The sequence below is a fragment of the Oenanthe melanoleuca genome, chromosome 1, assembly GCF_029582105.1.
Source record: "Oenanthe melanoleuca isolate GR-GAL-2019-014 chromosome 1, OMel1.0, whole genome shotgun sequence".
In the NCBI taxonomy this organism is placed as follows: Eukaryota; Metazoa; Chordata; class Aves; order Passeriformes; family Muscicapidae; genus Oenanthe; species Oenanthe melanoleuca.
Genome location: NC_079333.1, coordinates 83177194 through 83298027, shown reverse-complemented (window position 1 = coordinate 83298027; position 120834 = coordinate 83177194). Strand labels below are relative to the sequence as shown.

Below are 120834 nucleotides of genomic sequence, written 5' to 3'. Positions count from 1 at the left end.
AGGTGATGAAACTCCCACGCTGCACTTTCCCAGGCAGCTGTTTTGTGTAGAGGGGAGCACTTTTAGTCACCATTCTCTTCAGAATGTCTCTATTCCTTGCAAATGAATGGAACAATCTATTTTTATGCTCAGAGTCACAAGAAGTAAGTTAACTCATTTGTCTGACCCCATCCTGGTGCTTTGTTACAGGTTGGCTGCCAACTGTCATCACCCCACATATCTTTTAAAATCATCCTGAAACTCCAAGCCTCTGTGTATGCCTGAATAAAGTGAATTTGCTACCAGCACTGGGGAAAAGCCCTCCATAAATTTATCCAACTTTTTTATCCACTGCAAACAGATAAATGGCTCCTGACTCTAATCTGGGTTTATGACACATGTGAAGACCTTGCTCAAGGCACCCATTGAGTCTGCATCTCTAGCCATGTTAATTCTGCATGAAACCAAGAATGGTGTTCTGAGTTATGTCATCCAACAGCCCACACAGCAAAGGCATGCTGGTGCCAGCAGCAATCAGGGCCTTTTGTGGGGCTCAGTTCTCTAGTCCCTTGAGCAGGTGAGCAGGTGTTGCTGCTGTCAAAAGCAGAGGAGCAAGCACTGACCTCTTCTTTCTCATGACCAGTGACATGACTAAAGGAGACAGCAGGAAGCTGTGTCAGGGGAAGTCCAGGTTGGATATCAGCTGGACTTGATGATCCTTATAGGTCCCTTCCACCTCAGCTTATTCTGTGATACTGTGAAAACTCTATGAAATAAATATTTATTCTTTTCTTCTATCAGCCCTTTAAGAGTTGAAATATAGGCAATATAATACAATTCCTATTTTCACTTGCATTTTTTTAGCACAGAAGATTATGTGAATACCATGTTAATTTCCTTTGTATATACAATACTTTCCAGTTAAGTGGCACCCTAAATCCCTGGACTAAGGATATGATATTATGGCTGTGCACATGGCAGGAGAAGGTAGAGAGACCTTTGATGATAAGTTGCCTGAAGTAGAGTCCTTTCTTTCTCTGGTGGATGCTGATAAAGAGAAATGAGTCCTTGAGTCAGCTGAGTCACCAAATCACCTGGGTCCACCTGCAGTGCAAATACAGCTGAATGATGATTGCTGTCTACTTTTGAATTCCCCTGTTCCTGTCAAGCACACTTGCAAGATGATAATCATTAATTTCACATCCTACTATACTTTTTAAAAACCAAAAGAAAACAGCAACAAACCTCCCTTTCCCCTCAACTAAAAAAAAAAAAAAAAAAAAAAAAAAAATTGAAAAGATTGCTAACCAAAGCTGTAACATTCACTAGTCATCCTTCCCTTTGACACTTCTTTCCCATTTGTGGTGACCTTTTGGAGCTTAAAGAAGGTCTCATATAGTATGGCAGCAAGTTTCAGGACAAAGAGATTCTACATCACTGGCATTATAAATGCTTTTTGAACAGTCACATGATGTAGTTTCATTACATGTGGCATGTTCCCAGTTACACACAAATGGGAAGCTGGGAAGCAAACACTTCCACTGCTTACCTTGTGCCAGGTCAGGCACTCTTCAAATAGCTTGTGGTGGCTTAACAGCTTAGTGAGGCACCAGGAAGGACCAGAGCTGTCACAGGAGAGAGACTGGACCATTTGTCTGGGGGCAAGGGACAGTGGAGTGCCAAGGACAGAGAAATAGATCATAAAATCATAGAATAAGCTGAGTTGGAAGGGACTCATCAGGATCATTGATCCCTACTCCTGGCTCTTCACAGGACACCCCAAGGGTCACACCATGTGCCTGACACTGTTGTCCAAAGATTTCTTGATCTCAAGACAGGCTTGGTGGTGTGACCACTTCCCTGGGGAGCCCATTTCAGTGCCCAGCCACCTTCTGGGTGAAAAACCATTCTTTAAGATCCAGCCTGAACCTCCCCTGACACAACTTCAGGCCATTCCCCTGGGTCCTGTCACTGTCACCACATTGAAGAGATCAGTTGTACACTGTGATGAGGTCTTCTCTCTCTCTCTTCTTCTACAGCTTTTTACATAAAGTATAAGCAAAAAAATCACAATCAGTTTCTTGAGAGCTGTGCCAAGTTTCATGATATGTGTGAAATCTAGTAAAGGGTGGCATACCACAATCATTACCATCATACAACTCTGATTCTGATAAAAATCACTTGGCTATTAAAGCTATCAATTCCTGTGTCTTGTATTGAGCTATTGAATATCAATGGAAAGACAGCATAATCTGATTCTAGGAATAAGATTAGTAATAGCCACAAAGAAGATGTAAAAAGCTTTACATGTCTACAAAATGGAAAAGGATATTTAATGATGCTACTTATTAAGACACTACTGTTTTCCTGACCAAGCAGTTAAAGCCAATTTACTTCAAAATGCACATTCAAAGGCAATAAAACAAACTCACCTTCAAGCAGACACTGTAGGGAGGGCTAAAATTTGAAGCTAAAACATGTAATTTTTAAAAAGCTATCTCAAAATCTTACTTGCACATCCTACACAACATGATAAGAATTGTGGTTAGTTCTAGCTGTGCAGTGTTGAGTCTGTTTCCTTTACAGGAATTTCCTCCACCACACTGTCATCATCCCTTCCTTTCTCAGTTTAGTTGCATTAGGTTGAAAATTTCCGGGTCACTTTCTTGTAAAAAGAGCAGAGGAAACACCTCCTAGGCAAGAGATCAAAGCCTCTTGGGTTCTAAAATCTTCTACTTGCATTGTGTGCAAAAATGTGTTGGATTTTTTAGTTTGCTTCATTTAAGAAGGGTAATATTTCCTTTTTTTACTTTTTCCATATGTAAAAAGGCTGGTTGTTATATAACAAAGGATTTTAATGTTGCCTCTGTTTATGCACACATTCCTTTATGGAATTACCAGTATTAATGTTTGATTCTGTTGGGTTCTGAGTATTAGGAGATAAAGGACTTGTATTCTCAGCTTCCACCACATTTTTAGCTCTCTGCTTATTCCAGACCTGAGCTCACTGATGCCCAGTCTTGGTAATTTTCTCCTAAACTATATTCAATGTTTTGCCCCATCGCAAAATTCGTTTGATTTATGAATTGCAAAAGGTTCCAACTTATCTCTAGAAATTTCAGTAAAAAGAATTAAGCTTTTGAAGGTGTCCAGTCTGACTAGAAAAAAAAACAAAACACTTTTGTTCCCTCTTCATTTAAAGGAATTACAGAGTGCAACACAGCTGAAGTCAAAGCCCTTCTTCTTTCAAACTAAGATTATAAAAGAAAAATGGTCCTTTCACAGAGATGCATCTTTAAGACATCAAATATACTTCATTCATTTTAAGTATAAATCATTGTAATGTCCAAGTAGTATGGCTTATCACAATCAAAAATTAAGCCTAACAGTCCAACTATCATACCAGAAATGCATTTTAGATATACAACAGAAGCAACAGTCACACATAGTTTTGGAAGCCATGCTACCAGAAGTCTGAGTGCTATGTCATACAGGTTACCATGCTGGATGAAAATCTTGTATATAAAGCAATATAGTTTAAAAAGCACTAAGAAAGCAGCCTCACACACTTGCATTTCCAAGGTTCATGTTTCTCTTTGACTGCTAGGCAAAGTGTATAAAGCAAAGGGTAAAGGACGAGTCCAGAATATCCTCCCTGCTTCCCCTCCCTCCCCACCCTCTCCTCCCCTTTAATCATTTACCCTCCCACTCTGCTAAAATTTAGCATATTTTATGCTGTATCTCTGGCAAATTGTACCTCCCCACCCATGTGGAAAGTCAAGTTTGGAGGGTTTATCTTACCTTGTCCATCTCACTTGCTCAAGTGGGGAAAATGTACCATCTCAGTGCATCTCATGCAGACTAGTCTTATAGTGCTGAGAGGATGAAGTTTTTTTACTATTCTGGTACTATTCTGGCACTATTCTGGCTTGACACATTTACACATCACCTCCTCCTCTGCCCAGCTATGCTTAATACCTTGTGGGTAAAGAAACTTTCCACTGTGATTATCTTCTACACTGAGTCAGTGGTGCTGGTGCTGCTGTTGCAGGAGGTGTCTGAACAATATCTAAACATGAACCTCTATCCTTTGTACTAGTTTATGCACTCAGTGAAATTACATACATTTGGGTGGCTTCTGGAGCTTGTGGGTGATTCTCTGTGAAACAAAGGAAGATGGTGATACTTACCATCAATTTGCTTTACTACAGTGAATTCTGCCTTGGGCATCAGGGACTAACATGTCTAGAGCCCAGAGGTACTTTGAATATACTGATAACTGAATAGCCACATGCCAACAGAGAAAGAGCAAAGCAAAATCTCACCATGCAAGCCTTTCAAACTTTTAACTTTCACAATTCTTAGCAGTTAATTAGAAAAAAAAACTGTCTAGCACCGCAAATTCCATGAAAATTCTTTTTTGCCTTGGCTGCTAGTCCAGCCTGCTTACTGCAAGCCGAGAAACACAAACCTGACAGGGATGACCACTGCTGAATTTCTGGTATTTTCTCAGAAACTTACTGTAATCCAGTTTAAAAGTAGGTGAGAGTAGTTTCTCCTTTACCCTCACAGGAGACCTTACTCTTTTAATGGCTTTAATGCCCATTATACATTTATTCAAGGACACATCCCTGTGTGCATATCATTCCTTAGCTTGAACAGCTCTTCATTCTACTGCTTTTCTTTTCCTGTTTGCATTTGGTGACACTGCTCCTGTTCCTTTTCCTGGTCATTTTACCAACCTGGGCAATTAAACTTTTCTAGGATCCCTTTCCATGGCTCCCTGCTGATTCTTATGGCTCTGCCTCACAGGTCTCAAGGTATTGTTTCACTGGAAGCAATTCAGTGGTATTTGTCTTTCCTTCATCATGCTGAAAGCTGGAGACACTCCTGAGATTGTCACATTTATTTCCAATGCATGAGTTCCTTCTTTGTAGATGAATTTTTGTTGCTAATCCATAAAAGCAATATCTTCCTTATGTATTACATAAATAAATATGCTTAATATACTGTTTATCAAGCCAATATGCACAAATAGAGACATTGCTATCACAGCTGAGAGGTAAATATTTACTTTCAAGTCTCCAGAAATGCCAAAATCCATAAATGAGGTCTCATAATGAAGTCCTCAAGAGATATTTTTGCTACTGATATTCAGATAATTCCTAGTATCTTCTGTCAGCTCTTCAAGACTAGACACAGTCAATTCAGAATTTGCTCAACTGTTTCTATAAAGGCAGATTTGTTACATTGCAAGTAGTTTTGGAACCTCTTGTGGAACAGCATTCCTTCACCACAGTCAAAACCCCTAAAACAATTTTCCTGCAATGAATGAAAAACAGTTTTGCAGCCATATAGCAGAATGAGATCTCCAGCACACCACTGAAACTGGCTTAGTTATGGTAGTGGCCTAAAGCAATAATTCATAAATCTATTTAATTATCTTTCAGAAACACCTTAAGGCATCAATGTACTGAACTATATTATTTTTGTATTTGATAGGTTACAAGCAACAAATGCATTACACTGGGCTGTCTTGCTGATGTACACACTATTTCTCACCCTCAGAGGCCAGATGGGAGATCAAACAATAAGAGACAAAACCCTGTGATGACTTTTTTATATATTTAGCTGACAAAACAAACAAATGAAAAATACTATTGTGGTCTATTTGCAGCTGCTTCTGCTGAAATGCAGAAAATTTGGATTGCTGAACCACAGGAAGCTGTAAGTTGTGGATACTGCAGAAAGCTCAGTAACTACTGCTTCACCCAGACACCCCATCTAATTCTAGTTCAGAAAATTATTTCCCAAAAATGTAATCACGTTTTCTTTTTCAAAATATTGAATGCTTTTCAAGTACATCACAAGCATGTCATTAGGAAAGGCAAAACTTCAAGCATTCTTAAAGTCTGCAAGCCAGACCACAATTGTCTCTTAAAAGGAAACAACTTTTTTTTTTTTACTTTCTCTGAGAAAGCAAGATAGAAAAGGACAATTTCAATGTATAACCACAATTCTAGAGTAACCTTCAAGGTCAGACACACACATCTATCTTCTCAACTGTTAATCTCTGTTTTCTAACCATTTTTAATTACCTGAGGAATCAATCTGCCGAATTCTGGATGTGACACATAAAATTCTGGAGCATTTTGCATAAATCAACCATGTACTCCCTTAAGGTCTGAGATGTCTGGTGAACACTAACCTTGCCCTGCACACACAGGAGTTGTGCTCCCAGAATCTGGAAAGTGGTGGAATTGATAAGATTTATCCTTATGGGGAATCCTGTTTCACAAGTTCTACCTCTCCAATCTCTAAAGAATGCAAATGATCATGAAGGAACAGAAGTACTTATAGTAGGAAAGCACCCCTTTAATTCACAAACCTTATGCAATTATCAGCCCTTATACAGCACTACACTACAGCAATGATGCTATGTACAATAGTCCTAATTCTTCCTACATTTATGTTACAATTATCAACAGACAAGAAGAGTTCTTTGATACTGTTTTGCTTCCAGCCCTTATTGTGTCTGGTAGAAACCAGCAACACTAAAAAAATGCTGACACAGACCATGTTCTCACAGCCAGTTACTATGTATTAGTACATAGCAAGAGAGACAAGAAATTTCAAGACCAGTGGCTTGCAACAGCTGTCTCCTCACTGATCCCATCTGTGTCCTCCTCAGGGAAATTACATATTTCAATAGCTTTTGTGGATTTGGCTTTGTTTTACTCTTTTTAAATTACAAATGAGATTCGTTGCTTGTGGTCTAACCACATTTGCTTTTCCTGCATTTTTTCTTCGTACCCTAAGCTTAATTTTTTACACTTGTGGTGGTGCATCTCTCCCCACCACCCCTCAGGTCGCTCCATGAGCTGAGAAATGTTCAGCCAGCCTTGGCCTTGAACAGCATCCTGATTGAGCTCTCTTGAATAAAATTTCCAGCCCAAATTGTGGCTAGGATGGAAAATTACTACAACTAAAGCCCACTCTCCTGCAACCCCATAAACAGCAGTGCTAAGCAGGACCCTCTGAGCTCTCCAGGACCCCAGTGGGCTGTAGCCACCAACCTCCCTGTCACAGCCAGTGAACTCCCAACTTTGCTGTATCTGGAGGATCACCAGAAACAGATCCTGGGCTGAGCCCCCCACTGCTCCAGGCTCAACCCTTTGTTCACTGAGAAAACACAAAATCATCTGATGGGAGCACTTCACTGAATTTGAGGGGCATTTTTCACAGGTATACCTGATATATACTTCTCTAGATCTATGAATATGATGTAGCAAATCTACTATGAATGTTGATCTCCTGAAAGACTTAAATTTGCCAGCAAGGCCTGTAAATGAGTTACTGTTGTGCTGTAGTAAATTCTATATTAATCCTTTGTTAAATTGTTTAACTTAAGCTATTGACTAAGCACTATTTAGTGCTGTTAACCCTTTAGGTCTAAAGTGTTGGTCAAGACTGGCTCAGTTTAGCTGTGACTCTGAACCTTGTGCCTAACTGGGTCTTCCTTATTCCTTTTTATCCTTACCTTTTCCTACCCTAACTCTTTTCTTACCCCTACTCCCCCTCCAGCCTCCTCATAGATAACTTTCATGTTGACTTTGGGGTTAGATTGATTGATTTCAGGTTTTAGTGGGGTTTTTGTCTCTATATATATATATATATATATATATATATATATGTCTATATATAGTAAGTATTAGAGTGAACTGTGCCAATGAATTTTTCTCCATTTCACTTTTATATTAAATGTACTGTTGCCAATACATATGTCAGTGATTCTACAAGCGATCTTAAAACACTCATTCATGATATTACTTCTGTCTAGCTGCAGCAAAAATGGAAGCCACAGTGTGGAAAGGAGAAATACAGTTTTATTAAGTGCAAAAGTGAACAAAACTTACAGTATAAATCACTGAAATGACCCATTACCTCAAACCAAATGACCCATTACCTCACCCCAACTATCATGTGAATTCACTTATGCATTAACATATACATGATCAGGCAAATCATCACAACTACAGTCTATAAAAGTGATATTAGCAGTTCCTGTTCTCTATGGACTGGCAAACAAAAAGCAGGCATTTCCAAAGTCAGTAATGTCAGTAATGCAGGACATAAGAGCAATAAGAACATCTGGCCTTAGTATGAGTATGCATATCCTTAATTTCCCTTGTTCCCCTTTACCACTGCACATGGGCAGCGAGGATCATCTCTAAACTGATACCTTTTTGTGCAAAAATACTTCTCCTTTTACAGATGTTGAGTCATTCAAAGAATGTCTGCTTTGCTGGCATTTGAACAACTTGAGAATTAATGCCATTTAGCTTTCAACCTTCCTTTTTTATAATCCTCTGTTATTCTGTGAAATCTCAGGGCAGTCAAATTGTGTTTGGTGTCACAGGCTTCACGAGGTGTAGCAGTCACATTGTTTCTCCAAGCTGAGGGGAGGGGGCATCCATGCCAAATTCAATTTCAGTTTATAGTAGTTGGTTCTCATAGAGGGTAGGCTTGGTTCAGAGCTATTAACAAACCATGTGCACTATCCATTGTCACATGTGTAGTAAAACTCATTTGACCTTTAATTTGTTAGGCAATACATTGATGACAGCATATGAAAAACTACAAGGCTGAGGAGAAAGTTTAATACCTCAGTTAAGTATTGGGAAAGTTACTAACACTTCTGTAAGATGTTTGGCTACAAAATGGGTGTGCCTAGTATGTCTCATGGTATTTCTGTGCTGACAGAGAATGTTAAAAATTATCTGTGACTAGAAAACACAGGAAACACTAGTTGAGAAGAACTGAATATTGCGAAAGGTTTGAGATTTGGAAATGTAAAGGCACACATCTGCAGAGGAGAAAGCCTCTTCAGTAAAAGCTTACAGCAGAGAATGGCTTTTGCCTATGAACCACATTTACATAGCTCTCTAGTTGTCTGATACAAAGGAGATGTCCTATAGCTGATCTGAAGTCACTACAGATGTTTGCCTTAGTCCTTTGCTCCTTTCCACCTACCTGTTAATCTGGCAACAGTGTTGTCTCCATTTTGGAAATCTATACTTAGCCTTTCCTTTTACCTAAACATCTTCCAGAAACTATGCATGGTTAAAGGACATTTGACAAACAATATTTCGTTCCCATGAAACTTGAGACATTGTCATGACACCCAACATCCAACTTTGTTTTCAGGTGCACTGAGAGGGTAATGCAGTCCTCCATGTATGAATTAAGTTTCAGTGTAAGAGATACCTACTCAAAACCAGCAGTTATGGCATGCAAGACATTTACAAGAGTGAGAAGAGCCTTGATGACCTCCTAGCAACCTGACAAAAGATCTTCCAAAATTTGATTCTCCCTGGACGTCTCCCCGCTGATGCTGGGAGGAAATATGGTTCCATTTTATCCAGGAATTAATGTCAGATAGTTATCTTCTATGAGACAGCTAATAATAAGGGAGGATTAGCACAGCTTTGAATAGCACTACTAACTTTGTTTTAAAAAATAATATTAAGACAAGAGTTACAAAGGGTTAGGAGTGTATATACACACCAAATATCTTATTTTCACCTAAATCCCACACGCAACAGCTGAAGGCAGCTCAGGGTATCACAGAACCACAGAACAGGTGAGGTTGGAATGGATCACAGTGGGACATCTGATCCAGCCCCCTGCTCAAGCAGGGTCATCCCAGAGCACATGGCACAGGATTGTGTCCAGTCAGTTCCTGAATTATCTCCAGTGAGGGAGACTCCACACCCTCTCTGGGTGATTGATTCCAGTGTAGTATCAGCATCCATGAACAAAATACCATTGTTTGTATCCCAACCCCCTCTTCTCCCTGCCAAAACAAGCATTTACAATATTCTTGGGTAAATAGGATGTAAACAGTCTTTACCATTCCTTCAAATTATTCCCAGTGGTAGACCATGTACAGTTCAGTAGTAAATACTGTTAAAGCACCTAAAACTGCCCTATTCTTTCTAACCTCCCTTTTCTCTGTTGGTTTGGGGTTTTTCTATCCGATATTGCCCAAAGCCTGCATGCCAAGCTCTTGAAGGCGGGAGCTGTTTGGATCTGCTTAAAATCAGAATCCTTAGAAAATATGAAAATATAATACAAAAGAGCATCTAAATAGTAATAAGACATTGCAAGTATTGATTTATTTATTGAAGGGCCTAAAATGTATGTGGAAGTAAAACTGGAATCATTCTATATCACTGAAAACTGTGAAATAAAAATTATTTTCATTGTGCTTCATGCCATGTGGTAAGTCCTAAGCAGAATGAAACTTCTGCTGCTTGCACAGCTGCTGAGGAAACCTTCTCTGGGATAGGATTTAGTAATTGGGGTTAACATCATCCTGGCCACTGCAGTAACTTCTGCATTCTTCTCAGATCTCAGAGCTGGCCTCTTAATCAACACTATTTCCCAAGATAATAGTTAATTTAGTTCTATTAGTTAGCAAAACACACAGTTTTCTGCTACATCTTCTGTCTCCAGAATTGTCATATGATTGCATTAAAGTCACAGCCCTCAGTCCAGGGTTGAGCAGCTTCTGAGCCTAAGTCAAGATTATTAAAGTGCCCTCTGGTCTTTATCTTGATAGGCTTTGCTGGCATCAGGTACCGAAGGTTCTTCCAAAATCTGGAATTCATGGGAAGAGATTTATCTTTTTTCCACTTCACCACCCTCTTTGATGGTAAAAGTGACAGTGATTCTGGCAAGAAACTGTAGTCACTTATAGGCATATATTCAATTAATATGATCTTAGTTTTTCTTTCAACTAGAGCTTTATGCAGTCCACTCTCAAGTTCATATATGGCTCTGTCAGAAACGTAGTTCTGGCTCAGAATAATGATTAATCTTCTGCTTTTATCAATGAATGAATGGATATCATCAACAAATGCTGCAAATTAAAGATACATTTATTGTTAAATTGAAAAGATAGGCACCGAATCAACTTATCTTTTAAATTCACATATGTACCAAAAATGTCCCTCTCATAAAGTGACAGCATGTAAGCATCCTGTACTTATGAAGAGACTGATATGTGTTAAAGATTAAGAGCCTCTGAAAATTAACTCAGATTTGGTCAAAGCTTGCTCTCTAGAGCAGACATAAACCTACTTATAATCTCCTGCTTGTAATCTGGCAGTAGTCACATGGATAGAAGGCTACAGCAAAATTTCCCTTTCCTCCCACCAGGCACCTCTTTGCTCTTTCCTAATAGATACCATTGGAGTGATTCCACAGAAAGGCACAAACAGCAACCTCTCCCCAGGTATTCTGTAACCCTGAGTTACACCTTCCTTTATGACACCAAACACCCAAATCTATTTCCAGTAATCCAGAGCTGAGAAGACCAGCATGCGATGATAGAAGGAGTTCCAACTGTGTTTTAGACTGATGACTTTTGGCATGAAAACTGATGAATGAAAGTGAATGGTGATACCCTTTAAATATCAAATTGACTTTTCATGCACAGCTTCCAAAGCTTGTTTTAGCACTGTGGGACAAAAATCATCATAAACCAGAGATCTAGAAAACATGAGTTGTAGAGAAAGGCAAAGCAAACTGCAGAACTAACCTAATGAAGAGAAAACTGAGGGTGAAAGGAGGCTGACAAGGGAATTATAACACCAAAGGCTCCTGTACAAAGAAGGAAATATTCTACTTTACATGTTCATAATGGATCAGACCAGAGAAAAGGAAATAAGCTAAAACTATTTAAAGAATTAGACTGCACACTTCAAATACTTAGAGAATAAGAAAGGAAGTGCTTGGAAGAGATGAGGCTCACCTCAGGTTAGAAAGATTCGTCAGGAATGGATATAAAGAGATAAGATCTTGCTTAATAAAGGAGACTGACTGGTCTTATTGTTCTGTGGTTAAAACAATGAAATTCTATTCCTTAGCTGGATCTTTGGACTAGTTGGAAATTCATAGTACCTTTCATCCATGCAAAAGGCAAATGCCAAGTACATCCATGGGCCAAACCAAATTCCATTTTCTTATTTCTATTTTGTTATGGCACCCATCTCATTCAGAGAATGGTTTCAACCACCACACTATAGATACAGCAAACATACAGTCTATCTAAGTATAACTAGTACTAGAGTTTCCAGCTGCTCTGTGCAGTAAATGTGAGTTCAATCATTGGCCCTCAGCAAAAGCAGAGCAAAAGCACAATTGCTGTGAAATATATTGATATATATTGATATAGTGATACAGTGCTTGTGTGTGTAAGTATATATGAATTCATAAATACAACTATAAAAAATATAAAACATTTGCAACCAAACTTTGCATGTTCACAGTCCAGATTAAAAGTAAAATATATCCTTCCAATGGACAACACGTGACGGAATTCCTTCTAATTATAGACTTCTATCTTTGTATGAAAACAATGAGCCTATTTAATGACAAGAATATTCAGTACACTTACCTCCTCCAGCAAATACATCCCTCTCAAATATACATAACTTGTACCCAAAGTTTTCTTCTAATATCATGGGCAATATCTTCAAAGCAAATTCCCTCTCTTCTTCATTAGGAGAAACACAGTCTTTCAGGTAAGACACAAATGCATCATATTCTTTTCCATCTGAAAATAAACCAGCAATTGTTGTCTTGTTATCAACCACTAGAAATCCAGTATCTGATTTGCCATTCTGATTTTCAAACTTAATGTCCCAATAGTAAAGCATCTAGAAACTCCTCATCTTTCTTCTGAGGACTCTGAACAGTCTTAAACACTCTTCTTCATATTCAAAAAATGTCCTGAAGAAATTTAAGGTTGATAAAAAAGATTCTGCTTGCATTTGGAAAATACTTGAAAATATTTCCTTTCTACATTGAAGTGCTTTTAAAATAAAATTAAATTAATTTAAGCAATTAATGTCACATCTGTGAAGATCAAGATATGCAGGGAAGCAAACAATGTGTCCGTAAGCTGAAAAAATGTTACTTAATTGATATTGCAGATTTCAACATTTATTGTACACTGTGTCTAAGAGTACCAAGTGGAATGAGTACCAGCAAAAGAGAGAGCAAACAAGTTAATTATTTTTGTTATGAGAATATGCCATGTCTGGTCATTTATAAACAGAAAATCAAAGACTGATCCACACCCAGGCCCATCACACTGGCACAGAGCAATTATCAGGATTGATAGACCAGCACACGTGGCTTTGCTTCTTAAACTGTACTTCTTTGCTTCCCTTTCTGAATACTTTACTGCATGTAGTTTACAAGAGAGAGCACAAAGTAAACTCCATGAAACCCTACACGTTCCAGAGCTCTAGGAGGAGGAAATCATTGCCTGCTATCCAGCAGGCAGCTCCTCCAGAGCAGCATAGTCCAGGTTCTCAGAGTTCCTCCCTGAGTGAGTGTAAGTCAGTGCACACTGTGGTAGCTGATACCAACAAGTAGATAATAACACTGGCAGGAATAAATGACATCCAGCCATTAATGAAAGATCTCCAACTACTGTAGTGCATTCAAGCTATATTCAAACTGATTTAGAAGGAAGGCCAAGATCAGACCCATATATACAGCAAGTTTTGTCACCACAGTTTCCAGAAAAACAATCCCTAAAATTGAGTAATTGTCAGGTTTTCTTGCTGTGAAGGCCACAGAGCTGCTGCCTGGCAAAATACTGGGAATGTGCATTCCTGCTCTCCTTAAGAGCATGTAGTGACAAACCTATAAACATGCAATGGCCTCTACAGTCAAGGAAACATTTTAAGCTTAGCCCTACTGAAGGGCATCAGTGAGATGAAAACAAATTTGTATCAGTCTGCCCATCTGAAAACTCCAGAGTGTTCATCCTCTTCATGGATAGACAACTACAAACCTCTCCACCCCTATCAACTTTTGTGATGAAGAACATGTCAGAACAGAGCTCATCTGAACAGCTTCCAGCCACATCCCTTCCTGCCTGCTCCAGAGGCAGCTTCTTCACTGTGTTTATCTGCTGCCATTGCCACACGTGCATAACAAACACACATTAACACCTGACTATCAAGTTCTCTTTTATACATTCTTTTTTTCTTCTCACACTGCTCCTGGATTTAAGATAATTATTCTTTTCTCTTCCTCAAAGCTGACTATTTCATAGAACCTGCCAGAAAATATTTTACATCAATACACTTATTTCAATGTCAGCATTAGTAATGCCATACCTCCAGCAGTATCATCTCTCCTGCATATACTTCTGTAAAATAGAACCAAGTCGACCCTAAACATCACAAACACAAACACCACAGCTACAGCAACAAATGGAAATAGAACAGCAAGGACCATTCCAGTGGTAAATATGTGCACAGGCAGGTCTTGAGTCTTCCCTGTAAAGAGAAACAAAGAAAATTACAGCCTTAACAAAGAGTAGTATATGACAAGATTACTGTATCAAATGCTGATGGCACCTAAAAGTCACAAAAAAAATCACAGTGTTGATGAGAATCCTTCCCTGCTAATGCTTCAAGCACATGTGCATGCCACTGGTCCTGAGACAGAGAGAAACTACAAAACAAGTTTTACTGTAAAAACAGGAGAAACAATCTTGGACACAACCACATACAGTTCATTTATGTGTGTGCAGGCTATGTGAGATCAAGGTTGACATTACAGATCCTCATAGATGCAGAGCATCCCAAAATGATGGTCACTCACTTTCGTGATGAGTTCCCTTCAAGTTTTTCTTATTATTTCCTCTTATTATCTACCTTTTGCCCCTCTCTCTGTCCTATCCATAAGTTCTTAATATACTCTTTAACCTCTATGGCTGAGATATTTTTATATTCTTTTGCTCTAGTCTTCTTTAGGCTTTTCTTCATTATTTTTATTGTTGATATTATTATTATTATTATTACAATACAGATTTTGAACCCTTTAAACTTCATGAAGTTTCTATGAAGGCACTCTCAACACACACTCATTGTAGTCTATTTCTTTTGCTTTACACTCCTTCTGCCCCTGTCCGAGAGCAGGAGGAATCATCCAGGGGTTGTTAGGTCCAGCACTAGATGTCATAAGCAGACAGAAGTATTTGGAGCAGTGTTTTGAAATGCCCTCAGGATTGAGAAGGCTGATTAATAAATTAGCTCTAGATAATGCCATACCTTTCTTCAGTTTTACTATTTTCGTCCGTGTGCTCTCATCAGCTTGCAACATGCAGGTGAAATTCTGATGCACGTCCTCATCTCTTACTTTTTTAATCCGTAGTAGCCTTGTGATATAGAACTTGTTTCCCAAGCTGCAACAAGGAATGGTGTTACCAGCACTGTCTGCACAGAAACCTACAATCACCTGAGGGGCAGATTTTGAGGAAAAAGTTCTAAAGAAAACTCTCAGACTGAGGTTTTTACTGAATTTGCAGTTCCACAAAGCATAGGACATTATCACATATTAAATGCAACATTTACAGGAAACCTACTGTAGTTTTTTGAGTTCTTCTTCACATATTGAAGGCTCATTCTCAGGGATATCTGTGCATTGTTCTGGAAACGTTTGGTTAATTAACCAGTAGAGGCTGGCATCTTCTCGCATATAATAACCCAGGAAACCTGTGCAATTGAGTATCTCTTCTTTACCTACAAAAAAAGCATGATATGGAAATTTAGAGACAAGTAGGACTCGTGTACACAGTGTAGTAAAGTGTCAGCTTTCCAGGAAACATACTCTATAAGCTCTGCTCCTTTCTGAATTTTGTAGCCCCTGCTCAATGTTTTATAGGTGCTACACCTGCAGTCTTGGTGGCTTCAGCAATCATGCACTGTTGCAGAGTGACAGCCATCCATTGCTGCCTTTCACATAAATCATCACAGCCAGGAGGGTTTAAATAGACCTGAGAGTTCCAGGCTTTAGGAGATAAAGGGGATTTGACTTGGTGATCCTTATGGGTCCCTTCTACTTGCCATATACTATATATTTATATTTATATTTATATTTATATTTATATTTATATTTATATTTATATCTATATTTATATTTATATTTATATTTATATTTATATTTATATTTATATTTATATTTATATTTATATTTATATTTATATTTATATTATAAACTAGACTGTGTTTTGCAGGCTGAGAACAGAAGAGGAAAACCTATCAGCTGTGCTCCAGGGCCTGGTAAAAGTAAGTAACTGGTAAGGGGAATTACAACCAACTAATTATAATAGGGAAACTACATATGATTACTCAGCAAAACCAAAGTCCCTGCTCAACATGCACAGAACAATTTCTTATCTCAGTATCAAAACTGGAAATTCTTGAATACATGAACAAGTCATTTACTCAGCTACTTGTCCCATTTCAAAGCACTAACTGTAAATGACAGGAACCATCCCATAAAGTTCCAATAGTGTAAGAAATTGAAAAACTAAAAGGACAATTGTACACTTGGAAAAAATAAGGGCAGAAAACTGTAGCTCTGGAGTGTGAGATTTTTTTAACTTTGTCAGAGGAGAGGAGAGGAGAGGAGAGGAGAGGAGAGGAGAGGAGAGGAGAGGAGAGGAGAGGAGAGGAGAGGAGAGGAGAGGAGAGGAGAGGAGAGGAGAGGAGAGGAGAGGAGAGGAGAGGAGAGGAGAGGAGAGGAGAGGAGAGGAGAGGGACAGGTAAATTTCTGTTTTCAAAAATTAATTACAGCCTCAATCACAAAATCTGGATCCTGTCCAAGACTGTGTGAAGCCCACAGATCATTTTATCTAACATACTTCCAGCTAGAAGCACAGGTAGGGTCCCTTGACAATACAGATGTTCATGCACACATTGCCAGGACTGTCACACTCCTCATTTCCCTGAAGAACATCCTCAACCACACCAGGTGCCAGCAGGATTACTTATTACTGCTGTTCACTTAGTAAACCATACACCTTTTACACATTGCTTCATGGGGTTTACTATCTACAACAGAAAGCCATGGAGAGATGTTTTATCACCACCACCACTTTCTCATGCAGGTTGTAGCAAGAGAAAGAAGCAGCTTCTACCTCTGTGAAAAGGTACATTTAGTGTACTTGTGTATCAATCATGTAATACATACACCAGGGAAAACACTACCAGATGTGAGGTTAGACCACTCACAGAAGGATGCACAGACAATTCTTAATTTCATTACACTTATCCAGACCATCAACCCCAAAGAAATCATAACAAAAGCATATAGGTAGTTACCTCAAAGACTTTGTATTAATTTCATACCTATTTTTGTTTCAATTTCTTCATGATGTCCAACTATCTCCAAAGAGAAAGCCTCTGGTGCATCTAAAATAGAAGTATTGCTATTGAAGTAATACCTTACTTACATTCTTCCACAGTAAAAGTTACTCTGCTTAATTGCTCTATGTACAAAATTAATCACAAACATTCCATTTAATTCACAGAACAATATGTGGATTCTGGCATTACTGAGTAGCTTAAAACTCAGTATGTTTGCTGATTTTTTTTCACACACATTTATATACACAATACAATTTGCAATGGTTGGAAAGGCTCTTGTGCAAAATTCTTAATAAATTTGTATGACTTACTTGGAGCAGCTATTTTGAAAAAAATAAAACTGCAGGGAAAACATACTAGATGCATTTTCCAAAGTTGGTAATATTTTGTCGTAACTTCTGCTTTTTTACTTCTCAAATTATTCTGAAGTAGTTCAGATTACCAGACTTGTTCCCCCTGGCACAGATTTATCAAATGAGAACTGCAATTAAAAATCTCCATAGTAAAGTGAACCAAAAAGTATGCATCAAAAATTTTAGAAAGCTTTCTTACCTTCTTCTACTACAAGTTTAATTGTATTTGTGCTGTGGTATATCATTCCTTCATGACTGATTAAAATTTTGCAGGTATATATCCCAGAGTTCTGTACTGTCAAGGCTCTAAAATTTAGTTGCCTCTCTGTTTCATGTTCATAATTCTTACAGTCCTGCATCAATAAAACCAGAAAATACTATTCTGTAGCAAACATGCATTCAAAACTTTAAAAAAATTAAGAATTTTTTTTTTTTTTTTTAAGCAAAGTGTCACCATCACCTTTTCACTATCTCAATGACATGTCTGACCCAAAAGAGTTGCACACCCAATTTTCACTCATGGTCACTTAAACACAACATTTGAACATTTAACCCATTAGACTCTGAGAACACTGCAGTTGAGGAAAACAACAACCTACAGCCCTACCCATCAATGGTCCCACGCTCCCAGGCCCCACAGAACAAGAGAACAGGGCTGTAGCTCATTCTTGCCAGGCTACTTGGGATGCCTGTACTAAATCAGCCAAAATCCCTTCCTGAAACTGATTGATCTTGGAGTGAACAGGGTCTGCTGCTCCAGCCAGGAGACCTGAGAGGAATGAGGAACAGTCCTCAAAAAGATGACTTGCCAAAAATTAATAGAACTGGATATGTTGCACACTTAAAAACTGTTGAGAAACTGCAAAATTGAAAAAGTTTGCAATTACTTTACGAGTACATGCTAACAGTAAAACAAAAATCTTGGCACCTCATTTAGCAACAGTACAATATCTGCATCAGCAAAGTAGCAGCTGGCTAAAACAGCTGCTGCCTAAATCAGCAAACAGACAGGTACATCAGATCTTTTATCATTCCAAACTGCTAGTTTAATAACTTCTGGAACAGGTATATTTTTTAACAAAACTGAGAGAAGACAAAAGCTTTGTTTTGTGTATCTGTCTAAAGTTTTTCCCCCTAATCCCATGAGAAATTAGAGCTTTACAAAGTTTGTAGATGCTTGTAAAAATCTGTTAGTAATTAATATTTCCTGCAATCAGATGTTTTGTTTCTACAGCCAATGATTTGAGTGACACTGTTTCAGTAATTACCTTGTACCATGTTATGCTGTCATTTTCATAGATAGACAAATCACTGCATTTCAGTGAATGACCAATTCCAGCACTTTTAATTTCTGTAGTTAAATGATTTTCATTGAAACAGCTGCTTTTATTTCTTTCAAGTACATTCAAGGTCCACTTTTGAATTGTGACATTTTGTTTTCCATTGCTAAGAAAAAAAACATAGCAAAATCAGTTTCAGGAGCTTTTTAAAATAATGCAGCTTAGTGAGTTACAAAATACAAATAAATTCCCAAATATATCTGTTAGGTAGAAATCTACATCTACAGTGACCCAATTATTTTTAGTCCCCTTTATCACTTTCCCACTCCCAAATAAGTGTAATTTCCTTTAATCAAACAGGTTATCTAAACTAAATGCATTGTGACAAAACTTTTGACAATACAATTATATCTATGGAACATGACAATGTATACTACATAGAGCTGAAAAAGCATGCAACAACCTGTGACATCATCCACAGTTACAAGAGAGCATTCAAGAATTTTGGACCTTGAATCAGCTAAAGATTTTGCAGGTTAATTTCCTTTGTGTTGCTAAGGTTAAAAGCCATAACAGAAAATTATATTTGTAAAATTAGAAATAATGTAGGCAAGTCTGGTATTATTCACATTAATCAACTAGTAATTGTTTGATATTCTGCAGGTATTTTGGAATATTTTGGAATTCAATGGTATTTTGGAAATATTTCTAAACTCCACAAGTCTAATGAATGACAGCATTATTATGATTCAAGCATGTCTGCAGAGCAAGGCACTTTGGAAAGGATGCATCCCTTTGTCTTTGAGTCTGCAGGGATCAGAGATTTATAGCAGCTGAGCACCCCAGGCTGATTGAAAGAGGCAGGAACTATCACTTCTGCAGCAGTCAACACATCCCATGCAGTGTCTATAAAAGACCACACAAATATGCTCCAAAAATACTTTCTTTGGATATCTAGGAGCTGATCATTTTCATGTAGATATCTACTAAGTTCTACCCGTATATTCCTTAAAAGAATCAGATTACAGTTGTTATTTCACTGTTTGATATACCCAAAGACAAGACTACCAAAGGAAAGGAACCTGGAGGACTTTTGACTTAAATTTGGCAAAGTTAGAGCTTAAGAGAAAGCCGTATGTTGCTGTCAGTTAGTGGGTGAGATTCTGTCAGTTAATGGGTGAGATTTTGCAATTAGTGCATAAAAGCCTCATTTGTTTTCTGAACAAGCAGGGCCTGACAAAGGAAAAGCAGCAACCACAGAGCACTTCCCTCCAGTGTCAGCCATGTCTTCATAAATATATTTGAATCTTTTTGCCTCCAAGAAAAGAAGAACAAATTTCTTCCAGAACTGCAACTAGTCAAGAATTGTTTCAATGAGAAAGGCCAAGAGGACAAAGCAACTGAATGGAGATGCATCCCTGGTGAGTGCTTCAGCTTGAGCACCATTCTTGCCATACCTTTTGAGTGTACAAGATTCAGAAAAGCTATTAGGACATCATTTTTATGATGAATTTAGACCAAGTCTTGAGTTGTTTCTTTTCACTGTCTTGACATTGTAGCCCTTTCTCAAGCTTCCCAGGTTCTCCTTACTCACTTGAGGTGTTCATTACTCCTAATTGCAATTGACACCTTAAACCAACACATGGTGGTTTTGGTGAATCAGCAAACTATGCTGTTACAAACAGGAAAAGCTTTACCAAAACTTTTCCATCAGAGACAGGCTCACAGAGGTATTCACAGTTGGGTGGAGATCTTCTCACCTACTCTTCAACATCTTATTCACATATTTAAATCTGATCTACTAAACACAGTCAGCAGTGGGACCACAGTCAAAAGTCACCCTGTTACAGTGCAGTTTATCCAACCTATTTTATATGTTTTGTTTAGGACAAGGTAATCTGTGACCCAGGAAGGCCTCTCTCTCCCTGACAGAAAAGGTACCTAAAATAAGTTTAGGTGTGGACATAAGCATAAATTCCAATTAATTCCACTGAGTCTGTGTTTCTTTAGGCATCATTCTACTAATCTGAATACTGTCAGAGAATTAATTACAGATCTAGCCATGAAATGCAAATGATTTTACTCTCTAGATTCAGCAGATGAAGGAGAAAGGTCCATAAAGCCACATGTTCACCCCAACACTGTTACTCCACAGAGACTTTCTTCTGTGATCTTGTTTGGGGAAATCACTCAAAGTGGACCAAGATATTCTGCCTGGTGAGCCAAAATCTGAGGAGATTGTCCTTGGAATTCCAAGGAGGATATCCCTGGAAGGTGTTGAAACCATACAAACAAAAATGAATTTTTTCATACATAATTTCTCCTTGTCTGCCATACAGCATGGTTTTCAAAACACACACACACACACAAAAAAATCATTTTAGTTGTAGTTTTTAAACTGCCGGTGTCTTAATTGTTATATATTTTTATCCTGGTTTTCACTTGTTGAGAGTCTTCAGTGATACTTTGTCAGGAGCAAAACCACTTCTGGTTTAACAGCTTTTCAATCTTCCCCCAGCAAACCCACCAAGAAGGAACAACAAAATCTAGTTTGGCTCAGAGGATGATACTGGGAAGTGAAAGCCCTTAGAGAATACAAACCAAGTTTACTGGGTACATAGCCAATTCAGTTATCCCTTAGGTATTTTACTGCAACAAGCCAGTGTTATCTTGATATTAGAATCTTCTGCAGAAAGTGTCGCTCTATTTCCAAATTGCAAAATTGCAGTATTACCTCTATATGTATGTTCCCACAGCTTTCAATTATTCTAAATATATTGAAAAATAAAGCAATATTAGGATTTTAAAATTTATCATGTGTTTATCATGGTTCACTTTAGTTTTTTGTTTTTTTCCAGGAACCTCTAAGTTCTCACAGTTTCAAGGTCACCAAAACAGAGCAACCTGATGACTTGCTTTTTTGTATTCTGTTTTTACCTTTGACAACCACAGGATACAGACTATTAAAAACAAACAACCAAAAAAAAAAAAAAAAAAAAGAAAAAAAAAAAAAAGAAAAAAGACCTGTGACACAGTTTTTGCTGCTTACCTCACTTACTACAAGTACACATGAAATTTTTATTTTCAAGAATGTCACTGGAGATGGACACATGCAGGACTATTGATTCCTGAATTCATATCCTAAGTCTAGTGTACTAACAAACACATGTGAACACATCAGCAAACATACAGGCACACTTCAGCTATCTATGTATGTCTCAGCAGGACACTTCTGGCTTAACTGTAAAACTTCTGATTCCTCTTGAAGCAAAAAATAAGTGGTTAAAGCATCCTAAAAACGTTGTTACAGCACTTTTGCCTCTTGCTTCTTGCATATTGTCAGTCGTAACACATCAGAAAAAAAATCCTACATTTAATTAGTTTACAAAATCTGTCAACATGTTGTCTTCTTTTCTTGAAAATCTGCAGTATATGTAATTGCCACATTGTTTCCTGAAACTGCCTAAACGGTTCTAAGTATTCTGAAAATTATTTCCCATATAGCTTACAAATACCTGTCTAATTTACGCTGTTGAAAATTAAAAAGATAAATAAAAATATACTTAGCATATTTTCTTTCAATAGTAAAACTTTTAATCTAACACAAATACTCTGAAATTGAAGTAATTCCACTCAGTAATTCTTATTAAATCTTAAACAAGTTCAGTAGTCCACAATAGCCCACAATTTTTCCCTATGGAGACTTCTAAAAGTCCACTGTCTCTGCAGAAAACAGTTTCTACAATAATCTTCTGTATTTACTGAAATGTAACTCGTTTAATATGCCCGCCAATAGTGAGAACCATCACATAAACCAAGTCCAAGTTCCCATTAAAATCCCATGAAAAAAATCCCCTTATGCCTATTGTTCCAGCAGTGAGACCTGTGAAGAGTTCCCACAGGAGGATTGTAAGATTCTGGCATCATTCTGATCCTAACAGAAAAATGAGTATTCATATGAGCCTAACAGAAAGAAATTTAAAACTTAACCAAACCAATCCCCCCTGCAAAAAAAAAAAAAAAAAAAAACAAAAAACAAAAGGCAGAAACTCAAAATTCAATTCCAAATGAAATTTATGATGTAATCAAAACTTTTTTTTCTGACTTTCTCTCTTAAGCAAATGAGTAAATTAAGACATTTCATAATGATTCTGACATCTTTGTGTTACTTATTGTAACAAACTTCATTCTAATAGTTTTACTTTGATTCTTTTCCTGTCATCATCCTTCTTCTATATGTAAGGCTGTTCCCTTCAGTTTTGAGGTTCACACTTTTTCATAATAATTTTATAGAATTCTTGTGATTTACTGTGGATTTACTGTCATTAGCCCAAGCCCTTAAAATAATCAGAAGACCACAATGATTGTGAATTAAGACTGGGGTTATCATAGCTCTCTTCTTTTTTCCCCTTATTTTAGACTCATGGCAGTCTCCTTCAGGTATGATCTCCATCTATTTTTCTCCATGCCTAAATTAGTCAGTCTGCATTTTGTGCCACTGATTAGGTGGCATTAGATCAAGTTTTTAGATTTAATAGCTTGTTTGTGAAGAGACCATATAGACAACTGATCAACACAACAAAACAACAAGGAACCATATTCATCATCCCTAAAGAAAATCCTCTTGAATTTAACATAGATGAGTTAAATTTTTCTCAATATTTACCCTTCAAGTAAAAATATTTTGCCTTTCATGTACCATGAGTAGTACTTTTTAAAATAATATCAGTAAGGAGATAATAGTAATGATATATAGAAAAAAAAAAAAGATGTTTTCCGCTTCAAAGCCAACATGGAAGTTAACAACTGAAGTCTAGCTTACAGCTGTAAACTATCAAACTTGAGTCTCCAATATTTCTGGAAAAATATGGACAGGATTTTCTAGCATCCACAGTCTCATACCCTTTACAAACCTGACTAGAACCTTAAAAGTATCACTTGGAGAACAGCACAAATCATTGCATGCAAGGTAAACTGCTTCAAATAAATCAGTGTTTCAAATGTAAATGCTGAATTATGGATTTAGTGCAAGTTACTCATAAGAACTCTGTGCAGCAAACCTTTGATTTAATCCCTTAGTCTTTTGGGGTGTTCCAGTGAAGATTGCAACCAATTAATGGAGGCTCATCCTTATTTCTCCTTTTAACCCACGATGTTCTGCAGCAGTAAGAAATCAAATCCAATTATTTCATTTGTTCTTTGAATGACTCCATGCAGGCAAAGGTTTGCACAGAAAGCAGAGTTCAGCTGTGCTATGTTTAACCTTTATTACAGTTAGATGATTTGGCAAGCCTCATAGCATGAGATCCACTCAACACAGCAAGCAAGGACAAGTCTGGGGAAGAAGACAAGCAAATTTTTTCTTTTTCTTGGCAGTGGACAGAAGGGTTGACTGACACTCATTTTCCTTAGATAATTAATCACAAGCCAGAAAAATTGCTACCTGCCTTATTAAAAGGTTTACAGAACATTTAAAAGGCTGAAACTCCTTATAGATATTTATAAATATTACTTACAGGTCCACCTTGATAGTTATTGTGAGATGAAGTTGGAAATAACACTGCAGTTAATGCAGTTCCCTAAACCCCTTTTATATGGATGCCACTAGCTATTGAAAACAAGACAGAGAAATTATCTTTATCATAGACATGTGCACAGGCAAGACATTTGCCCACTGTGTTGTGTACCCACCTGTGAATGACAGAGTAAATCCCAGAGTCACTGAGTTCAGCTGGCCAAAACTCCAGAAAATTCATTTTTGACACAATTCTGCGTGTTTCCTTTATCAGTTGTTGCTTTCCAGCACTTTCTTTGTACCAGTTTATTGTGTATGTTTCTTCCTGAAAATGTTCTTGCCTTGACTCAAGATAACAAAGGAAAAAATATTCTCCTTCAAGAATATCAATGGAGGCACGAAGAGGGCACAGCTTCTCTTCGAAGAAAGGAGTAAAAACATACATTAGGAAGCCAAAAACTTATTTCAGAAAATTGCATTAGCCTGACTTTAAAGTGATTGGCTGTGCTTTTTTTTTTTTAATGAAAATACTTCTTTCATTAAAATGGTCTGGAAACATTTTTTTTTTTTTTTGTGTTATTTGTGTTTATTTGTATTATATTTACTGAAAAAAAATCAGTTTTCCAAGATTTTACTCTATCCTACAAAAGCAACACCAGAAAGAAAAGGAGGCTGAAAATAAAAGAACATTTCCCTATCTTTATGTTTCTTTCACACGAGTTCCACAGTGTCAGAACCAAATGGCTCAAAGGGCAGAATCTGGTCTCACAGTGAAGCAGCTGCCACAAATGGAAGAGGAAGGGAGAAATTCTTCACATATGGTTTGACTTGACAAATAAGTCTGAGATGAAAGCACAGATCCTATAAATTAACATTTGCATTTCTTTATCTTCTTAATTAAAACTGAATCATTATATAGATATATTTCTGAAAAACTTCAGATATCTTTGGAAAGCTGCCTTGGAATGAGATCATATGTGTAAAATTTAATCTTCAAGTCTGCCTTTCCAAACAAATTTCCCAAATTTACTTTTGCATACAAAAGTTATTAAAAGTAAAGAAAAGGAACCATGATCTAGGATTAAGGGTCAAAAATAAAATCAGCCTTTAGTCTCTCTTTTTGCTGAGGTTCTCTGAGATTATTGTTGTTTAGCAACTATTGTGACCAGACTTCTGAATGGCACAAAAAGAAGCAGACTCTTTCTCTTGCTTGCTATGTCTCTTCATATGGCCATGGTCATATACAACATCATTGGGTTTCTCCAGGTAGAACCCTTGCTTTTTCATTTCATAATTTTAGTGTTTGGTACCAAATTTCCCAAGTCTGGAGCTGGGCTGTAATTGCCAAACCTTTAAGTTTTTGCTCTTGGCTGCAAAACACAAAACTTGTCCTACTCCAAGCAACTGTCAAGAAGCTGGCACATATTTTGAAGCTTCTATTATTGAATTGAAGATTTTACTTACCAGTGGCAGATTCCATGATCAACATTACCAAAAAAATCATTAGAGTCATTTTCTTGAGATACTTCTTACTTCTTCTCAAAAAAAAAAATTAAACTGAATTTCTCCTGCTTATTCTGAAAGCCTAAGGGTAAAAACATATCACAATTCAGCACAAGTGCAGTGAAACAGGTTCCTTTGAGCATGTGGCATGTGAGCAGTATAACTATTGCCTGCTGCTGAAGAGGGCTTTCCAAATGGGAACTTACATATTTTCATCACAACAGCTATTTTCATACATCAGGTAATGTATCTAGATTTTTCTTTGAAAATTCATTTCAAATTCAGAAAGCACTGCAGGATTTCTTTCTTCAATTTTCTTATTTAATAGATGCATTTTGCAGTGTTACAAGAGCACTCAAATCCCTAGCCAGTAGATACAGGACAGGTACAGTGCTTTTTTTATCCACATAGAGAATAAACTTTGCAAGACTGGACCTTGTAGAAACAGCTAGTGGAAACTACCCTTGCCTTCAATGAGAAAAGCATAATGTAGATTGGATATGTTGATGGCTAAAACTTTTTCTGTTGGAAAACAATGAGACATGTCATTTCTTTCACAGTTTGATCTGTGGGGGCAATAAGCTCCAGCTGAGTGCTAAAATTTCCACTGAGGGGGAGGACACAAATCAGTTGTTTCATGTGTAGTCAACTGATTTCAAAGGCAAATGAAAAACACCACTAAATAAGACCAGCTTGGAGCATCTTCTGAGGTTCCTCAGAACAGCAGAACCAAAGACAGAGCTACTCCTGAGACTCTGCCTCAGTTTTGCTTACAAAACACACAGGTGAGATACTCAATCAGCTCTGTTCAACCCCTGAATCCAAAACAGATAACCTTGTTTAGTGTGCCCAAACATGGATGGACAAATGAGACACACACACACACACACACACACACATTTCAGAGATCTGAGAGATCTGCCAAAAGAAATCTCATTAGCAAACAATTTCTTTTTTATTAAGTAAGCCTGTTGCAATTTGAGAAAACAAACTTTAAGAGACTGCCCTAAGATTTAGAGTCAGAAAGTTCCTGTGACAAGAAGAGTCTGGAGGCAGGAGGCTACTGCATTTCCAGCATTATTCCAGGACACCAACCTGTGTAGCTGCTCTCCCTCTCTCATCTTTCTTCTCAGCTCTTAATAAGTGTGCCATCATCCCTTAAAGCATTGTAAGGAGATGAAGGAAGTGTTTCACATCCCTTTTTTCAGATGGCCTGGTAGGCAGATCCAGAATTAGAAACCTAAAAGAATCTGGATGCTGAGTTCTGCAACAAGCAATTTCAGTTCCTTATTACACATGGAGATTCAAACTCCTACATTTAATGAGGAAAGAAAGCCTCTCTCTTTAATTTCTTGAATTTAGCTTTGCTTTTCACATTCAGAAGAAATACAGCTGTTAGAGACTACAAGACTAAGATCCACTACATAAAGATAGAATTATATAACATCAGATTTTTAATTCTAAATCCACTTCTTTTTTGGTATATCACATCAACACACAATGGAAGGTTGTTTGAATGCACACAGTATAATGGAAGCAACTTAGTAATGACTAGGTTTGAGATTCATGACTACTAAAAATCAAGACACAGGACCTTTAACTCAGTAGTCCCAGTGCTGTTGAACCTGATCAATTTGTCTGAAATTGTTCTACTGTAAGTTAAAAGTCTTTACATTTGAGCCATACAGTTTGAGCATTCTTCAATGTAAAGTTGGGGAGGGGAAAGGTGAAAAAAAAGAAAAGTACTTTTACTGAAAGGCAGCTAATACAAAGAGAATCTTTGAGAAACAGAATAAGATTTTTAATTTTCAGAAAAAATTGACAGTTGTTTTAAACTAAAAGCAAAAATTGTCTGTCTAATAAGGGACTGTAGAAATACTAATGGGCAAGATGCTAAGTAAGTCTATAGAGGGAAATGACAGTTTCAATGCAAATTGATTAAATTACAAGTTGTCTATAAGGTTCAAAGTGACAATAGTTCTAAGTATTCTTTTAAGTTTTTATATATGTTTAAAACCACTGATGGAGTTTTAATAATAAAATACAGTTCTTAAAAATGCTTGTGCCACTGTGAAGCCAACAAAAAGTTTAAACAAAACAAAAGTCTAAATTCTGTAAAGTTCACTACCAATGTCTCATGGAATAGAAAGTGGTGCACCATTAAAATTATTCCCCACTTTTCTAGAATCACCACAAGATTTTGGAATCAAATGGGGCTGATACATAGAAGTGATTGACCCGCAATTTTGGACAAGTAACTAATTTTGATCAACACTTTTGGAAAACTTAATTTGGTCCTGAAGGGTTGTGACTTCCTTTTAAAAACAAAAAACCACAACAGATTCTTCTGAACATGAGACTTGTTCTAACAATCATCTTGGGGTCAAGGAAAGAAAGCACTAGTCTTTCCTCTTTAAGAATGGCTTCTTGTGGAATTTAAGTATTTTTAAATATTACCACACAGTGTCATAATTTGTGTGTCATTGATGAAGAAAACAAAAATATTTTCCAATCAATTATCTTAACCATACTAGATCCATGCATCATTCTGCCAGGATTGCAGTTTCTTGGTAAAAATGAAAATCTATCTTAATTTCAAAGAATATAAGCAAAGCTGCTTACTTACTATGCCAGGTGGAAATGGATGGAGAGGGAATCTTCCAAACTCCAAAGAATTGCAACTCTTCTGAATCTCATTCATCACTGAAACAGAGAGCTGTCTCTCTCATTGAGTCTATACACAGATATTTCAGTTTAAAAAACCTTCTGAAAAAGGAAAAGAGAACTATTGATTGCAGGAAGGAAAACAGAATAGGAAGATGCGAGAAATTAATTTCTGCTAGCATTAATGGAAAGCTAATAGCAAGCCCTTAATATTAATATTTTTTTCTAAATGAGGCATTTGAGAGCTGCTACACAAATGCTTTAGGCATAATCTTTTGCTCCTACCACTTAGAACAGCACTGAAGGAGCCCATCCTCCTCCAAAGCCACGCAGGTGAGGGAAAGGGCTGAGGACAGGGCAGAGACGGCGATAGGGGCTGTATGTTGAAATAAGCCAATTTCAGGGCTAAACTGTTTATAGGCAATAAGGAAAAAGTACAGCGTGACAGAGGTGTGGGAGCCCAGTGGAACTGAGGAGTGGCGAGCAGCGCCGCGGACAGGGGACAGCAGCAGCGGAGGAGAGACACAGCTTTGGGAACGGGCAGCGCTGGGGATGGGCAGGGTGGGAGAGAGACAGGTTTGGGGATGGGGAAGGTGGGAGAGAGACAGCTTTGTGGGGACGGGCAGGGTTAGAGACGGGGAGGGTGGGAGAGAGACGGGTTTGGGGATGGGCAGAGTTAGGGACCGGCCGGGTTGAGGACGGGCAGGGTTGGGGAAGGGCAAGGCTGGGGACAGGCAGGAGTTGAGGACGGGAAGATTTCGGGACGGGCAGGGCTGGGGAAGGACAGGACTGGGGAAGGACAGGACTGGGGACGGGCAGGGTGCCCCCCAGATGTCCCCGGGCAGCGAGGGCGGCCCCGCACAGCCGCACGGATGCCCGGAGCGGGGCCGGCGCTCGGCTCCCCGGGCGAGGGGAGCGCAGGGGGATGTCCAGCCCAGCCGTGGCCCGGAGTACAGGGGGATGTCCAGCCCAGCCGTGGCTCGGAGAGCAGGGGAATGCCCAGCCCAGCCGTGGCTCGGAGCACAGGGATGTCCAGCCCAGCCGTGGCTCGGAGCACAGGGATGTCCAGCCCAGCCGTGGCTCGGAGCACAGGGATGTCCAGCCCAGCCGTGGCTCGGAGCACAGGGGGATGCCCAGCCCAGCCGTGGCTCGGAGCACAGGGATGCCCAGCCCAGCCGTGGCCCGGAGCACAGGGAGGTGCCCAGCCCAGCCGTGGCTCGGAGCACAGGGAGGTGCCCAGCCCAGCCGTGGCTCGGAGCACAGGGATGTCCAGCCCAGCCGTGGCTCGGGGCACAGGGAGGTGCCCAGCCCAGCCGTGGCTCGGAGCACAGGGATGTCCAGCCCAGCGGTGGCTCGGAGCACAGGGAGGTGCCCAGCCCAGCCGTGGCTCGGAGCACAGGGATGCCCAGCCCAGCCGTGGCTCGGAGCACAGGGATGCCCAGCCCAGCCGTGGCCCCCGTGCCGCTGCCCGTGCCCTGCCCTACCTGCTGCAGCCCGGCAGGGAGGCAGCGCTGCCCGGAGCGGAGCGGCGCTGCCCGGCCGGGCGAGGGGCTGCGCTGCCCCCGACCCCAGACACAGAGGGGCGCCCCGAGAGCACGGCGAGCGATGATCGAGTCTTGTAGGAGGCGGAGGGGGATGGGGTGTGCGTGTCTCTTCCCTCTTACAACCTTTCAGGGGAAGAAAAGGCGTAAGGAGGTGATGTCTTCCGATATCTTCAGCCGAAACGCCTCTTCCTCCGCTTTTCCGCTGAACGCTCACTGTAGACTGTCCAGGGAGTGTGGTGGAGGTAGGACGGAGTGCTAGGAACGAGTATTTAAAGTTTTGTCTCTGCTGTAGCTTCCTCCTTACCTCGCTGCCCGGTTTGAGAATGAGGATGTGCCAGGAGGTAACACTGAAAGGCTGATACTCTGCTAAAGACGCACACACACACACACACACACACACACACACACACACACACACACGCACGCACAAATAACATCCCGCCAAAAAGAATTACAAACTATGGTGTGCAGGAAAAGAGACAAGGCAAAAGATACGATTCTACGCTGGTTTTTATGAGAAATGTCCCCATTTCAGTGCTATTTTTTTCTGTGCTACCATACCCTTCAAGGGGATAATAATGGAAACTTTCAAGACATGAAACATTTTGTAGCTCCATTGCTGCAAAGTGAGTGTATGTATTCACTTCTAAATAAGCCATCATGCCATCAGCAGAGTTTGCTTGTTAGCCAAATGTTGGTATATTGGAACTGTGGTTCCACCAGGCATATTTCTTGTTGGAGTCCTGTTCCCAAGTAAATGAATGCTTGCAGTTGTTAATTCCATTAATGCTTTATCTGCTAAGTACTGTTCAATGATTCACTATATTCCTAAAGTTAGGTTGATAGCAGCAGGGAAAAAACAATTCACTCAGGAATTCTTTCATTTGCATATCACCCTTTTAATTCTCAGGAATTTGCTTGGTGACAGCGACCTCTTGGGTTTTTTACCTAGGACAACTGCTAATGCAAAAGTTCCCCATTTCAACAGGAGGGGACAGTTTAGAGGTAAAAAAAGCAGGTTACACTTAAAAGGAGGGAGAGATTATTCTTGGATATTTTCATTGCAGAGGTGAACCAAAGAAACCTTAGAGTGTTTTACTGTCTTATCTCATTTGTTTTCCTCATCACAGAATGAAGCAATATGTCTACAACTACAGTTAGACCTTTGGATAATGTAAGTCAGCAATTCCAGGAAAGTAAGCTAAGGATCTAACTAACTATAACTGCTTTAAAAACGTGCAGAAGATTCTTTGCAGGGCTTTTGGGTTTATGACTTAGCACCTGATTTTAAAACCTAATAGAAAGCTATCATAAAGATGATAATGATTTCATAAAGATGATAATGATTTTACATGATACTCTGGAAACTAGCTAGTAGCCAACAAATAAAATGGTAAAGTAAAATCTCATCAGCTTTTTACTTTCACTGACTGTCTTCATAGTGACAGTTTGGAAACTTCTATTTTTTACTCCATCTTTTACAGCAATATTTTCCATGAGCTTTTCTCACATTTATTTGCTTTCATATTCTTTTGAATACTCCGATTTTTGAACTTTAATCTGCATTGCAGAAAGTGCTGTGTTCAATTGGTCCTTTCAACCAATGTCATAGCTAGCTCTGCAATACATGAACATATGTGAAAGGTGAATAAACTTTACACTTTTCAGTTCTCAGACTAATACAATTTTAATGGAGAAGTCATAGCCTGGTAATTGATATGTAAATTGACTAGGTTAGAGTTTAACTTTGAAAATGTCATGATGAACATGAAAGTTTGCACCAAAATTGGAAAACAGATTTTTGAATGACGCTCTGACAACCTGACAAGTTAATAATCAGTTAGAGAAGACCAGTTATTTCACACAGGTTTTCACATTTTCTTTTCCATCCAACAAAAATTGTATTGAGGTGCTAACTGCAAAACTGAAATGGTTTCCATCATAAATTGCAACACATCCAACTCCTGTAACCACAGTTTAAACCTGTTTGCTGTAAGGTGGCAATAGTCCTTCTTAAATGACATCTATTATCTCTATACACAAGTTATATTAATTTTTATCATACACTAAGTCATACTCAATAGTTTTCAGCATTATCTTCCCTTGATGTCAAAAAATCAGTTTACAAACTGATAATGTGCCTGTTAGAGCCTCATATGTTTCTCAGAAATTTCAAAATACAGAATTTGGACACTTTCGAACTTTCCTCTGCATCACAGCATCACAGGATAATTCAGGTTGAAGGGATCTCTGGTAGTCCTCAGGTCCGGCCCCTCCTCAGGGTGCACACAAATGAGACCTGAACACTTACAAGGATGGGGGTTCCACAGCTTCTCTGGGCACATTCCAGCTTTGGAGCACGCATATGATGATTTTTTTTCCCCTAATATATAATATAAATTTTCTATGTTCTAATTAGTGCCAGTTACTCTTTTGCCCCATCTCTGGGCTCATTTGAGAAGAGTCTTGTTCCATCCATTCTCTCTGTCTTTTCATGTGATTATTGTAGGTGGAAATAGGGCCTCTTGACCTTTCCCTGAATGATCTGTACTCTTGATAGTCTTCCCCTGGACTTCAATATGTCAGTACCTCATTTGTACTTGGGATCCAAAACTTGACATATTACCCCAGAGATGATCTCACAAATGCTGCATTCATGGGAATAACCACTTTCCACAACTACATTCTCATTATTAAGATGCAGACTGATCTTAGTCACAACAAGACACACATCCCTCCCCCCAGTTTGATTTTCTGTCTGAAAATTCAGTAGTTGTGCAGTCTGTCCCATTGTCAGGTTCATCAATAAGGATGCTAAACATTCCTGGTGCCTATATCACTCCCTCAGGGCTGCCTCTAGTGATTAGCTGTGATCTGAAGTTTGAATGCTGGTCCCAACCTATTAGTCCCATAGGAACTTTGGTCTCACTGTTTTTCTGATCACTTTTGTGGATTTGTCTGTCTAGCAGAGATTGTGTTGAGTACCTTACTCAATACAAAATATGCAGCATCCAGGGTCCTCCCACTGTCCAAAACACAGCTGGATATCATGATTTGTGTCTAAAACAACAGCTGTAGTTTTACAAACCTTGAAAGAGCCAGGAACACACATTTGTACATTCAATTTGATATACTATCAATTTTACACATTATCTTCCAAACAGGCTTTGTCCCATGCTGTAAGATATTAATGTAGCATATAGTACAAATAATTGCCTGCTATGAAAACTCCTGAAAACTTCTAAAAACTTCCCTTAAGTGGCCAGTCTCTTGGGCTTCACAACCATGTGAGCTGTAGGAACATCAGATCTCAACCCTACAGGATTTCTATCTGGTCAGAATCTCTGGGTGCCTGTTCACCCACAAGAGGGCAGGATGACTCTGCTCTAGTAAGAAGTGAAAGCAAATCTGCTCTCCAGGGTCCCCTGAGGTGCCAAAACACCAGAAGCACAGGGCAAAAACTAAATAACATTAAAACTCTTCGTGGACAATATAATTCAGCAACAAAATTGTCTTGGTGCTGTTTAGCTTAAGCTTAAAGCATCCAAACTGAATCTTCTATAAGCTTTCTATGTTTATTGCTATGTTGTTATTTCTATGTTTATTTATTTGTATGTTGAAAGAATAGGGGTTTTTTTGGTGGGGAGGGCAGGGCAGACTGTCATTCTGTTATTCCATGAAAGCACACTTCTTAGTGTAAAAAACTTCAATTTTAATTAAAAAGTGTTTTGGAAAATCTAAGTTGTTTGCAAGTTGCATATTATAGAATGATTGAGGATAGAAGACACCTCTAGAAGTTATCTAGTCAAATCTCCTGTTTAAGATTGGCCAGAATCAAACCCTGGGGGTTTTTCAGTATCTCCAAAGCCAGAGACTCACAACTTCCCTGGGCACCCTGTGCTAGTGCTGGGTCACCCTCACCATAAAAAAACCCCTTCTGATGTTCAGAGGGAACCTCCTGTTTTTAGGTTTTCATCCATTGCCTCTGGTCCTGTCACTGTGCATCACTAAGTGCCTGACTCCCTCTTCTTTGTACCCTCCCTTCAGATGAGGGACTTCACCAGGCTAAAGAGTCCCAGCTCTCTCTACTTCTCTCCACAGGAAAGATGCTCCAACCCTTTCACCAACCTTGTTTGCTCCAGAATGTCCATGTCTCTCCCCTACTGAGGAGCCCAGAACTGATCACAGAACTCCTGATGTGGCCTCAGTGGTGCTGATATTTTAATGATGCTGTAGAAGTATTCCACAGTTCTTTTTGTGCTTTCTCCATAACATTACAAAAATTATAACATCTGCAGAAGATATCCATTTTAATGCATATCTCATATTTCTTTACTAAATCCTAAGGAATAACAAAAACTTGTGACAACTGCAGCATTTTTAGACATCATTACAGTCACATACTCACCCCCTGATACTGTAAATGTTCTTTGCCACTCTCTGAATTTGCCCCTTTTCTTTCTGTCAAAGACATTTTGTTCACTGCTGGAAAACCACAACAAGAATAATTTTCCTCCTTTTTTTCTTTTTTCTGGGCTGACCATGAAACTTGAAAAAAAGTAGCATCACCACAAGAGCCATGCAGTGAGTCTGTTTTTCACCACCATAAGTACATGCCTGGCTAACAGAAGTCAATGACACATCAGTACATTTCAGAATAATTTAGCTCATTGCTGATCCTGTGCACTTCTTCATTGTACCTTCTCATCTCTTAACAGCTTCAAAAGTCATCCTAGACTTTTCATTTCCAACATACTTGCATATCATCCTTTCTTGTTCATTACAAGCCCAGGACTCAAACTGTGTTAAAAACTTATCCTGTGAAACGAATATTCTGTTTTACTTGGTAGCTTATGTGAAAAATCTTCATAGTTTATAGCAACAAGCTTTCCTGCTTTTACATATGCCTTAGTGTTAGTATGCTCTCTGTGGAAAGAAATACTGTAGGAATAAAGCAAGCCTCACACTGGCATGAATCCATCTTGTGGGGCCTCCACAGAGACATTAAGGTTTATCCAGAGGTATCTTTAGGAACAGGACCCAACACTGCACACAATCTATTAAGGTAATAACAAAATGCAGCATTTGATGCTTTGTAGTTGTAATGAAGTCAGCAATGAGTGAATGAACACTTGAAGATATAATCCCTTAATGAAAAACTGTCTAGTTTGCCATAGATTTTTAATTGAATGCTGAAAAATATCTATACATATATTTTATGCACATTTTTTCTACTCCAAATAGCTGTCTATAAGTCTGAATATCCATATTCAATAAAAACTTGCAGTAAAAGGAAAGAACTTGCCTGTTTGCAATCCTGGACTTGATAACAATAAGTGTTCTGCATCTAATTTTCACTTTTTAAGTCCACTCTGTAGCAAGTCTAAAGCTGAAAACTAAGTCTTCTCTGACAATAAGAATTTCCTGGGCTTGAAAATCCAAAAAGATTACAGTTTGCAGGGATAACTGTATTAGAATACATCTTGTTCCTGTTCCCCTGAACCAGAAGATTTAGCTCTGACCTTTGCATCTAAGGTTATTTCCTATCAGAAAGTACAACTACACATGAGGCCAAAGCATGAAAAAAGGTGGATAATTCTTGTTATAAAAAAGCAGTCTGTTTCTCAGTAACTTAAAGGAATGCCGTCAGTGTATCAAAAGAACATCCTACATTTTAATATATTATTTCTATTTGGAGATAATAATTACAGTAATAGCATGATTATTGTACCTGAAAGATTTAAAATTTCCCCTTTTATGAGTTTCATTTTAATGGATATATTATAGATAGATAGATAGATAGATAGATAGATAGATAGATAGATAGATAGATAGATATAGCAGTGCATTTATTTCCCATAACAGTGTATTTTTTTTACTGCTATATTCATATCTGTCTCGACCCTTTAGTGAGGCATCCATACCAAGGAAAAATAAAATTTCATCTTGTGAGTATCACTATTGAATCAAAAAGGAATAAGTGTAAGGAAAAAATGTTAACAAAAACATAACATTATACTTTCTAGTTGTAAAATACACATCACACTTTCAAGTCAAATAATACAGAAGACATTTATATTTTATAAACTGCATTACAAAGATGAAGTAAAACTGCAAGACATTCAGTTATTCACAATCATAACTTTCTGTTATATATACAACTATATATAGAAAGAGCATAAGTACATTTGGTTTTCCATAACATGCAAAATTCTCCAGACAATTTAGAATTATTTCTTTACAGAACTCTCACACCTATAAAAGGTTCCCTCCATTTCCTAGACTTCTTCCATCAATCTAACCCGTCATTACTCAATTGAAGGACAGAATAAGGTTCAAAAAACACAGCCAGACTTCCAGACTTCCAGTCACATACATTCTGAAAGGAAACACAGCTGTGGGCTTGTAGTTGCCCTGGTAGTGCAGTGATGTTTTCCAAGACTGCTCACCTGGTGTTAGCTGAGTGTGAGGCCCTGGGTGTCAGTGGCATGTGGTACCTCACCTGCTTCCAGAACTTGGAATTGGGTGACTGTGGGTGCACCGTGTGCTCCTCTTTCCATTTGATGGTACCTTGCTTCTTAATAATGAACCTGAGAGATTCCTGAAGCTTCCCATAAGTCCCAATTGTCTCCATTTCCACAAGGATCACCTTTGTGTCATTTTGAATGAGGGCATTGTATAAAGCAATGTGTTGATCATAAGCATCTTCTTTAGAATTAATCAGCTGGTGTGTCAGCAGGATGATCAACCGTCTGCTCTTCTGCATCCTCTTCTCTATTGCACTGGCTGCATCTAGCAACATACAAGAAAATGTATTATTTCTTTTAAAATTCTTTTGAGATTGGAAACTCCATTTTCATTGCTTTGTAACCAGACATAATTTCTATCTCACTGCAGTCTGACACAGTTTGTTTATTTATTAGAAAAAGACAAAAAAAACAACCACCAACCAAAGGGGGAGAGAAAAGCAAAAAGCCTGAAACACAAAGCTTTCATTTCAACGGGGTTTTTTTTTGTGGTTGAAACATTAATATTTTCACTACTTTTAAGTAATATTAGGAATTTCTAGTCCAGTGACCTAGGGTCAAGTTCAGTAGGTCTGACTGTATCAAAATTGTGTTTGATCAACAGTCTCCATGTAAGGAACTGTCTTGTACCAAGTTTAATGCCTTAGAGATGATCTTGCAATACTTACCCATGGAAACTGGTCATAAGGAGACTTTTGGGTGACTTGCTTCTGAGAGGCCTATTTCCAGGTGGGGTTATAGTTAATTACAGTTAATTGTCCTGAGTTATGTGTGCTAATACATACACTAATCTGTGCATTGTGTTGGCCTTCACCCTGCTGGGGTAGATCTGGACTCTCAGGGCATCTGTGTGCTGGCACAACTGAAGATGTTTGAATTTCCCACTGCCACATTAGGGACAGCTGATCAAAGCTACTGTCACTATGATGCTGGGCCAAAAGAAAGGAAGTGGGAGCCCAGCTGAGGAAACTCAACTCACCAATCACTTAACAAACCAGATTATTTACAGATGCATCAGCCAGCTCCATATGTACCCTCCTTTCCTTTGCTGGGGGCTGCCAGGCTACTGCAAGTGGTGTAAGTTTTTGCCACTGGCAGTTTTGTGAGCTACTGTAGCTCCTTGTGCTGGACCTGGAAATGGTCTGGCTCAACAAGTTTTGCAACTTTTCTTTACCTTCATTTTTCTCAAGGCCAGGTATCCCTTTCACAACTTTCCACAAGAGAAGGACATCAAAGATCTCAGCCTCAGCTTAGGGCAGATGAATGACACCTGGCCCAATGCTGATGATTTCAGAAATGTGAAAGGCACCAGCTTAGGCTTCACACCTGCTCACTGACAGAGAGAGTAGATCTGGTCTACAGAAGAACCAGAGCACAAGATAAAGAGACAAGTCAGCTCTGGAGGAGAGCAGATTGCACCTAGATAACAGCAATGATTTGCAATAGTGTGGAGGGTGTCTACACAGAAGTTAACTCAGATTAATTAGCTTATTTCATCCTGAATGACAAGAAAGCAGGAATAAAGCATACCAATTCTCTCCTGAACTAATGCTGGGAACTGTGTGAAGGGAAAATGAAACATGTCAGTGAAAAGAAGCTGAATTTCTTGTGACTCTAACACCCTCATAAAAGGTTGCAAACTCCTGAGTGGTAACAGCAAAGGTGTTTCCTAAGCTGAGTTTGTGAGTTTCTCCTTTTCCTTGTCTTGTAGTCAGCCAAGCCTGCTCACACATGGTTTGGTTGTGGCTTTGCCCTGGCAATGGCTGTGCAGTTTGACTTTCCAAAGAGCATGTTTAAAAGAGTCACACTCAGGGTCATGTTTCCTGTGCATTCCAAGATGACAAGAAGTCTGTGCCCCTTCCTTACAGCTTGCTTTTCCTTGCACACTGGAAAGCACAGAGTGCTCTTGTGACACCTGGTCTGAAAGAGCAGACAGATGGCTGCTGAGGAGACGAGCTTCAAGGTGAGAAATGTAGAGTGACCTTGTGTATGCTAAAAGGAACTAGAATCACAACTTGCGCAGGCTTGACAAGTAATTCAGTGCATCATCAGATCTGAAACTTACCTTCTCCAGGATATATGTCTCTCCCATGAATACACAATTTATATCCACATTTATTTTCTAAAATATCTGGCATGACTTGGTAAACAAAATATTCCACAAAATTAGCTTCACTGGTGTGGTTTTTGGGGTAGATAACATATGCATCATATGTCTTTCCATCTATAAGGCAAAACAAGAGGAAGGAGTATTGTGTTAACATGGATTAGAGCTGTCTATTGCAAAAGGTAGGACAGAAATAAAAATATCAGTCACAGAAATAGATCTAAGATGAAGTCCCAGCCAATCCGAATTATCTATGTTTGGAAAGTAAAGACTGTGCATATTTGGTGTTTTCCATGCTCAGTTGTTTTCTTCTGTATGTTTGCAGCTTTGGAGAACATGGCCTCTGTACTGTGAAGGCTGTATTCCAAAGTATATGCAGTAAGATTTCAACTGATCGATGCATATCAGCATGATATAGCAATGAAGCTCAGCATTTGTTATTTCAGTGATACAATTCACTATTAACAGGCTTTATCTGTCAGCACAATATATTCCATTTAAATTTTTCCATCTTGAAGATTTTATTCATCATTTCCTCCTGAGTGAAAATCCCATTCCTTAGGAAACAGTTTTATAATCAGAAACAAGTACAAATCCAAGTATTTATTTCATTCCTTGCTTCATTTCTCTAAAGTTTTTCATTACAGCATTTTTATTCTAATCCCAAATGTTTCTTTCTGGTGGAAATGGCCATATCCTTTCTTTTGCTGCTGAGGTTCTTGCTCAAACCATTCTAACAACAGATTCTATGAGGAGCAGCTGAGGGAGCTGGGCTTATCTAGTCTGGAGAAGAAAAGGCTCAGGTTTGACCCTACTGATCTCCATAGTGACCCGAAAGGAGGTTGTAGATGGGGGTCAGCACTTTCTCCCAGGCAACCAGTGACCAGACAAGAGGACACAGTGCTGAACTGGACCAGGAGAGGTTTAGGTTGGACATTAGAAAGAATTTCTTTGTAGAAAAAATGATTAGGCATTGAAATGGGCTGCCCAGGGTGGTGTTGGAGTCACCATCCCTGGAGGTGCTTAGGAAAGGCTGGAAGTGGTGCTGAATGCCATGGTCTAGCTGACAATGGTGGTGTTTGGTCACAGATTGGACTTGATGGTAGCAGAGGTCCTCATTGATTCTGTGAATCTGTGGTTTTGTGATTCTGTAATAATAATGAAATGTCCATTTCCAGAGTTTGGGTAATTTCATCATAAAATATACTTATTATGGAAACTATCCTAAAAAGGATTTGTCTTTCCTCTTTAATGAGAAGGTAAGTAACTAGATCAGCTGTAGGTATCCACCATGCAGACATCTGTGGTAAGAGTCAGCTTCAGATTTAAAAATTGTCCATTTAGCTGGATTTGGTCTCCTAAAAACATGTACCTCATCATACCATTAGGCACTACCTGCCCTTCAGCTGCCCGCTGCAGAGGGTGTAAGTCTCACTTAAACCCTAAGGCAGCTCCAACAGCACCAACTGCTTATGGTTAGACAGCTGGACCCAGCCACAGATCTCCAGGTTTCATGTGTAAGATGGAAACTTGCATGTGTGCACTTTCACTTCATACAACTAAATGAAGATGTGTGAATCTTAAGCTGAAAGTAACCAATAAAGTTAGATGGAATGTATTCCTCCAGAAATGTCTTCCACACTATTTGTATCTTCTTTTTGGCCTACAAAAATTGTGTTGCTCTAACATATGCCTTTAACACGTTAGCCATCGGGTTTGTTCCTTTGCATTAGAGAGCACATAACAAGTACAGTTAATAGCACTGTTTATCAGATTTTCAACGTCATTCAGTACTTCATGGCAAATATTTTCACTTTAAAAAACTACAAAACCAGGTCTGAATCTCTCTTTTATGTAATTCAGTGGTACAAAACCCAGGAAACAAGGGAATGTAAAGAGCACTTACAGAGCTATGTATGACTTCTCTTTGCTAAACGTGTAAGAAAGAGAATAATCAGGTTCAGGTGTCATGAGTTAGCAGCTATCAAATAAATTACTTTCTCTATGATTTGTCATTTTTCTTTTTTTAAACTTTCTTTCTCAAATCTTACTTACCATCCTTGACTGAGTAGGGTTGGAATATCTCCCTATACAACAGGACAATATCAACTCGGAGAGACTGGTAAAGGATAACTGAGACTGCTATTGCACCAAGCAGAACTAGAGATCCTGTGATCAGGAGGACATTAGGAAGAACCTCTGCAAAGTAGAGGAATATATTGTTAGCCATAGAGAAGTTAACCCATGTACTGAAGCTTTAGCCTCATATTCTTACTTCTGTTGCAGCTTTCAGGAGATCAAAACAGACATGACAAAACTTTTTCCTTCCCCAGCTGGCATAGCCAACACACAGACCCCTGAACTAGAAGCATATTATGCAGTATATAATTAATATTCACTTTGTTGAATCCAGACCTACTTATGCTAAAAACCACAGCTGACAATGATGTTTAAGTATTTTGTAACTTTTTAAAAACTGTTTTTAAACACTTTTAAAAACAAACAACCATTTTGTGAGAAACATCTAAGACTACACATGAAAATCCACAAAAGGACAAATGGAGATTTCTGGCATGATTGCACAAATAGGGTACAAAGAGCATGTGCAAGTAATGAAATCTGCAAGACAAGAACTGAGATAGCACTAGACAAGCAGGAAAACAGAACATGTCCCAGTCACAAAAATAAAATAAACTATGCTGCAGTCAGATTATATTTTCTTCTGCCTTTTCCATTCAAGAGGGTCAAGGAGCATATAATAGCAATGATAAGTAAGAAAAATTGTGATAGAAAGGAGCCACCAACTTTAGTTCCAGTTTCCCTCATGGAAGAGCTCATGAATCTGTCCATCTTTACCTCAGAGATGAAGACTTATCAAAGATAATAGATTAAGTCTAAGACATTTTTTATATTGAGGGTAGTAAAACACTGGAACAGATTGCCCAGAAAAACTGTGGATGCCCCATCCCTGGAAGTCTTCCAGAATAGCTTGGATGGAGTGCTGAGAGATTTGGTCTAGTGGAGGGTGTGCCTGAGAAATTCTGCTGAAAAGGTATGTAAATGAAGTGTTTACAGATACATTTTCCCTTTCCTCTGCTAGATGTGAAGTAAACTTAACAAGATTTGCACACTCTTTACATTTCTTTCTTTAGCATTTAAAGAGAAAAAGAAATAGGCTTGTGATGAAGCTTACCTCACCAGAACTAGATCAGGAGGAAACATCTCCCAATAAGATTGGGTAAGAAAGCAACCAGTTCCTTCTAAAGTGAAGTTTGACCATATTTTTAACAGTGTCCCATGATGCCTATTAAGGAACTTAATCCTTGTTTACCCCTTCAAATTTTACTATTTGATCCATTTTCCTGGTCAATACACACACACACACACACACACACACACACAAAGTGAGGAAATCAGTGTGACATATTTTCTTACTGATGCATTTGCTGACAGTGTGATATCATAACATTACAATTACTGGTGTATTGCATTAAGTCTCTATACACATCTAGAGAAGAAACAGGTTTCAACATCAACTTTTGCAATTACAAACCTAAAAAACACTGTTTATATTTGGCTTGCACTGCTTAGACCAAGGCTGGGAAAGAAGCCATGTGGCCATGCAGTTTGTAATATGTCAGACAAGACATATTCCCAGTAATGCTGGCTTAGCCTCTCATTTCTCTGGAATAAACTAATGAATGTTCAGTAACTTAATTTGTTAGTGAACATTCAGCACAATGGGGGCAATGTGACAAGCCCCCAAACAAGGCTGAATAGATCCTGTTGTTCCATTTGACTTCACTGCATCACTTAGCAGCTGAGTTCATGAGTAAGCCACCTTCTATTTATATTTAAGAGCAATGGGAATACAGAACTATCAGCTCACAAAGACTAAAAACATGTCAGAAAGCAACTTTTGAAGGAGTTCCTGACAAACTCCAGAAGAGCAGCAGCAATTTTATCTTTTCTGGCTTCTAAGGTGGATGCACTTCCAGACAGTGAAGGCAGAGACCTGGGTCTAGAGTTCCTGTCCACATCAGTCTACAAAACACGAGCCAAAAGGTTAGCTTTAGCATTAAACATCTTTGAGGAAGAGCTGATGCTTTGAGCTGAACTTTATCTCTGCTTTAAATGACTGTGTAAAAAAAAAACATTAACAGGATAATAGCTAGCAGACACAAGTTGTGCTGTGGGAAACACTACGGAGCAAGCATATATTTGGAATTTTTTTCCTGTTAAATACATACACACAAACAAAACACAAAAAAAAAAAGAAGGAGTGTGCACATCTTTATTACACATTTACAAGATGAGAGGCACAAGCGAATCCTATAGATTTTATTATTTTGAAAAACAAGCAGCTTTGCTTTAGCAGAAATATTGCAGAGCTGTGTAAGGACTGAGTGAAGAAAGCTGAAGCAGAGCACAGCCACTTCTGGACATAGCATTGCTGACACAAACAGTGCTGAGGAGCAGAAGCAGACACCTTGTCAACAGCAGCAACAAGGACAAGGGCACGGATATCCATACAAAGAAGGCAGCAGTGAAAGCAGGATCACAGTTAAAAGCTTTCATGAACATTTACTGAAGACCTATGAGTAAAAAACAAGATTTGTCTATAACAGAAATTAGATTCAATGATTCATGGGATGAATACAGGATATTCTATATGCTCTCCTTCATCTAGTCTGTAATATGGGGCCAACAAGGGACTGTTATTCATCTTCATTCCTTCTCACTGCAAGTACACTCCCACACTCAGGTACTTCAGTGCAGAGCTAGTGTGCTTCCAGTTTCCTGAATGATGCTGCACTCAAACTCGCCTATCTAACCAAATCATCTCCTGACATCTTTCTGCTGGGTGCTATTCTGCTGTTACAATTCACCTACATCCCTTCTACTCTAGGCTACAGCAAGGAAATTCGTCTAGGCTTTGGAGCCATGATCTTGTAGAAAGTCACAAGCAGCTGAGAACTCAGCAGGACATGGGTCTGTGCACACCCTGTGATGACAGTACACTTGATTTTACTCTTCCCACCACTCTCTTACAGAAAACAAATCTGTGTTAAAGTTCTTGACATTTGCTTTCTAAGCCCTTGAGGAAAGAGAGTAGTTTTAGATTACATATTAGGAAGAAGTTCTTTCCTGTGAGGGCAGTGAGACACTGGAACAGGTTGTCCAGAGAACCTGTGAATGCCCATCCCTGGAAGTGTTCAAAGCCAGGTTGGATGGAGCTCTGAGCAACCTGGTCTAGTGGAAGATGTCCCCATACTTGGCAGGGGGTTTGGAACTAAATAATCTTTAAGGTGCCTTCCAACCCCAACCATTCTATGATTCCATGATTCTTGGTGGTTCAGCATATCTGAAGGGATGAAAAAGGAAACAATCACAGCTGTTTCTTGAGTCTTCACAGACAAAACAGCATTTTCTGCCATAAGAATCTGATTCAGAGGTGTTGGCAACAGTGCTTAGGGATCTGGCTATTCCTATAAAAAACCAAAATTCCTGAATGAGCTAAGGATTATCCCTGTCCCCATCATTTACTGCCCTGGATTTTCCTTCTCTTTCAGTTACCACTAGAACCAGGAATTTAAAAACAAAACCAAGGGAAAGCCTTTGAAGTGCTACTCACACCTCTACGTGGCACACAGAAGGAACACAGTGGCACTCAAAGAAGATGAAGAGTGATTTTGAAGAGGTGATTCACAAAACATTCAGTCCAGAAAGGGCACTACAGTGGATGCAGTATAGTAAAGAAGGCAAACAAACTGGGAAACCAGCAGCTAAAATCCTTGTTTTTAAAGTTCACCTATTTTCTGCCATACTTTCGCAATAGAAACAATAGTTTGATTTGTCACACTGGAGAGAGATCCTAGAAACAGGATATTCTTACCACAGAGCTGGTTTTGTTTCTTATTAACTGAAACTTTTTTACTATCTGAAACAAATAATAAAATAAACTCACCAACATAATTCAAACTATGTGCAAAGTGTAAAGAATCAAAATGAACAAATCCTACCCTCAGACTGCACTTTGAGTTGCAATGTCACCGTGGCTCTTATATTGCATATTGTGTTCAATGCTATACATGTGAAATTTGACTGCAGATCCTCCTCCTTTACTTCAGTAATATTCAAAGTTGTCTCTTCATAGTATACTTGATCATGTCCATAGAAACTAATAGAAAGGGAAAGAGCTGGTACCATTAGTTTCACTGGCTAGGCACAATTTGCATAGAAGAAAGATTATTCTGTGTTACATGCACTTACGAATTAGTTTCTTCATAAAATCTTGAAAAACCAAGTCTTTCCACTGGGATGTTATCCACATCCCATCTGACAGCAGCCAGTGGCTCTTTCTTAATCCCCAAGCGAGCCTGGCATTTCAGAGATAAAGCAGCACCTAATCAAGATACAGAGATGTAAACACTCCTTGATGAAATACATAATTTTATTCTCTTCATAACAGCTTTTTTCTACAAGTCTTCATACAACTTGTGAGTTTTGTCATAACAATTTCGACATATTTTTCTGAACTACTGCTGACAAAATGATACACAGAAGAGACAAAAATAAATAGTAAAATTAATTTTTCAATAAATGAGCTAATAACACACTAGAGATTATAAAAGGAATTACTTATATTTATTATGATGAAGGCAATGTACCCTTTACTGGTGATGCTTGACATGTGCAATCAGTTAGTGAGGAACAGAGAAAGGATTTGGTGGTTGGCACACAAATGTACACAGAAATAACCTAATTAAACTTCAGTATATATTATTTTACATAAGATGTGCAGCCTTGGATTTTATTCAAGCTGGACAAAAGTAAAGTAAACAACTCCAAGCAAAAATAAAACAGGAAATTACTTATTAAATATTTCCCATTAGGAAATATTTATTCCAAAGTAAGAGTCACCATTGCACCAAAAGAAAGTATAATTAAAACATGTTAAATTGTTTCCATGTAAGTCTGAATCTAAGCAGGTCTTAGATAAGATCATCAAATCTTATGGTTAGATCATGAACTGGTATTAGGGAGAATGGAGAAATCCTTTCCTGAAGCAAGGAGTAACTCTAGTCACAAGAATAGTCCATCCTTCCCTCTTAGGGGTACCACTAAGCAGTTTCCAGGGATTTAACCACTGCCCTCTTTGAAATGGATGGAAGCTGTCACCTTTCAGCTGAGATGTAATGATTCACTCTGTGAATAACTTAATGTCAAAATAACACATCAGTTATATCTAATTTCACACCCCTGGGCCTGGAGGGAATTAAATCTGGTAAATATTATGCAAATATTAAATATTTGCATGTGGTACAAAATCATTACATCTTCTTGAAGATACCCAGTGTCTTGAAGTGACTTTATGATCCTATTATAACCTAGGCCATGACATGTCCCAGCCTAAGTAAACCAAACTACAACCCACAAAAAAAACCTCTTCTAAATCTGTCATCTCTTCAAAGCAACAAAAAGTTTTACTGTTTAATGTTGTTCATTTTTGTGCTAAAAAGTACTTTACCTGTTAAATAAACAGGGGTTTTTTCCACTTCTCTCCAAAAAAATATTTTCACCAAACCAATTAAAAAAAAATACTTCTTAAATCTGTTTCCTAAAAAAAACCCCATCCAGAAGTTTCCTCCCAAATTTACCCTAAACCAAAACACCCATGTTTCCTAGACCACTACAAAATGTTAATTTAAAAACAAATTAAAATTTTTACTCACCAAGCTCTGCTTCTATTACTTCTTTATTCTTTGGAAATATGATTTCAGGTGGTAGAGGTGAGTATTTCACTTTAGAAATTAAAGAGGAAAATAAAGCACACATTAGCAAGTTGTGAAAATGCATTTTGTGAGATATGGTTTGCAATCTGTACAATTAATATTTTATGATTGCAAACAGAATTGCAAACTAACAGTGTTTCACACACCTGTTGGGATCATCTGGTTTTATTCCTACAACCAAATATCTCTGTACATACACGTTAATATTTTCAGTATTTCCTCTCTATTTATTTAATTTTTGTACACAGAAAGTAAGGAAAAAATAGGTTTTGAATATTGTTTTAGCTGAGTGGGGGGAAAAAAGCAAATGTTATTACAGGCTTGTGTGTGCTCCCAGCTGTTTTGGGTATTTTTAGAGACTCTTGAGAAATTAATCATATCAATTTTATTAAATAGCTAATATGTACTTTCATGCAGCATCTGAACTCCAAACAGACTGCTTTCTAACCCTTTCCTCATTAAGCTTTTCCATCTCAAGGCACCTCTGTGAAACCCAAAAAAAATCTGTAGTAACACATTTCAGTCCCTGCTTCCCAGACTGACTGGGTATGATAAAGTTCTTATCTGCCAGCATTCAAATTCTCTGGAACAGCAGGCATCTGCAAGGCAACAGGAATGTATATCATAGTTCTCTAATAATAACAAAACAGAACAGCTCCACTCATCTCATAAGGTCCTACAAAAACTCAAAGAAGTTGTCATTAAGTACTTGGAGTTTGGCAAAGCCTGGAGCAGACATGCCAGACCCAGCCCAGATCTCACATGCTATGTTGCAATCTCTTCTTTCTGCATGGTTTCAAAAGAAAGTTAGATAAGTTCAAGATATGCCTGGATGTAATAAAGGCTTTTGTAAATTGGGCCAAATAAAACTCAGAAATTTTTGTTGTAATCCAAGAAGAACAATAATTGTTAGGCAGAGAAGTATCATGTAAAGCATGATCATGATCATGTAGAGCAGCAGGTAGAAAAGGAGGAAAAGCATAATTCTCAGCTACTGAACTAGGTCTCTGCTCAAATCTGTCTCCTGTCCCACTCAGAATAATCAGAATGAACTCTGCTACTGAGATCTGGGCAGAGCAGAAAACCTGCATCCAAGGCTCCCACAGGCTGTGCCTCCCCAGAGCAAAAAGGCCTGATGCTCAGTCTGCAAATGGACATTACTTTTTAAAAAACAAACTAACTAACTAAACAGCAACAAAACAACTACATGAGCCTAACTCAAGCCCTCCACCACCCCCCAAGAAAAGATCTTTCTGAATATTTTTCTACTGATCTGATTGCAGAACTGAAGATGCATTTTGAGGTTTTGCAAGTTGATGCAATCTGAAACTGCAAATTGCTGTGCCTTTTCCTGACCACCATGCAAATACAAAGCCTCCCTGAGGAGACTGCATCTTAGAGGCAACCCAAAGTCCACACACCTCAGTCATATTGGCAATGTTCAAAATCACAAAGACACAGTAATCACTGAAATACATCCTATTTCTATTTATATATATATATATATGTATATAAATACATCCTATTTCTATTTATATATATATAGTTTATTTTGTCTCATTCAGTACAAATTTTACAAGTTTTTTCAGTCCTACTATCAAATAAATGTTAGATAGTTGAGATGGACCAAGAGGCATTAAGTTGTAGGCCATCAACACAACTGATCTAGTCATCACCAGACAATCCTCACTAGCCACAAATCCGGCTACTCTCAAAAAACAGAAAGCAGAGCATTGTGGCATCCCACTGAGGAGACCCTTTATTTCAGAAATGTGCTACCAGAGAGCTCTTCCAACCACAGCACCTAACCAGAGTCATCAGAATCTTACAAACAAAAAAGTGAATGAGACCAGATCTGACTTTACCCCATCTTGCTCTATGAGGCTGACCATCCACAAAATTCACCTAATAAAGCTGATCTAAATCTTAAATAAGAAGATAAACCAACCAAAACTTTTTTTCTTTTCAATGTACAAAAGGAGCTTACTTTGCTCTAAGTTGACCTTAGTCTTTTTATCTTAGCAAGCTACAGAATTACTGTCTTACCCTCACTTATGAAAATTCTTGTTGCTGATACATTAAACACATTTCCTTTATGGGCATAAATAAATTGACAAGTATAATAACCATCATCCTCCCTTCTTGGATTCTCAATATAAATATATTTTCCTTCCTTCAAGTATCTCTGTCCCTGAAGAGGTTTGCAGTCCTGGAAAAGAAAAATGTGTTTGGTTGCAAAGAGCTTTTCAGTATTCTGACCCACACTGGCATTATCAGGGTTTTATTTACCTTATACCACTGGACAACAGTAGCATTCTCATAGTTATCAATGGTAGGACAAGTAACTTTTCCTCTTCCAGTCTCATTTGAGTAACGAGTCAGACTTGGGAAACATCCTCCTGGCTTGTATGAATGCACTTGCACACTCACGTTGTATAACTTTGTGCGATTACTTGAACTTTAAAAATGAAATAAGGTATGTCAGTGATTGCATTTTTATACTGAATATATTAATGCTTATAACAAATGTGTGTCATTCTAAAAATGTGGATGATTACTGTACTTCAGTCACAGCTTGGTTTTAACAATCTGCCATAAAAATAGCAGTTGCAGGGTGAAAACTTATGAAAAAAGTAATCATTTCCACAAATTATAATTAGAATATATTACCCAAACATATTTTCTTGCCAGTCTTACACCTTCCACTTTCCATGTGGCACTTACAAATGTGTTACACAAGTGTAGTTTCCAGAATCCTCTCTAGAAGTTGGCAGAAACCAAAGCAAGTTTCCTACAGAAAATACTCGTGCTCCCTCCTCTTCTGCAGGAATTATTTTGTGAGCATCCATGCGATACCAGGTGATTTTCACAGCTGAACTCCGTTTGGGACATTTTATAACTAAAGCCTCACCTTCCACAGGATCAACTGCAAATGAACAAAAGATTAAAATCTCAGATAAATTAAATTTTTGTCCACTGAGACAAAATTCCTGGATCAGTACACCAGTCATGTCCCTCCACCCTCCTTGAGCTTTCAGAGATGATACATAGCAAACTTATTTTCACTAGATCGTTTTTAAATAAAAATTTTGTTTACCTTGAGTTATGGAGCCATTTGTTTCCAAAACCAGTAACTAATGTGGGGAGGTATAAATAAATAAATAAATCCCTATGCTCTAAGCAGACACACAGTAAAAAAACAAGAGGACTTAATTGAAAAAATAGTGATTTCTTACAATGAACTTATTATGTAAATCTTTGCCGAAAATACTGTTTTTATTCAAAACATGAATTAAAACACAGAGAAAAGTACTGGCTTTAATGTAGTTATCTTTCCTTGCTTCAGTATAATGAATATTTATTTATGCAATATATGAGTGCTTTTTTTCTGCCTTTTTAATACAGAGAAATGAAATTGATTTTTTTTTTTTCCTGGAAGAAAAAAATCACAGAAGAAGGAAGTCTGTAGATTAGATCCTAAGGAAAAATAAAATAAAATCAAAACACAAAAAACCAGCTTCTCTCTGAAGTTCATGAAAATGGGGTGGGAAATAATGAAAGCCATGTGATAGCATGAAAGGAAGAATCTAATGAGAAAATGGAAAGGTGAAAAGATATCAAAATAATTGAGACAAATAAGCTTAGAAAAATAAACCACGTGTGGTCACACATAAGACAATTTGGGAATAAGACACTAAATTTTTAATATTTTTTTTAACTGAGTGTACTTCTAGTTTTGAATACTGAAATTGGTCCAGAGAAACTAGAATCAAGTAATTTTTATAAATACTTAAGTGCTCAGATACCTGAATAGTGTACTGGCCACAGAAAAATATTAATCTGAAAGTTAAAAGTTATTGCATTCTGAGAAGAAAAAATGGGAGCATTAGCAAGGATGGTGACAGGACAAAGATTGAGATTGGCAGAGAAACTGCAGTAAATAAGGAAGCATGAAAAGGAGAGTAAATAACCAAACAGCTAACCAAAATAGGCAGTGTTTATCAGAAACTACACTTGGCAGAGGTGGCTTTAGACATGCAGGTGCACAAATCAGGAGGTGAGAGTCTCCACATGATGAACACTTCTGCTCTGGCTCTTTCTAAAGAAGTAGTCCATCTCCACTGATATTGTCATCTTGCTTATTAATTTGGGGCTCCTAAATTATCCAGGTATGAGTAGCCCCAACCCCATCATTTTAACAGTTTTCCCACTCACAAGCCTTGCAAAGACATTGGGACATATTAGGGAGGTCAGAAAAGGCAGAATTGTCCCACCAAAAGTGGAACGTATTGGAAATACAGATTTCTTTAAGGAAAAACAGTGTGGAGAGTGAAGACATGGAACAAGAAAGGCCTCATCTAAACTTAATGACATTCATGAAAATCATCTTGGCAAATTCTTCATCAAAATTTGACATCTTAATATATCTGATTTGCTTGAATCTTAGCAGTCCTATTGTAAAACTGACAGTATGATAAATATTTAGAGATCACATCTTCCAGAATTTGTCAGAGAAATTAGCATCTCAGCTAGCAAACAGAAGTACATGAGTACTTCTGAGAGCTGTGCCACACTGTGTCACTGGTCAGCATTATATAGCTGAGTCAGTAGAGCTGGCCCATCAGAAATAGTTTACTGTTCTGGACGTCCCCCCTGTGCGGGGAAACATCATTGTTACACTGCATTTTTCAATTAACACCTCCAAAATCAGGACACTAAGAGCATCTGTATGGAGAACAGCACCCATTTCCACCCCTGACTCAGCTGGGTGCATATGCAATCGTGCTGCTCAGTGCAATTAAAGCATGCTCTTGGAGTTTGTGCCCAGCTGGGACCTGGTGCACCAGCTACTCTCAAACGCTTTCAAGAAGACTATTTTCTTTCTGCTTGCAAAGGTACCAGTGGGAGAAGCTGAATCTAGAGTTGCTGACACAGAAATGGGCAGTGTTTGGTGAACTCACTAACTTTAGGCTTAAAAATAAAATCACCAATTTGGAAACAGCCTACGCATTTCTACAGAACAAACCTTATCAGAAAGTATTTTTAAAACATGACTTACATGTTTCAGATGTCATGGAAACCGAGAGGAAGGCAGATAGGAGGATCAAATCTATATGCCCCATCATATTTCTAAACTAAGAAGAAAAACATTGATATCTTAGAATATACCCAGACTGTATCAGAAATGCTGTATCAGTGTAATCAGACAATTGAACAGAAAATGATATCATGCAGTGATTAAACTGCATCATGTGAGCTGCTCTGCAGTGTGTGTGTGTGTGTGTGTGTGTGTGTGTACATAGCAGTGGTTTTGCAGCTTTGACGTGATTTTATCTGTTCTATCATCACTGAAACTACAGCTATGACTCAGTTTAGTGGGAGTCAGGGAATTCTCTATAATGGTGCTCCTCAGGCAGAAGCCTCTTTTAATTTGTAGCTTTTTTTAAAAGGAAGATAAATGTACATTGGCATTCTCTTCACAGTCAAGTGCAGAGAAACTGTACCTCAACTTAGAAAAGGACAGATCTTGGGTTTGAAAACGTATAGTCTGGTTTTTAATTAAGTTTACATCCAATCAATTGCTTAGGAGCACAATACTTCTTTATCATTTTATGAATGGGTAGTTATCTTCGGTGACAGCTTCTCTAGGTAAGTGCTTAGCAGTAAGACCAAAACCAGATGAGTGTCACAAACAGTGCTAAGCTGAAAGGGATCTGAAGAAATGTACTGGAAAGGTAGGTAAAGGAGTATAATATTTTACTTAGCTAACAGCAGCAGGTCAGATCCTGCTGCTGTATCTCACTGATGTTTTTATTTTTGTCTAACTGATACACACCAACTGTAATTCATACCTCATAGTGTGGCTCAAAAACTCTTCAGCAAACCCCTTCAATTAAAAAAACTGACCATTTGATCATGAGCAGTAAATTGACCTAATCCAGGACTATCTCAGAAGACAGCAGGCAGGCAATCCAGCTATACTATGTAGCCATAAGCATTCTACTCACCATTAAGAAGCTTTGAATGCAGTTCTTCACTGCAGATCACAGAGCAGTGGGTTCTATTGCCTTGTATGAGTAAGCAGCAGTCACAGGGTCCTACACATAGCAGACAAGTTGTTTCCATGTGAAATCAAGTCAGAAAGGAAATATAACCTATCTTGCAGATAGTGAGCACAAGGGGAGAAGTGAAAAACAGACAAGAAATGTAAGTACTGTCATCACACTTACTGCAAGGAATTTTTATTTCAGTGCCAAAAACTTCCAGACTAAATAAACATTGACAAGACTTATCAAGTCCTTGTTTTTGCCAAGTCTGAAATTCAGAGTAAATTCATTTTTAAGCTTTCAGAAATACCATCAGCTTTGTATTGAAATGGAAAGTTTCTTCTTTTAGAAAGTTTAATAAAATCCAGAGGTTTATTCTTAAACTCTGAAAAAACAATAACAAAACTTAGTGTTCAAAGAGGAAAGTGTGAGAATTTCATTGTCAGTATCATGCAGAGATATTCACAAATCACTGGAAAGATGAGATTTAGACCAAAAAAAGCAGCATCTCAGCATTAATGACACAGCAAAGTTGATGCCATGCCTTTTACAGGAAGTGAGTGACCAGTCTGGAGAAATATGTGTGAAGATCTACTTGCTTTCACTATTGCTGGAGAAAAGCACCTCATACAAGTGCAAATCTATTGACATCTTTAATTTTAAGGAAACCTTAGGCCAGGTGAACAGATTTTAAGAGGGTACTTTCCAACACTAACATCAAGAGTTTTGCCCTGGAAGGAATGAACAAGGTGGCCCAGAACAGGGTTCATGAGTGACCTGGGACTGGACAGACCCTTAGGAGAAAAAGCTATGTCACAAAATGGAACAACGAAATTCACAGCACCAGCACAGCAAAGCATTCAGCTTTGTTCATCATTTAGAACATGAGGTTTGTTCCCAGAAGTTATTTCTAACACTCATGATGCCTTAAATTTTAGCTTTCATATTTTCCAGGTTCTATACTGCATTAGTATATAACTCTGAACTTCATATAGAGTATTAGCAAGCTCTCTTCACAGCTTAAACAAAACAATCTTTTTCCAGGACTGAATATTGAAAGGATTGAATTTCCAGGATTGAAAAATCCTTTTCCAGGATAACCAAGGACACCATTGCATCTTCAGGCCCAAAAAGTATAAACAGCAGTGAATTGAGGAGAGCAAACTGGGAGGATGGGACTTAATTATCTGGAGCTGTATTTGGACAATTAACCCCAACATGTAAATGGACCAAAACTTATAAAAGTGTGAAAGATCATGACCCAGAGTTCATCTTGGGTGGAGCCACAGCCAGGCTCTTGTACAGCCCAAGGTGTATCCTTCAAAGGCCTTTTAATAAATACCTGCTTTATTCCTTTAACACTGTCTAGCCTCTGTTCCAGGTGGCCTCTCAAGGCACCACTAGCAAGAAGCAAAATTATCCAGAATATTCCTTCTCTACTGGGAGCATTTTCCCACCAAGTGTTTAGTTTTGTTATAGCAACTTATTTGCCCCCAACATGGTATGCCAGCAGTTATGTTTACTGCCTTTCTATTTTTTAGAGATATCTTGTTTAAGTGAGTGATACCTTAGCAAGATGACAAAAACTAAGCTGATTGATTTTTAAAGAAAAATCATTTCATAGACTAAGTTTGGAGACTTTCTGTAACGAAGAGGTTTTTCTTATTTGATATTTTATTTTTAAGTGTTTATTAAGAATTTAGCCATAAGTAATACCACCTTTGGAGACACTGGCAAGTCCCTTACTGCCAGTACTATTGCAGCCCTAGAAAAGGAAGGCTGGAAATTATCAGAAAGTTGCAAAGATATGTGCTTTCACCATTTTTGTGATACAGCTTTTTCCAGGAAGGGAGACAGCCAATTACTTTCTCTCACCAACTTTTCTAACAAGTGCCAGAATGATTCAGGAGTAAGAAATTCATCATTTCCTATCTCCATACTTGGCACTTGTTGCCAGTAGCCTTCTGATTACTGAAAAAATATTCCTTTGAGAGACCTTACACATACTGGGCTACCAGCCTGCACCAAAAGAATGCAAAATACTTGAGCTGAGATTGCAAATTTGATGATTGCTTTATTGATTTTCCCTCCATTTTTAAGTTGTTGTGTACCAGTGGCAGTTCAAGTAGGGTTTGAGGATTGTGTGTGTGAATGTGTACAATATAGAGGGCTCTAATAAAAGAGGAATGTACCCTGAAAATTCAAAGAGCTCATGCAATTAAAATGTGATTCTGTTTGCATTTTCCAAAGTGAGCAATAAGCACCAAATTATTCCCAGTATGAAGTGAAACAGAGGTTGCAGGTCCAGACAGAGAACAGCAAGAGAAGGACTGGTTCTACAGTGCCTTACAGCTTCTTCCTATAGCTTAGAATGATTGTGTGGTATGAGTGCAAGCCTAAGCTCTGTAAATGAAAACTTCAGTGTGGTGCTGAAAAGCACTGAATCCAAAATTGGGATAACTGTCTGAGCAGGTCAAAACATAGTTTCTAATGATCCACTACCAAGAGAAGGTGAGAGAAGAAGGAACCCACTGTGCATATTGCAGAAGCAGTGGTCTGTGGGGCTTAACTCATTGCTTCTCTGAAGGCAACTGTGTTAGTAACATATTTCTGATTTTCTTTCCAAAATTTTATTTTCCAATAAAATGTTTATAATAGCGTTTATATAAATGACAAATATCACCTTGCATACTAACCAAACCTGGAAATAGTATTGCAATTTCTTCCCAAAAAAACTTAACAGACTTTACAATGTAAATACCATGAAAGAGCAATTTTGTGGATTTTTTACTGATATATACAACCCACACACTTTTTGGAAGTGATTTTCAATCTTCTATCAAACCAGAAAATCCATTCTAACTGAAAATTTCCTATTAAAACTGCAACAGGAAAACTGTACTTATTCCAGAACTAGCATTCACAAGAGTTAACAATTGCACTAGTTAGGTGTAGGTGTAAAATTTAGAAATTTCAGTTTTAAAGCATGGAATTTCTAGAACTGATAAACACATTATTATTAAAAAAATATATTTTTAAACAAAAAAATACATAAATATGCTAAACTCTGAAAAGCCAGTTGCAGAGTAGAGATTTTCTGTGTCTTTGACTAATTAATAAAAATATATGCCAGGAAACTGATGGCAAATCCATTTCTAAATACACTTCACTATACGGTAAATTTTTATGTTAGTCCCAACACTATTTCTCTATCATGGAAGCATACCCACTATTTTAATCTAATATTATTTCTCAAGATAAAGAAGCACATAAGTGAACAGAAATAAGCTTTCTTATCAAATACTTCTATTATTTCTTGTTAAATGACAATATGAAAATTTGACCTACCATTTGGAAAATTCAGAAAGCAGAGAAGTGGCTTGTTCTCTGTGGATGGGTCTTTTGCAGAGGTTTCTCTGCTTAGCTTGTACCAGATATTACTGTGAGCTCCTTTTATCTGGCTTGGGCAGTTCATATCTGTAGCAGCAAGATAAACAGCTTCATTCTGAGACACCTCCCACTGAATAGAGCAGAACATGGAAATTACTGTAGCAATTTGCTTCAAGTACCTACAAGAGATAGTATCTTAAAGTTCCAGTTAATCAGATATCTTTTACCACCAGCAAAGATTTTCCTTAATTGCAAGTTATTCCTTTTTAGCACAATTATAGTGCAATAAATCTGGTTGGGGAGCACAGAGAGGGGACATCAGATGGCAGAAGGCACTTTGAAATAGATATTTCTTGAAAACAAGTAACAGCCTTGTGTGGTCTAGCTAAGCAGCAGCTCCCTGAGAACAGCTTGAAAAGTCTCTGGAGAATCAGGAACAGATTTTAATGCAGGAAACTGTTTCACTGAAGCTAAGCTGATCAAGGAAGGTGCTGACAAAGCAGTTATCTGCACCATGAGTTAAATTAAGTCTCTGAGGGAAAGAAGATTTTATCCTATGGTCATTCAAACTTTTGTTTCCCTTCCCTGGCAGAGTTGTGAATTCCATTTGTCCCTTTCAGTGCTCCTGGGACTCTACTGTTAGCATGCAACAACTCCACATCAGTACACAAAGATGTAGCAATTATATGCAAAAATCTTACCAATGTCACACCCATATTTCCCCAATTCTTGGTATAGCACTTCCTTTGAAGTGGTCTGGGGGTTGCACCTCCCATATGACCATAAAAAACAAAAGTAAAAGAGATAAAGAAAGAAGCCAACCAACCTGCAACAATGAAATCTCACACTGTTTGGTCAAACAGTTCGGACTCCTACCTTCAACAGCTCACAAATTACTCCCTGCTCAAGTTTTTGAGGTTTCATCAGAATCAAGGTCTTCCTCATTTCCTGATGTGAGAGACTGAAGAAAAATTCTGGAGTAACCTTCTTCATTCAGTGGTGGGTTCAATATCCTCTAACCACAACATCAGGTTCACCTAGGGAAAGTTAAATGCGTTCATGTAAACCTAACTTCAATTGCCTGGACACATAATAGGTTAGTCTATCACAAAGTCCACTGAAACTTAGATCAGAGGTGCTTATAGTCACTCCATACCTCAGAAGAGCCCTTAATCCTGTAGTCTGCTCCCCGTGCCCAGGCTGTTCCCAGATCATGATGCAGATGGGAAACTGAGCTCCTGGCTACAGAGGATAGCTACCAGCTGAGCAAAAGCCATTCTGCAGCTTTCCTAAGAAACTAAAATCAATGCTGAATGCATCATAACTTTGGGCCCATCTTCTAAAACAAAATCCTACTGATAAATTCATGGAAAGAAAGGGTTTACAGAAATACCTCAAGAGATTTCTTTGAGGGGTTAATTGCTCTCTTGTCAGCCTGTATTCATAGCACTACAGCAATCAAGGGAATCATCTGTTCTCAAAGCAAGGAGGTAGCTAATGGGTTTGAACTGAAGCAAGGGATAGTTAAGCAAGACAGCAAAAAAATCTTTTTAAAAGGTAAGGTAGTGAAGCACTGGAAATTTGCTGGGAACCTACTGCCATTCAGTGTTAAAGAACAATTTAGTATTGGTATCAAGATAAAAGTAGCTGGCCCCACAGGTCCTTACCTAGCACTCCTAGCACTAGGAGTCAATGATCCAGGGATTCAACAATCAGTGATTCAATGACTGTTTTGGCACAGCATGAGTGTATGAACTTAACTCAAATGTGTTGGCAAAATTACTCCTAGGCTGTGAAAAATACACAAGCTAAAGCCACACAAGATACAAAAAATGAAAACTTAGATTGAATGAAGTTACTGATATCTTAAGAGTTAGGAGTTCAAGCATGCAAGAGGAAAAACGATGACATTGAAAGATAAAGTCCTGAGATAAAAAGCAGAGATAGGGAAATAGAAATTTCACAACATCAGAGTTCACTTTGCTCCAAGAAGCAGTGTTTAGATTAGCAGCACATTAGCCCTGCTTGCCTAAGTACCTAACTCTATTAGCCAGGAAATATTTGCTGGGTACAGTTTTTGCACCCTGCTTGCAGAATGTCAGGGGACACAGTAGGGAAACATTCAGACACAAGTGACCCTGCCAGGAAAGGTTTCACTACCTCCACTTATCAAGGCCAGCCCAGGGAACTCTGGTGGAATTGGCAAATGCTGGGATGGCAGGGGAAGCTGCTGTTGGGTATGCCTGTGTCTGTGTCAGGTCTAATGTTTTTTGGCTGATGGCGAGCCACTCTCCTGAGGCTGCAGTGTTCTTCCTCTGTGTCATGGTGCCCTTCTTGTGGCTAGCAAAGGCATCTTATGCCTTATGTAAAAGGGAAATCAGAAAGATTTTTCAAGGTTTATATTACTCTAATAGAGATGGACTTTTTCCAAGGAAAAAGTTCCCCCTGGTCTTTATCATTGATCATGCAGCCCTAGTATCACCCACATCGTGGGTGAGGAAGGGGCTGGTGCCCAAACAGTTCTGATGGTTCCTTTCATTGGGAAGTTTGAGACAGTTACCCCAAGAAGACACTGTCAGTGGACACATTCCTAACCAGAGTGTATTGGATTTGGCAAAAATTGGGAGAGTACAGAGGTGATTTCTGTGAGGAGACAGCAGGAGTTGCCCATGTTGAACAGCACCAGTTCCAGCCAGCTCCAAAAGCGACCCACGCTGGCCACAGCTGAGCTCATCTGCAAGTACTCCATGGGAACATATTTAAGAAAAGGTAAAAACTGCTCCACAGCAACTGTGAGTGAGGGCAGAGACAACCCCACAGTGAACAAGGAGGGGGAGGAGGTGCTCCAGGTGCTGGAGCAAAGATTCCCTTTCAGACCGTGGGGAAAATCATCATGACAGTTTGTCCTCATGCAGCCCACGGAGGATGCCACACTGGGGCAGGTGGGTGTGCCCTGAAGGAAGCTGTAGTCCATGGGCAGTCCATGCTGGAGCAGGTTCCTGGCAGGGACTGAGGCCACAGGGGAGCCCATGTACGAGCAGGTTTTCTGGAAGGTGACACACACTGGAGCAGTCTGCTCCTGAGGAGTGCAGCCCACGTAAAGACCCACACCAGAGCTGTTTGTGAAGAACTCCAGCCCATCGGAAGGCCCTCACTGGAAAATTTTGTGAAGTGTCTCCTAAGAGAGGGACACTCCCTTTGCAGTAAATGAATAATGTGAGAATGAAGAAGAAACAGAAACAAAATGTTATGAACCAACTGCAACCACTGTTCTCCGTCCCCCTGTGTCACTTGGAAGGAGGAGGGAAGAGACTTGGGAGAGAAACTGAGACTGGGAAGAAGGGTGGGGTTGGGAGAGGATGGGATTAGTTTGGGGTTTCTTCTCACTATCCTACTCTGTTAATAATTGGCAAATTGAAATAATTTCCCCAACTTGAGTCTGATTTGCCTTTGATGGTAATTGGTAAGTCATCCACCTGTCCTTTTCTCAACCCATGGACTTTTCTTAGTATTTCCTCCTCCTGTCCTATTGAAAGGGTAATAGAGCAGCTTGGTGGGGCCATGGTGGCCAAACAAGGTCAACTGGTATCCCACATAGGCTCCCACACAGCAATGAGGACATGCATGTAGACAGCAAAGGATTAATAAGAATTTAAGTTTTACAAAGCCATCAGCATTTTTACCCTACTCATCTCACTCCTTCATTCCACAAAACCAGAAATATTAAGTATATTTAAGGTTTTCAAATCTAGTGTAATTGCCAGATAGTGTAGAGGTGACTTTCTTGAAGAAGCAATTGGCTAAAGTAAACAGAACCATATCTGTGCTTTCTTACGTGGATGGCAGGTATTTCCTTTGGCTTGCACATTGATACATTACTTGGTATGCTATTTGATCACCAGCAGTTTATAAAAGATCTAACAGTAATAGTTATGCTTGTCAGGCCAAGGACAATATTCAAACAAAAAAACTTAATGAACAAAGTCATTGTATCTTAAAACCAGTTTCCCTTTCTAAAGAAATTCTAAATTTCTCTTTCCATGCCTTGCCCCAAAAGGAAAGCAGCTGCAGTGCCATCCCACAGGGTCTGGATACAGCCAGCCAGAATGAAAAAAACAGCAGCTGTTCTGAATGTCTGAATGCCACCAGGCCACCAGCAGGATCCCCATGGGGAGACCACACAGCCCACCAGAGAGAGGATCTGTGCAGCACATCTGTTGCTCTTACAGAAATTAAAACACTTTGCTGAGTCTCCAGAATCTTCCATTCCACAGGTGGTCCTGTCCTTAGATGCCAGAATGTCTTACAGTACAGAGGTGAGGATGAGTTTGACAGGCAATTATCTTTGGGCAAGAAGCCTATCCTAAGTTTATATACAAAAGAAACACTGAAGTAACCATTACTCTTATGTCCAAATAACTTCAGGGCAGAAACAAGATGAGTGAAATCTTCTCAATTTTAAGAGGCCAGTTCTTGGTACAGCATCACAGGCTCATGCCAGATGTCCCAGGTCCTTACAGCCAACACTCCCCTCGAAGTGCATGGGAAGCTAAATTCCTTCCATGCAGCACCCACTCCATGTTTTTTTACTCTGGAAACAATTATTCAGCACGTCGATGTTGCTCCTATCTGATCTCTTCCCTGAGAACAGAGATTTTTTTCTACAAATACATATTTTTTTACAAATACGTGGCATTCTGGAAATCATAAGTTGGATGCATAAGACACAGTTCTTATTAACTTACACAACTAAAACCAATTTCAATTCTCTGGAAAATCACCGGAGATAATTTGTTGACAAATTATATTGTTTATAAATATTTCTTACTAAATAGTCTTGCTTTTTCTGTAATGTTATGAATACTGGAAGTTAATGTCTTACTGGTAAAAGAGGGTCATGACGTACTCACAGCATGCAAAATCAGAGCTTTAGTTATAAAAACAAATTACGATACCACTAATTAGGCAAATGTCTTTTTTTTTTTTTTTTTTTTTTTTTCCTCTAGGTTATGCACTGGGTTTTTGGAAGAACTTTTTTTCTCATTAATATTGTCATACTGCATTTATCAGATCTGGCTGCGACTTGGAGTTCGCATTCCCTGAAAGTTTAAAGCATTTTGGAAAGAAAAACAAGCCTTCTCATAAAAATGAACTATCACCCAAGTTATTTGTTTCTATAATAAAAAAAAAAAATCAATGTATTTGTTAGTTTTTCTACAGCCATCCAAACATCAAGCACTCCTCTGCTACAGTGCAGAAATTCTTAGAGCACTTAATTCTTAGACCTTAGAGCACCTGTAAAAACAGGGAGGGCTGTAAACTTGAAAGCTTTCTCTGGGCCTGGCTCTCAGCAGCTATTCACATGAAAATTAGGATAGACTATGTCAGAAAATGGGCTGTTAATTGTACTGTATGTTCCCAGTTTGGCCACCTTTAAGAAATTCTGAGAATATAGACTGTGGCCTACCTCTGCTAACTGTAGACCAAACCAAACAGCATGCAGAGTGCCTTTTAGCACCTATTACCCCAGATTTCAGGCTTCTTTCTCCACTATGAAAATAGAAACTCAACATAATCTGTTTTGCCTTCCCTCACTGAGAGAGAACTCTTTCTTTATTAAAAGCCTTATTACAGTTTTCCACATGATTTCCTGCAATCTTCTTGGGAGATGAGTTGTTCCAGGAGCCGATTTTCTTTTCCCATCAATATAAAATGAGCTATTTATTCTTATCCATATTCACCATGCCTACTACCACTGCATAACACAGTCTTGGTGTATCAATTACTCACTTTGCCGTTGTCAACCAGGCCAAAATCCTAATTCCTGTAGCATTCTACATGGCAAAGAACTATATGTAACTATGGCCTGTTGCAAACATAGGCAGGTCTTCACCAGGACTACAGATCTGTGAGTCTTTGTTCAAATGTTTTTCCTGCAAAGTTCCAGTAAGAACATTGCAGAAAAGACACAGTAGAAACTCTACCCCATGTGCTTTCCCCAGAGGATGTAGGCATTAGAGTGTAGGCAATCCAAAGCTCTACAGGAAAACAATGCTGAATGATGGAGGCAACATAAGACAAACGTTGTTTAAAGTAACTTATTGTTCAGATTTTGGGGCCATGACTTCTGTGGGTTCTCTGGGGCAATGGAGCCCAAGCTGCTGCCTCCTCCATGAGGAGGTTAACCCACAGCTAATCAATGCTTACACTAGAAATATGAGTCCTCAGTGCGCATTCAGCCACACGTGGAGGTCAGTTCTCATCTGTTTCATATCCAAAAATGTCAGCTGTAAGCATCTCTGTTCCACCTCATTTCCACAGCCAACAGCAGAGCTTGCAGGCTGCTAGCAGCTTCTGAGGACATCAGTGCTTTCAAAGAGCTGAAGGTTTCAGCCACTCCTGCCCAATTGCTCTCAGGGTCCATGACCACAGGCCAAACTTCCTGAAGTTATCCTCTGCAGCTGACAGCCTGCAGAAACAAGCTTGTCCAGGACCTCCCACATCAGCAGTGAAGAGTGTGCTCTGCACTGTGTGACAGGAGCAGGGGCACCTCTCTGCCCTCCTGCACCACCTCAGCATCACATGCCAGAACCCGACAGCCGCGCTCTCCACCTGTCTCTTCCAAACACACCAGCCCTGACTGAGCCTCCAGGATGAGACCCAAACGTCGGGAGTTTCCTGCATCTTGTTAAACCAACTGAAATGCCAGTCAGTTCTGTAGCAGAATGATTGCTTTGGGACAGTAGATAAATTTTAATGGAAAATGCCATGGTATCAGGTGTCCTCTAGCTTTATTTGGTTTCTTTCAGCTGTTGAATTACACAAAGCCCTATTCTCAGAGAAATAATCCTACAAACACATACAAAGTGATCATCTTTTGCTACATGGAAAGAACATCTTGAGGTAATTTTGGATTTTGTCTGAAAAAATTTTGTCTGATGTTCAGAAGCTACTAAGAGGGCAAACAGATTGAAGAGTTGCTAGCAAAAGAACAGAGAAAAAAACACAGGAAATGTTATTATACTGATGCAACACATCCTTATCTTGAGCACTGGGTGTGATTCTGGTCTCTACTGACAAAAAAAAAAAGATATTGCAGCACAAAAAGAATTTATTTAAAAGAGCAGCAAGGATATCAGAGGCAGAGGGCTTTTGCTACAAGAATAAACTAAATTGTCTATCACTCTGTGGCTGAGAAAGGGGAGGACTTTCAGCACCAGGAAAATTACAGTAGAAACTATTTTTCAGTACCTCTCATGAGAAAGGAAACAGGGAAATGACCAAACATAGGGTTAAAGCAGAAAACACTACTCTTTCACATAAGAAAAACCCAAACCTAATTGCCATGTGAAGTTGTTAGTAAAGTAAACGATAATTAGTTTCAAGAGGCATGACTCAAGGAAAGACACACTGATCACCACTTAAGGTGCTGTTGGGAAAGCTGCTTTAAACTGAGGATGTCCATCCTCCATGGTTGACACTGGCAGAGTTTCTTCTTCACCCATTATTGATAGCTTGTGCTTTTGGTTAGCAATAGGAAAAAGATCTGAGCATGGTGAGAGGGGGAAGCTGTGCAAGCTGGTATGACAGTTCTTATTTTCTTACATAAACAGGGAAACAGAAGAAATGCAAAAGTGTAGATAACTCTCACTTGAATTTAAATTCCTTTTTTGTTTTTGTCAGTTATTTAATTTCATCTCACAAGAACTGTGATTAATAATTCTGTAAGAGCCAAAAGAGGAATTCTTTTTCCATGAAACCTGCAATTTGTGCAGAGTCTGGAGATTTGTTCCTGTAAGGCCTTAAGCTGTGCTTTTGGGAAGGGTTTGCTCCCTTCCTCCCCACTGTTCTTACTTTGAAGCAGAAAAACTTTCTAGGGAAAAAAAAGGCTCACAACAAATTTCCATTCTTTGTGGCTCAGAAATATAGAGTAATGCAGATATATGCAAAAATGCTTCTCCAGAGAGAGGACAATTAAACTGATGATTTTGAGCACTGAGAATAAATGTAAAGTGGCAAGATTTTGCATTTCTAAGCAAAGAAACCGAATATTTTATGCCGACAGGCAGTTTCCCATTCCAAATCCCAGTTTTAGTACTGTATCAAAACCCTTTCAGGAGACAGGTTTTCTGGCAGTCTCTTCCTTGGTGTTTCTTAGTAGCCACTGAAGTCCTATAGCACCACAGCTCTGTTGAAACCTGAGTTCACTCACCTAGGCTGGACATTAGGGCCTGTGGGCATCCTGCTCAGCAGCACTTCCCTAGAGCCATGTTCCTCTATTACAGACATTGCCTCACTGGTCATTGCTTCACCTCCTGGCTTTTGCTAACTGGTCACTCAGCACCATGCCTACATGAAAAAAGGAAATGAAACCTGCCTTGTGCTCAAACTGCCAGGGAGATATGAAGGAAGTATTGCTCCACAGATCTAGGCTACAAACATAGCACACAGCTTGACAGGGCCACTGTCTCAACAGCAGACTCGGTTTGCATTAAAGCAGAGAATTTGGGGGAAAAATGTGCATGCAAAAGCAGCAGATTTGGGCACTTCTGGGTCCCTCCACTGCTGTGGAAACATATTTCAGTGAGAAGGAGAAACCATATTTCACCTCCTTTCTATTTACAAAGAGCAGCTGAAACAAGTGTAGAAGAAGAAAAACTCAAGTATACTCTGTTTTATCACCTAATGTGGACATGCCGGTATCTCTCAGAATACATAAATGTCTCTAATGTAGAAGTAAGTAAGAGAAATTCTGAAAGAAATATAAAAAATGCATTTGAGTTCAGTGAATATTCATTCTGCAAAGACTGACAAATCATGGCAGGTAAGCCCTCACTTAATCTTATTCCAGAGTAAGTGTGCACTGTGTACTGGACTCACATGTAAGTGCAGGCAACCCTGAATGTTTTGTTCAGATAACTGCACAAGTGAGGGCCACACCCTCTGTCCGGAGCACTGACTAGCTCAGTGAGGATCTTGAGGCTCTTGTATCTCAAACACATTGCCTGACATCCTCAGGTGACATTACAGAGCCAGGTAACACACTGATCATAGGCTAGGCTAAGCTGAGAGTGCTCTGTTCTGCCTCAGCCACCTCCGTGCAGACATTCCTACACTGCTGTGGATGTGACAGGACAGGTGGGTGACATGGAGTTGACTGGGTTAGACACTGCACACCCAGACAGTAACAAGATTTATAAAAGTAAAGTGATTTACAACTCAGACTGAGAACAATCCACAATACCCACAATGCTTTCAGCCAGAAAATTAACCAGAAACCAGAAGACCCAACTTCTAAGGTCTGTAAGGGCTTCTACATCTGAGGAAGAACACCCCATCCTGTATCCTGAAACTGGGATGCTACTTGTCTGGAATTTTTAAGTCATGAGGAAAACAGAGAACAGCCAAGAGTGAATTTGACTCTAGCCATTTAGGGGATGGACATTAATACTAAATTTATATTCTGAGGCTCTGACTCCTTTTAAGCACGTTGAGCTTTCACACATTTGCTTTTAACAACCAGGTACAAGTTCCCCCAGGTACCTCAGCAGAAGCAGAAAGTGTCCTAGGAGAAGCTGAGGGAGCACATTCTTCTTCAGAGCAAGACAGGTCACCAGTTTCCTAATGACTGCTCTAACCACAAGGCCAGGATGAGAATGAAGAACTGAGCGGGGGTGCAGCATGCATTCAGATTTTTTGTATCATCAGAGCTGTTTCTGCTCCGTTAACATCTGTTCTCAGAAGACAGATGGCCAGCTTAGATTATGACTGGGGGTGGTAGTAAGCATTTCCCATTAGTTATCTCTAAATTCAACAGTAAGGACTAATCAAAAGTAGCCAAGTAAGGAAGTAGAACTCTTTCTGAATTTCTTAGAGGTACTCACCTTCTGCCACTAACCAGACTGGACCATCCCTCTCCCTTTGGGAGTTGTGGGCGTGCCTAAATTCATGCAAAGAAATTGTCTATAGGCACTGCCTTTTCTACCTCCACAGAATATCACAGAAGCAATACTGTGTCCATGCAAATTAATTTATACTAGTTTTTTCAGACAACTAGAAATGTTCTGAATGAGAGTGCTTGTGTGGAGAATCTTTCCACAAACTCTCCTCCTACTGTTATCACAAAGCTTATCAATACTGGTAAATCAGCATAACATTTCTGTCAAGCTGGTTCTCTGCCCCAGCAGAGAACTCAGGTGTTAGATCTGACCTTTGGATAGCCACAGTTTGAGTTTTAAGAGTTCAGCAGAAACGGCAGTCTCTCAAAAAAAATATAACCAGAAAATTGATTTAATCTCTCTACATCACTAGTACACTTCTATTAATTTGTGTGCTAAAGGCTGGAAAAACACAGTTTAAAAGTAGTCATAAGTAGAACACCAACCGTCTGGCTGACAAACCAATGAAGAAAACATATCTATAAGGCATTTGTTACATTATATAATCTTTAAAAAATAGGTGGGAAATCTGAAGTCTTTGAGTTAGTCTTCTTATTAAAAATATTTTACTTATTTCTTCTGGTTTGATCATTTGAGTGAAACCATGTCTAGAAAGAAGGAGTTAACTTCTAGAGACTGAAATTCTGGGCAAATTAATGAGAAGAATGAAGAACCTAGAAATTTAAGTCAAAATGTTAATTCCAATGGGAAGCAGTAAGAGTATCATCTACATCAAGACAAAATAAATATTTATGTTCCAAAGACTAAGACAATAGAGTAGTGACAGTAAAAATAGAACCTGTGCTTGCAGATTATTTTAAGGTGATTTTCACTGAGACCCTTCTGATGGTTCATTAAACCTTGAAAAGACAAATAATTTACTGCAATAAACAACGGAAATACCAGATCTTGAAACTACAAACATCTAGTTGGAATTACTAAAATCATGGTAAAATGTCAAATTTATAGAAGGATAAAAAGCAATTGTGGAGTTTCTTGAGGCAACATAATGGACAATGACGACAAATTTTGTTGCCACAAAGAAACAGGCAGTGATAGACAAAAAATAGATAATGCTGAATTTTGATGAGTCTAAAATTCAGACAAGATTATTCCTTCCAATACTTGTCATTTATAAATTAAGCTATCAATAAATTACACCAAAAAAAAAAAAAAAAAAAGATGACAAAGAATACTTGCCAACAGTGGCAGTAAACTTTGATGGAGTAACTCCATCCTTGTATTGCTTTCATAGTTCAAGTCATAGAAATATGACAACAGCTGCGCTGCTTCAGACCATCTAACTCAGTATTTCTTCTGAGGCAAGGACTATTAAGAAAAATAAAGAGTAAAATCATATCCAACCTACACTGTAACCCTACCTCAGTACTGCCCTTGCCTTCAAAAGCTCTCACCACCAGGAATATCCTGAGCCTGTTAATGTTTTGTCTATTTATTCCAAATCAAAGCCTGGTCTGTGCAGGAACCATGTGGGCTTCCTATGTGCACAGTGTCCTCTGTCAAGGAGTCACACACTGTTGCTATCTCTTTTCTGAAAATAAAGAAAAGGCATAGTTTTCTGTCTAATGACCTGGATGGCCAGAACTGAGATAGGAATGGGCAAAAAACCATAAGAAAAGTTGTGCAGATTGCATAAAATACCCCTCATCAGAAGCTGTTCTGTCACACTAGGCTGCTTAATGTGGGATACCACATTCTATTTGCCACTTGACTAGGGCAGCTCAAAGACCATCAGATGCAATGCATAGAGAAAAATCCTTAAACCCCAAACGTGTGGCCAAAGAGAGACATTATCTCAATTGCAATCTACAGAAGGGTCTCCAAAGGATTACATTTGAATGCTGGGAATGTACTTTAGGAGCACTGCATCTCACACCATCCTAAACATCCACCCTTGCCTTCCCTGACTCTATTGTGCTGGAAAAAAATACTATGTGCTTTTAAATGGCAGAGAGTTCAGACAACAAATCTGCCTAAAAACTGACTGGCCAAGAGGAGCAACAAAAGTATAGTCATTCTTCAGATGTTTTGTTTCTTGGGCAAGTTTCTTAGGCAGCTCTGCTAGCACAATAAAAGGGACAGTCTTGAGTGGAAGTGGCAGACAAGAGAGAGAAGGACAGTCCAGACTAGCGAGGACAGGGAATAAGCACCTGTCAAACCATACCAGAAGAACACCAAAAAGTGTCACAAATCTCCTGAAATCTGGATGGCTGCCTCATCATGATGCCTGGTAACTCCTGTTGAGTGCTTGCTAACTGAAAACCAAAGAAGAATGATGTTTTCTTCAAAGGAAAATTGACTGTTTTAATAACCCCAGGGTGGCAAGTAACCTCAATAAGGAAAGAGAGCTCCACTGTTTTTCTGTTGGGGATGGGGTTAGTTGTGTTATGCAATAACAACATACCAATTATTTATTATATCTGAGTGGAAATAAACTCTGGTCTGTGTGGTTTTCAAGGCTTACAGAACAGTGTTTTGGTTCTGATACTTCACCCCAGGGACCTTCTTTCCCACCAATAGCAACAGACTTTGCAGGAAGCACCAAAACCTCTTTTTCACCCTCCAGAGAGAAAGTCAACAGCATGCTCGTCTAAATATTTGCTGGGTAAGCATGATAAAAGCATCTCATGTAAATATGTAATTTCATTCAAGACCTATTGCTAAAGGCAGTGGCAATAGGCCACAAAAGACTGGAGCAACACAAGCCAAACAAGCTACGCAAAACCCAGCAGCTTTCACATGGGGTTCTGTTTGCTGCTATAGAGGGGAAGAGCAAGCAAAATAGTAAAGAAACTTCAGGGTTCAGACACCAGACTATCCTGATCCCTGGTTTCAGTGGAGCTTCAAATGTGAGAGCCAGCCCAGCACCTTGGGGCAGCTGTTGAGATATCAGTCCAATTTTCAGCAACTCCTTTTCACCACGGCTGGAGACAGAATGCCTGCCTGGGTTAGCTGCTGGCCTGACTCTGCAGAGCACTCCTCATGCTTTCCTCCAGGGCTTATCCTTCCTCAGTTTTTCCCATCAGCCCTTGGAAGTAAACTGCATCCTTTGGCTGTGAGAGCTCTTGGCCCGAGGAATAGGCCAGCTGCAGCTATTGCAGCTGGCACATCTCCCTCCAGCCTTCACACAGCCCTAGCTGGAGGAACGTGGGGACTCACAGCATCTGTAACCAAACTTCATTACACAACAAAAGTCTTGGTTTCCTCACTTAGGGTTTTATGATCACCTGCAGGCAGCTATATCCTGCACTCCTTTATGAAATACAGGTGCAGCTGTTCAGTGCAGTTCAAAAATAACTCCTGCTCACCTCAAAAAGCTCACCTCTGTACTCACTGCTGGAAAATACTTTGCTGACACCAAACCAGGAGCTTTTAGTGGAAGAAAAAAATCCACTCCACATTTAAGGCAAGAAAATTTCCACTGCACTAGGGCTTGTTAAAGGAACATGGTGATCCAGGAGGTGGCCCCACTCAGGAAATCTAAAGATCATCAGGCTGATTTGATTTATCTTCAAGGAAAAAAGGCAAGAGCAATGAATAAGTCCATATTCAGTACATTTGTGGTTAGAGAGAGGTAGGTACAAAGATAAAATGGCACTTTCCTGCTTCATGTGCCCCACAAGTAGCTCAAAATGCAACATACGATCATAATCAGTAATTATGTATGGTGCTGCTGTCTTGACTCCTCCTCACCTTCTCCCTTCTTTGCCAGGCCAGGACACAAAGACTTCATAATGCTGCCAGGTCCAGGTTAAATTTTTGCAAAGCATTACAAGATTTTTCTTTTTTTTTCCAATTAGCATCTTACTCAGTTGAGATGGTATTTAGCTACCAAAGTCATATGGCTCTTGTTTAAAATGACATATTTTCCTTTGCATAATGCATACTTTGATGTGACCAAGAATTCCCATTTCATTTTCTATGGAAGACCATCTCATACTATCCACCTACTTCAGAAATGGAAATAGCCACCACCCTGTATTATTCACCTCCTTCAGAGAAATGTCTCAAGTGCTCTAGCCCAATTCCAGCTAGGAGCTGTTGTAATTCACAAGACATACTAATAAAGTGGTTGTTTTTCTGAGAGACACAGCTGTGTGATGCTGAATGTGAGGCCAGCTAGAGGCCATCTTTTTGGTGGGTTTCAGGGAAGATAGATAAAATGAAAATGGGAAACAAATGCATGACCTGACTCACAGATTCCTGAAGCCTTACCAAACTCACTAAGCTCTCCTCTACCATAACTCTTAGCCTACTCCAAGATACCAGTGACTGCTCACAGCCTCCCATAGCTAGGACAGAAAATTTCGGTCTTGGCAGCCCTGCATTTTTGAGAGTCTACATAAGAAGCATGTCTGGGGCTGCTCTGGGATCCTTCAGCAAACAGGCATACCTTAATGCATATATAAAGCTTTAAGAATTATCGTCTGAGTGCTCACTACAAAATCAGCTACTACTGAGAGTTATTGAATTATGAACCACGCTGCTCCAGACTTATTGTGCTAATTGCTTTTATCACTTTCTGCAGTCTCATCTTTACCATTAGTTCTGGAACTCAAAATCATTTTGCCTGAGCCATAACCATGGCAGGATTTTTAAACTGGCTGCACTTATTATTGATATCAATATTAACAACAACAACAACATTTTAGCAGACAAAGGTCCTAGATAGACTTTGAAACCTCCTGATCACTTCTGTTTTGCAAATTCTCTTCAATTTACAAACCCTGTGGCTGTAGATTATTAACTAGGGGGTAAAAAAAAAAGAAAAGCACTATATATCACTAGGAAAAAAAGAGTTTGCAAGGTCTCTTGGGATCTGAGACTATCCAAGGCAAGGCTGGGAACTGAGAATTGGTCACTTCAGGCAGGTGGTGCTTTCTGCTTCCCGAGAATGCTGTGACATTCCATTTCAGATGATCTTCATGATGCACTGACTGCTCCTCTCTGATGGCAGCCTTGAGGCAATTCTTCTTCAAGGACTCCAGGGACTTACTGTCCATTTGTCTGGTTTTCTATAAACAATTCAGCATCCAAAACTCCAAAATTTTCTCACCATGTAACTATTGGATCCATTTGTTCCCAGCTCAGAGGACTAGATCATTAAATTAGGCAAAAATTCCTCATCTATCACTATGTCAAGTAAATTCTAGGACTCTCAGTTGCCTGGGTAGCACACAGCCAGTAATTATCCTCCAACCATTACACACAGCAGATCTGCTGGAATGCAGATGCCAGATGAAGTGGTCTCCAGTCATAGTCTTCTTCTTGGAAAAACCAATGCTAAGAGTTGCTCAATTAGATCAAATTGACATATGCTGGAGGCAGATAAGGAAACACAGCTCTACAGAGCTCTACTACTCCCCATTTCCCAACCAGCTCTGAGGCTCCAGATTAACAGTTGCACAGACTCAACGGCCAAAACTCTCATTTTCCACTAAATTCCCTGCTAGTTCTTACAAAGAACAGGAAAAGCACTAAAAAAAATAATTACAGTATAATTCAGAACAGCAGTTGTCAAAGTATCTTGTTTTTTTTACTCCCTCTTGGGGTGCTTTTTTTTTTTAATGCTGTGGCTTGGCATTATTAGCAGCAAAACTTCATTATGATCTCATGTAAACAGTGTGGCTTTCATTGGAAGGGGAGAGCTTCAGTCTCAGGCATCACTAGGTGGAGGCATTGCACGGCACAAGGCCAGTGTGGCTCACAGCTCCAGGGGCTCCAGGATCCCCACAGTCAGCTTCTATGGCTCACCAGCCCTCACCCTGGAACACCCAATCTTTTCCCATCCTCAGCTATCTGCTCCCTTGGATGTGATTCTTTCCTTAATAATAAGCCAATTCATCCTCTCATTTAGGTACCCAACAAACTTTATGGCCCAACTCTCCAAAAATGTCAAACATGCCAAAGTTAGCAGCTTTTTAAAAGTGACAGCAGACGGTGCTGGCACTTCTTTGGCTCGTTTAAATGCATACGTGTACCAAGCCATTCAGATCTAGGATGAGGAGACATATTCTTATGAAAAACTTGGCTTTTATTTTAAAAGTCAGCATGTGGTCTATTCTCTTCAGTCTCTGAGGAGAATTAAGTCCCGTTTACTTTTTAAAAACAAGAATCAGAGCCAGATATCAAGCAGAACCAGATGTCACGACCCAGAAGAGAGCATACACAGATGGAAGGGGGACATATGGCACATAAGTTTTTTCCCACTGTGAGTGTCCCTGTCCAGACAGCTCTTTAGCTTTCTCCCTGTTTGTTCCTGGAGGCAATATGTAGAGGGTTTAACTGCCAAGGTTTTTTTCTGTTTTAAAGGGACAGATTAATGTTATTTTTTGCAACTCCCAAATACTCTGCTTATTCACCATTTCAGGAGAATTTATAAACTCCTTTACCTCTCAGTAGGGTCTTTAAACAGAATCACAGAATATTCTGAGTTGGAAGAGACCCACAAGCATCATTAAGTCCAACTCTAAAGTGAATGGCCCATATGAGGATAAAACATGCAACCCTGGCTTTATTAGTATCAAGCTCTGACCGAGCTGATCTCAGGGTCCTAAAGGTTTATTTGTCCTGTCATTTCTGCTATGCTCCACTTGAAATTACATAGTTGTTTCACATTTTACTAGAAAGAACAGATCTAGTTGATCTAGTCTGAGTGTGTTTCCCTAGGAGTGAGAGATCAGAAAAGAGCAGACAGCTTGAATTTCTTTCCAAATCCATTGCTTGTCCAAGTCCCCCAATTCCATGGCACAGAAGAAATAGTTATGTTGTGCATATTTGGAAAGAAAAAAAACTCCAGAAAATAAATAAATAAACAAACAGTGTGGGTATTAGAAACAATGTGCCCAAAGAGAGTAAAAACATGGCTTCTTAAGGACTTGTTCCCTTCACATCTTCCAGGGGACATTAGATAAACAGAGAAAGAAAGTGCAAAAGATCAACTCTCAAGGAGAGATGAAGTAGCATCGGGGTGTGTAACCACAGACAATGCAGAAGAAGGAAGCACTCCACTGATGTATATAGCCAGTGAGATAAGGGAAAGAGAGAACACGGATTTTAATAATTGCCAAGAGAAATAAAGCCCATCAGGGAAATTATTTAGTTAAAAATAAATAAAAAAATAATGAGACAGTGTTCAAAATTCCCCTCCTATTACAGCCACTGCTATGCTCAAGAAAAAAAAAAAAAAAACAAACAAACTAGGGCAAGATCAAATGAATGGCTGGCAGCAGAAATGAACCAGAAATATTTACACATCTAAGTCATCTGATCTGAAGCATCAATTCAAAATCAACTTTTTGGAACAAAAAATTCACCTTAATGACTTGGTTACCTTTCTACCTCTCTTCAGGGTAAGACAGTAACCCCTGATAAGCACTGCCAAGCAAGGCTCTAACTCCAGCTGCCATGCCACAGTGTCCCAGGTGCTCTCCCAGACGAGTCACACAAGCTGTACATTTCAACTGTGCCCCTTGATGCCCAGCAGATATCAGACTCCTTGTTTTCAATTATTTTTAACACGGGAAACAATCTTAGAGTGGGCTGAGGAAGCAAATGTTTCTACTACTATTCTAGCTGCCTTTTAGTGACTAACATTCAGTTTGTCTCAACAAATGCATTCAGTATTGGTTAATGACCTAAACTAAGAGAATAAACATGAAGATCAAATGGCGCGCTTTGCCTTTACTGTTGAGAATAATGAGTGTAAAGATGAGAGGAGGAAATGCTATTGCTTCTGTGCTCATGAGTTGTAGAAACTCTGACTAAATCTGAGACCTGGAAATACCCTGAAGGAAAGCTGCTAGCCACTGATTTTATTTACATGTATTCCAAACCTCTACAACATAATACTTCCTTGGTACTTCCAGGAAAAAGTAACTGTACTAACTGTATTAAGAGATATTAACTGTATCCTGCCTGCTTCATCTTCAAGCTAACTGCAGCTATGAAAGGAAGCAGAGTCACTGAGCTACCATAGTGTCTGAACAAAAGGCAGAACGGGCTTACCTCTCAAGCAGAAGCTCAAGGCACCAAAATAAAGGGAAAATGTAAAATTGCTCTTGCACTATTCTACCTTCTAGGATACAATACAGAGGTAAAAAACCCAAAGTCAGTCAGGGCTGTCCTGTCTGGGGCTACTGCATTAACTCTACCAGGTCCTAACAACTCATTCTGAGACCAGAGCACACTCCTCCCAACCACATAAACCTCTATCCATGAATTAATAGAGTCATAGATGCTGTGCTGGTTTTGCATGGGAGGCTGGGAGGAGACACAGCTGGGACAGGTGACCTAAACCAACCAAAGAGATATTCCAGATCAGATGACACTGTGCTCAGTATATGAAGTTAGGGGGAAGAAGGAAGAATAAGGGGATATTTGGCATGACGGTGTTTGTCTTCCCAAGTGACCATTGCATGTGATGGGGACCTGCTCTCCTGGAAATGATTGAACACCTGCCTGTCCATGGGAAGCAATTAATTAATTCCATGTTTTTCTTTGCTCATGTGTGTGGCTTTTGCTTTCCCTATTAAACTGTCTTCATTTCAACCCACAAGTTTTTACCTTTCTGAGTCTCTCCCCAGTCCCACTGGTGGGGAAGTGAGTGGCTGTGTGGGGTTTGGCTGCTGGCTGGGGCTAAACTAGATGTGCACATTAGAACATGAAAAGGGCCACATCTCAGTGCTAGTTACCACAGATGTAAGAAAGCAGGATATGATCATGAAAAAGTCATGAAAGAAGAGATCAGAAAGCACTAGTGTCACAGTATGGATGGAAAGATGTAATGGCATTAGCAAATTCAGACAAGTTAATCACAAAGCAAGGAAAGGACGATGCAATCTGGAGTACCAAATAAACAGACAGGAGCAAGCCAACAGAATAAATATGTAGTTGTGGTTGAAAAGCTGTAAATGGTGCAGAGAATGCTTTCAATGTATCTCACACCACATACCATTTAGACTTTGCTCCCTGTCAGCATAAACAATAAACTGGACTCTATCTACTAGAAAATGCTGAACAAATACTCTTCCACTGATTATACTGTGTTTGCCTTTTCCTTCTGAATCTGCCAAGTTTTCAGGGGAAAACCTCTTGCCAACAAATCATTTGTGAAGTTGTTAGGATTTGATTTTTTTTTAATAAAGAGCAACAAGCATATTTGTCTCTGTGGGACTTCTTTTATTGTATCATTAAAAAAAAATGTGTTTTCCTATGTGATGTGCAAAAAAACAGTTTCCAAGGAGAGAAAATAGAGACAAAATTCAGGTTCAACACTAAGCTCCCTGATAAAAGGATAAGCCATCTCATGTTGTGACACATTGAAGTAGCTAGCTGAATCAGCCATGATAACCAAAACCTATCTCCCACAATCACTTTTATACAAGGACACAAAATAATTATACTAAATGTGGTTGTTTGAAAGAAAATATCAGGTAAATCAATGCTGACTCACAATCATCTGTCTTCACTTAAGAGTCATTAGGAATCTCATTTAGTGGAGAAATGGGGTAATTATTATCCTGAATACTGTGGCAAACCTCCAAAAAAGAACTACGAAAAAAAGCAACCAGAAATCATAACAGCACATTCACAAAAGAAAAAAAATACCAGCACAAATTACAAATCAATTTACTTTTATGTAGCACTGCAAGTCCTAGTCATTAGTTTGGCTTTTTTTATTTCAAAGCACATGAAATAAGGAAGCTGAAAAAATCTACCACAGTTGCAACACCTTTTCCTTATTATTTTTCTCCTTCTACATGGAAAATAAGAAGTTTCTGTTTTTAAACACAAATTTTAAGAAAGAAGGAAGGAAGGAAACAAATTTAAATACTTTTCTGAGCAAGCTAAGTCTAAACACAACGTAAAAAACTAACAAATATGATTATTTGAATTCTCTAACTCCCTAAATTTATTTTTTAAAGGTTTCAGCCTAAATATTATGCATTTCCAAAGAACATGGATTCAACATCTACTAGGACAATAGTACCTCATATGATGGATCTATCCTGTTCCCAGTTTTCCTGGTGACACCTCAGAACAAGTCTCTAGTCAGTGAAGGCTGTGGAAGATTACACAGTTGTGAACCCCACAACCAGGAGAATGAGACACTGCTCCTAAGGAGTATCTACTACACCTTTACAAAGAGAAAAGGTACAATGAAATGCTACTAGAAATCCTTCCCTTTGATTATATATTTCCACTCCTAGATTCTGCTTGCTCTCCCATCAATACAAAATGAAGAATATATTTTAGATATACATACCTCTGAGAACCAACTGAAAGGAATTCCACAGCAGATGCTATCCTGGCAATAAACATGATGTTAGAACCTACGTAACTTCAGAAAATAATTTTTAAAAAGCAAGCAAAATTCGTATTTGCATTCATATGTTCCTCAAGGCTGGAGCATGAAAATTCCTCTTGTCTCAAACCACCTTGAAAAGGAAGCAGCATGTCATTTTCTCACAGTGAAGCACACAGAAAGTGGATTGGGGTCCAGAAACACCAAGCTACTCTCAAGCAGTTTTATATTGCCACATGCCTCTCTTTCCTTCACAAGTAGATAAGAGACCATTTCTTGCCATTAGAATTTGGTCATGTTTCAGAACTGGCCATTTTCCACTCTCCAGAATATCCAGCCCAAGCACTGTTCTTTGATAGATTCTCAGTGAATTTCTGTGCATGCAGTTAGCACAGCTGAGACACAGCACAAGAGCATCTCATTTCCAGAGTAGCAGCACAGTCTAGAAAGCTTCCTGTTCTCAAGAAATATGAACTATTTTCAGTTTCCTAAGCATTACAAGAGACTAAGTTTAAAAAGAAAACATAAACCAGATACCACAGAATTGTTCAACAGTCTAAAAATCCAGGGATTTCATTCCCTTCCATTTGCTGAACACATTTGGTACCAACTGTTCAGCAGAAACACATTCAGTGTAGTGATGAGTTTTTAAATATACCTGCTATGTCATGTATTTCCCCAAACCTTTCAAGAAGCAAGGGTAAGGTCTGTTGCTCAGGAGGCAAAGCTTGCACAGAGCAGATTCTTGAACCAAAAAGAAAGTCAGACAATCATGGAGAGGCAACAAGATTTGGAACCAAATGACTAGGAAAATGCTGATGACAGAAACAGACTTTTAATTTATCAACTGCAGTTTTGATTTTTTTTTAATGGACTTCACAGCTGTTTCTTCATACAACATTTATGTGGATAACGGCTACTTAGCAGCCTATCACCATAACCATGTTTACTCGTAATATTTGATGGAGACTAACACAACAAATTGTGTCACAATCCAAAACCTGTAACAGAAAAAAAGTTGCATAGAGTTTTTTCTTTTAGGGTGCAATTTATGGAAGGGATGAGCAGTTTCTACTCCTCGAAGAAAACATCTACTTTGTAGTATAATGTTCTTCGTATTATTTAAATAGGTGCTTCTTAACTTCCCTTTGCTGCAGAACTGTTCAAAGTTAGAGGCAACAAATGCACTTCAGAATAAGATACCTTTTTCCTGGATGGCATTTGATAGCGCACATTCTTCCAGAATCTTGTGTTTGCTGAACAAGATTTCTCTGAGAAGTCCCCTTTCCATTGAATAGCTCCATGTTTTTGCTTAATGTATCTGATTGATTCTGGCATGCTTGTGTAGTCCTGTATTTCACCCATTTCTATAAGAATCACTTGAATCCCATCACGGATGAGAGCATTATACATGGCTAGTTGTTGCTCAGAGGTGTCTTCTAACAGGCAGCACCTAGATGTTTCTGATCCCAAAATAATCATCAGTCTTCTGCTTTGCTTAAGGGTTTCATCAGCAACAGTGACCACAGCTGTAAGTGATGAAGGAACAATCAAAGTCTGCACAGAAACTTTACAGCTGGTGTAAAATAGTTCTTTATTTTAAAATTGCAAACTTGTGAACCTGTGGATAGCTCAGAGCAGTGGTTGCTTTAAGATCTTCACACTGCCAGTCATGATTCATGATTCATGATCCATTGCATGACATAACTTATAAAAAACTGCTTTCTTCAGCCCTCAGAAGATATAATTTAAAAAAAAATCAACAGTATTATTAAAACTATTAAGTCCTCATTTGTTCATCACTAAGAAAAGCACATATCAAAACAGTGAAACAGAATCTTCAGTAAGAAAAAGAAAGAAAAAGAAAAAAAAATGCATTGGGAAAATTATCCATTAAAATTAAATAAATGCAGCTTTCTTTTCCAAAAAAGTAGGCTTTAATTGCATAGAAAAACTTATAGCCTGAGAACAACGTGTCAAAAGGCAACCTCTTACCTCTGCTAATTAAAGCATACCTTCTCCTGGTAAATCATCCCTTCCTAATATGAAAAGGTTATATCCACATTGTTTTTCTAAAACATCTGGAAGTATCCTACGAACAAAGGTTTCCAGACAACAGACACTTCTGCCTTCACTGCTTTTTGTGTACAGGACATAGGCATCGTAGATTTTCCCATCTAAAACAAACACAAACATTTCTATTAAAAAACTAAAACTCAGAAAAATGCCTTTATTGCAAAGTTTCTTTTTTGGACTGTTTAGAAATAGTAATGTGTGGCTGATTTCACCCATCTAACAGAATCACCTCACAGAAATAACATGCTCTATGAATGAAAATAAAGAGGATCAGCCACAGAATTTGACTTCCTTCCCCATCCTGGGGATGGAGCAGTCACCAAATGAGCTGGATGCATGTCCTGCAGGAAGGAGTTCCCAACCCCAGAGGTACAAGGACACTGAGAAGTACCCTCTCACAGGACCTCCTTCACCAGCTCTCCTGAAAGAAACCCAGCAGAAGTTATCTCCACTTCTGACTAACCATAAGAGAAGATGGAAAAATAGCAATTCTTTCTTGTAATAATCCTGGGAGGGCTTTTCACAAGTAGAAGAAAAGGCCAAAAGGTGTCTGAGGTTTTAACAGTTAAGGCTGTGTAGCAAGCAGGACTGAAAGAACCAAGCCAAAATCAGATCTAACTCAACAAGTTAAAAATTTTGATTTATTTTTCCTTTTAATTAAAACCCTGATACAGTATTATAGTAAAACTGAATTTTTGACCAGGAGTTGAAATTACTTTTTCCATGAAAACATTTAAGGTAGCCATGAGTAAACATTAACTGTCTTAATGTATGTAATCCACTCACTTTCAAGCCATGGGGAACTTCAGACTGTCTAATTCTGAGAACTGACATGAAATATAACCATGATGTTGTGCTTATTTCAAATTTTTCACACCTGTCCAATATATTTGCCTACAGTGCATTAAACTAAAACACATTAAAAGAATCCCAGAACACAGAACTAGCAGCAAATTTTCTCTTTGATATGTCCATGTCATAACTGACATTAGGATTTAGAAGGAAAGCAAGGGTAACAGAGAGAAACTGCAAAATCAATTAAAAAAAAAACAACCCAACAAAAGTAATCTCTGACAAATGAGTCTGATTTTCAATATAAATATTTAATGCACGTCTTAAAACACCCAGTTTACAGGATGTAGCTCTGCTGACACCTATTGTTCATCATCAGAGTGACCATAAATCTACATGTAAAGAAACTATAGAAAAACAAAAAACAACATGTTCATTTTGGAATAACCTATACTTCTTCTACCCTATTCCACTATGATTGCCTTCAATATTACACAGCTTTTATTACTTCAGTAATTATGTATTTTACCCATATGACTGAGAAAGTCCTGCACAAAATGTCTTTGTGCCTATCTGAAAATTCCTTATGGAAGTTCTACGTACATTGTACTAAATAATCCCATTATTTCACAGAAGTAATGGCAAGTGAAAAAAAATCAATAGCCTAATTATACTTACAAACCTGGTCACACTCACATACCTTCCTCACTTGTAAGGGCACAGACAGAATTACGGTACCAAAGCACCAAATCAATCTTGAAAATTTTGTAGATTATTAAAGTGATAAATGTCAAAATTAACAAAGAGACAAGCCCTCCAGTCAGCCATCTTTGTATGTCAGGAACTGCACAAAAATATAAGAAATTTTTTTTAAATGTTGAATTTGTCCAAATCTGATCTTTCACAGAAATTCAATACAAATTTGAATATTAAATTTTTCATTCCTACTTACCTTATTTTTAAAATAATGATAAATACAATGCTACAGTGATTTCCTCCCTATGCACAGGCACAGGTATACTGCAGACTGTAATACACTTGAGAATTTGGTATCAAAACCTAAACTTCCCTTCTGTGAAAGTATAGATAATCACAAGCCTCAAAAATAATAGTATTTCTTACCTCTGTGTTTTAATATAATATAGGATGCAACTTGCCCAAAGGCATTTGAAGCTTGACATACAAAAGGCTGTTCATAATCTTCCCTTATCACTTCTGAAATTATTAGCTTCAAAGAATGCATAGGGCGCCCATCATAAGAAGTTTCTCCCCTGTCCAAAATGTGACAAATAAAACCATAAAACCACAGCCCTTTCAGGAATGGCTTCACTCTTAATATCTGCAGCACAACAGTGGTTATTTCCTTCTGAAAATGTCAACCACACTTCACAGCAGCTGAACAATTACATAATATGAAAGAAACTCAAACAGTCAGACCTCTCCTCCTACTGATATTTAGCATATGCATTGGAAAGCATCAAGACATTATCTGCAGCTGTGCTTCTCCAAAGGAATGTAAGGTTTCTTTAGTTGGAAGTTCAAAAAATAAACCTTACTAACCTAAATAAACTCTTGTTATGGGGTTCCCAATCCCTGTGAGAGTAGACGAACATAGATATTTCACAATAGGATATGACATTCAGGGAATGAATGAACCAACATCACTAGTGCAAGTGACCAAAGATGACCATGTAAGTGCTAGGATGGACAAAAAATAACATTGTTTTTGCAATATCAACTCAGTGACCACGTGTCTCTGCATTATGGCCTAATTGCTTATGGCACTGCAATTCTTTATGACAGTATAATGTATTACTGTTGCATAGTGGTGCTCTTAGTGAGCACCCAAATAATTCAGCATTTTATTTCTCCCTTTGTTTTATGATGACAACTTATTTCTTGCAACTATATTCTTACTTTGCAGAAATCATTCTTCTCTTTTCTTCACTGGTTTTTTGGTCCTAGATAGTGCTCTAGAATTTACGAAAACTATCTCATTTTTTTATTCACAGCATCACCATAAGGGCTGACAGAAAAATCCTGAAATTTTTATTTCAAAACTTGTAAGGCCTAAGAAAATTTCAGATCACCTCTTGCTCCAATTTGTGTTGGTTTTTCCAGTCAGATATAATTTTTCTTATTCTAATTTCATTTAACCTGCTTTTCACCATCACCTTGTCTCCCACTTACCCTTCACATGCTTACTCAGTCCAAGTCCTCCCAAAATCCCGCTCATCACTGGAAATCGTCTCCCTTTCTCTTCTGAGCCCTAAGCTTCAGTCCAAATGCCCTCAATAAAGTCTTCCATTAGCTCTTCAGTTGATTTCAGCTAAATTTTCTCTAACTTAATGCTCTCAAACCTAGAAATCTCATTTTTTTCCTGTATAGCACAAATTTGCCCTCTTGCAACCTTTCAGAGAGCAGACACGGAACACAGAAAAAAGAGAGTCTGAAGATTGTGCACCTGAACATGCCTGATCTGACCAAAAGAGGTCTCTGCCAGGCCAGAGTTTGCTCAAAAGAAACTGTATGACAATGATGGGACTGTAACAAAACACCTTTTCCCAACGTTGGAAAGACTGATTTTTTACAATGAGCAAGAATTGCACAATTGCATGTGAAGCCTACTAAGTTTAAAGTTTCTATTTCAAAGCAGGAAGTCAATTGGAGAAGGCAAGCATCAGAGTTTTTAAGAATGCTATTCAAAGCAAGGGAAAATGTTACTAAATATTTTAATGTCAAAGGAGAAAGTTGCTCTTTGGTTGCCAACACAGTATTTTCTAATCTGAAAATATACTTACTCATAGGAACTTGCAAAGATTCTGCTCATATCATTTCCTGTCCAGTACACCTCAAACCCATCAGCACCTGTTGTATTGCAATCCACAGTAACCTGTGAGCCTGTAAAATTGTGTTACAAAATAAAGAGTTAATTCCATGAGCTAATTAAAGTCTATACAATCCTATTCACAGATTCACACATGCACACCAGCTAAGGATGATGCTAAACCCTTTCAGAAAGGTTACTCTAACAGAGGGTCTATATTCTCAGTGATCTGCAGGTCCAGAAAGAGAATGGTAGCTGAATCCAGGAAGAAGATGCTCCTCTTAGGGTATCACTTTGCCTGCAGATTCACAATAGACCTGGTCTTAGAATCACTTCCAAAGTGATAGAAAGCAACAGATGCGTCAGATAATCTTGGGTTCCTACAATTTTCCTTGCATCTGAGAAATTTCTTTAGGACTTTGTAATCAACATGCTTCATTTCTTTCCCTCTCATCCCTCATTCCTCCTTTGGGATATCAACAGAGAGAAACTGATCTGGTCACTGAACTAGTTTTTTTTGGAAAATATAACCAATAAAGCACAGAATAGGACACTCCTTGAGAAACATTTTAACTAGGATACAAATTCATATTTACGCTAGAGAAAACAACTTACCGAGTTCCACTTCAATGGAGTTGTTTCTTGGATAAGTTATCTCTGGAGGTTTTTTTGGTGGGGTCACTAACCAAAAGTAAAAAAGTGCTTTTCAGAAAACCAGGGGCAGTTGCAGTCTGTTTTATGCTCTATAGTGCAAGTACAACCTAAAAACACCCCTTGTACTAAAGACAAGGTTGCCCGTCATTTCATAGCAAAATATCACCTAATACTGAAAGTACCATATCTCAGGTAGTGATTCCTGCACATTTAGGTGAAAAACATTAGTCTTAAGCATGTCCATCCACAAATTAGGTCTTTCCACTTTACTCTTTATAAATTTGCAACAAAAATTTGGAGTTGTTATGAACACAAACACAGTGAAACTATTTACTTACATTGAACAATCAGACTGATATCTCGTGAAATGTTATATTGTTTCCCATTGCAGGTATATGTTGTTTCACACGTATAGTTTCCTCCATCATGTACAGTCACATTCAAAATTATAAGGTCACTGTTTGAAACAACAAATCTTTTTCCTTCCAGCAGCTGGCAGTCCTAAAAGTGTGTAGAGAAATCTGTTAATTCATATCTCTGTGTATTTCCATGGTTTGCCCCTCTTTGACACAACCTGAAGTTTCAATGGACCACAGCACGGTGGACACCCCACAGAGGCTGAGGAAGAGTGAAGGCAGTGGAATATAAAGAAATGCAAAGCTTCACTTCAGATGAGATTTTAATTTAGAGATACCCCAGTTCATTCCCTTTGGAAAACAACTTTCAATATTAGAGAAATAAGAAAGTAAAATGTGGGTTGTCAGTATTTGCAAAAGTATTCATCAATGAAGCACCACCCAATAATTAGACTTTATTTTTTCAGGAGCCTCAATACCACTGGTACCATATGGACAGCATGAGCCTCAGGCAGGAATCTGGCAGAATTCTGTCACTACATTCTGGTAACAGAGAAAGCCTTTATGAGAGTGTGAACAATGTGAAATAGAATAATGGAGTAGAACAGTATTGAGCACCTAAGGGATATGCCATAGTAAATCTGCTTCCACACAAGGCTGTGTTTCCCTAGCAGGTGAACAGATGGCACCCTGGTGGGTACATGGGTCAGCATCACTCCTATATCTCAGCTGAACTGCTGCCCTGATAATCGAGAACACCTTCAAAAGACAATTCCAATTTGTTTTTAAAGCATTTTTTCTCCAATTTACAGTAAATCTTTAGTTCTTCTGCTCCAATTCTCAAAGATCACTTATTTTTATCATAAATAATGGACAGCTCTCAGACAGAACAAAACACTATGTCTCACCTTATACCAATAAACAGGGTGAATATTCTTCTCTTTCCTGAAAAAATCCAAGTGGGGACACACAACCTTTGCAGAAGATGAGGTGGATATTACCTCCTTTACAGCAAATTTTTCATTTAAGCATAAACCATCAATCCTCTCAAAAACTGTTACTTTTGTACACATTTTCTTGCAGCTTGTCAAATTCCTGCAAGTAATAGAACACAAATAAATTAACATATTTAGCATATTTTCCAGGTCAAAAATATATGGCATTCTTTTTGGAGAAGGAAAAGAAGAAAAATATTTACAGTGTCTTTAATATATTTACTTTTGCCTACAAGAAAAAAAAAGCCCAAAACTAGACTTAATTTCCCCAAACTAAAGTTAGTTTTTGTAGATTCATTCCCTTTTCTTCATTAGTATTTCCCTACTCTTAAAATTTTACTTGCTTTGTAAAAGGTACTCACTTCGCAACTCATTTCTGTAAAAATATAATTTTTTTTAAGTTTCACCTTATGACACATTCATAATCTCCAGAATCTTCTAACATTGCAGGAAGAAACCAAATTAAATCCTTCTGCTGATGAACTCTAGACAGTTTGTCTCTAGGCACAGCTTTCTGGTTACCAACTTTGTACCATGTTAAGTTGTAGTCTCCATTTTCCAAGCTCTTTTCCAGCGAACATTTAATAGCAAGAGGCTGCCCATCAGGCACAAGACTTTGCTTCAACATCACATCATAGGCTTCACATTTCTCTAAAGGAAAGGGATAAACATTAAAGAAAAACTCACTCTACAAGAATATACTGAACTCACTTCCTGATTATATTTACAAAGTTGATTAGAGCTTTTACCTCCATTCTCAAGTCATCTACTAAAAATACAATTTTAACCCCTTTACAGTTTAGAGTACTACTCAGTAGTTTACAGAAATAGTTATGCCACTAAAATGAAATTATGGTTTTTGGAATGTAATCTTTATACTCAGTAGAAAGTATTTGTTTGAAGCGACTAGTCATTTGCATGTTTTATTTCAGATGCAAATTAGTACTGGTGTTTCTCCAGTCTGTTTTGTGGGCATGTACACAAACACACACATGCTCACAATTTTCACATTTAATGTCTTTATTTTTTAATTTCTCTTAACAGTAGTCAAAGTAATCCTTCAAGAAAGACTATGCTTTTGATACTTAAATGTCCTAACAACTAAGTGCCCTAACACCGAAGTTAAAGATCGTGTTGTACAAATACTAAGTTTGCCATGGGAATTTCAACTCACCCTTAATTTTATGAACATTTAGGGAGGAATCATTACAATCACCAATGACTTAATTTTCTTTAATTCTAACATAGACTTATGCAGGAAAAGAGCAAGACCAAGTTTGGTTTGGAGTTTTTGGTTGGTTTTTTTTTGTAAATTGACAAAAAAGCACCAACTCTGGATGTGACCATGGTCACATTCCCAAGTCAGTAATATTTTTATTGAAATTTCCTTGCTTTGTTATTATATAAGAATTGCCACAGAGAGTCATGCAAGTGTCTGTTTAGCCCATAATCCTGTCTCTGATAACTATCAGTGCTAAATGTGCAGAAGAGAGGAGGGCACAATAAATACAATGCTACTCTGATTTCAGTCCCTTCCTTTCCTCTTATGTTCTGCATGAAAACCCACTCACTGGTTTTTATAAATTCTCCGAGTATCATGCATTTCTTGTCATGAGAAATAGTAAACTTCCTCTCATTTGACTATTCTGTGGCATTTACATTTTATAGACCCTCATCTCATCTTGCTTCTGCTTCTTTATCTCAGAGTCCTCCATCATTTAGAGACTTATCATATGGAAGCCATCCCATAACACACAACATTGTCACTCATCCCTCCACCTCTTCTGATACCATCTTTCTGAGATGGAATGGCTAGAACTGCCAGTTCAACTGGCACACGTTCACTGTGAGGTTAAAGAGTAACATAATGAGGCTTCCTGTTTTCTGCTCGGCTGCTTTCCAAAAACTCTGGTTTTCTGCTCACCACTGATGATGGAATTAATGATTCCAGAGAGCATCCAGAGATATCAAAGCAGCATTTTCCCAAGAGGCTATTAATTAATTAATTAATGCTCACATCATACACATGCAGCACATTTGCTTCTGCTATACATGTATGACCCTTTCATGCCCCTTCACATCCATCTGATTTCACTGACTGACATTCTACCACTAAACTATTTGATATCCAGACACCACCTGTAGAGCAAGCATCAGTTTTAACCACCAAATAATTAGTGTTGTCCACCATTCTCATAACCTCTCCATAGATCTTTTCCAAATTACTTATCCAAAAAATGAATTACTCAGGTGTCTGTGTTGAATGCCCCATAACAACTGTGATGATTACAAAATGCTGTGGCCACAGGAACTGGTAACTTTTTTCTGCCACTTAATGCTAATATTCTGAAACAGTATAAGAGAGATACCAGCACATACTGAAGACCACTCATCTGGAAAGCAGACATGCAGAGAACATTGGGGTCCTGTTAGACCACAAACTAATCATGAGCCACCAATGCTCCCTCATGGAAAAAAAAAAAAAAAAGCTACCATTGTCCTGGGATGCATTAGGACCTGCCAGGCTTGAATTTGCTGGAGAGCATCCAGCACATAGCCACAAACATGATTAAGGGAGTGGAGCACCTCTTACTTGGGTAGAGGATAAATGAGCAGGAACTGCTCAGCCTAGAGAGGGGAGGAGTGTGTGGGTGGATCTTATCAATGTGTGTAAATACCTGATGGAAGGGAAGGAAGAACAAAGAGACAGACTTCTGCCAGCATTATCCACTCACAGGACAAGAGGCAATAAGCATAAATTGAAAATAAAACATTCTATCTGAACACAAGAAAATGCTTTTTTTTTATTATAAGGATGATTAAACAGTGGAACAAAATGCTCAAAGAAGATGTGGAGTCTCCATTTGCAGAGATTTTCAAAATCTTGACCCTGTAAGGTTAAATGTGAAGAGCACCTTTCAACTTAAATTATTCTGTGATAAGCTGGCATACAAAATACCACATATTTTGTTTTATAGGTTTCTGCTCTTGGGACTACTTAAAAGAACTCACTGGCATGCATGTAAATTTCACTATTACAGACACTTTCACAGAAAGTTATTATTACTTGTGGGAAAAAAAAAAGAAATTCCAGAACAAAACTTTCATATCCACAAATAGACTTACTTGCAACAATTAAAGACAAAAATGCTGTTGCAATGTTACAAGAAAACATTGTTTTTGCTGCCATGTTTCCCTGCAGAAATAAAAATAAAACTTTCAATTAGTGGTTTCCAATATGAACTTCCACAATTTAAAGTAAACATTTGTATTAAACGATTAATGCATTACAGGTATTACACAGTTGATAGAGGACACATGAAACAGATTAATTTTATTTTACTTGTTTTGAGCCTGTTACCTGCCTGTTTTACCTAACAGCTCCTAATTATTACACCAGATGGAAAAAAAAAAAGTGAACCACTCCTATTTAACTTGTCAAGCACTTGGTTTTTTACATCTCTAGCACACTCCTTCCCACTTCTTGCTTTCCCAAGCTACAGTTGTAGATTCTCTAAGTCTCCCTTAGATGGAATCTGATTTCATAATTCTGACTTTTTTTTGCCACCCACTTCTGTACTACTACAGTTATGCTACAACCTGCCTGAGATGGGGAGGACAGGACAAAACTTGCACACAGTCTTCAAAACATAAGTGCACTATGAACTTATAAACGAAGACAATTACTGGGTTTTTTTCTGGATTTTTTTCCTAATGATTTCTAACCATATCTTTTTTCTTTTAGTACTACTGAGTACTGATCAGATATTTTCATGAGCTTATGTAGTAAAATTTCATTATCTCATCATTGGGTGCTAAGAATCAGGCAAATTCAGTCAGCTGTCGAGCACATGATGTTAGTATTCTGGTCAAATGTCTTCATTTTAAATTTTCTTTAGATTTCTCTACAACAATTTTCTCCTTTTACTATTTACTATTTTTTAGTCATTTACTATTGTGACATCTTTGTGCCATTCTTTACAATTTACACCTCCATGTTCTAGCCTGAATAGCTTTGTATTGCTGGCAAATTCTGCCACTGGAACAGATTCCCTGTCTAGATCACCAAAACACAGGCTGAGCAGCAGAGTTGTTTGAGACTCTAGCAGTGATGTTTCTTCACCTAAAATCTAGGCATTTATCTTTTACATGCTTATTTATACATTTGAGAATGATTGTCAGGACTCTTTAGCAGTCCTCTGATCCCTAACATGTCTGGAGAAGGATCTCAGTTGCATGCCTCTGGGAAGCTGCTCCTCATCTTGACCTGCTTTACTGTTTTGTTTTTTTTTTTCTATTCAGCCTACTGCAGTGTTTTACAGCACAGTGAGACAACAAATGCAACTATTCCATCTGAAGTATGAGATGGAGAACCCATCCTGCCACGAGGACCATTTAGCTGATCACCATTTTCAACAACAGTCGAAGATGACACTTCCAGCTGCTGTGTCTTACTTCACTGGCTGACTCAGGAGCGTGCCATGCCTTGAGTCATCCACGCTGCTTCTTGCAATGCCTGCTTCCCTTCTTCCCCTTCTCCTTCCTCCTCCCTCCTTGCAAATTTCCACTCATATTACCAGGCAGGTCTTTTCTTGCCTAGCTCTAAGATGGGATGAGCCCCTGAAAGAATCCTGACTGCAGAAATACACAATACATTAAAATCTCGGGAGGTAGGTTATACGTGTTGCACAAAAGCTACAACCTTTTCCATTATTCGTGATGCACAGTAACTCTCAGAAATCTGTAATTTTTCATTTTAAAAAAGAGGAAAATATACAGATAGATTTAAAGAGAAAACATGACTGAACAGACTGCATTTATGAGCAGGTGTTTTATGACTTCTTTGAATCACTGCTTTTTCACAAACTCTGTTCTCCTACAACACTACCGTGCTCTAGTGCTCTGTCTCACAAGAGCTCTCTCAAGAAGTTTTTTGCCCCAACAGTAGATTCAGCAGATAGTAGTATATAGAAAATAGAGAAGCAGTATTTTACCACATCCTGAAAGAAAGTCTTTCAGGATTCCGCCTTTCTATAATTTCAACATTCTTTCTATTTAAATTTATAATTTGTCCTTTTGTCAACATAGAATATATGCAGCCTTGTGTAAAACCATACACACTACTTTGAGAGACTTCCTCGTCTCTCACTTTTCACAGTGAAAAATTTCCATTTCTATGGAAGGTAGACACAGCAAAATTAGGCTCTTCTCTGTGCATGCTTTCACATAAATAAGGGTGAAAATAACATACATACAACTGCAGGACCAATTGCAAATGTTTTTCCTACCACATTCTGCCATGATAAACAGCTAAATTTCAGGTATGCGAAGCCTTGTCCATAAAGTTTCACCCTGAAAGGAAATATTTTTATCAATTGCAATTTAAAAGAAATTATTACAAACAACCCTCCTCTCTGCCCCACCCACCTCCCCCCCCCCCGCCCAAAAAAACCAAATAAACTGCCTAGAAGAGGTCTTCAATGATACACACACCTGGATTAGAATTACAGCGTCGATGACAGCATGTAGGCATAATTTTCACTAAAATTTCTCACTGAATTGGCATAACCACCTTTTCATCTGCTTTTTAGTCCTTCCAAAGTTGATCCACTCAACTCAAAAAAGAAGTGTCCTCAAAACTTTGAAGGATCACAGGTTTCACCGATTTTGGCAAACTTGTGGCAGGTTCATTTGAACCTCTTATTCAAAAGCACAAACTGATTCAAACATGCAACAGTCCTCAGAACTGAGAGAATCTATAGAAATTCAGAGTATCACACTAGTGCTGGTATATAAGCCTAGGAACATTTAAAATAATAAAAAATGCGTAAGTATATATATATATATGTGTGTGTGTGTGTATATATATATAATATATATATACATATATATATTATATATATATATATATATATTATATATATATATATATAAAACCTTAAATGCTCCTATTACCTGCAAGGTATACCATGCCGCTTCTAGAGAGATTAATCAAGTGTCTCACTTTTGACCACGAAAAAGAAGATGACCGCAAAGACATGTATTCATTCCTTCACGGGACATACCTGGTCAGTGTGGCAGAGCTGAGTTAGCCCCGTCAGGATGCAGTGACAGCACTGCGACTATCGCGACAGCCGTGTTTCTGTGAAACGCTGGCATCCCTCAGCGGGTACGGCAGGAAATCATTTCGCAATATTCTTCGTTTGATTGGCGAGGTGTTGCTGGAAGCAGGTCCTTGGGAGGGGCTGCGGCTCCGGGGCGGTGCAGGGGGACGCGCCCGGCTCAGCGGCGAACGAGCCGCGGTCAGGGCTGGCACTTTACCAGAGTCTCACCGCTGCTCCCGAACTGTCCCCAGCAGACACCACCTCGCTCCGAGCCACCTGCCAGCCCCAAAAGAGAGGCGTCGGAGCAAAGCGCGACTATCGAAGCAGCTGCTCTCGGTTCGGATGGTCCCGGCCCGGCTGAGGCCGCCCGGCCCCCCTCAGGCCGGGCCCCGCCGCCCGCACCCGCACCCGCTGCCGGCCCGGCCACCCCCGGCCCTCGGGGCCGGGCAAGACCCCGAAACCCGTCACGGCCAGGGCTCGCTGGGGCCGGGCCTGGGGAATCCCTCCCTGCTCCTCGGGGCAGGCAGCAGCCGAGGGGCCGCGGCACGGGCGGCTCCTCCCAGCCACGCCTCGCCTTCCCCGCCCGCCGCCTGCCACACTGGGTGTCCCAGCACCGTGAGGTGGCCCCGGGGCAGGGCAGGGCCACCCCCGGCTCAGGTAAGCGCTGCTGGCTAAAGGCAAGCCCCCAAAAACAAAGCGTTTGAGCAGCCACCCCTGCCCCTCGCTGCAGCTCAGCCTCGGCCCCAGGAAATTCTCCAAGAAAAGACTGCGAGATCTGAGGTCACTTTTTTGTTTGTTTGTTTGTTTGTTTTAAAGTACGAACTGGAAACCTCCCTAGCTGAAGAGAAAGAGCCCTTCAAGACTCCGTGGAGTCTGTTGGCAGGAGCATCTCGGGGACATCAGCTGAATTATTTGTTTATTCAGTAGGCTGTTTGGGCTGCTTGGTCTGACTTACCCAGACTGTCACTGAGAAATTTGAAAGCCTGAACGTACAGGTTGATCTCATTTAGTCCCTAAGTTTTTGTCTACAAACTTAACAGCTACTAAGTAGTCCTGATATTTTGCAGAGATTACTTAATGTGTGGCTGTTCTGGGAACAGTATGTTCTTCAGTGATTGTTAGTTCTCTGTTTCACACAACTAGAGCCAGGGTTTTTCAAAGAAGTTCCTCAAACTATTTTGTTAAGCACCAAATAAAATGTGGACAGTTTTAACGCTGCACTGCCACTTACTTGTTGACTAACTACTAAAATAGAAATTAAGGTACAGGAAAGCTCTTTCTTATGTTCCTCAAAAAGCAGGCAGCAATCATGGACTAGGGAACTATCAAGGTAGATGTTCTCATTATTGTTAAAAATACACCATAACATTTGCTAAGCAAATTACAAGTATTCTGCAAAAAAATGTGGAGAATAATCCAGACATGTCCTGTCCCTTCTATCCCTTTTCATCATGCTTCTGATAAACTTGTTTCATTGCATGTTCTGGTACTGTTATATTTACCAAATGGAAACATGTTCAAACATCCTGCCCACTAGCTGCAGGTAAGTTAAGATGAAAGATTATGCCCTGCAGTTCCTGTATAAACTGTCTTCCATCAATACAAGGTATGTCGTGCTAGCTGGAGGCACATTGCAACTCTTCCAGACCCAAAACTGTTGGGAGGTACACAGAAAATTAATTCATTCCTGACTTGGCAAACAGCAGGAGTTAGCAGTCAGTTTGTCTCTCTTTGGTCACCGCTTCTATCCATATTTAATTTTGGAAATGTTTCTTGTTAACTTTTTGTATTAGGTGAAACAATCATGATTTTGCAATATTTTTAGTTTCTGTATTATTTTACACCGCCCAAAAACATCTGTGACTGGAATCTGATTGAGGTCTCTACTATATTGCTCTAGAAACACTGCTTATGAAAAAATAATAACTTCATAAGAATTCTTTTTGAGGTACACATGCTAGAGGTTCTGCTGTATGCAGTTGTTATGGGGCTTTTTCTCCTATATTCATTGTAATACTACTAATAGTGAAGAAATGTTTCTGGTAAAAAGGTTTCTGGTGTAAAAAGCTGTTAAAATATCACCAAAATGAACAGGTAAAATCAGAACTATTCAATTGTTTAACTGCTCATTGAATGTGAACCAGAATTCAGAAAGAAAAAAAAAAAAAAAAAGTGTAGTAAAGCTGAAATGGCTGGATTTCATGAAATAGCAAAAATACACAGGCCATGGCAGTCATAAGACAAAAATTGCAGGGAAGAGCAGAGGAGTGGGTTGTCTGAGGAAGGTGGACAGTGACATTAGTCTGCATGAACATTTGGTATGGTCACTGGGGACACTTCAAAGCAGACCAGGAATCAGCAGATCCACCAATGAAAGTGATGCTAAGCAAAATGTTACCCAAACATCCTGCAGATCAGATCTATGCAGAGGAATTTACTTTTTCTTTTTTATTTCTTTTTTCTTTTTTTAAATCTATGCAAACATTCAGATGTGTTTTGCCTCATAAAGCTCTAAGATAGAATAAGCAGTCATTCTTAGCACTAGGAAGGGTCTATCCATCCACCAGGGCCATCTTTGAAAATGGATTGTAGCAGAGTGATGATCATGGTATACCTTTCTGTAGCTCAGATAAGGAATTCAGAAAAGGCTACTTCTTTGCAAATTAAGACTGGACTTGAGGATAGCATTTAGTGTATAGCATTTCTCCAAAGTGTGCAATTCTAAATAAGGTATTGCTGAGAAGTCCTTTTTTCCATCAGGTGGTGGCATCTGCTTTCTTTATTTGATAAACATTATATAGCAGTGAAGGGAGTGCAGTGCCTGCAATAAACAATTCAATCCTTTTGAGTTACACTTAGAAGAAAATAAGAGTTAGAGCATTTTCTTAGGGAGAGTAGGATGGAAGTTGCCTGAGATGTCGTCCAGTAGTTTTGTTCCAGCTTTCAAGTTCACTTGTCTTTCTCAATTTACAGTATTGGCAACTCTCCCTTTTCACATATATCATCTCCTTGGCACATGTGGCTGCATTAGCATTTTTGTTTGGATCAGGAGAACACTTATGTCACAAAACAATCCTGGAGTCCATCAAACAGATTCCCTTCAGATGAGCCAAAACTTGAAGATAGACTCCAGCTAGCTGGGCAACCTATCAACAGTGCCTGACAGCAGTTAGTCTGAAATTATGTCTTTTCAAACATGCCTCATGTAGTCACCAGGTCCTCCACACCAACTGATTTGAACTGCAAAAATCAGGGCAATACTTGCTCTGATTTTTTCAGGACAAGCACCAATGACAAGCAAATGAAATTGTTAGGTTGTTTTAAGGCAATTATAGAATCCAGTAATCTCATGTTTTACCTGTGCCTGCTAAATCATCCCTCCTACATGAGAAGAGACTATAGTCATACCATATTAGATAACCAAAAGTATATTAAGGGCAAAACTGTGGTTTATAGCAACCATCGTATTTCTTGGGGGTGGCTGGATATGTATTCACCATATTTCTTTCTCATCTGAAACTGAGCAGGGCAAATCAAAACTTAACAGAGTTTTAAAGAACTTCAAGTAATTTTTTATACCATTTCTACTTTAAGCTTTGTTGCACAAGGTAACTTTGATGAAGACATTATCATTGTATGTACAAATCTTTTAAAGCTACAAGAATAAAAAATATCGAGAAATGTAATTGCAGGTAATTATTTAGATATGCAGTTAAAACTGCATAAAAACATGATTTGAGAACAGAAAAATCTTCTATTGAGGAAGAAATATGCAAGAACACTATAATTTGCAGGATGTGTGAAAATTTTGATTTAGAGAAGTTTAAGCTAGGGCAGGAAAATTGGAAATATAAAATATGAAAGTAATGTTTTGGTGTTTGTTTGCATCACATTAGTCTGCTGTTTTGTTTCAATACCCTTACTGCCTTCATTCAGCTGTCATGGTGAGCAGAGAAATTTGAGCTCTGTTGCAAAGCTGGACTTGCAGGGCTGACTGGGAAGCCACCTAGCAAAAGAAAGAAACAGATACTTAAAAAGGGAGAAGCCAAGGTGCGGCAGTAGTTACTGCCTTAGAGGGAACTTGCCAGGGGATTAGCCATGGCTTTCATGTCAATGTTTTCATTAGTCCTAGCAGTACAAAAAAATGGAAGTTTTCCTATGTAATTTACAAATGGCACAATAGTTAGAAAAGAAGTATGTGACCCTGCAGCTTGGCTCATACTGATGATTTACCCATTTACTCCTTCTGCACTCAGAAATTACACCACTATTTTATTTTCTTTCATTTTAAACACAAAAACAACCATTTGCCATCCAGAATCAAAGACTAAGTACAATTGTGATTGTTGAGGGTTGGGGACAGTGGTCAGGATTCCTATAATTCACCAGTATATTATATATTTTAAATAAAAATAAAAAATAGAAGATGCTACCTTAAATCAGGTGAACTGTTTCCAGCAGAGTTAGAGAAGTGCCAGACACCTGCAATGCACTGATGCAAGTCTTCATTAAAGAGTCCAGTGAGAAAGGTGCTCAGAATCCATGGAATATTGATTAAAATTTGAGTTATTGGAGATAATATGAGGAGGTAAAATAATCTTATGTCTCTTCCAGTGCTGGGAACCCAGAGCTGTGCAGCCTCAGCCACACCTCTCATCAGCATCACGCAAATCCCATCTGCAGGGACATTTGCCAGCACTGAAGGATTTAGGGTTTCACAAGGTGTCCTCAGGAGTAAAAAACTCTATCCATCATCTTTACTGTCATGAGAAAGGATGGTGTATGAAAACAGGCTGTTTCACTTCAAGTTAAGCCAAGACATTGGGTGGAGCCATTGCCAGGTGCCAAGTGTGAGCTGGCTCCACTTGTACCTGCAGCACGGGTACATCCAGCACAGCTCAGGCCTGAGCCCACTTGCATCTCATATGGATCAGCAGCTTCTGCATGCCCACACATCCCTGATAACACTCTTCAGCCTACTGGCCCACCTTCAGATGAAGTGTTGTGCTGTGTCCTGTTAATATGTTCACAAATTCCAAGAGACTTCACTGAACTACAGGTATACTGGGGAAATAAGAAGCTTACATTTCAGGAAAAAGTTAATTTGGCTTGTCTAGGTTAAATTGAAGACAGACTACAACTTCTGCCTATATACCAATGAACAACTAACTCCTTTGTTAGGACGAAGCATGGTAGCACAAATGGAACAACATAACTGGATACCTGAGATAGGAATCAGCTAGCCAAAGGGCAGAGGCAGCCCCTTCCTATCCTGTTTCCCAAGCTCAGGCCTTCTAGGTGCTATATACACACATTGCACAGGTATCTATAGCCAATTTTTTGGTCACAGACAAGGAAAAAGAAAGTATTTATAATCAAATACATGTGATATTCACTGTTATAAAGTTGTACCTAGGAGGTTTGAGATTAAGTCCTCTAAGAAATGGAAGGTAGCGTTTGGGCTTAGATGTTAAAAAGATTACATGGAAATTACCAAACAAAATTCTCCATGAGATTGTCTCCTGCAAGTCTTCACAATTACTTTGTTAAAATGTTCTTAGTAGCCTTAGGATTGAGTACTGCACTTTATATAAGCAATTACACAAGCACAGCCCCTTTCTGCAGGCAGAGGACAGGGTTCAATGCCATGTAACAGCTAAAAACAGTTAAAAATTCTGGTGCAAGGAGCCCTACTACCAACTAACCACAAGAACTCTGAGCTGAGTGAGAAACGGTAAAGAAAGACATAATGGAAGTATTGCATCAATCACCACAACTTTCAAGAAAATGCAAAACAGAGAAATGTAGGTCTCTAACTTCCTAAAAGGGCTTCTTTGGGCAATTCAGAGACAGTCAAATCTCCCACTTGTAGAGTGTTTTTATATTATTTAAAACTAGTCAAGAAATTACTCCAGCATCTTTGTAAGAACTTTACTGTAGGTCATTAAAACAAGTTTCTACCAGATGCCAGCATGTACTAAATTGCCTTTCACAGAAATCTTTTTGCATGCTCCCCATCAGACATGTCTCCTTAAGCTCCACTGTAGTTACCAAGTTTAATTTCAATAATAAGATTTCTTGGAAAAATAAGCTCATTTTCCTCCTGAACATGCAAATACAAAATTTTATCTAAGAAAAAAGCACTAGCCTAAAAATATCTACCAAAACAAGTGGGACACCACCAGCCTAGAATTTTCACTAGCAGATAATAGAGGGATATTCTGTTTTACTAATGAATAGGGGGAAAAAAGCAGGTCTGCAGGTGAATTCTTGTTATTTGTGCCTGGCATAACTATTTTTTAAATATAATTCTATTTGTTTGTGCTGTTGTGTTTGAATATAGCATTGAATGAAAAAATCCTGAAATAACTGAACAATATTATTATATACTAAGATACAGTTTTCTTGTGAAATACATTACCTATGTAGTAGAAAAACATTCAAGTTATTCATTTAATAAAAAAAGAAGAAAGAAGTCTTTTGACTGGTTAGTATCTCATCTGCTGATTAGTTTATCATCTCAATCCAGCTACCAACCTTCCATTATTTTCTTTTTAAGACAGAAACAAACAAGCACCAACACTGTCACTTTTCACTGTTTGAATCATTATCTATTCTTAGGACTAACATGGTGCTGATATGGCTTCAAGGCTTCTGTAACTCCCTGGTGCCTTCTCCAGTTAGATGTAAAATATCCAACTGAAAACATTTCTGTAACATTAGGTAAAACTTTTACAAGCAGCTGATCTCTGTTATTAACTGTTTAAAGTTTGTAGTCATAGCAGTGGTTTGTTGGAAAAAATCTGTAAAACAGAAACTTTAACAATATTTTTATTTACACTGCTAGTCTAGGCAGAACAGATTGCTCAGGAAATGAACAACATCGAGGTTCCTGCGTGAATAAAGCAAGAGTTGAAAACAGGGACTACAAAACAAAGCAGCAGCCTCTGACAGATTGGGTCTTTGTAGAATGGGAAATGAAGGCTGGCAACCTTGACTCAGTGTTAATCAAAGGTTTGCACTTGAACTTCTCATAATATTTCAGCCTCTCAAAGCACTGACCATTTGCATCCTGAGGCTCTGCAACAGGGCATGTTCATGACCCCCTTCTGGCTGCAGACTGGGTTTTCTTCCAGGAAAGGCCAAAGAGGAGGTTTGAATCCACATGACATCCCAGTGTGGGTCAGGATACAGCTTGTCGTGCAGCTAGGCTCAAGAGCATAGCGAAGAACTAAAACATCCTTTAATACTGGAGTCACAGACGGCTCTCAGAAGTTTTATTTACACTTCTGCTCATCCCCAGAAGACTTACCTGCCTGAACTTGCTTTCCTTCCGTCCCTGAGGCAATGAAGGTACAATGCAGTACTAGGAGGGCATCCAGACTGCCCACACTCACAGCCTTATGAACTACCACGTACTGCAGCCTGCTTGCTACTCACCACACTTGCCATCCAAGAACTGATAAGTGTTGATGTAAGTTCTGGGATAGTGACTTTACTTTCCACTCATAACCAACATAATTTGACTAGAAGAGTAACTGGTAGCAAGAGCACTGTTGGATAATGCAAAGCTCAGTAAGTAGGTCAGAGGACCCACTGTACTCATGGAAAGCAGATGGAGGTCGTGATTTGTATTGCCATGACATTGGGGAGGAATATGAAGTGAGGTGGAAGCCACAGGGTCTCATCCTTCTACCTGGTACCCAGGAATATTTTGTACAAACCAAGTACACCTCCTATGGAGAAATACTCTGTACAATGTGACAACAAAGAACGTAAGGTTTGACTGCAGCCCCACTTCACAGCACTTTTGAAAAATAGTGGCTAATAAGGCATAAAGTGTACCCCAATTTCTTATCTTAGGGGGGCTGATAATCTGACACAAAATTGCAGGGACAGATTGATGAGTTTGTCGTCTTTGCCCTCCCCAGAAGGGATACCTTTTGGTAAGTTTTGTGTCCTCAGCTATGCCGAGTGTTGACCCAGGATGAGGTTGTGATTGCAATCATGTTTTTAGTGCTGTATATAGCTTTTCTGCAGTAAATGCATTTATCACTGGCAATCCAAAAGAACCACAGATGTTGCAGCCAATAAATCCTGGTATTCATTAATCCAGCTGTCTCTTCTGAATGTGACCAGACCTATAGTTCACAGTCTGTGAACTTGGCATTGGGTCCAAAGTTACACGTTTGCAACAAGCACCAGCTAAAGAGCAGCTGGGTAATATCTGGGTTCCTGGGCTCTGAATTTGAAAGTGAATGTGCTTCTAAACACAAAACTATTAACAATTCTATGACAACTTGATATTTTAGAAAGGATTACTATAATCGAAGAAAATCATTTTCTTGGGTGTTTCAATTTAACATTCTTCATGAATATAGAGAGTCATCACATCAAACTTTTGGACTTAGATAGAGAAATTATAGAAAAATCCAAAAGAAAGACTGAAGACTGACTAATAACTTACATAAATAACGTTTTCCCAAGCAACCGTATGTAATTTTCATTAAGCAATTCCTTCCACTCCTTTTTCAGTCATATCAGCGTGAGAAACTGAAAATCTGAAAGAGTTAATGGCTCAAACATTTGGCTGAAGAGAAAAGGAGCATTACCATGCGAACTAGGTAAGGTGCAGTTAAAAAAAAGAGTAAAAAAAAGAGGGTCTTGTGGAGGCAGAAGAGTGCTTTTCTGGAATCCCTGCTTATCTTGGGTAGCTATTTCTAAAAACAAGTTTGAGATAGCAGTGACTTGCATCTGTCAGGGGAAGGGATTTGAAACCATAAGAACCCCCCAGTCTGCTTCCAAAAAGTTCAAGAATAACAAAATGCACATAGGCAAAGATTGGTTTAGAAATAGCAAAACAGAGAGGGACATCATCCCTGCACTCACCATCCGCAGGAATCCGACCAGAGACAGTGCTGGAACTCTGGGTGCTGACTCTGATCTTTTTTTCTCTTATTTCCCTGCCTTTCCTTCTTCCTTTCTTCATCTTCCTAAAAGTTTATTTTGTTGTTGCCACATGTTGTCCAGAAAAGCCTAATGCACTGACTGTTCAAAAATCACAGCTGCCACATGTTGTTCAGAAATGCTGAAGCTGCTGCTACAGACCGTCCAGCATACCATAAGTTTAAGTCGTCGTTGCCTTTAGCCCAAGGATATCCCAAGTGTCAGCTGCCTCAGAGTAGGTGGCCCAGGACTGCCCTCTAGGGACCCACAATCAGTTAGAACAAGATCCCCTCTCAATCTAAGAAACCCTTTGTCTTTAGGCAGATTAAATTTCTAAATGCAATAACAGTTATTAAAACAATAAAAATAACAAATAATTAAGACAATACAAATAACCTAATTCAAAATCTGTAACACTCCTGCAGAAAGTAATTTTGATGGTAACAATAGCAATCCTTTCCGCATTAAAACATCTCTAAAAACCATTTTTCCCCCCCTCCACTTCGTGTATTATAGCTAACTGCTGGTTTTGCCCACGAGGTGCTGAGAAGCCTGCTACAAGCCCTGCACAGCTGGAGCAGTCCATCAGGACAAGGTGTGTGGAAAAGTTACTCAGTGATGCTCTTCAGATGCACTGAGCCACCTTCACTTCTAGAGCCATTCTAGCCAAGAGAACTATCACTTTATCACCTACATTTGTGTGTTTATATGGACAAAAAATTAAGGTGTCCTTTCTAAATGCAATTTAGAAAGTGAAGAAGGCAGAGAAACTAACCTAGCATATTTAAACAACCAAGAAATAAAAGCTGCATTTCCCCACCTCCTGAGGAGCCACAGCAAAAGGCTGCTCAGAATGGCACTGTGCTAAGCACTGTGCTGGTCCCAGAGAGCAACACAGCAGCCTTGGGGCTGCTCTAACTTCACCTTGCTGCAAGAAGAGTACCAGAGAGAGCAGAGCCAAGCTCACAGCCTCTGTTTGCCCAGTCAGGGTGAGGTGGTTTGTGCTAGTGCTGTACCACTACCAGATTGACTGGCAGCAGCCTGAATGAAGATCTACAGCAGTCTTATTAAACCACTGAGTCACAACTGCCACTTGCATTGTCCATTCTCAGCATGCTTTAGTAGAGAAATGAAGGCAAAATAAAAGCGGTGCTGTATGAAAAAAATATGTAGTGCCTTTATTAAATTTTAAGATGGACTCTTCCTCAAAATGCCTTTACATAACACACATGAAAACTTCAGCATCATTTGTATAAACACATCAAAAGGAACAAATATTTTTTTAAACATATTTTGGCTCAGTAAAATAACCTTTCATTCCTAAAGTTAGGGATAACAAGTAGCAGTTCTCCTTTCAATCTGTTCCAGTCAGCAGAAGTAATTAGGAGGATTGAGGTCGCTGGAACTCTGTTGGCTGGCCTGCATACTGTGAGCTGTCAAGGTGAGAGCACAAAGTCAGTGTTACACCCTACTTCCCAGAGTACAAATACCATAATGCCAGTCTGATATTCACACTTGATACAGGGATCTTCCTAAAGAAGAGTTTTGTGACCAAACCATACAGCTTCTGTTCCGTTTGATTAGTCTATTAATGTGAAGTGTAACAATTAGCCTTGTTCAGATGTTTTCAGTAATTTCAGATGGATCTCAAGGCTCTTTGAGCCTACCAATAGACTGCCACTGAACACACACCATACTGAAAGGCAGACTGCATGAGCAGCTAAGTAAATGTGGCACTTCATGACTAGGACTGATCCTCTCCTGAAACTTCTCCTGTGACTAAAACACAGAATTAAAAAAGACTATAAGTACCTGCATAGGTCTGTACATACATGACACTCATCAATAAAACATTTCAGTACCATAACAGTTTGAGTTAGTCTGACATTTCAAATGCACTTTTCCCCCTTCCTCTTGAAATGAAGATATTCCATTCTGGACAAACACATACATAACTCACAAAGCTCAGAAGGCACTGTCTCTCAAAAGCACTGTTTCAAGTTTACAGCACACACTGAGGAAACCAAAGTAATTTAGGTGGGAGAAGAACTTCCACTGTTTTTGTCACTTACCAGCCAGAACAGCTTTGTTTGGTTGAGTATGGAGGCATAAGAAAATTGCTTGAGCCATGAAAAAAGAGAAGCCAACACTGGAATATGTAAATGAATAGATGAATTCTGAAGGTTGCAGAACATGATTTTTTTCAGATAAACAAGCGGAGATACCAGAGAGAAATATTCTGCCTAATACTGTATTAGCAACAGCCTTCAAGTAGAGATTGGAAAGTGATGGGAGTTAGACACAAAAGCAAGTTGCTTGTTTCAAGATAAAGGAGCTGCAAGAGAAAATATAGGTTGGAGTTTGAATGGGAGGAGAGCAAAAGGTGCTGCAAGAAAGAAGCTGATAGGACACAGAAATTCAGAGCTGCATGCATTAACAGTCAATTCCTGAGGCTTCCCTATACAATAAGATATCACAACCTAAAAGCATAATTTTCAAGAATAGACTGAAATTACATGGGCAATTTGGCTCTCATCTCCTGTTTCTATAAAATTAATAGCTATAAACATAGCATTACAAAGGTCTGATTAAAATTTTTTAATCAATCAAATCAATTATCTGCCCCCAAACTGCAAACTGCATCGTTGCCTAAAAGTCAAACGTAACTTTAGAGTGAAGACTTGGAGCACACAAAATGCTATTAAAAATATTTTAAAATGAAAGAGAAAGGATTCAACATTTTACACAACTTCCTTTCCCTTTTGTTTGGAAAGCTGTGACTGCAGCCTCCAGCACAGTCATCTAAGATTCCTTACATATCAGAGCAGAGGCAAAGGAGAAAAGCAAGCAGCTGCAGAGGGTAACACAGGGCATTTCTCTCTCTGCCCCTTGACATGTCCTTAAGGGAAGGTGGATGAAGTCAATCATCCTGTACCCTCCATGACAGACTCTGTGTCATTAGCCAATTGTTCCACTTGGGTAAATAAATATATTAAACCACTTAACTGGAAAGAAAAGTTCTCTGGAGATTAATTTTTTTCCTCAATACAGATTACAAAGGTATTTTTACAACATCTGCATGTGACAAGTGACTAAAAATGGCATTGATCTTTCAAATGTAAAAAAGATCAGGGAAGAGTATTTAAGGCTCAACATGAACAAAAGATTCAACAGCACTTTTGGAGGGCTAGGATTATTTCTTACCTTTTCTCCTGGATGATAACACACTGATGAAATAACACAGGGGGATTTATCTTTCCTCAAACTGAACAAGGCAAATAACAAACTTGTAACAAAGAAAAGGTTTGTGCCATTTCATTAAAAAAGAAACTAACATTTACTGGCAGCAGCCATTACGTAGTATCATAACCATAATTAGTGTAATTCCCTTCATATTGAAACTTTAATCGCAGAAAAAAAAAATTTCTTCAATGGTTTCAATTTTTTGACAGTTTTTTGTCTTCTCATTTTTAATACAAGGGAATTTCACAGAATCATTCTTGGAAAGGTACTTGTACACTTCCTACATGTGCTACTGATGATATTTCAAAGTGTTCTGTTGCTCCAGCCAGAAGCAGAAAAAGATTCACATCTGTAGATGAAACTGTAGTACCTTCACTCCAGTAAATATGGATGAGATTGCACAAAACAGATCAATGTGACCTTCAGTCAATCCATCAGCAATTGTGTGAACTGAACCAGTCTTTAAGCGTCATTTCTCATTTGTTATTTAAGGCAAATTCAAGTCTTTTGGTAACAAATGCAATTCTGGTAAAGAGCCACTTTTCCTGGATGGCATCTGGTAGCGCACTTTCTTCCAGAATCTGGTACTTGCTGAGTGGGACCTTTCTGAGAAGTCCCCTTTCCATCGAATAGCCCCATGCTTTTGCTTAATATATCTGATGGATTCTGGCATGGTTGCATAATCTTGTATTTTCTCAAGTTCAATGAGAATTACTTTAATGCCATCTTGGATAAGAGCACTATGCATGGCTAGCTGCTTTTCAGACTCATCTTCCAGAATGGTGTAACAGGAGGGCTCTGGTACTAAAACAATTATCACTCTCCTACTTTGACGGATTTTTTCATCAGCAACGCTGATCACAGCTGTAGAGTAAAAGGTTGTGCAAAATTAAGGTTGTACATTTCTATTTTCTGTTACCAGTATTCTGAAGCTGGTTCATTAACTGTTTGATATTTAAGCCAACACACTTTACATCAAAATAGGGAGAGGATATGAGCATGCAAGCAGTCACCTTGGCTTAGCCAGCCACAGAGATCTGGCCAATGCAACACAATCTGACCCCATCAGATTCTATGTCTATATCCTTTTTTTGCAGAAACAGAGAAGAGCTACCAACTATCAACTTGCTAATGCCATTTTATTACCATTATAGGTACAAATAAAAAAAAAAAAGTTTCAGAACCACAGGATCTTTTTATCTTAAACAGTCTGTTCTGATATGCTCAACTAGTTTTGTTACATGTAAGTGGAAGAGAAAAAAAGATTCCCCCCACCAATGGCATTCCAGTCATTTAACTCACAAACAGTGAAATATGGAAAGTACCACACATTAACTCTATGGCTAAACCCTGAGAACAGACTACTGAATTTTTTAAGCTGGAAAAATTAAGCAGCACTTTAGATTCTACTTCTCAGGGAACTCTTCCTTCTCAAACCTCTACCAAAATCCTTCAACTATTAAAAAAAAATAAAAAAAAATAAAAAAAAAAAAAAAAAAAAATTAAAAAAAAAAAAGGAAAATTTGATGATGAGAGATATTTAGAATCCCATCTGACTGTCTGCCTGTTTCTCAGTTGAATTTGCAGGTCAACAAGAAAACTCAGGTCAAATTTGTCTTCAGCTAACTTACCTTCTCCTGGTAAATCATCTCTCCCAAGGATGAAGAGATTATATCCACACTGTCTTTCTAAGACCTCTGGCAGTATCTTCAGAGCAAAAATATCTGATGAATACAAGCAGCTTTCTCTGTTCTTTGGATACAGAACATAAGCATCATAGATCTTCTCATCTGAAACTAAGGAGTGAACAACAGAATTTCTGTGAAATTGAATTCTAAAGATACAAGAGCAAGCAAGCAAACAAACAAAAACTCTAAACTCTGGGGGGATTTTCCCTTACTTGAATCATTGTTTTAGGTCCTAATCCTGATATATTAGCTAAGCATGAATGATTGATTATACAAAGCCTGAAATATTTGTAGGATCAGGCCTTCTAGAATTCAGGATGCTGAATCTGAATAGACAAAAGAGACCTGCAAAATGAAGTTGTAACTTTCTCTTTTGAACACTAAATAAAAATTGTCATCACTGAATTATCTGAAAAATAGTGGACCCAGTGGTACAACTGATACTTAAAATTACAGTTGCCATATAACTCATGGGTCATGTTGTAACCTGGAGTTTCAAACCACAGCAACCACTTAGACAAAGTCAGTCAAATTTCAAGATCCAAATTGTTTTAGATATTTTGGATCAAACTTTTCAGAAAGATGTAATTTAAAAGACCTCCAAGAAAATCTAAGAGAATATCAATATCTCTGGAAGATACATGGCTAGAGAAACAGAAAGTATCTCCTCTCAAATGTTTGGAAATTACCCATACTTCAGCATACTCTCATAGACAACATCCCTATCAAATTCTTTTTTTAAATGCCATGAAAGCAAAATTTCCAGAAAGTAAAATAATCAAACTTTAAATAGAAAACAAAAGACAGTTATATTTTTCCTGTTTCATCTATGGAAAATAAAAAACACTTAACAATTCTAATGTATTATTGCTTTCTGTAACAACAGCAATTAAAAGTAATCGGAAAAACTGCTGTCAGAACAGTATTCAAACCACTGGGGTGGATCTTCAGGAAAAGCAATGATAGTTCTGGATTCCTGGAAAGTTGCTGATTTTTTCCCCTTTAGATGCTTTTGTCATCTGAATTAATTCTAAACATCCTAAAAGTAGTATTATCCGTTTCAGAAACCCCAAGGAAGACCAATCATGATCCATGAGAGTAATAAACTGCTTTGCAAGTAAAGGTGGAAGCTCAAAACAACACCCAACACTGTTACATAAATATACCTTTTTTCCCCAGGAAAGGATGGCAGGAGTCCCGATACCAAAGCACAATATCAATTTTGAAGATCTTGTAGATAAAGAGAGTAAAAAATACTAAAAATACCAAGGAAACTCCTCCTCCAATTAAGTATCCCTGGATGTTTCGAGCTGCAGCAACATAGAATAAGAAAGAAAACAAATTAAGTACAACTATAAACTAAAATCAGGGAAAGACAAGAATTGTTCTAAATAGTTTAAGCATTAAAATATTTTTTGTTTTAAAAGGAGTGAAAGAACAGGACAAAATGTTTAATGTATGCTTTCTGCCATTACTGTTATCTGACAAGTCTACTTTTATCTTTCAGAGAAAAAATACAATATGGTAAATGAGGCTACTCTTCAGCTGAAACACCAAAATAAAATATTGACATATAACCCAGCAGAGCAGTAGAGTGAAAATTCTTGTACAATCAGTCAGAAAGCAAGGAAGTCAAAGGTGGGGAGGTGATTTCCCGACCTGCTAATCTCCCCAGACCAACCAGCTTTCCATTGTCTCTGCCCCTTCAATGACCTGTCAATGAACCTACTCATTTACTGTCCTTAAAACGAACACCCTCCACAAACTGCACTTTTTAGTCAATGAATTAAACAACTTCTGAGGGTAAATCCTACCCTGATAATCTTACAAAGAAATTATAGTCATGTAGCAAGTTAGAGCTCATATCCACTTTCAGTCCTAAAATACCGACTGATAGAAGACAAAGAAAATTAAAAGTGCGTTTTTCTTTCATTTTGCAAAGAATGTGACAAATTCACAAAGAAAGGTACTGAGATGCACTGCCCATTTTGTATAAAAGTTCCTCACACAGCTTTAACTCTAAGTAGGGCATTGTAAAACTAAACTGAGAAGTAAGTCAATGATCACCATTTTATCAAGAAGAGATCTCTTACCTGGGTATTCCAATTTGATGTAGGCTGTAAATTGTTGAGAACCATATATGAAGTGGCAGAAGAATTTATAAGCATAGTCCTTTACTTTCACTTTTGAAATGTTAAATTTTGTTCCAGATACAGCAAGTCCATGAGGCAACCCCTCTCTGTCATTAACAAAAGGTAAAAGCGAAACATCTGTACATATCTGAATATCCATGCTGAATATAAGACAGATTCATCTATTCACAAATACAAAATCTCTATAAACTTAAGCTAGTGAAGTACCGTAAATATACCCCTCTAACTAAAAATTTCATTAACTAAAAACATACTGGGCTTAGTTGTTTTAGGGTTTTTTTGGGTTGGGTTTGTTGGGTTTTTTCCCCAGAGCTGGAAAGAGAGCACCATTAGCAGTTTTGCAGGTGACACAAAATTCAAAGGGATGTCTGTTACAACAGCCAGCATCCATAGGAACCTTGACAGGATGGACAAATGAAAAAAAACACCTCATGAAGTTCAAAGCAAAATGCAAATCCTGCATATGAGGAGGAATAACCAGATCCCAGGCATCCTGGACTGCATTAGGAAATACACTGCCAGCAGGTAAGGGAAGTGATCCTTCACCTTTGCTCAGCACTGGTGAGGTCCCACCTGGAGTAGTGAGGCCAGCTTTGGGCTGCCTAATACAAGAGATGGATGAATTTGCTGGAGCAAGTTGTGTGCAGTGGTGTGACACATAAGGAATTGGAGCATCCATCATACAGGAGAGCAGGGACTGCTCAGCCTGGAGAAGAGAAGGCTCAGGGGCAGGGGATGGATCTCAGCAATTGCACACAGCAATGTGCACAAATAGCTGATAGGAAGAAGGAGTGGAGAAGAGTGAGCCAGGCTCCTTTCAGTAGTGCCCACCGACTGGACAAGAGGCTATTAACACAAATTGAATCACTTTCCCATCTGAAATTCCACCTGAACACTTTTTTACTTCACAGAAGTCAAACACTGGAACCTAAATGTCCTGCAACAAGCATTTCTGCCTTGTGTTCTTGAGGATTAGCAGCTGTGTCTGTACTTTAAAAAGGACCATTTTCACAAGTAAAAATAAGTTGGGTGACTTTTTATTTTGGAACAATCTATCTTTCCCATATTAATGATAGAGGACAGGCTTTAATGTACTAGTAAAAAAAGAAATCATGTAAGAAAAAATGTATAAGCAAGCATTACAAAACTGTATTTTCAAAATAGCATTATAAAAATCTACATGATTGCTTCGTTCCATTTGTATCAGACACAGTATTTATAATAAAATGTTATTCTTTTAAAACCAAGTAATAAGAATTACTTCAGATTACTTCACCTACAAATTCAATTATAAGGATACTTACTCATAAAACTGTTCCCTGTAGGTTTTATCAAAGATATCAACATCCTCATCATTAACTTGCCAGAATGGAATTAAGCCATTTATGCCACTTGATACGTTACATTCCATAAGTATATGAGAGCCTACAAAAAAAAAGTAAACACAGCAACTGAATGTCTTGTAATAGGAGCAGAATTAAGTAATAGGGGAACAGCTGGGAAAAGAAGGGATATAAAAGAAATCTCCTTACCTTTTGAAAAGCAAAGTCCTTAAAACTCAATTTGTATTCCAAATTTGAGTGTCTACGATCTGGATATAAATTCCACCCTAAATGTAGTTGTCTAAATGTTCACACCTACATACAAGCTAGGTGTCTAAGCTAGTAACAGAGTTCATCTCTGCTGAAGACCACATACATTAAAGTAGATACCTTAACTGAAGACTCTCAGACTCCACTGAAAGTTCTCCAGAGCTCAAATCAGTTGCATGTACACCTATGGTGACACCCGAGATGCTCTCCCACATCCAATGTATCCATATGGAGTTGTCAGACAGGACTCCAGATCTTCAAGAATACCACACTGCTAGATAGCCAGACCACCCAAAACAGCACTCAATGTGTAGGCAACTGAATTGAGTCCCTGTTGATACTGGCCTGAGTTAAGGACCTCTGATCATGTGCACATACCCATGTGCAGACAACTACATCTGGGAGCTGAATCTCATTCTTAGTGACCATGCATATCTTTACTCCAAATCAGGCTCTTTTGGCCAACGCTCTCCACTGCGATGGTTTCTGAATATTATCACACTGTATTTCCACAGCAAGCTCACCTGTCACTCAGCTCCTTTGCGACCAAGAGTCCAGATCTTACAGAACACCTCAGTATTAAGCAAGCCAATTTGAAAAATATATTTATTGCCAATGTACCTCAGCAAGCTCCATGTACAGGAAGGTAAGCAGCTTTCTTGGATTCCTTTCCTTCTGAATTTTACCCATGGAAGTTAGGATTTGATAGGAGAAGGGCTCTCTCAGCTGGCCTATGTAAAGATCTTAGTCTTTCATTTCCTAGGACCACATCAGATCTAGATGCTTCCACCAAGGGATGGTCTCTAACAAAAGTATGGAATAAACCTTTAGCTCACATGGAAAGCAGTTACTTGAACAAGAGTTCGCACAGAAATCAGAGATGCTCCCCGATCTCTCCCCTCACATCCTTCCACCACAACAATTAATTTTTGTAAGATGTGGTTTAGTGCGTTGTCCAATTATTAAAAAAAAAAAAAAAAAACCAATCCAAAACCCCTCAAGTGTTCCATGCCCTCCATGTCCACACATTCATGAATGCACTGTTAAGCTTCTACACCACCTTCTCCTGCCAATTCTCATTCAAAAATCATACAGGTGCTTCCACACAGGTGCTTATGCAGCTGCTTAGATTCTGGCCCACAGCCAGGAAGGTAGTAGGAAGATTTATTTTTTTCCTCCAGTACCCCATTGAAGGTACTGGACAGAGAGTATTGAATATTTGAATGGCAATATCATTTTAAAAGAAACAAAAACAAATTTGACCAAATTCCTTTAAAAAGTGTCCCCCCCCATGTGCCCCTGTAATAGGGAATAATCTGTAGATCTCAGTAGTCACAATAAACCAAATTTGTGGCTGGAGTCTCCTTTTAGTCTCACCTGTGGCTATTACCCTAATGTCTGTAAGGCAAGCAAGGTTTGCTCATCCTAGGTGGTCCAAAGCATCCAACAATACACCAGCACAACTTTTAATTAATGCTAGGTCCAAGCCGTAACAAATGTGGACCAAATTCTACAATAAGGAATCTAAACAAGTTGGCCCATAACATGAATTAAATGAGAAGTCATAACTACCAGTCAAAACTGGGAATGAGACTTACATGATACTTTAATGGGTGGGAGATACAGTACAGGGAAGCCCAACTGTAACATTACTTCATTTCTTCCATAGTTACAATTACAAAGAAAAAGGCAAGTTTTCACACAAAGGTTAGGGTTATGTGAGGTAAAATAATTACTATGGAAAGTCTCCCTGCTTTAATCCAAGATCTATTAAATTTCCTTAATTGTGGAAGAACCAAAAGTTTTTCAGGCAGGTATTGTTGGTAATGAAGACAGAGAAGTTGTAATTACTAGAAAAGTAATACCAGCACCAGAGGGTGCTGAGTGATTCTAGACTATTTCTACAGAACTAAATAACTGAAGACCACAGGACCATAAGCCTTTAAAATAATACTTTTTGTATCAGATCCTGAATATTCTCACTGTTTAAAACAAAGCCTTCTGAACTCTGGAGAAACAAAATTTCTATTAAAGCTCATTGGCAATTCTGGTCAAAATCTACTCACCAGTGTTTCAGTGGTGTCCAGTTTAATACCATATATTGAAAGTTAGAATTTGGGACAGACAAAAATTTCTTACATAATACAAAAAACATAAAGCTTTAGTGGAGAAGAAAACACCTGTTACACACAGTATTTACAAGCCTACTGTCAGAAAAAGCAGCAGCAAAAGAAGCTGTGTTATGTGGATTCCATCAGGGTGAGCACATAAAAATAATCCACAATGCTCTGGCCTGACCTCCCATGTGGTGTCAGAGTCCAAATGCAACCTTTGCTCAGAGTTTCTCTAATGATCTAATTCCTCAGAAGATTACAAAACTGTTTCCTGTACTAGGAAAGTCTAGTAAATAGCCAATCACACTTCTCCAAAATCAGTTAATGCCTTTTTAAAACCAAATATTTTGTTTGAAACCGCCCCCTTTGGTAGAAAATGATTTAAAAAAATACAGTTCAAGCAGCTCCAATCTCATTCTTCTGGACTTTGACAGTGGAATACAACTCTGCCCAATATGTGGTACACTTTAAACATGTGTAACTTTGCTTAGGAAAAGACTGCATTACCATATCCTTGGCACAGAGAATGACAGAATAACTGAGGTTAAAAGAGAGGTCTTCAATCCAACTTCCTGCTCAAAGTATGGCCTGATTCTGAGGTCAGACCAGGCTGCTCAGAGATTTATTCAGTCAGGTTCTAAAACCTCTAAAGACAGACAGCACAACTTTTCTGGGCATCCTGCTGCACTGCCCAACTGTCCTCCCTGTGACAAAGTTATTCTTTCTACCCAGAATCTCTTATTTAAGAAATTTCCAAGATAAACAGTACCTGAGGTATGCATCAACTAGTAGCTGTTTCACAAAAGATCAGTATTGAAAATCTGAATTACCCTAAAACAAGGAATAAATCCAGGCCACAGAGAGGGAAGGGAGACAGGAAACATACAGGAAGAGAAAGAGCTGCTGAATGGGCAACTGCTAACTATCCTAACGTGCTATGTGTACATAAACCATATTTCCACAGATACTGAGGATACATCACGATACAAACACCAAGAAGCGTAAAAAGGACAGATGGCAATAATAGAAAATAAAGAAATAAATAAGTAACAAGTAAATAGATGCATCCCACACAACACTGCTGGTCAAGAGACTCCAATCTTAAGCACAGTTACTTCCCCCTACAAATTACTTGTGGGAATCATGTTCTATTATCTACCCTCTTTCTTCCAGATATTCTCAATCCACATGCTTATCTCCCAGTCTTGCTGAAGTCTGTGGAACTGTTCACATACCATTTCACAATGACTAGGAGTTTATTTGTTTCACTTAAAGTTAATGATCTCTTAAATAGTCAGTACTTACCGAGTTCTACTTCAATTGTATTGTTCCTTGGATAAATAAACTCTGGTTGCATCTGCAGTGGTTTCTCTAAAGGAAACAAAGAAAAATAAAAGCTTCAGGCAGGGAAAGATCCACAACTTGGCTGGACTGACAATAGTTTTGGTTTTACAGTGGGTTTGATTTTATTGTTCGGAATTACTGTAGTGCCATAATTACTACAAGTTTCAAATTTACAACAGAAATGTCTCATAAGGTATTTACTCTCTCCATGTTATTCTATTTTAGCTCCCAAGTTAACAAAGAAAAAAATACCTTTAAAATGCTTTAAAAAAATCTCAAATTTACTGGCAGCAGATATCAAACTGACACAAAATCAGAAAACAAAGACAAAACCAAAAAACAGTTAACTTTTCCAGAGATGGGTAAGGAAGAGAAAAGTAGTTGTATCCTCCTAGATAAGGTGAATATTTTTTTAAGTAAAAGTTTAAACAAAGACCGACTTAAACTGGGCTGGAATTATATCATTCTGCATGATGTATAGATTGGTTGCCAACAACCTACTGCTCTTACATGATCTATATAAAGTCAAAATTTTGGTTTAACCTAAAAAGATGGACCTGCTGTCTCCAGCCAACTATTCTGATATGACTATTATCATGTTACTAGTCAGGTCACCAGCAACACTGCCCACAAAGACATAATCACAATAGTTAGAGCAATAAATGACAATACCAGCAGAGTGAGACAGCAGAAAAGCACAACCAAGTGCCAACAGTAAGCTAATCCTTTCCAGAGGAAGATTTATTAACTTCATATTATTTATACAGCTTGTTGCATCTCCTTTCCCATCAACAGAGAAGCAAGTTCACCAACAGGGCTTCAAGCAGGTCACTTGCTGTGACAGTCTCAGAAAAAAAGCTTCTATTTATAAGTTTATTTACTTTAATGGTGCACTATTTGTTTTGGCAAAAGCAATACCTCCACTCCACTGCTTTCTTCTAATTCTCATTCCTAACCCCGCCCTACTCATTTCCTATGACAATTCTTCCTCAAAAGCAATGCTCAATGGCAGCAACAGGCCTCACTGCCTTTCAATTTTATGTTCAGGAATAAATTAAAGAAAACTTCCACCTCTAATTTCACAGAGCTGAAAAGCAACATGCCAAATATCTTATGCATGCATACAAATATTTAAAGCAGAGTCACAAAGAGAATAACCTCATGCACTCACCTTTAACCTCTAGACTTATGGTTCTTGAAACATTGTATTGTTTTCCCATATATGTGTATACCATATGGCAGGTGTAGTTTCCTCTGTCTTGCACAGTCACATTACGAATCAAGACAGCATTTTCACCCTCTGCCAAAAGAAGCCGCTTGTCTTCAAGAAATCCAGGTTTACACTCCTAAACACACCAAAGGTACATGTGACTTAAAGGGAACTAAAACAATCTGACAAATCAGTTACTGTACTCTACTGAAGATTAAAGTATTTGGCAAACAGTGACTTCTTTGAAAGCCGTGACATAGATTCTTTTCCAAGCACCACTACAGTCTAAAATAATCTGATATCTTGCTCCATTTGTACTTCTTTTAAAAAAAAATCACTGCAGCTAACCTTTTATGTTTTCAAACACTGTACTTTAGTTTACAGCCTTCATTAATAGCTTGACAGTTTTCTATCTCAGGTGTAGTTGAAGTTATTACACATGCAGCAGAGTTTATGAGAATACATGCCTGCACCCCTACTTCTCTGTGATGAAAGAACTGCTGTAGTAGTGCCTTGTGCTGTTTGGGTGTATCCCCAATTCTGTGGCAATGCACATTCAGGGCAAAAAACTTCCTTCTCTTCCTTGACCTACAAGCAGTGGAGAATCTCTTCACCTCAAAAGATGTATAGGTGCTGCACCGAGGTTATCTAACATGTACAGGCCCATGTATGTACCTGTTTTATTACCAGCATCAGGATAGGGAGTTGAACTGTTTAGAATTTTACCTTACCACAGATAAAATACAGGTTTTCAAGCTTGCACAGTCTACAGAGCATTTTCATAGAACCAAAGCAAGCAGCATAAGAATACCACAGCATGGTCAACAGTGCCCAATATTCTGACAAACGGAAAAAATTAGGCAAAGCCTTCTATTTACAGAAACATACAAGTTTTAAAACTTATTATCTACATAAAATAATCAAAGAATAAACCAGAATTTCAGAAATCTTATTCACTCTCATGCTTTACTCAAACTGTAGAGAAAATAAACCTTCCCTTCCAAAAGCTGCTTTTCACAGTTACTTCCTAAGACATTTTAAATAACAGATTTTGTATCTTGTATATATGAAATACATATGTTCAGTACCTTGTACCAATGTACTTCAGGCTGATTATTGTCTTCATCTTTAAATTGTTCTAGATCAGGACATATAATCTTTCCAGTATTTGTGCTCATCACTTTTTGCTCAAATTTCATTTTTCCATTAAAACACAAACTATTATCATTCTTAAAAACTGTTAAGTTTATAGTTTTTTTGTTAGAGTGGTTAAGGCTCCTGTAATTAAAACAGTAAACAAGTCAGGTTATTAACAGTAAGGTTCATTATTTCCAGCAAGTCAGGGAGAGGGACTTCAGCATCTCCACCAGCCTCTCTAACAACCCTGCTATATTCCCTTAATTTGTAAACACTATCCTCAGCCTCTCAGCCCCTGTTCCAGGTGAAGAGATGGGAATAAGCTCTAAGTCTGTGCTGTGAGCAGAAATGGAGTTTCTGGACACATGAGAGGAGATGTCAGGACTTCTCAGAGCTGTAGTTGAGGCTTAAGTGTCTGATGCACAAAATGTTGCTCACAGTTAATATGACTGAACCTTAGCAAGTTTTTTGTTCCACTGATATTATGTAAGCCAAGGATGTGAGCTGCCCACAGGAACACATCTCGTATCTTGAGTAACTAAAACCATGGCAGGAAAGGCTAAATTAAAATTATGCAGCTGTGTAGCTTTGAAAGGATTACACATTATTATATTATTACATTATTCTGACTGCCAATTTGGAACACCTGAAAAGCCTGTAGTGGCTGTTCTCAGTGTGTTGTGGCAACACCATGACGAAAGGAACATTTTATGTATGTCTTCCCAAAATTAATTTCCTGTTCAACCCACAGTGAATTTCAACCATTGTAAAAAAGATTTAGTGCCCTAAGTAGTGAAGTCCAGTGGACTAATATTAGCTATTGATATAGCAAGAACTTTGAAGTACTACAAAAGCTAGATATAGATTCTTTTCAAATAATCTGTTCCTTTTTAGTTCTCTGTGCAGAGATTATTTGAGTAGTACTAGAGACATATTATTTTCAGTTTCTAAAGCTGTCTAGCACACTGCTTTGCTCTTTTAAATGTATTCTCTTTATTGACCAGTAACACATGTTAATATTTTAAAATTAATCATAAAAACTGTTTTCAGCCTTTTAACTTGTAGATTTCTAGTAAGAGTTCCATAAAGCTGCTAAGCTCTCCAGAAAGTCTGTGTGGTGATTAAAATGCAGTTTGCCCCTCTTAGAACCTTCTTACATTTAGCCTTGTCATATGAAGAAGCCAGTGTTCTTCTGTTCTGTCAGTATCAAACAGCAATTTTGGAATTGCCACAACAGGAAAAGCCAAAGAAGTTAAGGCATTTTCCTGTGACCTTTTATTTCATCCAAAACAAACAAAGCAAACAACCACCCCCACAGACCATTTTTAGTATGGTCATGCTTTAAGATAAAGAGAGCCTTTTGTATTAACCACTTGTGCAGTGCTAAATGTGTGGAATAGCAGTGAAACACAGGCATCATGCAGAAACAAAAGCATGGTTGAAACAGTGCTTTCAACTGATCTAAGTATTCCAGTTAAACAAGTTTTGTACACTCAAGTTCCACAAATTAATTATCACACTTGCAAGCACTAGCAATCTACTTGCTTCCTTCCTTACCTTACATTGCATTCATAAAGTCCAGAATCTTCCAGCATTGCAGGAATAAACCAAAGTAAACCTTCTCGCTGGTGGATCCTGGCATCTCTCTCTGTGGTCACTGGTGTAGCACTACCATTTTTATACCATGTCAAATTGTAATCAGAGTGAAGCACTGGCAATGTAATTACTGGGCAAGTAATAGCTATAGGCTCTCCAACAAGCACATAGTAATCACAAATAACACACCCTTCTGCTAAAAAAAAAAAAAAAAAGAAAAAGAAAAAGAAAAATTACTAGTGCTTTTGTGTTCTTTTATGCTTAAGAAGTATTAATACCCATTCCAAGTTACACAGAGTTAGAAAAACTTTCTGTAACAATTTACCATTAAAACATCACAAGGCTATTATTTTTTGTTGTTACTACATTCTGTTTGAGAACATAAACACATATTTGACAAGCTTAAGGCCCAACTTCCCTCTGTTAAACCAGCAACAAGCACATGCAAGTCAAACTGACTCACTGCAAACCAGAGCATAAGAAGATCCATGGGATTCATCAGGCAACTCCAAGCTTCCCAACTTACCTGTTGTGTCCTTGTTATTTAACCATGCTAGTATTTTAGTGAATTGCCAGATTCTCAAAGTAAATACTATCTATGTAAAGCACAATGCAAACAGCAGCAGTGCAGAGCTCGTGACTGTATTCTGCTACTATGACTGGGGGACTAAAAACAAATTAGGAAAAAAAATTTGAAGAGAAAAAGTATTTAGATTAAGAAGTCTTGACTTCAATGTATTATTTCCTTCCTGCATTGGCACCTTTAACCAGAAGGCCCATTATTCAGAACATCATAGAAAAGGCCAATGTAAACATAGTTTTTATAATTATGCCTGTGTAACAAGTCGACAGGACACAATCATGCAGCCTGGCAAGCACTTCTTTCAACATCAGACAAAAAAAATCAGTGAAAAAGGGACAGATATTGAAAAAAGTTATCAAGAGCCCAAATATGCAACCAAAAACTTACTGGAGAATACTACTGTAGCACAAACAGAGCTGACCATTTGGCTATAAAGCAGATTGTAAAACTTTCAAGCTCTTGCATACACTTGTCCACAGAAGCTGTGGATGCCCCATCCCTGGAAGTGTTCAAGGCCAGGAGAATGGGACTTTGAGCAACCTGGTCTAGTGAAAGGTGTCCCTGCTCATGGCAGGGGGGTTGGACTGGTGACTGATGATCTTTAAGGACCTTTCCAATGCAAACCATTCTATGATTTTATATCCAACACTGAATTTTTATGAAACAGCAAAACATCTGGTTGAACAGATTTTACAAATCTTGCTGAATGGCTGTACAAATACAAAGTTAATACATTCCATTTCAAAATAAATAAAATTTTCACTAATCTTTCTAATATCACTACCTTCCCATTTAAAGATTTCCAAATAGGTCTCCATATAGGTCAATCTAATTCAGAGACATTAATATTAGACTGCTTATGCCAAGAGTAGCAAGACAAGCATGATTAACTTATGTAGTTCCAAACTTTACTGAAATACTAGACCTATCATTAAAAATATTACTAATTTAATTGTTAAGTAAACTCAGCCCTACTCCTTTCAGGACTAGACATCCAGAATGTCTCATAAAAAAGGAACTCTCTAGCTAACCTTAAGTCAAGGATTTCTTCCTAAGAAAACATGGAGAGGCTAATCTAAGCCTCAGAGACCTAAGTTTATGTGCCTAGATTTTAAAAAAATTATCTCCATTTGTCCATGGCATCCCTAGTGCAATTTGAATCCAGCTGAGGCATTCAGCTATCATCAATATGCAAAGCAAAAACAAACCTCAAACTCACTACTTGTTCTCATAACTTTCCTACTAAATACACACAATTCATCTCTTTCAGATTTTCTTTTTAAATGGTCATTTCAACAAAGTATTTAACCTACCAGCACTGAAGAGAGGTATCACTACAATGATATGACCAATGAGCAAAAACATAGATGGCATATTTTGCTGCAAACCAGAAGTTTTTTCCATTGGCGTAGCAAGACTTTTCAAGCTGCACTGCCCTCTGCACCCTGCATTTCTCCTTAAGAAAAAAAAAAAAAGTCAGAAGAAGCATTAGTCATCTTGGGGAGGGAAAACATGGATTTGGCAATTTAGCCCCAGCCATTGAAGATTTCAACTATAGGCCTACAACTTGGCCTTCACAAACAGCTGCCCAGTTTTCAGTTTTCAACTAGAACTTTTCCTGGAACTAGAGCTACCCTAATGGAATAACTCTTGCATAAGTGTAATATTCTTTTACCAGCATAGTTAAACAAAAAAAAAAAAAAAACAAACAACCAAAAATAAAAACAAACCTGCAGTCCTTATGCACAATCAAATAATGCTAGCATAGTGTTTTAAGCTATACTGCACATTTTAAAAACCAAGTTTGATTGAGTTACTCTTCTTTCCAAATGCTTACAAGACATATCATGGGGATGTACAAGGTTTCCTTCTTTGAACTGTTCTTATACATCTTTTCAAACTTGCAGTTCTTGGCAGAAGGGCAAGCATACTGTAACTCCAGTGTCATCTGCCACTTAAAATTGGCATCTAAAGTCAAATGTCTGTGGAAACCACAGCTAATAAGAATTGCTGCGGTCAGACACACAAAAAAAAAAGTGTCCAAGAATTTTAGTTTCAATTCACACCTCAGGTCTTTCTTTTCAGTTTTCTCCAATAAAGACATGACTGAACACACACCCACTGCCCTCAAGGCCCACAAGTGGCTTCTATGAAACTCTAACCAACTCCTGCTTCCCTCTCAGATGCACCAGCATTCTTTTGGTAAGGTGTCATCAGAGATCTCCCCAAGCTTTCTACTGTCAACCAGCTGGCAAACAATTAAATCCCTCCCCTTCTGACAGCTCTCTGTAGGCTAAGATCTGCATTCAGTGGCCTTACCTTTCCTCAGCTTTTGATTATTTTGCACGCTGCTGCCTCTCACTCTAAAGCAAGCTGGTTTCACATGTAGCAGTCCATTGCAAAACATTTATTGCACAGGTCCTAGTTAATATTTGCCTTCTACTCAGCTACAGATGGCAGGAAGAAGATAAGGCATTCCATGAAAAAGAAAGCCGTGACTTACTTTTATATCCAATGTAATTCACTTCAGTCTTAAATAAACCACAGCAGTTCCTTCTTTTGAAACACTTCATATGCAGAAGTGCCCAGGGTATTAGGGACGGTCACACAGTGCAGAGCTCAACAATTTAATGTAACAGTCTCCAGGTAAATAGTTCTTTTGGACAGTTTATCTGACGAAACCTTCATACCACAGTCCTTATTTAGTTGCCTTATACGTGCTTTTCCTGTAACTGGCCAATGAGCAGGTCATCATTTTTGAAGTTTCAATTTACCTGTAATAAGCAGAGAAAAGGAAAAAAAGATTTTAGAAAACATATCATTTGGACAGCAGCATACACATACAAAACTAAATTTTCTATGTGTAAATTTTCTGCAGACATCCTAAATGTAAAAGGATGAGCATCCCCCTGTACATTAGAGAGATGATTTAAAAGAGCAACAAAACATGCAGTAGACACTGAACAAGAATTCTAGCAAATATCTTGGGGAAAAGAAGTTTCTATCAAAAACAGCACGTTACACATGTGTCAAATAACTTTGCAAGACAGGTTAAACGACTAAAAGGAAACAAATACTTAAATTTAGGACAAGATAAGAATTAGTATTATAAGGGTATTCTGATATTGACACAAAGACCACAAACTTTAGCCATTACGTCTCCTTTCCAGACAATCTTGCAAGCTGCAGAACTACAGAAAAATTGTATCTTTAAGACAAACCCATTATCCAGGGCATATTGCTGAAGCTACATGAAAATGCAGTCAAAGAGTATTACCAAAGAAGCCTGTAACAGCCAGGTCTTCATGAGGTAAATTCCAGCTCAACTTTGAGACAGTGCTAACCGTACTAAATCCAAACTTGAAGAAAGTGTACTTCTTCAAGTTCAGGTAACTGCCCCAACTTTTACCAAAGAACAGCTGGAAGGAAACAAAAACAGCACCTGTAGCTGTACATAACTGGCCACCATTGGTTGGCTCTACAACAGTGAAGTGCTACCTATTCATTCTGTTCTACATCAAACTGAAGATGAGTGTACCCAGAGACCACAGAGAAAAGAGCAGCCTTATCAATATTCCAAAAAATTTAAAACAGTACCTTCTTTCATTATCAGGTGGAAGGAGTTCGTTCCCCAGTCCATGCTTTGAATATTTTTCTAGGTCATTTTAACTCCTGATATCTGTCAATATGAAGTAATAAGAACTTTAATGTAGCACATTTTTAATTTAAATCTAAATTAAGCTATTAAGTTTCCAGTATCATTTCCAGTATCATTCTCTATATTTATCAAAAACAATGATGTAAAGTGTTTAAAAAATAATGTCTTAATCTCAGGAGGAGAGAGGAAACCAGTAATACCAAAAAGAGTAATAGGTGTTTCTCATTTCTCACAAAATAGGTAATTTAAAATATCTGAATTAAGGATTCTGCATTCTAAAACTTTTGTGCAAGAATTCTTAGCCTGTTTTTAAAGATCTAAACATGTCCAAATGGTCCAAGTCAAATAAGTGCACAGTTCTGAATTCCTGAAGAATTTGCAGTTTGCTCGAGTCCCTGAACAAAACACTATAAACCAAGAGCTGCTGCTGGAAGCACTCCAGAGGCTTGATTCAGCCCGGTAATTTCTAGTGGATCTCTCCCACCAAGCTGTGGCTCCCCAGGCTGCTGCCAAGCACCACCAAGGCTGAGACCAGCACAGGTCTGGGACTGTCAGCGCAGCAGCTCCCTCCTGGCCTTGATACAGGCATCTCTTTCACCCAAAATCTCGCTCTTGTCACACAAGCAGTTAATAGAGCCCCTGCCTGACCACTGTTATGCAATAAATAAACAGAGAAATAGTTTTTGTAGTGTTTTAGCAGGTCAAGAAGATTTACGCGAAGCATTATCCCGCTTCCTCTTACAAGTACTTTAAAAAATGTGGCAGCGTTAGCACTTCCACAGCTTCATTTGTCCATCGTACTTCCTACCTGCGCTTGTACAATGCGATACACAACGAGGAAGCGGACACAAAAGCAAAATTAAAATTTCCTTCCACGAAAGCTATTTGGGGCCATAAATGCTGAGAAACCAGCAGCCAACACAGCCCGCAGAAACATACACGCCCTTAAAACACAGTTGAAAGCAACAAACCCAGGGGTTCGGTGCTGGTTTTCTGGTCAGCACCGCGGCCTCACCTGGCCTCGCTCCAGGGCACCGACCGCCCCGGGGCGCCGGCCCCGCCAGCCGCGAAGGCAAAGGGCCCGGCGGGCTGGAGACAGGCGGGGAGGAGAAACCCGGCCGCCACACCTGCCTCCTCAGCCCAGCCTCCTCCCCTCTGCTGCCCGGCACGCAGGCGGCACGGAAAGCCCAGCCGAGCCGAGCCGAGCCGAGCCGAGCCTAGGCACTAAGTGAAGCACCGTCTCCACAGCGCCCACCGCCCGTCCTCACCTCCTGGCGCTCCCCGCCGGCTGCCCCGGCCCACTCCACGTAGCGGGGCGAGCGGCCAGCACGCCCCGCCTCGCCCGGCCGCCCCCGACCCGTCCCGGACCGCCCCCGGACTGATCCCGGACCGCCCCTGGACCGCCCCAGGAGTGATCCCGGACCGTCCCGGACCGCCCCCAGACCGGCCCCAGACCGCCCCCGGACTGATCCCGGACCGCCCCCGGACCGCCCCGGCCGGGCTCGGCGGGCAGGGTCCGGCGCGGAGAATGGCAGCTGGGAGCTCGGCAGCCCTGC

The 120834-nt window shown here is 38.8% G+C and overlaps 4 protein-coding genes across 16 annotated transcripts; all 4 read right to left on the bottom strand.

Moving 5' to 3' along the window:
- Positions 1-8221: 8221 nt before the first annotated feature.
- IL18R1 (interleukin 18 receptor 1) lies at positions 8222-30090 on the bottom strand. 4 transcript variants are annotated; one of them, XM_056500249.1, is made up of 13 exons: positions 30019-30090; positions 28497-28636; positions 26966-27110; positions 25832-25952; positions 24544-24784; positions 18841-19018; positions 17772-17925; positions 17202-17264; positions 15434-15590; positions 15120-15253; positions 14181-14342; positions 12443-12601; positions 8222-10903 (listed from the first exon to the last, which is right to left on the bottom strand). In XM_056500249.1, exons 4-13 carry the CDS (start codon positions 25878-25880, stop codon positions 10503-10505), a joined length of 1698 nt encoding a protein of 565 aa, XP_056356224.1. In that variant the 5' UTR covers positions 25881-25952; positions 26966-27110; positions 28497-28636; positions 30019-30090; the 3' UTR covers positions 8222-10502. The 4 variants fall into 4 exon arrangements, with proteins under 4 accessions (XP_056356224.1, XP_056356233.1, XP_056356243.1 ...); XM_056500258.1 differs by lacking the exon at positions 26966-27110; XM_056500268.1 differs by lacking the exons at positions 26966-27110; positions 28497-28636; positions 30019-30090 and adding an exon at positions 27465-27917.
- Positions 30091-35890: 5800 nt separating this feature from the next.
- Positions 35891-76260, bottom strand: IL1RL1 (interleukin 1 receptor like 1). Its single transcript, XM_056484136.1, has 12 exons — positions 76172-76260; positions 56822-56982; positions 55904-56075; positions 49233-49434; positions 48798-48966; positions 48555-48717; positions 46449-46517; positions 44986-45118; positions 44736-44893; positions 40768-40911; positions 38671-38829; positions 35891-36870 (listed from the first exon to the last, which is right to left on the bottom strand). Exons 2-12 carry the CDS (start codon positions 56936-56938, stop codon positions 36524-36526), a joined length of 1833 nt encoding a protein of 610 aa, XP_056340111.1. The 5' UTR covers positions 56939-56982; positions 76172-76260; the 3' UTR covers positions 35891-36523.
- An 894-nt stretch (positions 76261-77154) lies between these two features.
- On the bottom strand, positions 77155-90073 carry LOC130249384 (interleukin-1 receptor-like 2). Its single transcript, XM_056484123.1, has 12 exons — positions 89976-90073; positions 89199-89262; positions 87037-87106; positions 84318-84561; positions 83824-84010; positions 82898-83060; positions 82521-82586; positions 81880-81979; positions 80201-80349; positions 79779-79922; positions 78226-78387; positions 77155-77739 (listed from the first exon to the last, which is right to left on the bottom strand). Exons 3-12 carry the CDS (start codon positions 87098-87100, stop codon positions 77348-77350), a joined length of 1671 nt encoding a protein of 556 aa, XP_056340098.1. The 5' UTR covers positions 87101-87106; positions 89199-89262; positions 89976-90073; the 3' UTR covers positions 77155-77347.
- Positions 90074-100113: 10040 nt separating this feature from the next.
- LOC130249342 (interleukin-1 receptor type 1-like) lies at positions 100114-120629 on the bottom strand. 10 transcript variants are annotated; one of them, XM_056484057.1, is made up of 15 exons: positions 120294-120519; positions 119218-119299; positions 118124-118394; positions 116934-117076; positions 114999-115233; positions 113393-113582; positions 112266-112440; positions 111056-111121; positions 107349-107469; positions 105985-106130; positions 105058-105201; positions 103835-103999; positions 102165-103067; positions 101033-101295; positions 100114-100393 (listed from the first exon to the last, which is right to left on the bottom strand). In XM_056484057.1, exons 4-13 carry the CDS (start codon positions 117022-117024, stop codon positions 102691-102693), a joined length of 1710 nt encoding a protein of 569 aa, XP_056340032.1. In that variant the 5' UTR covers positions 117025-117076; positions 118124-118394; positions 119218-119299; positions 120294-120519; the 3' UTR covers positions 100114-100393; positions 101033-101295; positions 102165-102690. The 10 variants fall into 10 exon arrangements, with proteins under 10 accessions (XP_056340032.1, XP_056340067.1, XP_056340003.1 ...); XM_056484092.1 differs by lacking the exons at positions 101033-101295; positions 120294-120519 and adding an exon at positions 120547-120629 and having other exon boundaries at positions 114999-115230; positions 117940-118394; XM_056484028.1 differs by lacking the exons at positions 101033-101295; positions 120294-120519 and adding an exon at positions 120547-120629.
- Between the last annotated feature and the right edge of the window lie 205 nt (positions 120630-120834).

What these genes read in the sequence shown, in the direction of transcription:
- IL18R1 (XM_056500249.1), bottom strand. Translation starts at nt 25,880, where the DNA reads ATGACTCTAATGATTTTTTTGGTAATGTTGATCATGGAATCTGCCACT. An exon ending in ACAGCATAACATGGTACAAG is followed by an intron (nt 17,926 to 18,840) that starts GTAATTACTGAA and finishes TTATTGATGCAG; the next exon opens with GACTGTAAGAATTATGAACA. An exon ending in AGAAATTGAAACAAAAATAG is followed by an intron (nt 15,591 to 17,201) that starts GTATGAAATTAA and finishes CTTTTTTTGTAG; the next exon opens with GTAAAGAAGAGATACTCAAT.
- IL1RL1 (XM_056484136.1), bottom strand. Translation starts at nt 56,938, where the DNA reads ATGAAGAAGGTTACTCCAGAATTTTTCTTCAGTCTCTCACATCAGGAA. An exon ending in AAGAATTTTCATAAGTGAGG is followed by an intron (nt 46,518 to 48,554) that starts GTAAGACAGTAA and finishes TAATTTCTAAAG; the next exon opens with TGAAATACTCACCTCTACCA. An exon ending in TTTTATGAAGAAACTAATTC is followed by an intron (nt 44,894 to 44,985) that starts GTAAGTGCATGT and finishes CCTTTCTATTAG; the next exon opens with TTTCTATGGACATGATCAAG.
- LOC130249384 (XM_056484123.1), bottom strand. Translation starts at nt 87,100, where the DNA reads ATGGCAGCAAAAACAATGTTTTCTTGTAACATTGCAACAGCATTTTTG. An exon ending in CTCCATTGAAGTGGAACTCG is followed by an intron (nt 81,980 to 82,520) that starts GTAAGTTGTTTT and finishes ACAATTTTACAG; the next exon opens with GCTCACAGGTTACTGTGGAT. An exon ending in TATTATATTAAAACACAGAG is followed by an intron (nt 79,923 to 80,200) that starts GTAAGAAATACT and finishes ATTTTTGTGCAG; the next exon opens with TTCCTGACATACAAAGATGG.
- LOC130249342 (XM_056484028.1), bottom strand. Translation starts at nt 117,024, where the DNA reads ATGGAAAAAACTTCTGGTTTGCAGCAAAATATGCCATCTATGTTTTTG. An exon ending in GATACCTCTCTTCAGTGCTG is followed by an intron (nt 115,234 to 116,933) that starts GTAGGTTAAATA and finishes TTTTTTTTTTAG; the next exon opens with CAGAAGGGTGTGTTATTTGT. An exon ending in TACAATTGAAGTAGAACTCG is followed by an intron (nt 107,470 to 111,055) that starts GTAAGTACTGAC and finishes TTTTTTTTGTAG; the next exon opens with GCTCTCATATACTTATGGAA.